At 37.0% G+C, this 121896-nt stretch overlaps 1 protein-coding gene and 1 pseudogene across 3 annotated transcripts; both read left to right on the plus strand.

The window, feature by feature from the left end:
• The first annotated feature begins 49212 nt into the window (after positions 1-49212).
• On the plus strand, positions 49213-102932 carry CASD1 (CAS1 domain containing 1). Of its 3 annotated transcripts, none has more exons than XM_043462620.1 (18): positions 49214-49843; positions 57071-57167; positions 57701-57821; positions 68902-68946; positions 70154-70216; positions 74972-75016; positions 75464-75587; positions 76772-76986; positions 78620-79042; positions 80075-80164; positions 85563-85682; positions 86988-87144; positions 88559-88638; positions 90838-90939; positions 91882-92022; positions 92747-92824; positions 95061-95153; positions 101428-102932. In XM_043462620.1, exons 1-18 carry the CDS (start codon positions 49282-49284, stop codon positions 101692-101694), a joined length of 2823 nt encoding a protein of 940 aa, XP_043318555.1. In that variant the 5' UTR covers positions 49214-49281; the 3' UTR covers positions 101695-102932. The 3 variants fall into 3 exon arrangements, with proteins under 3 accessions (XP_043318556.1, XP_043318555.1, XP_043318557.1); XM_043462622.1 differs by lacking the exon at positions 49214-49843 and adding an exon at positions 50203-50478; XM_043462621.1 differs by lacking the exons at positions 68902-68946; positions 70154-70216 and having other exon boundaries at positions 49213-49843.
• A 15780-nt stretch (positions 102933-118712) lies between these two features.
• Positions 118713-119251, plus strand: LOC122438927 (annotated as a pseudogene).
• The last annotated feature ends 2645 nt before the right edge of the window (positions 119252-121896 follow it).

A 121896-nucleotide genomic window follows, 5' to 3' on the forward strand; every position in this document is an offset into this window, starting at 1 on the left:
TGGGGGAAAGGGTAGAGAGTTTGACTCAGGATTTAGCAATACTGAGGCCCTCTGGCAAACTGGGCGGCACTCTCAAGAAGCTCATAAAAACTTAGGAACCTCTAGGGAGAACTCTTTGCGGGGGGCGGGAAAATTGGCAAGGACGGTAAAACTGACTTAGGAAAAAAGCCACAGTAGCTGCAAGAATAAGGGCTTCTGAAATGGGTAACTCCTGATGTAACTAACCCCAGTCCAGCCTCGGGAACTCAGAGATTAAAACTGGACTGTAAACAGAAATCTAAAAAGAGCAAACCTCTCCAATAGCACCTAACATCAAAGAAAGATGCTCACCCGCTGCACCTCCCAGTCCTTTCCACAATTTCTCACAATGCGTGAGGTTTCTAGACTCTTCTATACTTACTTTCTGTTATCTGTGTCATTCTCAGGGTGTAGGTTCCCATAATTAAACGGATATTCTAGCAATGAGGAAGAAAGCAGGGCTTCCATAAGCAAGACACTGTTTCTCCGTGAACGGGGTACCACGTTCCTTTAGCTTTTTTAGTACTGACCTAGTTGTTGTTCAGTCACTACGCTGTGTCTGACTCTGCGACCCCATGGAATGCAGCACGCCAGATGTCCCTGTCCCTCACTCTCTCTCAGAGTCGGCCCAAGTTCATGTCCACTGACTCAGTGATGCCATCCATCCCATCCTCATCTAGGACTGACCTAGACTTGCGAGTAAATCTTTATCAGAGATTAGTTTAAACTGAGCAGCACCACTAGGCAATCTGCTATCTTGAACACTGTGAGCCATGCTCAGCAATCTAAGGGGGATTAAAATCACTCGGTAGATGGTGATGGATGAATTAATGCATGATCAAGTGCCAAAAGGAGCACTGCAGATCCCAAGCACTTTGGTAGTTGGGAGTCAAGGAGAAGTTGTGGCAGACAGACTTGACAGCTAACATTTGTGGAGTGTTCATTTAGTGCCAGACTCTGTTCCGGGTCCTTTAGTAGCATGATTTCATTTAATCCTCGCATCAACCCTATGAGTTAAATACTATTATTATCTCCATTTTACAAGCAAGGAAACTAAGGCCTAAAGAAGTTAAAGAATTTATCCAAAAGTACACAGTAGTAATTGGGAAGACCTGGTTCTTCAATCTAGATAACCTGACTCCATTCTGCTGTACATTCTCCCTACAAAACTGTGGTATCTCTGGTTTTACAGTCATGCCCCCCAAAATCAGAGGTGTCTCTTTTAGCTTAGTTCATGGTGGCTGCTTTCTGATCTTCAGGGACTTACACTTCTAGGCGCCCTTTTTAATGTGAAACCAGGCAAACTGGCTGTAATGAAACAATCTGAAGCTTTGTCACATCTGAGTCCACTGCATTCATGAGGATCTAGCCCATGCTGATGGGTTAGGGCTCTCTGTAAATGAGCAGCAAAAGCATCAAAATAACCCATAATAGAAGATTTATGAAGAGCATTGGTATTATGATTTGAGGATAGTTACACAGATAATTCAAACTATTTACATCTTTTTTACTCAAATAACAAGCAAGGCGGAATGCAAATTATGTCCAAGGCCCTGCAAGAGACATTATAGGTATTCACTGCAGGGTTTGGAAAACCTGTGGATCTTCAAAAACAAATATACTTAATATTTTTTAATATGACTTAAATTTTTAATTCTAAGCACTCTCATCTTAGTAGGTGAGTTGAGTGTGGACAGTACCACATACCACTAAAGGGAAATACACCAACAGGAAACGCCCCCCAGAAAGAAAAATTAGTTGAGAATACTTATATTAAATAATAGCCAATAACTCTAGACCTACTGTGATCATATTCACAGCCTCAAGAGGACAGTGCTACAAATACTAATAAAGTAGAAAGAATTCCTTCTACAGTAATAAAATATTTGGTCTTTTCAATACTGTTCCTGGGGGAACAAAACCAAATAATTTTGTCAACAAACACGAATGATCTCTATTAGACTAATGAAAAGTGGGAGAAAAGCTATCAGGAAAAGGTGGCTTTTTATGTCTTTTGTTAAATAACTTAAACATTTATCTAGACAAGTATCATATTTAAGGAGCCAAAATCAGCCTCAAAGGGAACCAGCTGGCCATGAAATATAATCTCTTTAGCTGGAGGGGGGATAAGGATAAACAAAGTTCAGTCCTTCGTGCAGAACATGGAGTGAAGACAGAAAACACATTGCCCTGGGATTTGTCCGGAGCAGGTGTCAGCAGCCTCTGCGAGATGGCTGCCAAGTCTTTATTTATTCACTTCTCATCAACTGGAAGAGGGAAGGGCTCTAGTATCTTTAGGTCTCTCTCTCTCTCTCTCTCTCTCTCTCTCACACACACACACACACACACACACACACACACACCCAGGATGCACTCGGAGATGGCTAGGTTAAATCTCTAAGCAGAAACACTGAAAAAAACACCTGGTTTGCGTTTTCTGCTCCACCAAAAATGTGGGGATAGGACATTTCCCCTTGCTCTCAAAGAATCTCTCTTCCCACAATTCCAGTTATTGCTCCTAGGGCTTCTTTAGAGCCCTCAAGAATTTCCTTCCATAACGCAAATAGCCTTAAGACAGACCACACCTTACATTCATCATCGCAAAAGCCTTTGTGAAGCTGAAAGACAGATAACATTCAAGCACAGTTATGACATTATGACCCAGGAAGAGAACAATTCACTTCTATGTGTTTATCTGGTCCCACTGGTGTGGATGCAGGAGGCAGAGTGAAAGGGTAACCCTGTTGCTGGTTAAGAGAGGGAGTAGCTGCTTATTTTCTCATTGTTCCATTTTTATCTGTGTTAAGATCTCAGAGGAAGGTGTAATAAATCAGTTTTGAGGCTAGAATGCCATACTACAATCATATTTTACATATATTTATACCACTGGGTGAGTCAGTAAACAAGAATAATTGAGTTCTGACCAGAACCTAGAGCACTGTATCTATGATTTATGGGAACAGCAAACAATATAGTTTGGTTTACCCCTAGGTTACTAGCAAACAGATTTTTTTTTACTACTATTTACCTACACACTAGAGCCAAGTGGAACAATGCAATTAAAGTGTTCCAGGTCATCATAATAAATAAAAAGAGCCTTAAGTGTCCTTGGGTAATTTAATGAAACATTTACTTTTTCTAATTTACTCCTATATATTTCTATTTCTTTCTTTCTTCTGTTTAGTTTAATTTTAAACAAATTTTAAATAAATAAATTAGTCTTTACATAAGAACAGAAATAACATGTAAGATGCATGACAGCACTAATTAGAGACCTTTAAAAATCTTTATAATTTAATAAATTATAATCAAATAGAAACTCACAGCCACCTTTACTTACTACAATTGGGAGTTTTTAGCCTATTTATCTATTTTCTCTGTCTTTGATATTCAACCATACCTATAAGACACGTTGTTGTTGACTATCCAATATCATGTCATGCTGCTTAAATTGCACAGTTTTCCTTAGCAAACTATTTATCTTCCCTTTGAGTCTCAATCTGTGTATTTTGGGTGGCAGGCCATCCTGATGTCTAGTCAATCAGAGCAAAAGATCCCCCAGGAGATTGGGTCAGAGACCACATGATCCAAATTGGTCCCATTACAGTGGATCCCAGGATTTACATGGAAATTTCCAGAGGACACTTTCTCCCATTTCCTCTGGACTTGAACACTGGAGAGGTTAGGCTTAGCCAGCCTGAGAATGAAGCCAACACACGGGATAGCTGAATGAAGAGAGATGGCAAAACCAGGTCCTCATGATAGTATTTTAAGTCCTGTATCAAACCCCTAGATTTTCTGTTACATGTGTCAATATATTCTTTTTCTTAAGATATTTGGAGTTATCTCTCCTTTCCCGTGTTATCAGAGGAGACCTACCTGACACAGAGACCAAGTTAGTTGCTTTTACCCTATTATATCCTTTTTGTTTCTCTAACTCAGTGTGTTAGATATTTATTAATAACAAGAATACCATATTTTTTGACTAAAGCAAAACTTTTTCATACTTTGTGTCCCAAGAACTTTGCTGGATAAGTTGTGATGCCAACATCCATACACAAACATCCCAGCAAAGGAGTCTGTCACTGAGTCGTGATCCTGTTTTTAGCAGCGGTGTCACATGCTATACTGTTGCTCACAGACTGAAATTCAGATTTCAAACTTTCACTTAACATGCTTTCAAAATGATTACATTATAAAACCACTGAAATGAAACAGTATTGTGAGAGAGGTGATACCTGGCAGAAGTCAGGTGATGCAATATAGGCACTGGAAATTGCCAGATCTTTTTAATAGATCATCAAATTCTCAAAGTGGGGAAAGATTGCTACAAACAACACATGATTACAAAGAACCATGGTCAGGCCTCCAAATAGCTATCCATTAAAAATCTTTGGCTGACTTTCAAGAGAAGCTATTTAACTTTCAGAAATACTTAAATCATTTAAAGCTAAAAAGAAAACATGAACTTAATCAAGTAGGAAATACAAACAAAATGCCAGTGCTCTTCCACATTACAGTGTCACTGTATCAAGCCGAAACATACTAAAGAAGTCACTATCCTAGGAAGTGTGTTTTCCACATGGTGCTACATTTGAGTGCCCGTTGATGAGAATGACTCAGACAAGTCTTTAGACTCCAAACACAAAGAAGCATTATAACTCTATCTTTATGAAGGAGAAGACACAAAATGCCATTGTTTATGTAAATTCATTAACAAAAAGGTACTAAATTTCATTTACAGATTTTGGTTCTAAGATGCAGACTAACACACAAAACCAGAGAATAACGAAAAAGGAAGGAAGAGAGAGGAGAAGGAGGAGGAGGAAGAAGGGAGGAAAAGAGAGAGGGAGGGAGGGAAGAAGGAACAAAGACAAGAAGGAAGGAAGGAAGGAAGGAGAGAGAAAAGAAGGAAATTAATTCTTAAGAAAAGGAATTCTTGGTGGGCATGAACTTGTGGAAACAATGGAAACAGTGACAGACTATTTTCTTGGGCTTCAAAATCACTGCAGATGGTGACTGAAGCTATGAAATTAAAAGACACTTGCTCCTTGGAAGAAAAGCTATGACAAATATAGACAGCATATTAAAAAGCAGAGACATTACTTTACTGACAAAGGTCCATCTAGTCAAAGCTATGGTTTTTCCAGTAATCATGTATGGATGTGAGAGTTGGACCATTAAGAAAGCTGAGTGCTGAAGAATTGATGCTTTTGAACTGTGGTGTTGCAGAAGACTCTTGAGTGTCCCATGGACAACAAGGAGATCAAACCAGTCCATCCTAAAGGAAATCAGTCCTGAATTTTCATTGGAAGAACAAATGCTGAAGCTGAAGCTCCTTGGCCACCTGATGCGAAGAGCTGACTCATGTGAAAAAGACCCTGATGCTGGGAAAGACTGAAGGCAGGAGGAAAAGGAGACGACAGAGGATGAGTTGGTTGGATGGAATCACTGACTCGATGGATATGAGTTTAAGCAAGCTCCGGGAGTTGGTGATGGACAGGGAAGCCCGGTGTGCTGCAGTCCATGGGGTCACAAAGAGTCAGACCCGACTGGGCGACTGAACTGAACTGAACTGATGAACTTGTCGGGTATTGGTAAAAGAAAGACTGGCAGCCATAGCAGTGAGCCAAAATCACAGGAATAAGTATAAGAGGCATCCATTGTGTGGGAAGCCATCACAGTTGGAAGTCATTATAGGCAGGAAATCGTTGGGACCTTTATATCTGGTGCACGCCACAGCTGCTGAGCTAAGAAGTCAAGACAGCCACCCTGAAAGAAAATACTGCCCTTGCTGTAGCCATGATATATGGTATTAGGAGAACTACATCATCACCGCTGGAAGTCATTTTGGACACGGAGGCAACTGTCACTGCTTGGCATACATGCAGAAGAATTCTGTCACCGAAGATAAATATCCAAATAAGATTTACTAATCCCATGGCAACACCATGAAATACTGTCATCAAGCTCAATCATTCAACTCACAAGAAAGAACTTTGACTTAAGGAGATGAATTAACGGAAAGGTCTTCAAAGAATATTTAATATTATAGGAGAGACAAAACAGGAAATTCAATAAAATACATAAAAACAAGAAAAAGTGGTCATGAAGCACAAATAATAGTAATAAAATAATCAGTTAAAGGTCTGTCAAATGAAAAATGTACTCATTAACAAATTTCGTTGTTATTTAGTCGCTAAGTCATGTCTGACACTTTTGCGACCCCATGGACTGTAGTCCACTAGGCTTCTCTGTCTATGGGGTTTCCCAGGCAAGAACACTGGAGTGGGTTGCCATTTCCTTCTCCAGGGGATCTTCCTGACCCAGGGACTGAACCTGTCTCTCCTACATTGGTAGGCGGATACTTTATCAATGAGCCCCTAGAGAAGCCATATATAACTTAATGAACAGACTGAATAACATACTGGATGTACGACTTCCAAGTAAGTTGGTAAGCTGGAATGTACTTCTGTGGAATTCTTCCAGGATATAATACAGAGGTAATGAGATGTAAACTCTGGAGAAAACTTTAAAAGACACAGAAAATAGATTCAGAAGTTCTAACGTCTGACAATGAATCTTCCTAAGAGGAGAAGAAAGACAAAAAGGAAGAGCTATGGTTGGAGAAACAGAGACAAAGAATTTCTAAGAACTAAGTGACAGGATTCTTTTGTCCAAAGAGTTCATCAATGCTACCAGAAAAAAACAATTCAGAAAAAAACAAAACGAAACAGGCCTAGAAACAAACATTTCAGACCCTGAAGGATAAAAAGAAAAATCCTTTATTTCTCCTCTTCTTCCTCTACTTAATAGGCTTCTCCCACTTTCTGTGGAGATGGTAGCATAGCCGAAAGCACAGGAGGCAGGAGTGAGTCTGGAGCTGAAGAGGTGTTGGGCCACGCAGCAAGCAACCGATCCAAGGAGGTGGCGGCAGAGATAAAGGCCAAGCAGACATGAGCGGGGGAGGATGGAAAAGGGAGTGATGAAGGGCTGATGATGGAGCAAAGGCCAAATGTATGGCTCCTGTGGCCAGGAGATTAGTTATATACAGAAAGGCTGAGAAAAGAAGTAACTATATTACAGACAATAGGGGAATTCCCTGGTGGGCCAGTGGTTAGGACTTGTGCTTTTACTGCTGTGGGCCTGGGTTCGATCCCTGGGCAAGGAACTAGATCCCACAAGCCATGTGGCAGGGCCTAAATAAATGAATAAACGACACTATAAAGATAACTGATGATACTGTGAGTCAGATTTTTCAGTGTTGGAGAACTGAGTTACAAATAAGAAAAGGAGGATGGCTAGAAAGAAGTTTGAGTTGTTAAATTGGAATTGGAGATATCAGTGTGAATTCATGTTTATACGTACTTTATACATTTCTATGGATACACATATAGACATAGATATGTATGTATCATAATATGTGCATACATATGTCTATACGCACATATACATTTTGTACCTTCTTTGGAGAGCACCTAGAAGCAATGACACTCTAGTAACTAACAATGAACATAAGAGAGTGCCCAGATATTAGTTTCAAAATTCTATCTTTCTCTAAAGGAACCTAAAGTCCTTGGGGAAATAAATGATCCCAGGATGGAGGCAAGAAAAGTACAAGATGGTCCTGGAATATCTTGGTGCGCCAGAATATAAGAAGGTACTTAAAGAATAACTGGGCAGGGTGCGGGCCAGTTATATAATCGGTAATATATCTGGTTACAGATCAGAAGAATAATTGGGCATGTTAAAAAGGACAAAAGAGACAGCTTTGAAGAGGTTCATACTGGCCAAATTAAACGATTTGAGCGTTAGAATAATGATAGTAGTAGCAGTAATGTTAGTCACTCAGTCATGTCTGACTCTTTGCAACCCCATGGACTGTAGCCTGCCTGGTTCCTCTGTCCATGAGATTTCCCAGGCAAGAATACTGTAGCTGTAGCCATTCCCTTCTCCAGGGGCTCTTCCTGACCCAGGGATCAAACCCAGGGATCAAACATGTGTCTATTTTGTCTCCTGCATTGGCAGGCAGTTTCTTTACCACTAGCACCACCTGGGAAGCCCAAATAGGAATTGATTAAAACTCAGTGAGTAAAACAGAAATCCCTGAGTTGATATAGACATATACACATACGTAAAAAGGGGTGATAATTCTACTGCTTTCTTAGTAGAATTCCTATTAACAAGTACTGGAAAAAAGACAGAAATAGAAAATTATCATATGGCAATAGCCATATGGTAATTGATTCAGGTGGGAGTAGTCAATAGATGCTAAGGTTTCTGGGTTTGATGAAGAATGGATATTGATATAATCTAATATCTCCCTCCAAAATAGCTATCAATTACAAAAAGGAAAATGAAGGCTTCCTAATGGAGAAGTAGAAGAAACCAATATGATCAGGGTCAACATCAAAAAGACGTTAAAAACATGACTTTCATAGAAATTCAGAAAGGACACATGTCAAAGATTTATAAACTTCTTATTTGTAAGTAATTAAAAATGAAAAGAAATTGTTACTTTAGGCAAAAATATTACCTAGAACTTGGAAATAAGGCAGCACATCTTTTAATGTCATTAAAGAGCAAAGATCTACCCAACAATTACTTAAGGAAGAGTCCAGTAAAGTACTGAAGAGTATATATTATTGATCTTGCAAGCCACAGGGTGTCCGTCACAACTTCTCAACCCTGCTGCTGTCACACAAAAGGAGCCACAGACACCCCCAGATACAAACTCACGGCTGAACTTGATTCATACTGCACTGGATTTGCCCGCAGGCGGTAGTTTACCAAGCCCTAATCTAGAGAAATACATGGAAAATAAGAGGAAATGGGGCAGGGAGAGAAACAAGAATTATAATAATTTGAAAATTCATATAAGAGAGCAGAAATAATTCTAAACATTTCAGTAATTATAATAAATATGAATGGATTAAATTATCCAAAACAGATTTAAACTAATCAAGCTCTATTTAACAACAATAAAATGCCAGGCTAGTTGTAATAAAAAGAAACCTGATAGTGTCTGATTTAAAAAAGAATTGAAGGTGAAAGTCATTAAGAAAGGAAGGAATGGCTTAACTCACATAAAAGTCATAAAATATATAATCACCAAACAACATAACATATATCAGAATGAAAAGAAAAAATTCAGAACTGGAAAGAGAAACTAACAGGCTTACAGAAATAGTAGGAATTTTTAAGATGCTTATTTCAGGTAGCAATAGATCAAGTGGATTCAAAATAAATGTGGTAGACAATGTCTGAATAATATAACAACATTTGCTAATATATATAAATATGTACATGTGTGTCTACTTAGACATTTCTATACATACATATACATATATATATACAGAGAGAGATCCATATATACATACACATGAATACATATGCACACACTCAGAGAATAAACACTTCTTAATATAAGTAAGAAATTTATGATACATAACCACAAAGGAAAGTTCAACAAATACAAACACAAAGCCAAAAAAAAAACATTATGCACACCATGTTCACTGCCCACAATATAATAAAATCAGGTATATATAACTAAGATGGCAAAAAAGCAGTAAAAACACATGGAATGATAGTAACTAGAACATTTATTTAGGGGCTTTCAAAACTATCACTTGAAATTGATAACATCTTAAAATTGAAGAAATATAAGCCTACATCTTCTATTCAAAATTGCAAAATCCAGAAAGCTCTGAAAAGTCTGAGGTAAGTTTTTAATTTATTTGGCATCAAAACATAATCTGATCTGAAATTTTTAGTAGGAAAAGATATTCTGAAGTGACAGGAGACATTTAAAGACTTAATCCTGTGGAGTGTGAATATTCATTTTTTGTCATTCATTGATGGCCAAAAAAAAAAAAAATATATATTTCTGAGTAACCAGTGCTATCCCAGGCCCCTCTGGAAGAAGTTACATAATAAATTTATATGAACTATGTTACCATTCTAAAAATCTAAGAATTTTTCAACTTCAAACAGATATTAAACTCAAGTGGTTTCTAAAGGGATTGTAGACTAGTACAGTATTTCTTCTATATTCTGAACCTAAGAGAAAGCATAGTGAAGGGAGGTTGTCAGCTCCAATATCAATTTTTCTACCTCCTAAAATCATCCTAATCAAATACTTTTCTGTGGCAAGACTCCAATTTTATGACTATTATAATATACAAACTTAAACTATTTAATTTTTTTTCCTTTCATGCAGAGAATAATGGAATACAGATACTTTTCCTTGCCTAGAGGCAGGGTTTGAATATTAAGAAAGAGAACTAATATTTTGCTTGTTAATGATTCAACCTCTAAAGGTAATGAGCCATCAAAGTTTACTGTGAGGAAAAAAACAACAGAACTAAACAAGGAAAGAAAAACTGCCTGTAAGGGAAGTCCAAATAGAGAGGAATAGATCTGTCCCCACCTCCCCCTTATTCCTGACAAAAAGGAAGTTGGAAAGAGGGGAGGAAATGAGAGAAGGTAACAAAAGGAGCCCTGGGAAATTTGGAGCCCAAGAAGAGAGCTTGCAACCTGGGAAGAAACCAGTAGGTAGATCTAATTAAGAACCACTGCCAAGAGCACCAATCAAGCGCCCAGATGGTGAATGCAAGCTGAATAAGCTGGAGCCTTCACTTGAGATAGAAGAGCACACAACTCCAGGTGATCCTCTCTTTAGCAACAAGAGAGGACTTTAGAACCCAGTGGTTCATCTACTGATTTTGAGCCTTGATGATGCCTTATGGACTATGGGATTTTATTGTTTGAATAGCCCATAGAGGAAATCTTCCTCCTGATTATAATGTTTCAGACCTTCTTAAATCCAAGATGCATGTATGTGTGGTTAGTTGCTTGGTAGCGTCCAACTTTTTGTGACCCCATGGACTAGCCTGCCATGTTCCTCTGTCCACGGAATTTTCCAGGCAAGAATACAGGAGTGGCTTGCCATTTCCTCCTCCAGGGGATCTTCCTGACCCAGGAATCGAACATGCATCTCTTTCATCTCCTGCACTGGCAGGCAGATTCTTTACCACTGAACCCCTGGGAAAACCAACGACAGGAGAGATGAAATCCCGGACAACTAGGGTAGTATTAATGATGGGGCAATTAGTCCTTGCATTTCTGGTACCGATGAAGGGGTACAGAACTGAGAAAGATTTTATTTTGTAAGTGGCTTAAGAGACTCTCCAAATTCTGAATGATTTGTAAATATATAATAATACATGTTCCTCTTTATTAGAAATTGTTATCAGAAGTGTGGGCAGTTTTAGTTACTAAACCAATCTTTGAAATAAAGAAACAAACCAGACTTATATAAATAAAGAGTACAGCAAAAAATCATATTAAAAATAATTGCAGTGTGTGTAACAGATTTAATGCAAAAAGATTTCTGTATAGGTACTACTAAGGTAAAAAACTAAGGCAACAGGAAAACCCTGAGAAATCTCTGTAATCTTAAGGACCTATTTCCTGTGCTGAGTGGGTCTGTATCTCAAGCCTGGGGAAAGAAACAAGCTCTTGTCATTCATACTTTCATTGACCATCATTACACTCATTCAAATCTACCTAAATTCCATCCACACATGAATTCACTTTCTGTTAAGAGTTTCCATAAGTGACAAGCCCAAGGGAGCATTAGGTTAGATGATAATTTTCCAAAGAAGATCAAATGTCATTCATACAAATGTAAAATTAACACATGTCAGAGATGTTACTTAACTCATTAATTAAATGAGGGACCCATTTCAATGGGTTCAAAAGGGGATCTCAAAGAAGACATACTGCTGAATCTGTAATACTGAGATGAATTTGCAAAACTGACTTTCCCACAGGAGGAAAATGTTTTCCTTCTATCAGAAAAAAATTTTTACATGTCTACAGACAAGAATTATTTGCATTATGGTGCTATTGATAAAGAACTCACCTGCCAATGCAGGAGACTTAAGAGATGTGGGTTCGATTCCTGGGTCAGGAAGATCCCCTGGAGGAGGACATGGCAATCACTCCAATATTCTTACCTGGAGAATCCCATGGACAGAGGAGCCTGGCGGGCTATAGTCCATGGGGTCACAAAGAGTCGGACACAACTGGAGCGACTTAGCACGCATGCATTTTATACAACTTTGTACAAAGTTGTAAAACAGCTTAGTTAGAGACAAAGTTGCATATCCCTATAGGTTCAGATAATCTCCAAAGGCTCTAAAATTGCATTGAAAATATAGACAGTCATCTCCTTTGTCCTGAAGTCGTAAATTTCCCCATTACAAATATTGTTGAAAACAATTTTTTAAATGTCACAGCTATTTCCATAATTCTCCAAGTAAAGCTGAAGGTTCTGTTTTAAAGAAAATGCTTATCACTTGTGTAGATTATAATGAAATGTCAAGACTTTTGATAATTGTCAAAGTATCAATGATAGTGAGTAGGCAGAAATAATTAGTTCTGCTTCTGACACTTAGTAGATATTCTTACAGTTTGCAAACACTTAGGCAAAGATAAAGAAAAAACAGTTTGTCAACCATTACTTTAAAAATAATATTCAGTAGAAGAAACATCTTGATAGTCATCAACAGCAATATCAATAAATATGCTTATATGTACTATAATACTTCTGGGTAGAACTAAGATCAATAGAAGGAATCTGTTAATTCTCAAAAAAGGGTTCAGTTCAGTTCAGTCACTCAGTCCTGTCTGACTCTTTGTGACCCCATGGACTGCAGCACGCCAGGCCTCCCTGTCCATCACCAACTCCCAGAGTTTACTGAAACTCATGTCCATTGATTCAGTGAGGCCATCCAACCATCTCATTCTCTATCATCCCCTTCTCCTCCTACCTTCAATTTTTCCCAGCATCTTTTCAAAAGAGTCAGTTCTTCACATCAGGTGGCCAAGTGTTGGAGTTTCAGCTTCATCATCAGTCCCTCCAATGAATATTCAAGACTGATCTCCTTTAGGATGAACTGGTTGGATCTCCTTGCAGTCCACAGGACTCTCAAGAGTCTTCTCTAACACCACAGTTCAAAAGCATCAATTCTTTGGCACTCAGCTTTCTTTATAGTCCAACTCTCACATCCATACATGACTACTGGAAAAACCATAGTCTTGTCTAGATGGACATTTGTTGTCAAAGTAATGTCTCTGCTTTTTAATATGGTGTCTAGGATGGTCATAACTTTTCTTCCAAGGAGCAAGTGGCTTTTAATTTCATGGCTGCAGTCACCAACGGCAGTGATTTTGGAGCCCAAAAAAATAAAGTCTCTCACTATTTCCACTGTTTCCCCGTCTATTTGCCATGAAGTGATGGGACCAGATGCCATGATCTTAGTTTTCTGAATGTTGAGCTTTAAACCAACTTTTTCACTCTCCTCTTTCACTTTCATCAAGAGGTTCTTTAGTTCTTCTTCGCTTTCTGCCATAAGGGTGGTGTCATCTGCATATCTGAGATTATTGATATTTCTCCCGGCTCTCTTGATTCCAACTTGTGCTCCATCCAGCCCAGCGTTTCTCATGATGTACTCTGCATATAAGTTAAATAAGCAGAGTGACAGTATACAGCCTTGATGTACTCCTTTCCTAATTTGGAAACAGTCTGTTGTTCCAGTTCTAACTCCTGCTTCCTGACCTGCATACAGATTTAAAGAGGCAGGTCAGGTGGCCTGGTATTTCCATCTCTTGAAGAATTTTCCACAGCTTGTGGTGATCCACACAGTCAGAGGCTTTGGCATAGTCAATAAAGCAGAAATAGATGTTTTTCTGGAACTCTCTTGCTTTTTTGATAATCCAATGGATATTGATCTCTGGTTCTTCTGCCTTTTCTAAAACCAGCTTGAACATCGGGAAGTTCACAGTTCACATAGTGTTGAAGCCTGTCTTGGAGAATTTTAAGCATTACTTTATTAGAGTGTGAGATGAGTACAATTGTGCGGTAGTTTGAGCACTCTTTGGCATTGCCTTTTTTGGGATTGGAATGAAAACTGACCTTTTCCAGTCCTGTGGCCACTGCTGAGTTTTCCAAATTTGCTGGCATATTGAGTGCAGCACTTTCACAGCATCATCTTTTAGGATTTGAAATAGCTCAACTGGAATTCCATCACCTCCACTAGCTTTGTCCATAGTGATGCTTCTTAAGGCTCACTTGACTTCACATTCCAGGATGTCTGGCTCTAGGTGAGTGATTATACCATCATGATTATCTTGGTTGTGAAGATCTTTTTTGTATAGTTCTGTGTATTCTTGCCACCTCTTCTTAATATCTTCTGCTTCTGTTAGGTCCATACCATTTCTGTCCTTTATGGAGCCCATTTTTGCATGAAATGTTCCCTTAGTATCTCTAATTTTCTTGACGAGATCGCTAGTCTTTCCCATTCTATTGTTTTCCTCTATTTCTTTGCACTGATCACTGAGGAAGACTTTCTTATCTCTCCTTCCTGTTCTTTGGAACTCTGCATTCAAATGGGTATATCTTTCTTTTTCTCCTTTGCCTTTAGCTTCTCTTCCTTTCTCAGCTATTTGTAAGGCCTCCTCAGACAGCCATTTTGTTGTTTTGCATTTCTTTTTCTTGGGGATGGTCTTGATCCCTGTCTCCTGTACAATGTCACGAACCTCCATCCATAGTTCATCAGGCACTCTATCAGATCTAATCAAATCAAATCAAATTTAAAAAAAGGGTTACTGAGAGAAAATTTAGCAAGTTTCTCAAACTTTTTTAGAGACATTTTAAAGAGACTTGGGCCAATCAAATTGTCATCTTTGAAATATGTTTACAGTCTAAAACAAACAAAAATACAGTGAATTAAATGCTAAGGATAACTGACATATTAAGTATGGATCAAAATAGTGGTACAACAAGGTTTTCTTTAACATATTACACATCATGTATGTTGAGGTCTCACATATAGCACAAAGAAACCCAGCCTGCTTTTATAAATTTTGAGTCATCATATCTCTGTGTAAATGTTATAGCACTGACATATAATTTTAGGGCACTCTCCTTACTATTTAAAGCCACGTCTTCCAATCACAGATGAAACCCACAAATTATAATACCAGGAAAGTATCTTATTTTCTAAAAACTATTACTTGCTGACATGACAGAACTAAACTATAGTAAAAAGTAGGAGATCTTCTTGTATATTTTTCAAAAGAAAGCTAGGAAGACTCTGCTTCCAGTTAATACAGCAAAGTTAAATATCAGGATAATTCTCTTGTCAAAAGTAATTATAAAATGCATGAAACAACAGCTTGACACATTAGAGAATACTGACAGCAGGGAGAACATGAGAAGCAGCGATCCTGGAGGGAAGGCCCACACACCGTGCTGAGCCTCTCTGCACTGGGATCTTCCTCGAGACACCCGCAGGTCTGCAGCAGAGCGAAACAGAGGCTAACCACACAGACAGAGCTGGCCGTGACATTCCCACTGGGCTGAAGAGACAGAATCCAGGGTCGAGGGCATCCAGTAGGGTAGGCTGGAGAAGGAAATGGCAACCCACTTCCATGTTCTTGCCTGGAAGATCCCATGGACAGATGAGCCTGGTGGCCTACATTCCACTGTGGTGCAGAAGAGTGAGACACAGATTAGTGACTAAATAGGGTAGACTTGAAGAGAATGAGAAAACACATAAAAAGTGTACCTGAAATTCTGCATGCAATTTCCCTGCAAAGAGTTTTCCATCTTTGAAACCATATATGCACAGAGCAAGACTCGCAGAAACCTAGCCAAAAATAGTAGTATGACGGATAGCGAAGCAAAGACCTTGGCAGTACGGTAGCACTGAGGACATGTAGATTATAATTCAGGGCTCGGCAAGCAGAGGTGATACAGGAAACACCCTCATGACTGACTCCATAGAAAAAGTATACCTTAGAAATAAGGACTTTGTCCTAAGAATGAAGGCAATTTAGCATAAGACCAATCCCATCAGAGTAAAGAATCCATTTTCAACTAGATTAAGGTGATCTGCAATAGCTCTCTCTTCCTGTCAAATGAAATTAAACTGCCTTGGGGAAAGACACCATCACGCATGATCTCTATGATTTTTCATTCAGGATATCAACACAATACAATATCATCAAGTATTACTAGAGAAAATAAGAAATTGGAACATATAGCAAAAAAATAGGAAAAATTAGAGAACAGATATAGAACTAAAGATGATTCAATTATTGGAGTTATCATTAGATTTTAAAATAACAATGTTTAATGTATTCTTTATAACAGAGAGAAGGGTAGAAATTTTATAAGAAAACAGGGATTGACTAAAAAGAATCAAGTATAAATTGTATGAATGAAAACTGATAATAATTGAAATCAAGAATCCAATACATAAGTTTAATAGCAGAAAAGGCAAAGATTAGAAAACTGAAAGAGAATAACTAGGAAACATTCACATGAAAAGGTAGAAAGAATATTCAACAGGGACGGTTCAATGGGAAAAGAGCAGTCTTTTTAAAAGTGGCACTGGGACAGCCTCAAATGCACATGCAACAGAATAAAGCTGAACCACATACAAAATGAACTCAAAATAGGTTATATCTATAAACGTAAAGCTAAACTCATAAAACATCTCCAAGACTCTAGATTTAGCAATGGTTTCTTAGATACGTCACCAAAAGCACAAGAGACAAAAAGAAAAATACACATAAATTGGATTTCAATAAATTAAAACATCTGCACTTCAAAGGACATCACCAAGAAAATGAAAAGAAAAAAACACCCTTAAATAATGGAAGAAAATATCAGCAAATTATGTATTTGATAAGAGATACAGACAGAATATAAAAAGAACTATAAGAAAGAATGAAGTACTTATACATGCTCATATAGATAAAGCTTGAAAATATTTTGCTAAGTGAAAGAAGCCACACAAAGGTGACAGTTTTGTGATTCTATTTTTTTATGAAATGTCCAAAATATGCAAAGTTACAGGACAAAAAGTAGATTATCAGTTGCCAAGGGCGGGGAGAAAATGGAATATGAATTGATAACAGGTACAAGGTTTCTTCAGGGACGATAAAATTCGACAGCATTTACGACTCTATAAATATAAATTAGACATTTCAGTTCAGTTCAGTTCAGTTCAGTAGCTCAGTCCTGTCTGACACTTTGTGACCCCATGGACTGCAGCACACCAGGCCTCCCTGTCCATCACCAGCTCCCAGAGTTTACTCAAACTCATGTCCATGGAGTCGGTGATGCCATCCAACCATCTATCCTCTGTCATCCCCTTCTCCTCCTGCCTTCAATCTTTCCCAGCATCAGGGTCTTTTCAAATGAGTCAGTTCTTCACATCAGGTGGCCAAAGTATTGGAGTTTCAGCTTCATCATCAGTCCTTCCAATGAATATTCAGGACTCATTTCCTTTAGGATGAACTGGTTGGATCTCCTCGCAGTCCAAGGGACTCTCAAGAGTCTTCTCTAACACCACAGTTCAAAAGCATCAATTCTTTGGCACTCAGCTTTCTTTATAATCCAACTTTCACATCCATACATGATTACTGGAAAAACCATAGCCTTGCCTAGATGGACCTTTGTTGGCAAAGTAATTTGACAAATAAAGACAGAATATTTAGAGCTCTACAAATATAATAAAAAACAATGAATTGGAAATCTTTAAAAGGATGCATTTTATGCTCTTTAAATTATTAATATGAATCAAGCTAAAATAAACTAAAATTCAAAAGCAAGACTGAGAGAATTCAATGTAAGTATATGCTAAAAGACACACTAGCAAGGGTTTTTCTGTTAGAAGGAAAATGATGAAGCTGTAAATCTTGTGATATAGGAATTAAGGAAAAGGATCAAAAGTTTAGAATGTAAGTAAATCTAAATTAATATTAGTTGATTTTTTAAAGTGACTTGTGGGATTTAAATTATATGGAAACTAAGACATATAACAACTACAGCACAAAAAGTGACAGTTACTCTGGTGAGAATGTTTATGAGATCCTTGCATTGTCCAGAAAGCAGTAAAAGCACTAATTTAAGGTAGATTCGAATTTAATGTAGATGGTAATAATTCAAGAATGCATGTTGTAACCTCTTTATTAACTGTAATCTCTTTATGATCTGGAATATTTTCAGATGTATTATTACCAAGCAAATAAAAACAGAAAGAGAATAATATATTTATTAATTCAAAATAATTTAGTAAAAAGGAAAAAACAGACAAGAAATAAAATGAAATCAAGCTTAATATAGTACATTTAAACATAAATAATAGTAATTATATCAAATATAAATAGATCATATCCTCCAATTGAAGGACAACATTATTCAAGTAGATTTTAAAAAATCTACATACTGCTTACAAAACCTTAAATTAAGGTCTTTTATTTAAGACCTCACCTTAAATGTAAGGAAACAAAAGTTGAAAGAAATGTATGAAAAAAGAGATTATATGCAAACACTAACCAAAAAGGAGATGTTGAAACTATAGATAGATAAGGTAAAGAAAACTTTAATGCAAAAATCAATAACTAGAAATTAAGAGAGATGTGAAAGTATGATTTTAAAAAACAGTCAATTCAAAAGTATTTTATAATAATCTATATCTGTATGCACCTAGTAATGAAATGTCAAAATATGTAAAGCAATTACTGACAGAGTTAAAAGGATAGTTAATATGCAATTCTGGCTGAAGATATTAACAAAAGTTTAGTAATGATCAGAGCAGACAAAGATATCAATAAGGATATATAGCAAGGCAAGAAAAAGAAACTGTAAGCATACAATTTGAAAAGTAAGAAGTCAGTCTTTATTTGCAGACATTAAAATCTTTTATGTAGAAAACTGCAAGGAATATGCTTTAGAAATTAATACAACTAACAGAGTTTTCCAAGGTCACAAGATATAAGATTAATATAAAAAGTTAATAGTATTTCTCTATATTAGCAAAACAATCCAAAAACAAAGTGAAGAAAACAATCACAATCACAGTAACATTAAAATTTAACAGTAAATTGAGTTACAAGTTCAAGTTTGAGCTAACATTCAAAGTCTGAATTACACAATCAACAAAATAATGATAAAATCCCAGTAGTTTTATTTTGTAAAAGTTAACAACTGATTCTAAAATGTATATAGAATTGCAAATAACCAATAGTAGCTAGAAAATTTTCAAACAATAAGAAAAAAGTTAAGAGAGTTTATACTACCTGATTTCAAAATATACTACAAAGCCACAATAATCTGGACAATGTGGTCTTGGAATCAGGATAGGCATATTGAACAGACAGTCCAGAAATGAACTTATATTTACAGCCAACTGATTTTTTTTCAAGTCATGCAAAATACGTATTAATAATACAAAGGTACCTGGAAAATCCACAAATGTTTAAAAACTAAATAACAAATTTCTAAACAGACCCTATGTCCAACTGATTTTTTTTTTCATTTATTTTTATTAGTTGGAGGCTAATTACTTTACAATATTATAGTGGTTTTTGCCATACATTGACATGCCAACTGATTTTTGACAAAGACACCAAGATACTTTGATGGGAAAGAAATAATGTTTTCCAAAAAACAGAAAAAATATCCACATGTTAAAAATAAACCTAGATATCTTATATCACATACAAAAATTAACTCAAATGGATCACAATCCTAAACATAAGATATAAAACTATAATATTTTAAGAGAACATGTAGGAGAAGATCTTTGTGACCTGGATTAGGTAAAGATTTTCTAGATATGATACCAAAGCACAATCAATAAGAAAAAAACTATAAGTTGAATTTTATTAGTATCTTTTAAACTTTATTCTTCAAAGAACACTGTTTATGGAAATAAAAAGACAAAGCACAGACTAGAAGAAAATATTTACAAAACATATATCTGATAAAGGACTAATAACTAAAACATACAAAGAACAATTAAAACTCTAGAATAAGAAGATATACAACTCAATTTTTTAAGGGAGTAAAAGATTTGATGGCACAATAAAAGATGGTCAACATTACTAGTCACAAGAGAAAGACAAGTTAAACTACAATGAGATACCACTACATGTGCTGGAAAGACTGAAATTGGAAAGACTTATCAACATCAAGTATGATTGAAGATGTGGAGACACTTTAACACTTTAATGCTGCTGGAGAGTGAAAGATAAAAGTGGTCTGGCAGTTTCTTGGATGTGGAAACTTATCATATGTCCAAGAAATTCCATCCCATGTATCTCTGATATATGTACTAAAAAATATATGTCCACACAAAGACTTGTATTAATACATGAATGTTTAGAGCAGCTTATTCAAAATAGCCAAAAAGTATAAACAAAAGAGGAGAGACAATGTAAATACCAACCCCAGATGAACCAAACATTGAAATTAGTAATGTCAAAAATCTAGAAATAGCAAAATTAAAACCACCAAACCAAAAAATAGTATTTATTCAGAGTTTATGGTACATTTAAGAATAGTTTGCGAACTGGGAGTTTTCAAATTTAAAACTAAGGGTATGACATTATAGGGCAGCTTATAAAGTAAAAATGATTGATAATTATTGATAATTATTACAATGGGGGTTTCCATATCACAGGGAATTTATTAAAAGAATTATCTGACACCAGTTTTAGGAAGACAACTTACGTTTCATTTATAATTGTCAGAAGCATTTACAAGAAGTGGATCAAGTTAAATTTCACTTGTTTTGCAAAATAGTCTAAATCAAGTTACACTTATATGATTTAATTGGTCTTGTCTGCTCAGGAAATTATCAAGTCTGGGCTCCATTTTGTACTTAATTTTAACACAGGCAAGGATTTTTAGAACAGCTATTCTAACTATACTCATTGTGGTAAAGAAAAATAGTACGGTAATGAATGATAAGTTAGGGAATTTCATTGAAGATATAGAAATTATGCAAAAGAAGTTAATAAATTCTAAAACTGAAAATGAAATCTCAAATTAAAAAATATCCTTGTATAGGCTTGAATAATAGAGATGACACAGAAAACAGCTTGATGATACAATAGAAATTATCCAATCTGAAAAATAAACCAAAAAACTAGAAGAAAATTAATAGAGTCTCAATGTCAAAAGATCTAACACATGTGTAATTGGACGCCCAGGATGAGAAGAAGTATGGCCAAAAAAGTATTTGAAGAAATAGCCAAATTTTTCCAAATTTGGTGATATGCCTAAAAATAAAAGCTTGGTGAACCCAGAACATGATAAATTTTTTAAAAGCTATATGTAGGAACATCATAATCTAACTGCTGAAAATCGAAGAAAAAGAAGAATCTTGCAAGCAGTCAGGAAAAAAAATGACACAGTTACACAAGACAAAATTATTCCAATGATTATAGACTTTTTAACCTAAACTATGGAGGCCAGAAATTCATGAAAGTATCTTTAGGGTGTTGAAAGAAGAAACTGTCAATCCAGAATTCTATATGCAGCAAACACATCTTTCAAAAACTAAGGTGAAATAATGTTTTCAAATAAAAGAAAACTAAGAAAATTTGTCACCTAACAGACATGCTGAAATGCTAAATAAAACTCTTCAGGCTGAAGGGAAATGAAAAATTCAGATCTTCAAAAAGGAATAAAAATACTTGGATATAAATTAAATATCTGAGCTAATATAAAATATTATTTCCTCACTTAATTTCTTTTAAATTATATGTGTTAAAATATACCTAGGTATTTAGGTCAAAAATTATGAGATTTTCTTGTGAGATTTATAATACATATAGAGATAATACATATGAAAATTATTACATAAAGACTTGTTGGGGAATAATAGATCTATACAGCTGGGGGAATAATAGACCTATACAGCTGTAAAGTTTTTACATTTTATGTGAACTAGCTCATTATTAACTCTAAATTGAAATAAAAAGTTAAGTATATCTATTAACCTGTGGGGAACCACTTACCCTGGAATTATAATCTCTTAAAAAGATGACCTGTTTTATTCATCTTTCATCCTGAATCAAAAATCACAGAGTAATGAATCTAATGAGTAAATAAATATAATGTCTAATGAGTAAACAAATATAATGAAACAATGTTTGTTGAGATGTTTTGAATCAACACTTTTAACTGGCACTCATTCACAGCTGAGTTATGATTCTACTTTTAGCACAACTGGATATAGTAAAGACATAATAAATGCTATTATTAGTGTTCCTAGTGATGTCTTTGAAACACAAGAATATCATGGGTGACAAATTTAAAATCACCAAAGAATCATCAATCCATAGATAAGGGCACAGGTTCTAGAGTGCCCAGACTTAGGTTACAGTTTCACTAACCACCTGTGTGACCTCTTAATTTTTGTCTAAAGTGAGATGGTGATCAAACTTGCTTTATAGCGCTGTTGAGAAGAGTAAATAAAAATCCATGTAAATTGCTTAAAACAGTATTTGGCACAAGAAAGTACTCAATAAACACAGGCTGCACTTATTGAACACCTAATACAAACTTTAAAAATTTATAATCCAGGGACTTTCCTGGTGGTCCAGTGGTTAAGAATTCACCTTGCAATGCAGGAGACATGGGTTCGATCCCTGGTCCAGGAACTAAGATCCCATATATCATGGAGCAACAAAGCTCATGTGCCACAACTAGATAGCCCATACGCCACAATTACTGAAGCCCATGCTCTGGAATCCAGATGCTACAACTAATACCTGATGCAGTCAAATAAGTAAATAAACATTTTTTTAAATTTTATAATATTCATGGATCATATATATATATATGTATGTATAGCAACTTCACACTAATTAGAATATTGATTAACCAGAATATCCATTCCCCAATCGCATGTTTCACTGTGTCATGTAACTCTATCGAGTTATGAAAACGTCCACATTTTCGATCTAAAATATGACACAAATAAACTTACCGACAAAAAAGAAACAGACTCACAGACATAAAGAACAGACTTAGGGTCGCCAAGGGGAAGGGAGATGGGGAGGGATGGGTTGGGAGTTTGGGACTGGCAGATGCAAACTATTACATAGAGAATGGATAAACAACAAATTCCTACTGTACAGCTCAGGGAACCATCAATATATCCATATCCTGTGATAAACCACAATGTTTAAGAATATGAAAAACAATGTATATACATGCACAACTGACCACTTTGCTGTATATTAACAGATATTAATATAACATTGCAAATCAACCATACTTCAATAAATACATCTTTTAAAAAGAAAGTTTCTACATTTTCAAATCATTTGTTTTGTGCCCAACAAATCAAAAACAAGATTGCATCTACAACTCTACCACTTGAAATAATAGCTACACAGATAGACTATCCCCCTGGCAAAACCTTTGGGACTTGATATTTTTTGGAATTCAGAATATCTCAGGTTTAAGAAAATCATGGCTATTTTGTGTAACAACCTTAGCAGAGGCTGTCGGTTGCTTTTAATCAAACATATTAATAATTCTTCAGTCATTAATATATAAGCCCTCTGTATCCAGGGGTTCTGCATCTGGGGATCCAATCAACCACAGACTAACAACATTCTTTTTAAAAAAATCTAGAAAGTTCCAAAAATAAAAACTTGAATTTGCCACAGGCTGGTAACTATATGCACAGTATTTACATTAGGTTAGGTACTGTAAGTAATCTGGTAATGCTTTTAAGTATATGGGAGGATATGTGTAGGTTATATGCAAGTACTACCCCATTTTATATTAGAGACTTAAGCATCCAAGAATTTTGGTATTCACAGCAGGGTCTGAAACTAGGACCCTGCAGATACCAAGGGACAACTGCATTTACACAAAGTAGGGAAAAGTGAACCTGTAAATTGCCACAGATCATTTCCAGTCAGATCTTACCACTTAATGAGTTCACTACAATAGGCGCCAATTTTTTTAGGTTTTCAATTTTAGAATTGCAAATAAGGGATTGTGGCCCTATGAGAGTAAACACTTAGATTGTGTGTATCATGATCCAAGCATACTCTAAATACTTTACATATCAATATATTTGACCCACAACAAGCCTGTCAGGTAGACACCAGGATTATCCTCATTATACAAACCAAGAAAGGAAGGCACAAAGAGGGTAAGTCATTTACCCAATGTTACATACTTAATAAGATGTAGAATCAAGATTCTGTTCCAGGGCTTATGCCTTAACCATCTCGTTTTGCTGGCTTTCTGAAATCTAATTTAAATTCTAATTATCTGTAAAGCAAATGCATTTAAAGGTCATTCTAAATAACAATTTCAAAATTCAGCTGGATACCAGTCATTTTCTGACCAAGAGACCATTAGGACCGCAGAAGCACTTCCACGCTCTGTATGCACTCTTGCACTGTGAACAGAAATAGGAACTTGCTCAAAGTTCCAATATGTCCAATACCCACCAATATGTACCAATAATCACATTTTTTTCTCTGCCATGCTGGCAGTGAAAGAAATAGCAGGGAGTGAGAAATTAGTGGGAGAGGCAAGCAGAAGGGAAAATAACATGTGAAAATCAATAAACTCCCAAGTGGGTAGCCTTTTGTCATCCCCATGTGTTCAGCCCTTCTCTTGAGAGAACAAGGTGACAAGTATCTGGGCTTGACTGGAAGTTACAATGCACTGGGTCTCCAGATCTCCTCTTGAGAAATTATATAAAAGTCACATTCGAAAGCTGGTTATTGGTTTAGAACATTTCTCACCTCTGATTCACTCAGTGTATTATATAAAAACAACTTGAAAAACTTTACCAGAGTTTTCTACAACTTAAATTCAACTACAGATACATATTCTTTGAGATCTCTTTAGTAACTGCAGAAAATCAAGAAATAAGCATTTTTTTCCAAATTAGATTTCTTTACAGGTATCTAGGAAACACATTTTGTCCAAATATCTTCTGTTTGGGTGACTGACTTTGCAGTTTAGGACATTACTGTTGAAAATGTACTTTTTTAATGAGATGTTTTCACTGTTAGCCAATGAAACAAGGCATTCACTGTGTCCCTTGCCCTCCCGGATACAGTCAAATCTAGGCTGTGCCTGCAACTTGAAAATCATTTTAATTATATGGCTATGTTCCTTTTAGAAAACAATCTGCCTTATTTTATACCCTTGTTTTCCTATTCTCATTTCGTGTCCTGGGCCCGCAGGTAAACACAGAGTTGGCTCTTACATTTGAAAAACGAGTTTAGTGAGATTAGATTTGATTCTCTATGGTGAAAAAAAAATGTTGATTCACTATAATATTGTACCTATGGCATTCAGAGCACATACAGAAGATAAAGAAGTCTAAGAACCAAAGGCTCCACAAGTTACTTAATTCTAAAAAAAAAAAAAAAAAATGAAAAAGCTAACAGACCAATTTTGAAAGATCTGAAAAAAAATGAGAATATAACAATGTAGGAAATGAACTACTTCCAGACCCCAGCCTTGAATGCCATTAAGTACTTTTTTTAAAAAAAAGAAGAAATTAAAAATAAAAAAACTTTATATTAAATAGATACAAGTGGAAAAGGACAAGACTATATAGATGAAACTTTCAACCAACTCAGTAACCCTTATTATCTCTCTCCCCAAGGGCAGAAGGGTCATTACTGCCACTGTAGGACAGTGAAATATCCTCCTCATTGGCAAATTGAACCAATCTCCTCTCTTACCGGTGATCACAGCAAGGGTAAGTACACTAAGCGAATCAGGGAAAGAGACCGCCGGCAGGGATGTCTGCAGACAAGGCGTGAAAGAGCTCTTCTCTAGTTTTTTTTACCAGGGTGATCACATTAAGAGAAGAGAAACTTTCAATCAACTAGAATAAAAAGGTCTTATCCTGGAAGTCCTCTTTTTTAATCTGGTTACAATTAAACGTCATGGGTTAGGAAGAGAAGGAAACTAGCATTTGAACACCACAGTGGTTTAGGCACTTTGTTCATGTGACTTCATTTGATGTTATAATAAATGCTGTAACCTAGATGTCTTCTTCCCTCATTATACTGAGAAGACTCAAGCAGAGAAGCTGTGCAACTGTCGACTGTTCCCCTATTGGTAAGTGATAAGATGGGATTCAAGCACAAGTCTGTGTGACTTCAAAGCCTGTGTCCTTCCCACTGCACTTGGAAAACCTTCCCTCCCAAAAAACAGGTTCCCTCTTTCTTGCTTCTCTTCTCAGAAATATAAGCTCACTCCTCTCTTTACCTGAGTAAAGGATTCTCCTTCAAACTGGACCATGCTTGCCTCCCCTCAAACAGAGACTTCTCTGTAACCAATCATTTTGCCTTGAACATCCTCAGGAAATCCCACTTAACAAAAACTGAGATTGGACAAATTGCTTCCTAGTTTTCTTTTAATAGTGGAGAATAGTCAACTCGTTTTTTTTCAGAAGTTCAGTATTACTTAATTTGCTTACCTCACAGGTATTCTGAGAATATTTGTAACTTCTATGTGCCACCTATATATAAGTTTTAAACACTGCACTTATAATCTTAATTTATATTTTACTGTATAAATGATATTCCCTGGTGGCTCAGAGAGTCAAGAATCTGCCCGCAATGCGAGAGACCCAGGTTCAATCCCTGGGTTGGGAAGATCCCCTGGAGAAGGGAATGACTACCCATTCCAGTATTCCTGCCTGGAGAATCCCATGGACAGAGGATTCTCTGGCAGGCTATGGTCCATGGGGTCGCAAAGAGTCAGACATGACTGAGTGACTAACACTTTACACTTTAGCTTTTCCCTTCTCCCAGGGGATCTTCCCATCCCGGGGATCAAATCCAGCTCTCCCAGATTGCAGGTGGATTCTTTACTGCCTGAGCCACCAGGGAAGCTCAAATGATAACCAGTTAAAGTTAAAAGTAAACTTCTCCTGAAGTCAGTACAAAAGGATTACAGTTTTCCCTGAGACTGTGAAATGAGGCACTATGAACTTTAAATGGTTAAGCAAGCTTAGGGCACAATGACTAATAAGAAGAGATATAAAAGAGAGAAGAAAAGCTCTCAGGCCAGTTGAGTTGACTGTGTTCTGAATGCATTAACAGTTAAGGAATGGTTTATTTAACCAATTCCCTTTGTTCTGATTTCATATTCATCAAATAAGCTTCAGGTTATAATCTTACATCTCATGTTCAATTATCTAAAGAAAGATCAGAGACTATAGCTTTCTAACGAGTATGACAATGCCACTTCCCATTAAAAATTAATACACTGGCACTAAATTTTGGATATCAACCTTGTGAACATGGTTTACATGAAACCATCACTAAGAAATACATCCATTTCATGAAATGACTAAAGCTTCAGGGCTTCAAGCCTAGACAAGTCAGAGCCAGATCACTTACTGTGATGAATTCACCAAAATAAAGCCCCCTCACAGGGTTCTGTGAGGTGTCTGAAAAGCCAGCTGCAGGCTTGGCCCTGACACCACACCTCTCACAGCCCGGACCTGTCTTCACGTTTCTATGCAGCAGAGTTAACCTTAGCAGCCCACAATCACTGGCATCTTAGTCAGCCTCATGGGCAGAAATTTATTACAAACAGAACATATTCTTCACATCCAGTTGGGGGAAAATGCACCTTCGTGGTTTCCTCATCCCACTTGTGTCAGTTGTCAATTGTCACTTTCAGCAAGAAAAACGAAATTATAAAAGGGATAGTCAATAATCTTTGCCCCTATTTTGCCACCAAGAATAGCAAGCTAATACATAAAAGATAACATTCAAAAAAAAAAAAAAATCCCAGACTTTTACAGGCTTTTTCCAATTTACTATACACGCTTACCTTCACCAGTTTTGGTAGGGAAATACACAGGTTTTTATTTCCTGTGCAATTTTTCTCTTTCTTAAACATCTAAAAGCAGATAAATTTGCAAATCCGTCATCAAGGTAGGCTACTGTAAATATATTTTATTCATGTTTACCCATATTATCTAGACAGTTGTTTGCTTTTCTAACTATTTCTAGGGGAAAGTGAAAGCTCTGCTTCTCAGGACTACCACAAACCACCGTAATGTAATTTCATGACAGCCAACACGAAGAAGCACTTCTTTATCAGTTTCCAGGTGTATATTGCATTAAATCAACCAATATTTACTGAGTCCCTAATATGTGTGCTCAGCACAGAGGAATCCCCAAGTTCAGTCATGAAAATGTTATATTCGAAGTATGTTTTAGGTGTCTATTTGAAATTGTGTTGAGACAGAGACAATCAGGGTCTTTGCTTGTTCTCAAGTTGCTATCACAAAAGGTTTCACTTTTATTTACGAAAAATGATATAAGATCTAACCATATTTCAGTCAAAGGAGAGTTAAAAATTTAAACATAAACAGTCTTAGCTACAGAAGTCTTAGGTGTAGGCCTACTGGTCATCAATATCCTTTGAGACTGGTTAATCAAAGGAATCTATGGCTGCCATGCACAGCCATAGAATCTTGTGGGAAGAGTATGCATGCTTCTGTCACTAGAAATGTGAGCAGTATTACCATGTAAACCACCCTATTCCAATTAATCAGTAAAATCTTGGTTAAAGGGGAGAAGGAAAAAAGTGTTACACAATAATAAATGATAACCACAATAAATGTGTATGATTTCTTCTCTCTTGTATTAGCTCTGTTCGGGCTTCCCAGGTAGCTCAGTGGTAAAGAATCTGCCTGTCAAGCGGGAGACACAGATTCAATCCCTGAGTCAGGAAGACTCTCTGGAGAAGGAAATGGCAATGCACTTCAGTATTCTTGCCTGGGAAATCCCACGGACAGAGTGACTGGCATGCCGCAGTCCATGGGGTCACGAAGAGTCAGACATGAGTTAGCAAGTAAATGGCACCAGTATTAGCTCTTTTTACATATACTTTTGTGCTTATTATTTTTATAACATAGGGGATGACATATCTTCTGAATGGATGGGGAAACTGAGGAACCATAAATTCCTCAGTGCCCAGGGAAAATGCAACTGCATTTTTAGCAGAGCTTTGGAAAACAAGTGATCTCTGATGAGAAGATACATTTTTACTAGGTTTAGAGAATAGATTGTGTCAAGAGTTACACTGTTCCTTTTCCCACAAGGGACCATAAAGCCCTTCTGAGAACTAAAAGATGCAATGTAGTGGACTAGATGCAATGTAGTGGACTAGATACAATACTGAAAATCCCACAGACTGAATTTTGATGGCTTCTGTATGTTTTTCCTTGTGTTTGATTCTTCGGTGAAACATTTTAAGTCTCCCTTCATGGACTTCATCTCAACATCTATTTATCCAACCTTTTTTCTATAAAGTCTCTCAATAACTCCAGTATAAACTGAACCAGTTTCTCTAGCCTCAGCAATTTAATACACAGTGGACATTTGTCATTAGCCATCCTACTTCTTGGGCTTCCCTGGTAGCTCAGCTGGTAAAGAATCTGCCTGCAATGCAGGAGACCCCGGTTTGATTCCTCGGTTGGAAAGATCCCCTGGAGAAGGGAAAGGCTACCCACTCCAGTATTCTTAAGCTTCCCTAGTGGCTCAGACAGTAAAAGAATCCACCTGCAATGTGGGAGATCTGGGTTTGATCCCTGGGTTTGGAAGATCCCTTTGAGGAGTGCATGGCCACCCACTGCAGTATTCTTGCCTGGAGAATCCCCATGGACAGAGGAGCCTGACGGGCTACAGGCCATGGGGTGGCAAAGAGTCGGATACGACTGAGCAGCTAAGCACATCCTACTTCTTAACAGCACTCTAATGTCCTTTTAGCAAATAAGTTCTCTTCTTTGTGTATTTATCACAGTTAGAGAATAACTGTGCCTGGCTGTTAAGCTCCTATCTCTAAATACACCCTGAGGGTGGGCTCACGACCTACCATCAGCCCACTGAATGCTTTCATCCTATATTATGAACAAGTAATGGAAGAATAAAACAAATGGTTGGTAGTTATACCCAGGGTGACAATATAACAGCAGAATCCTGACAAGACTGTATTTCCCACTTCTCTGCTCCACAGAGTTCCCTGGAATCTTCCCTTTTCCCAAGCCTGGTCCCTGACCTAGCCTCCGATTGATTGCGAAAGTCCCTGATAGCTTTTGCAACAACCTCAGTTTTTGCTTAATCAGTGGACTCCTGTTGCATGCAACCAATATCCCTTATTAACATACTATATGTGAATAATTGGTTATATATTTTCCATAATTTCTGTACTTCAATTTTGTCTCCCCAACAGGATTTTTAGTTACAGAGTTAATATTTACTAAATCCTGAAGAATCTTAGGAAAATAGTAAACATAAACTGAGGAGGATTTTAAAAAAATAAGCTACAGGTAAAAGAAATAAATGCTGTATAAAGTAACATGCCACAGGTCATATATTTAACAGTGGGATCACAAACTAGAACAAGAATCACCAGCTCTGCTGTTTATTACTTTTTCCACCAGAACCAGCTTCTTTCATATTCATCAGGTGCTTTTTGGAAAACATTAAGACTAAACCATGAATCATATTCTCAGGTGACATTCAAAGAAAATGCAATATGCATTCAAACAAGGAGCCCTAAGAGCAGTTATGGAACAGGCTAACAAAACAACAGGACTGCATCCGTCAGCTTAGGACGTCATCCCGCAGAGCTAATGGAACATAGGAAATAATTCCCAAGAATGTGCCAAAGAAAGTAATTTCCCACAAGAACCCAAGGAAATATACTGCTATAGTGATGACTGCAATAACTGATATGCTATTCACTAGTCTTCATTTATCAGGAGCTTTACAGTTATTTCCATGCTGACAGAAATTTTTCTCTGTTTCTTCCATGAGACAGCTATGACAGTAAGTGTTCCAGGATTAACTAAAAAGTATCATGTTGGATTCAGAGTGACTATTTGCATAAGCGCGGCAGATAGAAGTTGTTGTTTTTTTTTTTAATTGGAGGCTAATTACTTTATAATATTGTGGTGGTTTTTGCCATACATTCAGTTCATATTAGAGAAGAAGCCCAGAACATTGCTGCTAGAAGGCAATGCAGGAGACCCGGGTTCAATTCCTGGGTCAGGAAGATCCCCTGGAGAAGGAAATGGCAACCCACTCCAGTATTCTTGCCTGGAGAATCCCATGGACGGAGGAACCTGGTGGGCTACATTAGTCCATGGGGTCGCAAAGAGTCGGACATGACGGAGCGACTTTACTTACTTACTTAGTTACTTAAGAGAGACTGAAAGGGGAGCAGACCAAGCCTTGATGGGATGTCTGTCCCCAGTTCTCTGCTGTTGTCTTTAGAACCTGAAGCACTCAATACATTTTTAAAAATCAGATTTGGCTTCCCTGATAGCTCAATTGGTAAAGAACCCCTCTGCAATGCAGGAGACCCTGGTTTGATTCCTGGGTTGGGAAGATTCACTGGAGAAAGGATAGTCTACCCACTCCAGAGTTCCTGGGCTTCCCTTGTGGCTCATCTGGTAAAGAATCTGCCTGCAGTGTGAGAAACCTGGGTTCGACCCCTGGGTTGGGAAGATCCCCTGGAGAAGGGAAAGATTAACCACTCCTCTTGTAGCCACGCGTTCCGGGAAACAAACTCACTCAGGACAATGCAGATAGTGGAGTACAGTTTATTACACCAGTGGGCCCAAGGCAGAGTCTCCTCTTAGCCAAGGACCCCGACCAGCATTTGTGAAAATCTTTTATACCCCACGTGTATGTGTCAGAACCCACCACCCCAAATTCCTTGAGATTTACATAAACTAAGGAAGGATAAATACAATCCCAATAACCCCATCACTCATGTGCCATGTGCTCAGGCAGTTAAACAATTAGCCAATAATCAATAAGCATGAGGTTACACTCCAACAGGTATGGAAAAATTTATGGCCTGTCTGGAGGAAGGGGTGATTAGCGTATCTACTCTCTTAGGCGAGGAGTAACCTGGATATGATCTTCAAGATTCCCCTGTCTGGAGGGGGTCTTATCCTTCTGTTCTCATTTCCATAGACACTAAACACAGGGTTCAGAGTCCATTGGAGAGGTGGCCGAGCACGATCAGCATGGACAGACCTGAGATGGAGCCCAGGCCCTATGAATTCCTTCTTCACTCCAGCATTCTGACATGGAGAATTCCATGGACTGCATAGTCCATGGGGTTGCAAAGAGTCAGACACAACTGAGTCGCTTTCACTTGGCTTCTAAGTCATGAATATAGGAGTAACAAGAAAGGTCTCCTTTACTGAGCATCCTATATTAAACTTTCTTTTACTTCTCCGTGTTTATTTTTCAGCACCTCCCATAGGAGCAGATCTCTGAACAGGGCAAAGATGCCTTAATTCACTAGCATATCCCTAGCCTCCTGTAGATGAACTGGCACCTGTGAGACACTGAACAAGGCCGACTAACTGATGGCCTGAAAGAAACAACAATGAAGTTCAAGGAAAATTGAAACAAGGAGATCCTGGATCTACAGTAGCGACCAGACTAACTCTGCGACAGCAAGTTAGTGATCAAACTGCAACCAGAAGCGGCGTTGCACCCCCCAACGCACACAGTTTTCCTCTTTTTCTCTCTTTCTCCATTACTGTCCTTGCTCCTTTCCTTCCTTCCTTCCTTAAGGAGCAAAGATATGTAGAACCTCATATTCATATGCTGGATAAACAGAAAACATATGCTAATTTAAGGTGAAATTGCGGAATGTTGGGAAACCAGAACGGCAAGTTTAGAGCAGACGTTGGTTTTAAAACTGACTTTCAAAGGACCTTAAGCTAAGCAAACAGTAATATGGTTATAAACAAAGAACCTAGTGTTCTTCATATTTCAAATATGAAAAAGGTTCCTGGTCATATAATTGCCTTTTCCCTCAAACTTTTAGAAGAAAGGGTAATATGTCTTCAGTTCCCCCTACTTTTTTTCTCCCTTAGAATATTCTCTTATCAAATTCACACTGGGGGAAAAGAAAAGTAATGAGCATTGACTCCTGTGATTCCCTTTAGGAATTTCCTAAATTCCCACTTAAATTTTTTGTATGTCCACAAGTGATTCCTGACCAAGTGCCCCAAAAAAGGTGATACACTCTGAGTCAGTTCCAGAAAAGGAAGTTAAAGGATTTATCCAGGAGCTTCCAGGCAGAGTAAGCACACCATTTTCACTTAGGCTGTGTGATTATGTTATGTGGCCTTAAAAAGGGTGGGTCTAAGGATAATGCAATCCTCCCCATCACTACCAAAAGACCTCTTCACCATCACAAAACGTGGGTTTCTAAAATGACCCCTTCTTAAAATAGTTCCCTTGTTTTTCTTTTCATTGACCCCAGCACCCTACAGGTTATGATCCTAGCCCATGTGAAGCAGCCAATGAAGACTGTGGCAAACACACACATGTAATGAGTGATCTTTGACATCTCCTTCCCACTCACTATGACATCTGAGCAACTACCAGTTGCATAGTTTCTACTCCAAAAGCAGATCTCAAGTCTGCCCTGCTTCCTTTTCCCATTATTAAGCCAGTCAAGCACACAGTAGGGGAAAAATTATGCTTCAATGTAAAAGAGTATGTACTATTTAAATCACATCTTTCTAGGTATCTGATTCTAGCCTTTCATTATTCTTGGAGTTATCTTACAGCTCTGTAAGTTGTAGATAATTGGTAACAATGTACAATAATTATTGTCTGTAACTGTGCAAGTTCTACCTGGTGGAGAGTCAACTAATTTTCCTCCCTTCCCACCAGCCCCCTTGAGGCCAGTATTACTTTGATTTGCACATTTATTTCAATATTCCTGATCTGCAAATGTCTTTTTCTTAAATCCTACCTTGAACTTATAATACCTCAACAGTTTCCCATTAATGAGTTAAATTAAAAGTTTAACATCTACTTATTCTTACATCTGTGTGAAAGCTGTAATTTTACCTTTTAAAAAAGAAGTATAGTTTAACACATTCAGCAAAGATACAGTTGCACTTTTTAACACTCAAGGTTATCAGTTAACATGGCCCCTTTGCCCATCCTACTCCCCATGTAAATTCTTTGATATCAAAATAGCCTAAATCATTGATCCTGAGTAAACCACTGAAACTCTTTGTTTCTCTTCCCTGGTTCTTGGCCAAGTCTATTCATCTATTCATGCCTTGTCTACCTCCACAGCTGGGCCCATGGACCAAGTCGATACACTGGACCACTGGGACAGTCTTGATTTCATAGTCAAGAAGCTACCTTGTGTTCATTTATGCACAGTCAACAATTTTTTCCTCATTGGTAACAATGGTATTTGGGAATTTGCTTTTATGATCTCATCATTAGGTGATCTCTGTCAGAATATAATGGGGAACAGTTAGGTGAGGAAGTCTGATTCTGAGGCAGGCGGATTCTTTACCAGCTGAGCTACCAGGGAAGCCCTAATTAAATCTTTAACATCAACTCATTTTTAGATCTGTGTGAAAGCTGTAATTTTACCTTTTAAAAAAAGAAGCATAGTTTAACACATTCAGCAAAGATATACTTGTACTTTTTAACAAGGTTTGAGGTTATCAGTTAACATGGCCCCTTTGCCCATCCTACTCCTCATGTAAATTCTTTGATATCAAAACAGCCTAAATCACTGTTCCTGAGTAAACCATAGACACTTTTTGTTCCTTTTTTCTGGTTCTTGGCCAAGTCTATTCATCTAGTCAAGTCTTGTCTAGCTGTAAGCTGCACCCATGGACCAAGTTGATACATTGAACCACTGGGACAGTCTTGATTTCATAGTCAAGAAAGCATCTTGTGTTCATTTATGCACAGTCAACAATTTTTTCCTCATTGTAACAACGGTATTTGGGAATCTGCTTTTATGATCTCATCATTAGGTGATCTCGCTCAGAACAGGCAAGAGATGATAAAGAGTCTGGTTTGCTAGCATTTGTTTGTTTGAGGAGTATATGTGAACTGTACTCAGTCAAGAAAACATTTTATGCTCTCTGAAAGTAGAACATCCCTTGAGATCTGCTTTAATGAGTATTTATGGTTCTGCATTTACTGTTAATCTATGAATGACGCTATAGAACTCAAGCTGCAACCTCTCAGCAAGTCTGTGTATGTCACTCAGAAAGACCTTTGCCTCTCATCATTTTTGATGTTTTCCTGTCTCTAGAATACATAAACTATAAAGTCTCTCAAATACAAACAGTGCCATTCTAATTGGCTCATAAAGAAAAATAAGCACTTATATAACTCTATTATTCCCATATTTCTCAGGAAATAAAGAAATCAAACTTGTAAAACTAGGTTTTAAAATGAATCTTACGGAAAGCTCAATGTCAGAAGCAGGTCAATATAAAAACTTAAGTTCATGTAATAAGGTTTAATCTTTTACAAACTTTTACAAACTAGGCTGGTTTAATAACTTTTGGGTTGAAAACAGCAACGATGCTCCCTTGGTTTTATCAACGTGGTCTTACGAGTTTACCATTGCTGCATAACAATATTAGCACAAACTTCTCAGCTTAAAGCAATGCACATTTATTAAACTCACAGTTTCTGTTTATCAATCAGAGCTAATTTTATGAGGCCCACTGCAGTAAGGGAGAATACTACCTTGAGAGATTCTAAGGATGTCTCAAACGGGGAGACTGGGGATGGACTTGGGGATCTGGGCTTAAGTGGTTGAAGGTAGGACAGTCCTTGACATAACAGTTTAGGATTGAGAGGAAAAGAAAGTCAGTTTCTTGACATGAGTCTTAATAATGTTTTTTATAAGCTACCTATTTGACCAAGTGGGCAGTCTGTTATCCTGACAGGAGATAGAGCTGTCTGGCCAGATGGACAAACTATGCAGATAAATCACTTTTCAGGAATTTCCTGAAGTAGTGAAACTGTTAATTGGCTACAGCTTTTATATTCCTAGACAAGAATGTCCTGGAACAAATATTAGGTCAAACTGATACAGAGGATCTCAGTTCTCAGTTCCAATCATTAAGCTATGTAAATACAAGTGGTCTACAAATATTCTTAAATTATAATTCTGATAAGTGATTTTCTAAGTAGTTACATGTCAACTTAAGATCCTTATTTAACCCTAAAACCTTAGATTATGATTTCCTTCCCACCTAGGTCCCCACAGAGCACTGAGTTCCTTGTGCTATACAACAGGTTCTCACTAGTTATCTATTTTATACATTTGCATGCTCAGTCACATCCAATTCTTTGCGACCCCGTGGACTGCAGCTTGCCAGGCTTCTCTGCCCATGGAATTTTCCAGGCAAGAATACTCGAGTGGGTTGCCATTTCCTTTTCCAGGGATCTTCCTGACCCTGCAACTCCTGTGTCTCCTGCATTGGTAGGTGGATTCTTTACCACTGAGCCACCTGGGAAGCCCATTTTATACACAGAAGTGTATATATGTCAATCCAAATCTCCCAGCTCATCTTACCCCCACTTCCCTCCTTAGTATCCATACATTCAATTTTTTATATCCTGTGTTTCTATTCCTGCTTTGCAAAAATATCATTTTTCTAGATTCCACATGTAAGTGATTTGCTTTTCTCTCTCTGACTTAAACTTCACTGTATGATGGTCTCTAGGTCTAGACACATCTCTGCAAATGGCACAATTTCATTCCTTTTTATGGTTTAGTAATATTCCACTGTATATCCCATTGTACCACATCTTATTTATTCCTGTGTTGACGGACATGGGCATTCCTTTCACATCCTGGCTATTGTAAATAGTGCTGCAATGAACACTGGGATACAAGTACCTTTCTGAATTACAGTTTTTCTCTGAGTTTATGCCCAGGAATGGGATTGCTGGGTTATATAGTAGTTCTAATTTTTGTATTTTAATGAATCTTCATACTGTTCTCCATAATGGTTGGATCAATTTATATTTCCATGGACAGTATAAAAGGGTTCCCTTTCCTCCACACCTCTCCAGCATTTATTGTTTGTATATTTTTTTGATGATGGGCATTCTGACCAGGGTGAGGCGATACTTCAATGTAGTTTTGATTTGCAATTCTCTAATAATTAGTAATGCTGAACATTTTTTCATGTGTTTTTTGGCCATCTGTATGTCTTTTTTGGAGCAAAGTCTATTTAGTTCTTCCACCCATTTTTTGTATTTTTATTTTTTTATATTGAGTTGTTTGCATATTTTGGAGATTAGCCCCTTGTTAGTTGCTTCACTTGCAAATATTTTCTCCCATTCTTATCTTTCTTCTTGTTTGTAGTTTCCTTTGCTCTGCTTTGAGTTTATTTTTGTGTATGGTGTTAGGAGAATATTCTGATTGCATTCCTTTAGAATCTAGATGTAGCTATCTAGTTTTCCCAACACCACTTAGTGAAGAGACTGTCTTTTCTCCATTGTATATTCTTGTCTTCTTTGGCATAGATTAGGTGGCCACAGGTGCATGGGTTTATCTCTGGGTTTTCTCTTCTTATCTTGCTCCATTGATCTATATTTCTGTTTTTGTGCCAGTATCATACTATCTTGATAACTGTAGCTTTGTAGTACAGTCTGAAGTCAGGGAGCCTGATTCCTCCCACTCTGTTTTTCTATCTCAAGATCGCTTTGGTTACCCAGAGAATTTTGCGTTTCCATGAAAACTGTAAGTGTTTTGGTCTTAATTCTGTGAAAAGTGCCATTGGTAATTTGACAGGGATTGCACTGTATCTGTAGATTTTGGGGGGTAGTACAGTCATTTTCACAATATTGGTTCTTCCAGTCCAAGAATATGATATGTCTTTCCATCTGTTTGTGTCATCTTTGATTTCTTTCATCAGTATCTTATAGTTTTCTGCATACAGGTCTTTTGTCTCTTTAGGTAGATTTATTCCTAGGCATTTCATTCTTTTTGTTGCAATGGTAAATGGGATTGTTTCCTTAATTTCTTTCTGATCTTTTGTATGAAAAAGATTTCTATGTATTAACTTTGTATTCTGCAATTTTACCAACTTCATTGGTTAGCTCTAAAAGAAGAACCTAGACTATTCTTAAATCATGGAGAAGGAAATGGCAACCCATTCCAGTATTCTTGCCTGGAGAGTGCCATGGACAGAGGAGCCTGGTGGGCTATGGTCCGTGGGGTCACAGAGTCGGACACGACTGAACCACACAACACATTCTTAAATCAAGTTCTTTAATTCATAACCTTGGACACCTAGAAAACCTCTAAGTGAGTGAAATATTAAACTGAAATGTGGTCACCCCCCCCACACACACACACACTCACACACATATACATATATATATGTTTTTGTTTCTTATAGTGGCTAAATATGTTGGCCATGACAGTGATTATATTTATTTTGCTAAGTTATAAAGGTGAAAATGGATGTAGGGGACTGTAGACGGTTTTACATGTGTATTTATGAGTTTTGTTAATTTGATGTGTATGAGATTCTGACACTCCTTTCCAGTTTTCTCTGTGAGATAGAAGTCAGCTAATTTGACTGAAAGTCATGAACCACATAGGTAGTCAAAGACTACTAAAGCAATGAATGTAAGATAGTGATAGGTGTTTTTGTTTTCAAGAAAAGGAGAGTAGTCTTGTCTTTAAAACTCTAATTTTTCCTAACACAAAAAAGGATTGTGTAAGAAAAATCTTGAATATAGAAAATTACATACATTGGTGGGGAAAAAAAAACTGTATTTGTCTCAAACTAGAAATAATGAAATGGATTCAAATTTTGACAAAGTTCACTCAGTCTTGATGGGTTTATTTATAAGAAAATTTAAAAAGTATGACAGGGAGTTCATGAATCCTTTACTGCTAAATATAATATTAATGTAAATAACAGAATTTTAATAATAGGATTCTAATGTAAATATAGGATTTTATTTTCTATATATTAAAAGTTCAAGTTTATTTTGAACTCTTTAGTCTTCCCTTTACAAGGAGTAGTAAGTAGCTACTCTTTTACATTCTGTGTGATCTGTCTGCATTTTGGAAACTCCACATCTTAACAGAACAGTTTTCTGTCTTTTTTGATGACTTTGTCAAGTACTTTATTATTAGGCAACAAAAACATAATATTCCTCATTTCTGAAAAAGCTAAGATTCCTTTCAACTGTGTTACTTTCTTCTTATTTAGAATATTGTATTGTATTGTCAGTTTGCTTAACAGTTAGCCACCTTACTGTTTCTCAGGCACATCTGATCCTGTCTTGATAAATTATCTAATGTCCTCGATAACTCTCTTGATTTTGCTTTCCCACACTATCTTTTATTCAGAAAAATAAAATTTTCAGGATTTTCATTACAAATAAAACTTCTTTGAAATTCTCCATAAGATCCCTGGAAATTCATGAAGATTTATTCTCTTGCCTTATAAAAAGAGGTGATGCCCCCAAATTGTTTTCTTGACATGTTCTGTATTTCTAGATTAGCTCAAGTATAGTGTAAGAACCAATCAAAAGACTGGTCAAATTAAAGGGTAAATTTTTATATAGACAGAATATTATTCACATATATGTTTCAGAGACTGTATGCATTATAAAATGAATTGGAAGGTCCTAGAGATATGTCAGTGCTGTCATTGTCTATAATATGTTCTTACTCCCAGGAAGAACACTGATCAAATTCTTACAAAAAATTACATACTACATTTAGTAAAGAATTTTACTGTCTTCAGCTTTGACATTGTTAGTTACCACAATATATTAACCATAGTCATTTAGTCTCATTGACAGATGAGTCCTATTATCTTCTGAAGCTTGTCAAAAGGCTCACAGGTTAAAATTTTAATATTCAACAAAGGACAATCTCAGAATTTCATGGGAAAGAATATACTTCGTACTCTTAATTGATGATAGTTCAATGAATAGGCTCATGAGTAACAACTTTCAAGCATAAAGATGACATTGCTTGCACAACTGTCAGATATATTTGGGAACGAGTTGAGATTTTTCAAGACGCTTTTCTTTTTTCAGAGTGAGATGACTTCATGAAAGCAGACTGATGACCCAAGATGCAGCAGAAAAAGAAATATGTACATAAAGCTAAATGAATTGATATGAGAAGTTTAACTATAGTTATTTGGTCTGGAGTACTGGCAGCATTTATTTGTTAACTGCCTATTTTCTGATGCTTTTGTGAAGAAGTCCTTTAGTTGGCATTAATAATGTATGTCTAGCTCTCTAACTCTCAACATCAAATGTAACTTTCAACATCAAATGAAACATTTTAAAAAATGGCTCCTAACTTTCAGTGCCTCCTTCAGAATTTAGAACAAAATATCTTTACTGAGTCTTCAAAGTTACTTGCATAGGTCAAAAAGAAGCTGTCTTCCTTTCAGTTCAGTTCAGTCCCTCAGTCCTGCCCGACTCTTTGCAACCCATGGACTGCAGCACGCCAGGCCTCCCTGTCCATCACCAACTCCCAGAGTTCACTCAAACTCATGTCCACTGAGTCGGTGATGCTATCCAACCATCTCATCCTCTGTCGTCCCCTTCTTCTCCCACCTTCAATCTTTCCCAGCATCAGGGTCTTTTCCAGTCAGCTCTTCACATCAGGTGGCCAAAGTATTGGAGTTTCAGCTTCATCATCAGTCCTTCCAGTGAATATTCAGGACTGATTTCCTTTAGGATGGACTGGTTGGATCTCCTTGCAGTCCAAGGAACTCTCAAGAGTCTCCTCCACACCACTGTTCAAAAGCATCAATTCTCTGGCACTTTCTTTATAGTCCAACTTTCACACCCATACATGACCACTGGAAAAACCATAGCCTTAACTAGATGGATATTTGTTGGTAAAGTAATGTCTCTGCTTTTTAATATGCTCTCTAGGTTGGTCATAACTTTTCTTCCAAGGAGTAAGCGTCTTTTAATTTCATGGCTGCAGTCACAATCTGCAGTGATTTTGGAGCCCAAAATAATACAATCTGTCACTGTTTCCACTGTTTCCCCATCTGTTTGCCATGAAGTGATGGGACCAGATGCCATGATCTTAGTTTTCCGAATGTTGAGTTTTAAGCCAACTTCTTCACTCTCCTCTTTCACATTCATCAAGAGGCTCTTTAGTTCTTCTTTGCTTTCTGCCTTAAGGGTGGTATCATCTGCATATCTGAGGTTATTGATATTTCTCCCAGCAATATTGATTCCAGCTTGTGCTTCATCCAGCCCAGCATTTCTCATGATGTACTCTGCATATAAGTTAAATAAGCAGGGTGACAACATACAGCCTTGACATACTCCTTTTCCTATTTGAAACCAGTCTGTTGTTCCATGTCCAGTTCTAACTTGCTTCCTGACCTGCATACAGATTTCTCAAGAGGCAGGTCAGGTGGTCTGGTATTCCTATCTCTTGAAGAATTTTCCACAGTTTGTGGTGATCCACACAGTCAAAGGCTTTGGCATAGTCAATAAAGCAGATGTTTTTCTGGAACTCTCTTGCTTTTTCGATGATCCAGCGGATGTTGGCAATTTGATCTCTGGTTCCTCTTCCTTTCACCATGTATCAAATTCTTATTAAAAGATTATGTCTTGTACCCCAACACTGAAGATTTTGACATTATCATACAAACTCATACCTGGGAGTCATATTTGAAAATAAATTACAATCAGATATGAAAAATCCCATCATTAACAAGCAAGTACTATATTTTATATGTGAAAGCAATGCCTACAATCCCACCTAGAAAAACTAGCCTGGTACCTATTTTATGGTTAAAGCTCCACAAGTCAGAAGCAACAAGACTTACTGCTGGCCAGGAACCTCAGCATACTTGGAACATAAAGTGGAAAAAAGTTCACCAGAATCTATAAGCCATGAGTGAAATAGGTTTTCTTGGGCTTGGTTTCCTAATCTTGGGATAGAAGAAAATAATATATCCTTTTAAATTATTTGAATCTTGACATTTCTTAATGAAAAAACTCAGCAGAATTTAATTCTTTGGCTCTACAGTTGCTCAGTACTGAACACTCAAGGAAGCATATGCAGACAGTTAATACCTTTGGCTGAACTACGTAAACAAACACTCCAAAGCATAATGAATCCAGCCTTTTGTGTGCGCGATCAAAAATAAATCTCTAAAGGTTATTTATCATCAAAAGAATGGACTGTTAAGCAGAAATTATTAAAAATTTATAAATAAGGCGAAAGATGGGTGACAGGACTTCTCACTATCATACTGGAGTATTATTTAACAGACTAAACCAAAGATTATTTAATTATCTAAAAGGAGTGTACCTATGTTTGACTTGACTATTTTCTATTAATTAAACACTCAGTCTCCATGACACATATGCAAACCAGTAGAGAACAAATTTAAGAAAACTTCTGGCAAATTTACGAGTGACAGAGAACTTTGAAGGAAGAAAGAATCTTTTATTAAGCATCACCTAAGTGTCAAAAACTATACATTACTCATTTAGTCATAAAAACAACCTTGAGTGATAGGTCTTATTATCCTCTTTTTACAAGTAAGAAAGTTGAAGTTCAACAGGTAAAACAATTTGCCACATTGTTTAGCTAGTAAATGGTGGATCCAGGTGTCAAACCCTCAATGTTCTTTCAAAGCCTACGCTTTTCTTTTTTATTTTTTACTACATTATTCTACTCCCATAGTAAAAACTTTCCACTAACAACCACAAAGTTATACCTGCCACTTCTGCAAACCAAAAAATGATATCTAAATGTCACCTCAAAAAATATGCTAGTTAGAAAAGCAGAATTTCATGATGGGAAATGTAAGTTTATATTCTGTGTGCACAGAGTAAAAGACCTATGAGTCATCTCCTGCAACCCACTAAGTATTTAGTTGAAGACTGCTCTTCATCATCTAGCTAGATGGCAATTAGAAGCGTGTGAGACAAAGTATCCCTTAGGAAAAACTGGCTAAAGAATAAATCATTTAAAGTGCTTTACAGACATTACCTAATACATTTTCACACAACTCTGAGAGCTCCACAGCATTATACACGAAGCAATCCTAATTTGTTTATGGACATTCAGAGGTGAGAGTGTGTAAAGTGGAAGGCCAGGACACTGCTAACAACATTAGACTTACCTGAGGCCTTGGGCAGTTTTGTCTGTTTCAGCTGAAACACCACTAAGTCAATTAACCTCCACTGTTTTCCTTAACCTGTTTAATGAAAATGTCAGTACCACTTGGGCCAGAAGGCTGTGTGAAACCAGGCAGGTCATTTAGAATTTTTTTTCTTCTCTTTAAGTTGCCCCACTCTGATCTGATCAATGGTTAACATCCTTTACCTTAGAAACAACGCGGAGATATTCATATTTGCCTTCCCTAAGGGATTTTTTCAAAGCAGTGAACTGTGAATTTCCAGATAATTTAAAACAACTACTCTATAGAAAGGAGAATTTGTCTCAGCCACTGAGTGACTCAGGGCAAAATTATTGTTATACTATCATTCTTGTCTCCCTTTTTTATTTGTTAACTGTTGATAGGAAACAGTGATTTCACCTGAGAAAAACCTGTGTAATTTGGGAATAAAGTGGATGATACATGTTTCTGTCCTGCAGAAAGGGTACTGAAGATGGCGGAGGTGTAGGGCAGAATTTCACATGTGAAAATTTAATATGTATTAATAGATTGTCTTTGTAAATACGAAGAAACTTTGATGTAAATACAAAGAAACTGAAGAACTGTTCTGACGATCTTTCCCACGTAGTAAGTGATCCCTGAAGCCACCAGTTGCTCAAGCAGAAACAGAAGTCACCCCTGATTCTCCTCCCCCCTTATCTTCCCACAAGCAATCCACTGGCATGTACTGTCAGGCTTTACTACTAAAACCTCTCTGATCTGTCCATACTTTTTTCCCCTATCTCTTCTGCTTTCACCTTTGTTCAAACAGTGAAGCAGATGATTCTACCAGGGCAGGGAATGAAGAGCTTTCTCAATAGTACAGATAACTGTGGAAAACACCACAACTGGTAGCAGAAGAAAGTTCAAAGAGATGCTGAAATGGTGTGAGAACCAGAATTGGGATAAACAGAGAGTTTAGACAGAAAAGACCTAAGACTTTAAGGTTGACTTCCAGCTGTTTCCCAATCTGAAGACAAGAAGGACAGGTATGAATAGACTGTGAATTCAGGATATGTTTCTTACACATGATATTGAAGACTACAATATCGTGTATAAACTTTTACTTAATACAATTTCCAAATGATTACTGAGATCTATATAATTTTTAAGGTGAAATCTTCCAGATTAAAAAAAAAAAACAAAAACTAAAAGCATGTAATAAAATAACAGTATAATACTTCATAATTTCTTACTATTTTGTTATCAGCTTTTTTGACATTTGAATACACACAAATCAGATGGCTTTTGTTTTGTTTGGGGTACACTCAGTCAAAAAATCAAAAGGCCAATATTAAAATTCATTGTGATAAAAACAAGTTTTTCAGTCTCGCATAGGAAATTGTTCATTTGTTCAAACATGCTAAATTCACTTTGGAAAATACGTCTGTATCCTATAGTCTTAAAAATTCTAAGAAAGGTGTCTCAATTTTTTCCAATGTTCTTCATTAAAATGATCTTCAATCTGAACTTAAGAAATATTAATATTTCTTAAGTTCAAGGCATTGTATTAAAATATAATTTTAGCATGACTTTCATACAGACAAAATTAACGTGTCAAAGCTTTAATTTAATTCATTAATTAATGAGTGAAGAAGAAAGATATTACAATTGGTTCAAAGAGAATTCAAAGAATCACATATATCTGGGCATTAGGAATGGGGAAATAAATTTGCTTAACAAATTTAAAACTTCAAAACTACTCAATATCCACAGAGCAATAATCAAATGAATCCCAATGAGATACAATTTGCATTTCTATGGACAAGAATCATTTGCATTACTATAAGTATTATATAACTTACAGCAATGCAAAATAATTCAAAGACAATAAAAGACTCAGAAACCAGACAGAATCAGATAATTTGGACAATGCCCAATTTCCCATTGAAGACAACCCTAATATCTTGGTCTATTTCTAAGTCTTTCACAAGTTTTCCCTACAAATAAAACAAAAAGTACTAATTCCCTGTGCCCCAATGCACAAAATCTGGAGGGAAAGGAATGAAGAAGAGGGAGATAAACACAATAACTGAGTAGATTACAAGGCACAGTGGGGTATAGTCCAAAAGAACTGACAGTTTCCCAATAAACACAACATGCACAAGGAAGGAAGATATCATACCTACTCTGATTGGGTGCTGTCTGGTGCCGAATGCATATTGAAGCATACACAGAAACAAAAGTACTCTGACAAACCCGGTGCAGGGAAAGAGTGATATTCCCACAGGGAGCCTTGGCGAAGAGGCAAAACGTTGCAGGTTTTTACAGGAGAAAGTTCTTTTGATTGTGTTAATCATTTCACAAAGTACGGTTATATCAAATCATTACTTTGTACCCTATAAACAATTTTATTTGTCAATTATACCTTACTAAGGCTGAAGGTGGGGGAAGAAGAAAGGTTTTAAATAAGTAGACTATGAGGTACAGGAGAAAAAGTATTCAAGCTAAGGGAATAATATTAAGAAAAAAGCAACAGATACATAATGTTTTCTTGCTTGTACTTTAGTATGGCTGGATAATATGAGAGCTAAAGAAAGTAGTATAGGTAAAGTAATAGGAGTAGAAGTCAGTTTTCAAGTATTTAAAGAACCAATAAATAGAAAACATCAGGCCAGAAGTTTGACAGTTAAGGGAGAAGAGATTGTGTGGTGAATTAAGGAAGATGCTTTAAATAGGAAGTATTTGAGCTTACACCTTGGGTAAACAGTGAAGAGGGAGCAGTTTATAGGTAAAAATAAAGAAGGGAAACTTATGATACCAGATTCTCAAATGAAATTTTACTTATACAATCAAGGACACAGATGAAAGAAGAGAAAAAAATTGGGAAAAGAAGAGAAAGAATTTCTCAAGTCAGAATGGAAGCATAGTTAATTACACAGTATTGCATATTTGCAAGTTGTTAAGAAAGCAGATCTTAAAAGTTCTAATCATAAGAAAAAAAATCCTGTAACCATGTTATGTATGTTGTTATTGTTTAGTCACTCAGGCATGTCCAACTCTTTTGCAACCCCATGAACTGTAGCCTGCCAGGCTCTTCTGCTGGGATTTTCTGGGCAAAAATACTAGAGTGGGTTGCCATTTCCTTCTCCAGGGAATCTTCCCAACCCAGGTATCAAACTCACATCTCCACATCTCTTATATTGCAGGCAGATTCTTTATGTATGTATGTATGGTTACAAATGTTAACCAGTTATGATTTTGCAGTATATACATTATCAAATCACATTGTATGCTAGAAACTAATACAATGCCAAATATGAATTATACCCAAATTTTAAAATCCCAACAAAATGGACACAGTAGAGCAGGAACAGTTTATATCAAAATATTCTCACCTCAGAACTGTGCTTCTCCTATGGTGCTGGTCCTTTTCAAACCTGTTTCCTCTCTACTTTATCCTCATGACCTCCTGTGGTACAACAGGAAATAGATATTTAGTTAAAAAAGAAAAAAAAACAGAAGGGAAGGAATAAAGTGTGGTCAGTATTTTTCATTTTATCTCCTATTATATCGTTTCTTTTTTTTATCCTATTATTAGCATTGAGGTAATCTGCTGAGCATTAGTTAACGTTCTGGCAAATAAACATGGAGCCACTAACTAGTTTTTAGCATTATTATATTTAAGAAAGTTCAGTCTGGTTAGAGGAATGGCAGGAAGCTGTAAGATTGAATTTTTGAGCCAGACATGAGGGAGGAAAGTTTAAAGGATAAAAAAATCCCAGCAAGATATCATGCCTTAAGCAAGGCAACAACAAGGGAATGGAGAGAAGGCAATATATTTGAGTTATTTAGAAGGCAGAATGGGAGTAGAGCAAGTGAAGACTGAAAAGTCAACACTATTCTTCCTAGAGCTTGTCAGAGAAGGAACTAGATGGAGAGTTAAATAGAAAGAAATACAGTCCATGGATGGGCTTCACTAACAAGATAGTTATTGGTAGAAGGGAAATGTTCAGGAGAGAGGAAGAGTTTAAAGAAGACACAGAAAGAGAATGACTGACATAGGGATAACTGATGGAGTCATCAACACTCCCAATAAAGGGGGACAGGAAGAGATTCAGAGCTGAGAAGGATTAGCTTTAAACTGGAGGGAAGGATATGCAGATGACACCACACTTATGGCAGAAAGCGAAGAACTAAAGAGCCTCTTGATGAAAGTGAAAGAGGAGAGTGAAAAAGTTGGCTTAAAGCTCAACATTCGGAAAACTAAGATCATGGCATCTGGTCCCATCACTTCATGGCAAATAGATGGGGATACAATGGAAACTTTGTGAGAGACTATTTTTTGGGCTCCAAAATCACTGCAGATGGTGAGTACAGCCATGAAATTAAAAGATGCTTGCTCCTTGAAAGAAAAGTTATGACCAACCTAGACAGCATATTAAAAAGCAGAGCCATGACTTTGCCAACAAAGGCCCGTCTTAGTCAAAGCTATGGTTTTTCAAAGAGTCATGTATGGGTGTGAGAGTTGGACTATAGAGAAAGCTGAGTGCCAAAGAATTGATGCTTTTGAACTGTGGTGTGGAGAAGACTCTTGAGAGTCCCTTGGACTGCAAAGAGATCCAACCAGTCCATCCTAAAGGAAATCAGTCCTGAATATTCACTGGAAGGACTGATGATGAAGCTGAAACTCCAATACTTTGGCCACCTGATGTGAAGAGCTGACTCATTGGAAAAGACCCTGATGCTGGAAAAGATTGAATGTGGGAGGAGAAGGGGATGACAGAGGATGAGATGGTTGGATGGCATCACCATCTCAAAGGACATGAGTTTAAGTAAGCTCCGGGAGTTGGTGATGGACAGGGAAGCCTGGCGTGCTACAGTCCATGGGGTCACAAAGAGTTGGACACAGCTGAGTGGCTTAACTGAACTGGAGGGAAGGAAGGGGGGCCACAAGTTATTTACAACATTTCAGAAAGCCTTCTGGAAATTGCAATTAAATAAAATGTCAAGTTTTTTTATTTTTGGCAGGCATTAATCAACCCTGCAGGCTGACACTGGTTATCACGTGCTGATCAGAAATTCTAATTTGCTGTTGATGATATCATAGAAATTTCCAAGATGTGATTTGGTAGACCGTATACTGTTAGCAGAGTTATTTGTTTTTTTTACAATATCTGATTTAATTCTCCCGGGATGTGATCAACCTTGGATCAGAAGAAAGACAGCCAAAATTAAGCAACCACTTCCAGGGAACAGTGCCTAGTGTTTGTACACTTATTTAGCTTTATTGCTTATTAGCATTACATCCATGACAGTGATGTATGTGATTTCATTTAAGTGACAAAAATCTTTCAAGATATGGGGTCCATAGATAAAAACATAATAAAAAGAGTCCTTGGATGAAAAGAACTGGGATGACAAGATCTCTACAGTCCCATCATATCGAACATTCTATCACTTTAAGAGGGACCTATAAATACAAGTTCAGGAATGGCTAAATGGGAAAGTCGCAAAGAACACCAGAAAACACCCTAACTAATCAGTAACTCACTCAAGTAGAAAAGGAAGCAAATGTAAATAACCATTCCCACATGGAAGGCAGCACAGGGGAACCCAGAAAACTAAATAAATAATAAAATGGGGGAATAAGGAGCGTTTAACAGAGGCAAAGGAGTGCTCCCTTTTTTGATAACCACAGTCACCAACTTCAGGAGCATGAATGATGATGGTTCCGAGAACACATTTTGAGGTCTGGCCCAACCACCTAGCCAGCCCTCATGTAAATGGAAAAAAAGTGGAGTTCTTTTCTCACCAACACCTACATTAAGCGAGGCTCGTTTTGTACCTTCTGCTCTGTTCATTCCAGAAGGGAGAGGTAACCCACTCCAGTATTCTTCCCGGGTGAATCCGATGGACAGAGGAAGATGGTGGGCTCTAAGTTCATGGGGGTCTCAACGAGTCGGACTTGACTGAAGCACTAAACACTCTGTACTTTGGTATACTTTCGCTCACTGGAACTGGGTAAACCCAGGACTCCCCGGCCCCCCCCCCCCAAGTTTTCAAGAGAAATGGGCTTCCGAGCAGTGAGTTAAGAGTTAAGACTGGTCATCCAGGTGGTTGGATGCTAAGGCTGTCCGCAGTGTCTGCACCTGGCAAGCATCTGGGGGGCATCCAGAGTGACCAGAGAGCCTGACATCGCCCCGGTGACATCGGGGTGGCCTTCGCATCCTGCTAGGCAGGTTTACGGAGTAGAAAGCTCGTTAAAGGGTGTGTTGCAGAAGGAAGGAGGGGAACGATGTGTGCTTTTCTTCCGGAACAGTACTTCTATTGCCCCAACCTGGGCTCAGGTTGCCGCCAGTAAGCTAATTAAAAGCCCAGGAGTCGCGCTCGGGCCAGGGTGGAAGCCTGGTCCCCTCTCCTCACGTCCCCCATGTCTCTGCCGCCACCGCCGCCGCCTGCCGCGGGTGACCCGGTGACCCAGGCGGACAGTCTGGGGTCCGTGACCCCGGAGGACTGGGCAGCCGGACCCCCCTCGCAAGCGCAGCCTCTATTAAGACAGGAGGCTAAAGGGGAGGAGGAGGAAGGGGAGGAGACAGGCGTCCGGGGCGCCTGGGGGACCGGCACGGCGGAGCAGCGGCGGCGGGGCTGGGGGGAGGCCGCCGAGGCGGCCGCGGCCGAGGAGGGGCAGGGAGAGGCCGGGGGCGCCGCGGGGTCAGTGTCCCCGGCGGGAGGCGCGGGTGGCGGCCGCGAGGGCTGGCGGCGGCTCCTCGCCTGGCTGCGGCGGCGGCAGCCCCAGTGCTGCCCCTGTGCGGCGCCCCTTCCCCGCTCCGCCGCGCACTGTTGTCATGGAGGAACCAAGATGGCGGCTCTGGCCTACAACCTGGGCAAGCGGGAGATCAACCACTACTTCAGCGTGAGGAGCGCCAAGGTACTGGCGCTGGTGGCCGTGCTGCTGCTCGCGGTGTGCCACCTCGCCTCCCGCCGCTACCGAGGTGAGCGGGCCCTCCCCCTGCCCGGGCGGGCCGGGGCGGGCGGAGGCGACGCGGAGGCTGGAGGCCGCCCCCCTCGCCCGACACACGCCCACGCTCACGCGGCCGCCCGCCGGCGCGCCCAGCGGGCGGGGCAGGCGGTACCCCCGCGTGCCCCCAGGTGGCCCGGGCGGCGGGCCAGGCGCCCCCGACCGCCCGAGCGGACCCCAGTTCGGGCGGCCCCGGCCCCAGGGCCCGTGGTCCTGGGCACCGCCCCCACCCCGAGCCGCCAGGGCTGGAGTCGGGGGCGCCCGCCCGGGCCGGGCCCAGCGGGTAGCGGGGGTCCCGGCTCCTGCGCGGGCCGGGCCGGGGGAGACGCGGCAGGCCCGGGGCTTGCGTGCAGGAGGCGAGCAGGCGGCCCTCGGGGGGCCAGCCCAGGGCGCCTGAAGGCCAAGGCCGCCCGGCACGGGGGCACCTCCGCTCCAAGTGGGGTCGCCCAGTTCTGCGCCCGAGGTGCTCGGCTTTTTAGCCTTTGTTTTATCCCGTGTCTGCCCCTGGAACAGCGGGGCCAAGCTGTTGGACAGCGGCAAGGGCCGCCCCATTTTCTTTTGCCGCCGAGTTGACAGCTGGCAGAAGATGCCCTTGGCCAAATGGAGGAGGTATCACCCAGCCTTTGTGATTCAGAAACGCTTAAAGGGGTCTGGTTGCACGCTTTTTTACAAAGTGAAGCCATATCTGGTGCAGATATCAGAAAAGAACTCATGGGTTGACAGTTGAGGTGGGCAATGAAAACAAATTGGAAGTCGTCTGAGAGGAGGCCTTCGCTGTGGGTTTTGAAATTGGTGCAAAGAGTAAGGAAATATGACCTCATTATTTCAGAACGTCTTATTCTTCAGTAATCAAGGGATATTTACTTGTCCTTCTTGATTTTTTTTTTTTCCCCTTAATTCTCTCTCTAAGAATGTTACTAGGATAGAGGTTGACAGGCTGAGGGAAATTAGCAAAGACAGGATCTCTTGTTTGTGGTTCTTATAGTTTTGAAGCCATTATCTGGGCACCTCTTGGTGATTGTGAGATAACTGGTCAAGAGGTAATGTGTAATAGGAGCGCATTTAAGGTGTTTCCCCTTCAGCTTCACACCTACTTTGGCAAAATATCCAGTAAAGGGGGCACTGGAATCTGAACTCTCTTCTCATTTTAGGAAATCTTTAAAAGTAAAGGGTATTTTGATCAGTTGTGCTGTTTTTTTTTTGTTGTTGTTTTTTTTCTGCAATGCTGGGGAATTAAAAATCTTATACTCTAGTACTGTACTGGATGAATAGCCTTTAATATAAATACACGAAATCGATTGAAAAAGATAAATTGCTTAGACCGTCTTGGCCTTTCTCCTCCAGCTTCCCATAGATCACATTCACATGACCTGGCAAGACTTTGGTCCATTTGCTGTAAGAGAAGTCCAACACTTTCATATACAAAATAAAGCTAGCAATTTGATGCCTTCATGTATTGTCATTTTAAAGAAAATTTTCTGACCACCGACATTTTATGCTATTTTATTATGATAGTAATCTAACTCAATTTTATGTATATGATAGTGGAGATAGCTTTTATAACTGTGTGCTATGGTCCTCTTATAAGTTAAACATCTAGTTCCCCCCCACCTCCCTTTTTTAATTGTGCTTTTATCTTTTGATAAAGGTGGATCCTAATTGCTGTATTTAGATTATAAATTTCATCCTTTCAAGATCTGTCCTCAGCAGGGAAAATAGAATGTCAGATGTAGCAATCTGGGATTGTTTCTAAAGCTCATCATCAGCTTCTGTAGGTGCTTCAGTGTCTTGAGTGTGAAGCAGTACACCTGGTGTGTGGACATGCCCAAGCAGAACGTCAGGAACTTGAGCCAGAGACTGGGGAAAAAATGATCTTACCAGAAACTTTTTAGCCAGCCTCATGCTTTAGCAGTGTGAAACAGTCAGATGCAATGCTTTTCACACAAGGATAATCAAACACTTGAATCACAGCATCATAAATCTTTACAATAAGGAAGGACCTTATATTACATATAGAGGTTTAGGCTGTGTATTAAAATCTCCAGTGTGTGAGTATGGGTTTGCCACCGGCCAGGAGAGTGAATGCAGTTGAAATACACAAATTCAGTATCTCTTGTTTTACAAACTAAAGAAAGTAAAAAATTGCACACCACAGAAAGCAAAGCTTGGCCAAACTACATGCTATCATTGAGCGCTTATTATATGCCAGGTGCTGTTCTACTAAGGGTTTTAAATCTTAACTCATTTTGTCTTTGCAACCAGCCTGTGGGTAGATACAATTACTAGATTTCAATCTTCCCACTTCCCGCCCCCACCATTTTTAATATCTGTAATCAAGATGAGTTTTTAAAACTTTGATTGCATGTCAAAGTTTAATTGATAACATTTTTCCTACTGTTATATAAAATAATGGTGTATTTTATAATCAGTGGTCTTAGATTCAGAGAATTGCAGTATTATTTGTATTTTAAAGATGAGGCATGAGAGGTTAAGTTGCCTAAAGACACACAATTAGTCTGAGCTAGGATTTAAAACCAGTTAGTCGTGTCTCATACCATTATGTTATATTCTGCCCTTCTGGAGCCTCTTAGACAGTAGTAATATATAAAAGGAGTGAGAAAGCGTTTTCTATCAGAACATGGGTTAAATCATTTAGAAATACCAATTCAACCTCACAGTGCCAGCCAAGAATTGTCTTATTCATTTTGCAATAAATGATGATTTTCTAGAAGTTACATGTCTAAAACTTCAAAATCTTACCTGTTTACGTGTTCCTTTAAATCCTGGTTCAGATGTCACCAGCATAGAAGTAGAAATTAGGAATTCAGTGTTTCTACAGTAACTAGTACATGCTTACCATGTTGTATTATAATAATTTATATCTGACTTCCCCACAGACTTTGAGCTTCCAAGGGTATTTTATTCATCCTTAAATCATCAGAGCTTAACACAGAGTAGGAACTCCGTAACAGTTATTGGATAAACAGATTTTTGAAGTTTTATTTCCTTCTCTTTGCCTCCCTGCATTTGGTTCTTTTGGTTTTAATTGAATTTCATGTTCTAAGAGCATATTCTGACGTTAACTTTAGAAAGTAGTGTTTTGTGGGGTTTTGTTTTATTAATATTATTCACATAATATTAAAAAATGACATTTTTAAAAGTAGTTATTCTTTTAGTTACATTTTCTCTAAATTTTACCGTTATGGAATCACAAGATATGCATTAATACTGTGATTACAGACTAAAAGCATCATTTCTGGGATAAGAAACCAATATCAGTAGCCTTAAGAGTAGTTCCAATCTGTTTAAATTTAGATTTTTTAATTGATAAAGTTAACTTACTTCAAATGTCTTAGTTTTGTTGAATTCTAATTCCTTTCTGTCATAGGCATATTTAATGCAAATATGAAATAATACTGCATGGTTTGGAAAAAATGAGTTCAAAGCTTCAGAAATTAAAACAAGAAGCAGCATTAGGTCTCTCAGGCTTTTCCTTCTTTGGCGGCGAGAAAAATCCTGATCTACATGACACCGCTTGTAAAGAGGCACTCCTAGCTTATCTAAAGAAAATTGTAAATGGTAATTTTTCAACACAGACAGAAGTATAACTTGCTAAATTTTGGGCAAATAAAATATTCTGCAGATCACATTGTAAAGTTTATGATCTGGTATTTTCATGGTTGATAATAAGAAACATACAGCTTTATCAAGATGATTCAGTCTAAAGGTGCAGTGTGGCAGAGGTATTCTATTCAATGAAAAATGTAAGCTTCAGTTTATTTAGCAGGTCAGGTGTTTTCTTTAGTTGTTAACATTTTGTTTTTCAGGTTGCTTTTTTTTTTTAACTTGTTTACCTTTTTACTTACTTTGTTTGCTCTTAGTATCTTTCTGTTATAGAAAAATCATGCATAAAAACCTGAGACTTTAGATTGACAGACCAGGATGCTTATGCTTAAGATAACAGAATGAAGGGAAGACAGCCATTCATCTAGATAATCTTTGTATTAGAGATAGCTGAAGTAGATAATTCTATCCCATTAGTTGCTTTTTTCTTTTTTTAAATTCTGTTCCTAACTTGATTTATCTGAGCACTTGGCAACTTTCATCTCACTGGTTGTATTAAGGTAGCTATCAAAATTATATGAAGCAATTGAAAATAATGACTGCAGTATTTTGTTTTCTTTTGTTTGGGGTTCTTCTGGGTAAATTTTGAAAGGAAAATAACGTGCCAGCATATGTTAACATGTAGCTAGTTTACATAATATAAATGTGTCACATTAATTTAACATTTAGATTTACATTTAGTGATTTGATTTTAAAACTTTCCTTCCCAGGAAAAGAGAACTAGTTTTGGAGTATAGAATTTTGTGGAGTTTTTTGTTTTTGTTTTTCTTTAGGACAAGTTATTTCTAATCAGATATTATAGTACTTACTAATGTTACTATTTTTATTATTTTGCTGACAAATACATAAAAGTCTGTGTCCTCCTAACCTTTTCAGTTATCTACTTAGCGATTCTTTTACTTTCCTAACAGTTCTTCATATTACATTCTCTCTGCTAAAATAGCTAGTGTAGTTCTGTGTTTTGAGTAGACCTTAACTGGCTTCCCTGGTGGCTCAGACGGTAAAGAATCCACCTGCAATGCGGGAGACCTGGGTCTGATCCCTGAGTCAGAAAGATCCCCTAGAGAAGGGAATGGCTACCCACTCCAGTATTCTGGCCTGGAAAAGTCCGTGGACAAAGGAGCCTGGCAGGCCTCGTCCATGGGGTCCCGAAGAGTCAGACACGACTGAGCGATTTTCACTTTAACTGATGAGATACAGAGACTGTTTCAGATACAAGGTTTTTCTTTTATTTTAATTTGCATCATAGAATATATTATGAAGAGTCACCATTAACTAGCATTTATTCAACTACCGTATTAAGGATATTTTCCCCAGAAAGACCAGCTAGTTTTTAAAATAGAGTGTTCATAATGTCTTTTGGCTAGTGGCAACTTTAAATCTGTCTTGGTGTGAGGTTTTTCTAATGTGGGGTCTTGAGATTAGAGCTTTTGTTTTCTACCAGCCGAACTACTGAAAAATAATGTCTGAGTAGGAATATTGAAGAGGGAAAGAAGAATTTAGCATTTTAACACACATTTTCTGGGGGAGAAAATTGGTTATTTTAAGACACTGGTGTGGCACTTCCATCTCCACAAAATCGTATCGATAACCTGTAGAGATGGTTAAACAAATAGCATAATCTACCACATTGAAGATTGATCCCACTTCTATTAAGAAACAGAAGTCAAGTAACAATAACAACAATAAGAAGAAGGGATGAAGAAAGGAAAACTATAGAATGCCAATTGTTTAAAACTTCTTATATAACTATATAACTTATATAACTAACTTTTTGCTTGGTTTAATAGATGTATTTAAAGAGATAGAAGTGCTGTAAATAAGGAATTTTCATCCTAATTTTAAACATTTACTGGATTTTTAATAGGATTTTACTATATGGCCATTATTAAAAAATGCAGCAGCAGTTCTGTTTTTAGGAAATAATTGTATGTTTCTATAGTCCTTTCTTTACTCCTCCGTGATTGTTTATGTAACTTAATTTTGTTTTTTAGAACTAGCATTAGTTTTTGATAATTGAAAAGAATTAAGAACTGATTATTTATAGTTTCCTTAGAGAGATGTTATTAAAAAATCTTTAAAATACAGAAAAAACTGCTTAGGCTACATCTGTAATTACAAAAATATAATAATTTATCGTCTACTTTCCTTATCCAGTTTTTACCAACAGAACAGTGTACTATTTTCACTTTCCTCCCTGTTCTGTTTTAAAATTTATGACACTGTGGTATCAACATTTTCATTGTTTATGCTTACTTGCCTTGTGTTTATATCACCTTTTATCTGTGTGTTGTTCAGATAAGTGGATGACTGGATGGAGAAAAGAGACGTGTTCTACTTAAAATATCTTTGGCTCTTTCCTATCTCCACCATTTTGTCCTATAGTATTCTTTTTACCAGATCCTCCGTCCTGACCTCAACTATTTGTAAAACAAATAGAGATTGCTATTGACTATTAAAGAACTGGAGATCAAATTTAAAAGCACATTAACTGTAACCCCACAGTTAATGTGCACATCTCATTTCTCCCTCGTCCATTTGACATATTTGAACTTTTCTAATGCCTCCAACCCCCTTTTTAACCACATACATTGGTCATGTACATTAGGCTAATGTACAGTAAAATGGCCAAAGGAAGTAAAGTAACCATCTGTCCCAGTTTACGCAGGAGTGAGGGGGTTTGCAGATACAGAATTTTCTGTTTGAAACTTCTCCCAACCACAGTGGGAGGAGTTTGCTGTCATCCTAATGGTGGAGGCAAGAGACAATGGAGAGAAGTAGAGGATGGATATTAATAATAGCACTTGTTACTGATAATTGATCATGTGTATCTTCAGCCATCTTTTGACTAACAGTGTTTCAAGTCTTTTGAGATTGTAAAAGGATGACATTTTATTACTCATTTTAAGAAGTTTTTAATAAGCCTTTCTCTGTTTGCACATTTACAGAGTAGGGATATAGCCCACTTCCTCGCAGGGAAGTTGCGAAAATTAGGGCGTAGATTTATTAAACTACTTCAATATTTACCAGGTTTCTGATGTACTAATGCACGAAGTACTGTAATAGTTGAATAGGAAGTCATTTCCAAAGTCTTCTTGTTTATCTCTTAAACTTCGGTTTCCCCACTAGAAGTAGAAGTGATAAACAGATATAAAGGCTATTTTGAGAGGAGGGGCTAAGATGGTGGAGGAATAGGACGGGGAGACCACTTTCTCCCCTACAAATTCATCGAAAGAACATTTGAACGCTGAGCAAACTTCACAAAATAAAGGCTATTTTGAGGCAAGATGTCCTTGGAGGGAAAACTTGCAGTAGAAGGAACTGCCACAGCATTAACGTAGCACTGGGGATGAAGTATATTCTGGTAAATTATCTGTACTAGTGTCTCTTATCATTTTCAATATTAATATATTAATAGTTACTGTGCTTCTCATGGATGAGTCCTATGTACCTAGAAGGTATAGTGAAGTGTAGAAAACTCTGTACTGTCTCATCTCCAAGGGTAAATTGGGATCAGACAACCAACATATAAAAATGTAACTATTGTTAACACCGTTATTGTGTTTAATTATTACAGGCAATGATTCATGTGAATACCTTCTCTCAAGTGGCAGATTTCTTGGAGAGAAAGTTTGGCAGCCTCACAGCTGTATGATGCATAAGTACAAAATCAGGTATAGTTTCTTCATTTATTTTTTTTTTCTTCTTTTCTAAGATGGGTCTTAGTATATGGTAGAGAAGTGTTAACAGAGCAAAGAAAGTGGCAGATGGTACTTCTCTGTGTGATGGTAGAGAACTGCTGACAGGGCAGGAGTGGGGGTGAGTCCAAAGGAGTATTCTTGCTCTAAAGCATTAGGGAAAGCTTTGGACCAATCTGCTTTATCTCAGGTGAGAGAAAACCAGGGGCCAAGGGCAATAGCCTGTGAATGAAGGACTTTTGCTTTGGGACTTGGATAGCTACCTTGTGCAGTTTTTCTGAGAGAGTGGGTATTAAGCACTTACTGTGGTTCTAGTACATATGAAACACTTAATAGAATTAATCAATCATACACGAACTGGTAGGTTAAACAAACCTGGCCACCTGTTTCTAAAACAACAATGTAACTGTGTATAATAATCCCTTACTACTTTCTTCACAAATTATGTGCTTTATAGATGCCTGTGCTGATTTTCTGTATTCTAATTGATGTTTCCTTGGTGATTTCAGTGAAGCAAAGAACTGCCTCGTAGATAAACATATTGCATTTATTGGAGATTCCAGAATTCGTCAATTATTTTATTCTTTTGTGAAAATAATTAACCCTCAATTCAAAGAAGAAGGAAATAAGGTAAAATCTATCTATTCATTTCATTAAGGTATTGTTTTAGAAGTTAGGCAATTGAGGAATGTGCCCTTTCACATTAACAAAAGAAACTATAAAATTTTTAATTTGGTTTTGGGAAAGGTGGCAGGGGACAATTTGCCATTACAGAGCCATAAGAAAAAGAAGTGGTGGGTGAAGTATTGGTAGACCTTTTATTGACTTAAACTTTTTGTTTTCAGAAATATTAAAATTCTTTCCATGGAAAAACTTAAAAAAAATTTTTTTAGAAAGAATAAAGAAGAAATATCCCTTATCCTCCTTTTAATATTTTGCTATATTTCTTTTCAGTCTCTTTTTTAAAAAACAAAATTGCAATAGATTAGCATGTACAATTTGATATCTTCTTTGCCAGCACTTATCATAATTTACCATATTATTATAAATCAGCTTAAGTATCTTCATAATCGCAGCATACTAGTGAGTGGATATAATGTGATCTTATATAATCTTCCCTTTTCTTAACTTTTTGTAGTTTTCTAATTTTTAGTATTTTGTGATTTTAAAAAGGACATTTTTATTACATTTTTGTGTGAAAACTTTGCTTTTTAAATTATTTCCTTAGGATAGAATCTCTACAGTGCAAATATTAGGTTAAAGAATATAATACTTTAAAAATTATTGATTATATTGTTAAATTCTTTCAATCTATACTATAATCAGCAGTGTACATTGGAACCTAATTTTCTGTAACCTTTCTGGCACTGGACATTCATGCTATATAATTAAAATGACAGTGTGGCAAATTTCTGCTCTTTAATTTCTCATTTTAAAAATGTATCTTTTTTAAAAAAAAAACTAACAAGGATGAACATCTTTCTAAATGTTAATTTGTTAATTAGCTAATTTTTGTGAACTATTTCATCGTATCTTTCTGTTTAATACATTTTTAAGTGATCTGAAGTTCTCATTTCTGTCTTTAATTGCATATGGTTGGGAGTGGGGAATAACAAGAAGAAAAAAGTAAAGTACAAGAAAGTTCAGAATTGTAGGGCTAGTAGTTCATAAATGTATGATAAAAATCTGCCTGTACACATCACCTTGTCCAGTGGTAGGAAACTGAAAAATCAGGGACTTCACAGCTAACTAACTAGTCTCATCATGATGATGGTAATGGATAATAAGTCCTTAGGAACTCTTGTAAGAAGAGTCCAGTAGCGATTTTGTCTACTGGGAAAAGCTAGTATAGATTTTAAAGCTGAATAATAGAAGATAACAAAGTCAACTTTTCATTTTATTTGATATCTATAAATGTATTTTGCATTCATATTTATATATACAAAACTACACAGAAGATTTGAAACTATTTAATGACTTGAGATTCTTACAGTTTAAAGTAAAAAACGTCAGTAAACATTTAAAAAATAGATGTCTGAATTTTAAAAAAACAGTTTTGCTATTTCTAGGCTTTGAGGATTTGAAAATTGGAATAATGCATTTGGCAAGGGTTAGTTGGAAAAAATCTATGGTGGTTTAGTCTATAGCCAGAAGTAGCTACAATGTGGCATGTTGTTCGTGAGCACTAGGTTTCCAATTTTTATTTTCTAGAGGTTCCTTGTTATCCCAGTTATCAAACAAGATGCATTTTATTTTATATACATTTTGAAAAGAAAGTCTGTTATAGTTTTAAAGAGACAGTTATTATGAAACTAGTTCAAACTACTGGTGGAGCAATTGCTCAATTGTATTTTACTTATTCTCTTCTCTCTGAACACCTTGAGGACAGAGATTGTGTATTATCATTATTTTAAAAATATGTTTCTTATACATATTTCACAACATAGCCTGGCATGTTGTGAAAGTTGATTAATTTTTTTAGCCTTGGTAATGGGATTCTTTAAGTGGAATAGGAGTATTGAAGATTTTTTTAAAAATTTCTGTATTGAGGGAAATTTTTTTTAAAAAGAAGCTTTAGAGCAAGATTTATTTTTTTCTAATTATGTTTTGTGGAAGACTAGTTCTGTAAGAAGCTCTGGTCAAATAAGTTTGGGCAGAGGCGGATATCATATCCTCCTCTTAGATAGTTTTAGTTTAGGCTGGGATATTAAAAACTTGAGAAGTCTTGCAATGAAGAAAGCTGTTTGTGTTACTTCCAGCCAGAGGGCAAGCTAGATACTCTGGGGGCCCCTTCCACCTCAAATCAACTAGATCCTAGATTAAAAAATACTTGTTGATGTATTTCTAGACTTTGAAATTGGGGACACATCCCCCTCAAAAAAGGAACGAACTGTGAGGCAAATCCAGTAATGGGAACAATAACATCCAGTGTGCAGTAGAGACTTGGGTTGCCCTGAAGATAGAGGCCTGTAGCTATAATGCCTTGTATGAAGCAGACAAAGCTCTGAGCCAGCATATTTCTCAACAGTAATATTGGTAGCCAGAGGACAGTAGACTGATAGCTTTGAAGTTCTGATAGAAAGTGAGTTTTAACCTAGAATTGTATCCCTAACATATGAATTCCTCTATTCTTGAATTATAGGACATTTTTAAATAAACAACTATGAGGGCTTACTGCCATATAAACTTATACTAAAGAGTTTCCCAAAGAATAAACTTCAAGAAGGAGGGAAATAATTCAGAAAAAAAATGATACGAATTAATGGTTAAAGAAAATAGGAAACGTGTATGAATCTAAACAAACTATGTCCAATAATATCTTTTTACACTTTACAAAAACAGTACTAAAGAACTGACATAGCATATAAGTCAGAGAGAGAGGACCACAATTAAAGTATTCTAATGTCCTCTTTACACTTTAAGTTATCATCTTAACCTAGAACTTAAATTAAAGATGCCCTTTATTCCAAGGGCAAGGACTGAAAGGATAGAATTAGGGTGGATAATTCCAAACTAGAAGAAGGAAAAAATTAAATGAAACCAAACTCATCTAATATCAAATATAATACATAAACATACATAAGCACACACGTATGTGTGTACTCTGATGCACACATGTGGATACATATATATGTATATATATAAACATATTACACGTTGAAAAATCAGTGTTTAATTTTATTTTTGTATAAATGTTTATATACATATAAACATTAAACATATACATATAAACATATACATATAAACATTTATATTACATGTTGAAAAATCAGTGTTTAATTTTATTTTTATATAAAATATGCATATGTGTGAGGGAGCTAGAAATAAATTAAGATGGAAACATTTGTTATCAAAATAAATATAAGTAGTCTAAACTTGTCAGCTAAACACAGATTTTTCAGACTGATTTCAGACTGACTGTCTACTATAGTGGGAGAATTACTCATTGCTCATGTAATTAATGATAGTGCAAGCAAATAAGTAAATATGGCTGTTGTTAGTATGCTGATTTTATAAACTTATAACTCAATACTTAAAGAATACACTAAGATATCAAGAATATCTTTCAAAGCACACATGAAATCCTTTTTTTGATCACATATTGGTCCATTAACCAAATCCTAACAGTAACAGGGAATTGGTATCATCTCTGTCTTTTAAGTAGGCTACTTTATATTCTTATTCTGATAAAAATTCCAAAAGCCTACAATAAATGTTCCAGTGGTAAGATGGTAGACATATTTCTATTAAACTCAGGATGTTCATTATTGCTATTCAGTATATCTATTCAGTATTGTATTAGAGATCCTTAGGGAGACCCAATCCCTGGGTTGGGAAGATCCCCTGGAAGAGGATATGGCAACCCACTCCAGCATTCTTGCCTGGAGAATCCCATGGATAGAGGAATCTGGTGGTCTACAGTCCATGGGATAGCTAAGAGTCAGATATGACTGAGCGAATAACTCTTTCTCTCTCAGCCAAAGAAAGGTGGGTACTTTGAAGATGTAAGGATTGGAAAGAAATAACTTGATATTTTATAATACAGTTATCTACATAGAAAATCCCAAAGAACCTATAGAAAATTTACTAGATATAATAAAAATTTTAACAATATAACATTTGTTATATTTAACAAATTTAACAATAATTAGCTAACTATAAGATAAATATATGAAAATTGATTGTACTGACTCAATAAAGCTGTTAAAAATTAATTGCATATCTACTTGCCAGGAATAGAGAATTCAAAAATGCTATTTAAAATATACTCTGTGCAATAATAATAATAATGAAACACAGTACATAGGAATAAACCTAGTAAATAAGCATACATCTGTATGCAGAAGCTCACAAAATTTTATTAAAAGACAATTTAGTTTTCTGAGGAGCCTCCATACTGTTCTCCTTAGTGGCTGTACTAACTTACATTCCCACAGACAATGTAGGAGGGTTCCCTTTTCTCCACATCCTCTCCAGCATTTGTTGTTTGTAGACTTTTTAATGATGGCCATTCTGACTGGTATAGGCTGGGACCTCATTGTAGGTTTGATTTGCATTTCGGCTCAGACGGTAAAGCATCTGCCTACAATGTGGGAGAGCTGGGTTCAATCCCTCAGTCGGGAAGATTCCCTGGAGAACGAAATGGCAACCCACTCCAGTACCCTTGCCTGGAAAATTCCATGGATGGAGGAGCCTGGTAGGTTACAGTCCATGGGGTCACAAAGAGTTGGACACGACTGAGCGACTTCATTTCACTTCTTCAATAATTAATGACACTGAGCATCTTTTCATGTGCCTACTGGCCATCTGTTTGTCTTCTTTGGAGAGATGTCTATTAAGGTCTTCTGCCCGTTTTTTGGTTGGATTATTTGGTGTTTTGTTGTTGTTGCTGCTGAGTTGTATGGGTTGTGTCTATATTTTGGAGATGAAGCCCTTGTCTGTGGCATCATTCGCAGATACTTTCCCCCGTGTTGTAGCATTGTCTCTTCATCTTGTTCGTGGTTTCCTTTAGTGCAAAAGCTTTTCAGTTTGATTGTGCTCAGTCGTGCTTAGTTGCTCAGTCCTGTCCAACTCTTTGCAACCCCATGGACTGTATCTCATCAGGCTTCTCTGTCCATTGGGATTCTGTAGGCAAGAATACTGAAATGGGTTGCCATGCCCTTCTCCAGGGATGCTTCCCAACCCAGGGCTCCTGCATTGCAGGTGGATTCTTTACCATCTGAGTCACCAGCAAAGCCCAAGAATACTGGAGTGGGTAACCTAACCTTTCTCCAGGGGAACTTCCCAACCCAGGAATTGAACTAGGGTCTCCTGCATTGCAGGCAGATTCTTTACCAGCTGAGCTACCTGGAAAGCCCCAAGTTTGATTAGGTCCCATTTATTTGTTTTTATTTCTATTTCCTTGGGAGACAGAGCTAAGGAAATATTGATAAGATTTGTGTCAGAGAATGTTTTGTCTATGTTCTCTTCTAGTAATTTTATGGTATCATGGAGTTTTATGGTATCATGATATTTAAGTCTTAAAGCCATTTTGAGTTTATTTTTATGCAGGGTGTGAGGGCATGTTCTATCAGACAAAACTGTAATTCAAAAAGATACATGCACCTGTCATAGCAGCACTGTTCACTAACCAAAACATGGAAACAGCCTAAATGTCCATCGACAAATGAATGCGTAAAGATGTGGTACATGTATACAATGGCATAGTACTTAGCTAGAGAAAGGAACAGAATAATGCCATTTGCAGCAACGTGGATGCAACAAGAATTTGTCATATTAAGTGAAGTAAGTCAGAAAGAAGAATACAAATATTAATAGTAAGGACTGTGATGACAAAAATTTCATGGTCTAAAGACATTGAGATCATACAGAGACTGTTCTCTTATCACTGTGGAATTATGTTAGAAATCAATATCAAAAAAGATATTTGAAAATAACCCACATATTTTCAAGTGCATTGTGACCTTTACCAAGAGAGATCTTTGGCTTAGCCATTGAAAGCCTCAATAAAGTCAGAAGACAAAAAAACACAGAGGGTGATTGCAGAGAAGAAAGGATTTAAATGAGAAATTAATATCAAAATAAGAAATTAATATCAAAGATACTTTTTAAAAGCCCATGTATTTGGAAATTAAATGACCCTTTTTAAATGATGGGTGTATCTAAGAAGCCATAACAAGGAAAATTAGAAAATATTTGTAAAAGAATAAAAATGAAACAAGACTATACCAGAATTTGTTGCATGCAACTGAAGCTGCTGTTTTGGATTTGGTTTTGTAGGGTCATTTTCTTCTTCTTCCTTTTTTTATCTTCTGATTTGATGACTGTATTTAGTGTTGTGCTTGGATTTTTTTCTTTTTTGTATGTATATCTTTTATAGTTTTTTGGCTTATGGTTACCATGAGGTTTTGATATAGCAGTCTCTCTCTACACACACACACACACACACACACGGACACATATATATACACGATTGTTTAAGTTGCTGATCTCTTAATTTCAAATGCATTTCAAATATCCTGATTTTGTACTTTTCACCACTCACAGTTACTGGTTTATATATTATATTTGTGTGAGGGTAGTTTCCTTTACTATATGTTTGATTTATCCAATGAGGTTTCCCATTTTGTAATTTTAGTGTTTCTAATTGTTGCCTTCTCTTTTTTATGTAGAGCAGTTAGTTTGGCATTTGATTTGGTGGTGCTGAATTCTTTTAGTTTTTGCTTGTCTGTAAAGTTTTGATTTCTCAAACAAATCTGAACAAGGCCTTTGCTAGGTAGGGTATTTTTTCATTGAGTTTCTTCCCTTTCATCACTTTAAATATATCATGCCACTCAATTCTGGCCAGTACAATTTCTGCTGAAAAATCAGCTGATAGTCTTATAGGGATTTCCTTGTTGGTTATTTTGTTGCTTTTCCTTCATTGCTTTTCATGTTTTCGCTTTGGTCTTTGATTTTCATTAGTTTTACTACTGTGTTTCTGGGCCTGTTCCTCCTTGGGTTAATCCTATATGGGACTTTGTGCTTCCTGGACTTTGTTGACTGTTTGATTTCCCATGTTAGGGAAGTTTTCAGCTATTGTCTCTTCAAAGACATTTTAGGCCCTTTCTCTCCTCCTTCTGGGACCCCTGTTATGTTGGTGGTGTATTTGACAGAGTCCCAGAAGTCTCTTAAATTGTCCTTTTCCCTTTTGGTTCTGTTTTCTTTATTCTCTTCCATAGCAGTAGTTTCCAGCACTCTGGTTTCCAGCTTACTTTTCCATTCATCTGCCTCATTTATTTTGCTGTTGAGTCTTTCTCATGTAATTTCATTTCAGTTGTTGTATTCTTCATCTCTTTGGTTGTTCTTGGTATTTTCTGACTCTCTATAAACTTCTTGTACCTTCCTGCTCTGTGTATCCATTACTCTTAACTCTTTCCGTGGATAGATTGCCTATCTTCATGCCATTAGCTGTCATTTTGGGTGTCTTTCTTTTTGCTTCCTCTGGAACATATTCCTCTGCCACCACATTTTGTCTAAATTTCTATTTATATTTTTATGTATGTGGAAGTTTAATTATGTTTCCCAACTTTGGAGAAGTTTCCTCCAATAGGGGATGCCTCTGTGTCCAAGCAGTCCATTTCCCTCTTATTACCAAGGTCCGGTGACCAGCTGGTCCCAAGGTCGGTTCTGACCTGACTTTGTAGACTCAGTTCCATAAGGTGCTGTGTGGTAGTTTTCTTGCTTCTGGTGTCTGCCCTCTGGTGGGTGAATCTGGTCTAGAGCCTTGTCCAGGCTTTCTGGTGAGAGGCCAGTGTCTGCCCCCTGGTGGGTGAGCCTGTTCCAGAGGCTTGTGAAGCCTTCCTGGTAGGAGAGGCTGTTGCTTGCCCACTGGTGAATGGAGCCGGGTCTTGGTTCTCTGGTGGGCAGGGCTGTGTCAAGGGCCATGTCTATAGGTGACCACAGGCTCAGAAAATCTTTAGGCAGCCTGTCTGCTAATGAGTGGCCAGTACTTTGGCCACCTGATGTGAAGAACTGACTCATTGAACCTGATGCTGGGAAAGATTGAAGGCAGGAGGAGAAGGGGATGACAGAGGATGAGATGGTTGGATGGCATCACCGACTCAATGGACATGGGTTTGAGTAAGCTCTGGGAGTTGATGATGGACAGGGAAGCCTGGCATGTTGCAGTCCATGGGGTTGCAAAGAGTCGAACATGACTGAGCGACTGAACTGAACTGAACTGCTAATGAGTGGGGCTGTGTTCCTGCCCTGTGGATTGTTTGGCCTGAGGTGTGCCAACTTTGGAGCCTACAGGCTATTGGGCAGGGTGTGGTCTTGCTGCTAATTACCCACGTAAGATGTTTGCCTCTAACAAAGAGTTCAAGTAGAGGAGCACTCCCGAGTATTACCACTGCCAGCTTTTATGACACTAGAGAGAGCCACAGCTGCCCCCTGCCTCCAAGGGGACAGGACACCCTCCAAGACCAGCAGGTAGGTCCAGCCCAGTCTCCTTTGAAGTCTTGCCTTTGCTCTGGGTCGTGTTCTCACAGGACCTTGTGTGCGCCCTCCACGTGCGGAGTCTATCCCACAGTCCTGTGAAACTCCTATAATCAAGCCCCTTTGCTGTGGAAGCCAAAGGCTCTGGAGGCACCTCCTCTCAATACCAGACCCCTACCCTGGGGAGCCTGGCTTAAGGCTCGGAACTCTCTCTCCTGTGTGAGAACTTCTGTGATATAATTATTCTCCAGTTTGTGGGTCAGGATATGGAATTTATTATATCACAAGTGTGACTCTCTTACCATTTTGTTGGGCTTCTTTTTGTCTTTGGATGTAGAATATCTTTTTTGAAAGGTTCCAGTCTTTTTATCCATGGTTGTTTAGCAGTTAGTTATGATTTTGGTGTTCTCGTGAGAGGAGGTGGGCTCAAGGTCTGTTTTCTCTACTGTCTTGTCTTCAGTCACATACATGATAACCTGGTTTTTATTGAATTCTAGGTTAAAATATAAGAACTATAGCAAAGACTTTATTAGGGAAAGTTGAACATGCACTGTAATATTAGATTTGATAATATTTTATCAATGGCAAATTCTTTGGGACTGTGGTATTGCAGTTATGCAAGAGAATGTCCATATTCTTCAAAGATATGTGTTTAAATATTTAAGGGTGAAATGTTATTATGTCTGCAGTTTACTTTTACATGGTTCAACAAAGAAGAAAAACTATGTATATGTGGTGCATGGAGACACATGAAATTAGTGTAGAAAATGCTAACAATTGGTAAAGGATATCAATTTTGCTGTAAGTCTGAAATTTTTCAAAATTAAAATGGAGTGAAAGCCAACAACATTGAATCATTTAATAAAGATGCATATATGTGTGACAAAGCTGTATCATAAAATAGAAAGCAGAATAAAATGTAAGATGGTTGTTCTTTTTGGGTGAAGCAAGGAACTCAGAGAGGAGAAGCCAGCATAGCCCCTTTTGTGTGCTGGTGACACCGGTTGTGCCTTGGGTTCATGAGTGCGTGTTTGTGTTCACTGCGACTTGTGACTCACGTATGTGTGATGTGTTATTTTGTATATAGCAGATGTTCTATTAGTGAAGAGATTGAATTGACTGGATTAACTGTGCCATGCGAAAAGGAGAAATGTTTCATGACGCACTCTATCTCGGAGGGAGAATTGCTTAAAGGCTAGGATGGGGTAGGAAGAGGAGAACACCTGTGTTGTTTTCTCTGACCTATTTCCCAGACTTATTTGACCAAGGAAACTCTCTTCATATAACATACCTTGAAGTACTGGAAAAGGAAATGGCGACCCACCGCAGTATTCTTGCCTGGAAAAATCCCATGGCCAGAAGAGCCTGGTGGGCTGCTGTCCCTAGGGTCACAGTAGTCAGACATGACTTAGCGACTAAACCACCACAAGGACTATTGAATTAATGGTCTCAAGAGTCCTTTTGGGAAAAAAGAATACAAGTGAACTTATTAAAAAACAGTAGAGTCACAGATGTAGAAAACGAACTTATGGTTACCAGGGAATGAGAGGGAGGAGGAATAAATTGGAATATTGGGATTGACATATACATACTGCTATATATACAATATATAACTAAAGAGGGATAAATGTATATGTATAACTGATTCACTTTGCTATACACCTGAAACTAACAGCACCGTAAGTCAACTTGATTTTTTTTTTTTTTAAAGCCCTTTTGGGAAAAGATGCTTAAACAGGACTAACAAGAATTTTAAAATTTAGCCTGTTGATAAAAACAAATTTTATTTCTTAATAAAAATAAATACTGTCTAGTTAAATTAATGAAAACATTTCAACCTTGATTTTAGGAAGACAGTTAGCTTCTTATTAACTACCCCTGTTCCATCCTGAATATTTAATCATGAAATGATTTCTTTTCTTTTTATGAAACACTTAGTTACAAGAAGTTATAGTCTTTGATTTTAATTTTTTTTCTACAACCTGACTATTTGCCATCTTCAAAGTGAAATCTTTAATAATCTAGAGTCCTAGTGTCCATTAATGTGTAGGCAAGTGTAGTGGTGAGGATGGACTAGCTGTTGCTACAGCAGTAAACCCAGATCACAGTCTGAATGCTTAGCACTGCCTGTCCTAGCCACCGGGGACAAAGGGCTTTGCTCCCTGCAGTCATTCAGGGATCTCTGCTGTTGGAATTTTTACTGTTTTCTAGTTGCTCCGTTTGGGACATTCAGCCTCCTCAGTCTCTGTATCAGGTTAAACCAGAGGAGCAGAACTGCCCTGGGAACTTCAGCCTGGAAGTGACCCACATTACATCTAGTCATAGTACACTGGCCAGAACTAGTCATGTGGTCCTATCTAACTGGAAGGGATTTGGGAAATACAGGGCAGCAACTGGTCTCTGCCACAGATAATAATACTAGGACTAAATTGGAATCGTGGGAAGCTTGACAAAAAGGTAATTTATGTAGGCATGTTCGCATACCTGCTTATTCATACTGGGAGTTTTATCTTTAACCTACCTCTAAGATATTGAAGATCACAAAGTTTTTTTTAAATAGTATCACTTATTTTGGGGTAGTCTGTGCAGGTGGTTTCCCCTTGGGGTTGAATGTAGACAATTGGGATGTGGTGTATAAATGAATCAACAAAAGCAGCTGGAGGAGGAATTATTTACATAAAATTAATCTATACATTAATATTTTTCTGTCATCTCTCCCCCATTATGGTAGCATGAAAACATTCCTTTTGAAGACAAGACTGCATCAGTTAAAGTGGTAAGTTCATACAATAGTAAGCTCAGTGTTGTGATGTTGAGACTATTCGTTGGTTAATTTACATGTACATGTCGTGGATTAAGAGAAGACAGAGTAAGATCATGTAATGCACGCACTATTTTGTGTAATAGAAAATTTGGTCTCTTAGATTTTTATCCAGGAAAAAATAATCTTGTATGTTAATTTGAAACCAGTGTGTATTCAGGATTACTCTTCATCAGAGAACATTATATGAATTTTCTGAATTCCCAGTGCCTTCTAGGTTCTGAGAATACAGATGGGGATCAAGACAGCAGTGTCCTAGATCTATCTAATGGAGCTTGCAAGTCATTTTAGTTTTCTGTGAGCATCTTAATCCCAACATGGGATTAAATGTTAAATTGTTAGTCACTCAGTTGTGTCTAACTTTTTGCCACCCCGTGGACTGTGTAGCTCACCAGGCTCCTCTGTCCATGGAGTTCTCTAAGAAAGAATGCTAGAGTGGGTTGCCATTCCCTTCTCCAGGAGATCTTCCCTACCCCGGAATCGAACCCAGGTCTCCTGCATTGCAGACAGATTCTTTACTCTCTGAGCCAGCAGGGAAGCTAAGGATGGCAAAAAGGAAAAAGTAGGACATTATAAATGTATAGAACAGGGAATTGAAAGTAGTTTTCCTCCTTGAGGAAGTGATGCTTTACCTGAGACCTCAAGGAGCTAGGTAGACTGAGGGGGAGAGCTTATGAGCATTATAGGTGGAAGGAGCAGCAACAAAGCCCCAGAGAGAAAGGAACATGTAGAGCGTTCCAAGAGCTGAAGGAGAACCAAAAGTATACTTAGAACAAGCGGGAAAGTGGCAGAAGAAAGGCAGACTATCTAGGCAGAGGCCAGACCTGCAACTTCTTGGAATTTTAGGGGCTTTGAAACTTATCCTCAGGGCAATTGATTGAAAATTCTTAAATACTTAAGCAGGGATGTGGCAAGATCAGATTTTAAATTTTAAAACATTACTCTGTTGAAAATGTGCGGAAGTATTCTAGAGAATAGCAAAAGTGGACATACAGAGAACTATTGTGAGACTTGCCAGATTGGGATGAGAGATGAAGATAAGGTAGTGTCTGTAGATAAGGTAGTGGTTTACTTTTAACTACTCTGTAAGAGATGTGTTAAAGTTTGTTTTGAATGATGGACATAGTATTTTCTTTGACTCCTTTTCTTACATTTCTCTTAGGATTTTCTGTGGCATCCAGAGGTTAATGGTTCTATGAAACAGTGTATCAAAGTGTGGACTGAGGTCTGTATTTGAAAATATGGCCTTGCTGGTTTTGAGCAGTCAAATTTTGAAAGCTGATTCTCCTACACTCACCTGTCCTACTCTCCTCTACTTTATACCAACCTTCTTGATTTCGACCATGCTAGATTGATTGTCACTTTACAATCAGAGTTACAGAGAAAACAAAGTTTTGATCCAGTGTGTCTGGACACTACCATTCTAACCCTGTGGTGATTAGGCTTGTACCACACTTTGCTGATTTAAAGCTTTCGGTTACTGCTCTGTGTATCTGCATGCTCAGTCATGGCCTACTCTTTGCGACCTTGGCTCCGCTATCCGTGGAATTTTCCAAGGAAGAAATACTGGAGTAGGTTGCCATAGCTCAGTTAATTCAAACTCAGATAGTCTTTTTATCACAATGCACATTTTCTTGAGCATTTTTCCACCTTGTTCTTCAAACTTATGTCCTGATACTTCTGAAAAAAAAATTTTTTTTTAATATCCCTATTCCCTTTTATTATTACATTTGTGACCTAAAAGTCAAGCCTAGTGTGTTTTGGCTCATAATGTTTGGAGATAAATTAGATATAAGACAAGAGTGCTGTTAACCTCAGAAAACCCCTAACTTCTCATAAGTCCACTTTAGAATTCCCACAGTGTCTCCATACATCTCCTTGTCAGTCCTTTAATTAAACCTGTATCCTTTCCCAGAGGTATTTGCAGTTGCGATGGATAAAACAATATTCAACTTTGTTGGCCTTGTTTTGCGTAATTACTTGTGTTGTAATGGTATTTTTCTTTGCTTCTTTTCACAATAAGTGTTTTAATATGGCAACTGTAACACATTAAATAGAATTTTATAGGATCCAGTGAGAACCTAGTCAACATTTTTAACTTTGTTTCTTTGAGAAAATGTTTAAGTTTTCTAAAAACAAACATATAGACAACTTTTAGAATTCAACTTTCTGGAAAATTTGGATCTCACATAATTTTGTTTTGCTTTTATTAATATGTTTTCAAATGTCCAGAAATAAGAATAATGTTATGTGTATATTTCAGATGATTTAAATATGTGATTTATATTTATGCTGAACCTGATAGTGTATCCATTAAAGTTGTAGAAATTCACAGTTAAACAACATCAGTGTAATATAATTTAGAATTCAGGCAAGATCACAAAAACCTTTGTTATTACTAAGCTGAAGATATATTGCGTATTCGGATCTTCTGTTCTTATAATTTACTAATAGTTGATTTTGGAGCTTTAGTTTCTACTGTAAAACTCCTTTTGATTCTTGGGGGAGAGGAAATATTCTGCTTATTTGGATAAATGGTCTTGTAATTACCTGAGATTGATTAGTTGACTGGTTTTAATTATTCAAGGAGTATGTTTGCATATATTCATGTATTTTTTACTGTTTCCATAGTAAGCTGCTGAATCCTGAGGATACATATTTTTATTATATCTATACTATAACTAGCTTTGTTCTCGGTATTAGGAACATGGCTGGAAATTAGCCCCAGTCTCAGCCCTCAAGGAGTGTGCAATCTAGAAGGTAGACTAGACTTTCTTATGAATGATGACATGATAATATGAAGGGTAACAATAGACTTGGCCCCAGAGAACTATGAAAGCACCATGGACAGAGGCACTTAGGATGAGAGTTGTTTAGAGTATAGGTGAAGATCTAAGAAAGCTTTACAGAGGAGATAAGAAGAACATTGTCTTAGAAAGATAGGAACTGAAATAACCTTACAGATACTCATAGGCATAAAAGCAAAGTTGAATTTAACTCCACTGTTATCCAACAGATATTTATAAATCATGTCATATTTTAGGCCTCAGGCTAAACATTGCTGATACTTTGATTAACATAACAGAGTTCCTCTCCTCAAAGAGCTTCTAGATGACTGGCAGATATGGGTAATTAAGAAAACCAGCAACTTAGATTTATTTCTATAGATGAATGGTAAGCATTAGGTCTGAGTTACTTAGACCAGTTTGGGGAGTCTTGGTATGAAGTGAGGTGATATTTGAAGCTACTTGAATGGAAATAATTGAATAGACAGCAAGTGTATATTAAAGAAGAGAATGTAGGAATGAAACAGAAAAGATTCTGAGAGAAGGCAATAAAAGAGGTAAGGCAACAAAAGCAGAAAAATAACTGTAATATAACACACAGGGAAGGAAAGGGTTTTAAAAGTGGATAGTAGTATCACTTTAGGAACCATAAAGGATAGGCTGAAACTACAGGACTTGGCAATTCAGAATTCATTAATGGGCTCTGAGGGACGTTTTAATGGATTATTAACTCAAAATTAAAACATGATAAATTGAGGCATAGATGAGAAAGAAATTAGCACAGTGACAGCTGAACGCCCTTCCGAGTAATCTGTTGGTCAAAAGTAAATGGGAAGCATTTGAGAATGAGACAGAATTGAAGGAACATTTTTTGAGGATAAAGATGATTTGACATTTTGTATATTGAGAGAAGGACGAAGAGAAGAGGATGAAAGGGATAATTCCAGAATTTGAGAAGATAACTTACAGACATAGCTCCAGATGTAAAAAGGGAAGAGATACAGACTCGGGGTAACACATTAGCCATTAAGTAGAATAGGGATACGTTTGGTTTACTCTTCATCTATCAGAAGATGACAGACTGTGAGTATATGGATAGAGTTGTGAGATGGGGCAAGGAAGGCAAGAGCACACAGACCAGATGAGTTCTGTTTTTCTCTGTGAAGTTTGAGGATTAGGCTTTATGCCAAAAATGAGGAGGAGGGCAGGAGGGACCTGTGTAAGAAAAGTATTTAGTATGATTTGGGATTGCTTCTGTGAAGAGTGAGGAGGGGAGCCACCTACAGATGAGGAAAAAGTTTCAGTAAAATAGCAATATAAATGGGGCATGCTAGCCTGGAAACTGGAATATCTAACAGGAAATAGACTAATTTTGTTATTACATTTCTCTGCTTTCATAGTTCTCTACACTTAGCATGTTTTACCTTCATAATGAGACAGTAACGGTCACTTCTCTTTTCGTATATGGCTTGGACATTTTCTGATTTCTTAATTGTTTCTTGTGCACACGATCATATCAGGTCTTCTGTGTTGTGAAAAGTGCATTGAACTCAGTAGTCAGAGACTTAAGTTCTGGTTCTGTCTCTGCCAGGCCTCAGCATTACCTATAAACCTGAGTCTATAGCCTTTTTTAAAAAATAATATATACATATGTATATGTATACATATGTATATCTCCCTGCCTGTCTCACAGGTGGCAAGAATCTATATTAAAATGAGCAATTTAAGAGAAATACTTAGTAAATTACCAAGTACTTTGCAGTTGGTGTGTGTGCGCTCACTTGTGTTTCTGTGACCCTATAGACCATAGCCTGTCAGGCTTCTCTGTCCATGGGATTTTCCTAGCAAGAATGCAAGACTGTATTGTCATTTCCTCCTTCAGAGGATCTTCCCAACCTAGGGATCTCCTTTGGCAAGTGGATTCTTTACCACTGAACCAACTGGGAATCCTCTATATAATTGGTAGTATTATAAATAATATAATTTGCATTAGGTGAGGATTTCAACCAAATTTCTCCTTGTTTTTTTTCTACATTGTGGTCTATAATAGTCAGTTAACTTTGTTAAATACATACCAGACCAGCTTTCCTAAAAGATCTTGTCTCCTTAGAGCCCTACTTTTATTTAACACTGTAACTGTGTACCCTGTAGGCTTCCAAAGATTCTTTTTAACTGGCTGACATAACATACTAGAACTTTACACGATTTACTCAGAATTCGGAATAATATTAGGCCATATTAGATTTTAGTGGTGTTTTTTTGGTTTGGGTTTTATCTTCAGTTCAGTCACTCAGTCATGTCCGACTCTTTCGACCCCATGGACTGCAACACGCCAGGCCTCCCTGTCCATCACCAACTCCCAGAGTTCACTCAAACTCACGTACACTGAGTCGGTGATGCCATCCAACCATCTCATCCTCTGTTGTCCCCTTCTCCCACCTTCAATCTTTCCCAGCATCAGGGTCTTTTTCAGTGAGTCAGCTCTTCGCATCAGGTGGCCAAAGTATTGGAGTTTCAGCTTCAGCATCAGTCCTTCCAGTGAACTTTCAGGACTGACTTCCTTTAGGATGGACTGGTTGGATCTCCTTGCAGTCCAAGAGACTCTCAAGAGTCTTCTCCAACACAGTTCAAAAGCATCAATTCTTCAGCACTCAGCTTTCTTTATAGTCAAACTCTCACATCCATACATGACTACTGGAAAAACCAAAGCTTTGGCTAGACGGACCTTCATTGGCCAAGTAATGTCTCTGCTTTTAAATATGCTGTCTAGGTTGGTCATAACTTTTCTTCCAAGGAGCAAACATCTTTTAATTTCATGGCTGCAGTCACCATCTGCAGTGATTTTGGAGCCCAAAAACTAAAGTCTCTTGCTGTTTCCCTTGTTTCCCCATTTATTTGCCCTGAAGTGATGGGACCAGATGCCATGATCTTAGTTTTCTGAATGTTGAGTTTTATCTTTAAGAACACCAAAGAATTAGCCATACAAGCTTCATGCCACCCTGTGTAGTCATACAACCATGTAAGGTTTTAAACATAGGATGTCCATCTTGTTGTAACAAGAATCTGATAAGGAACCCTAGAAAATTAAAATGCATTTAAATGGAAGAAGAACTTAAGGGAAAAAAATTAAGTAATATTACATGTATTAATCTCCTGAACTGACTATAACATTATAAAGATCTTTCTTTCTTCAGGATTCTGTTGCAAAGCCCCATGTGATTGTAGCAGGAGCTGCCACAGTAAGTTATTATCTGTACTCTTACATAAGTGATTTTTGTTTCATATACTTAAGAACATGCTAAGAAAAAATTAACTTATGCTAAATAGAATTCTTGATTATACTTATATTTTAATTCTTATTTTATAATTAATTATACTGATAATTTTAATAAAAAAATATCTGAATGAACTTAGGAAATTTGATGGTAAATGTCAATATTATTTTTCTATCTAAAATTACATTCTTTTTTCTTGAATGTTATACATTGAAAGTCTAATTTTTTATCAGCTCTTTGTAACTGCCTTCATGTATTTCATGAAATAATTGACCATATTTTATTCTAATATTGAATAAAAATGGAATTCTCTTAAAATAAGAACCTTTTTTTTTACAATAGGGGAAATTATATACTTTTATTTTCCTGTGATAAATACTGAATTCATGCTTAATTTTTACTTCCTCTTAGTGGTCTATCAAGATTCACAATGGCAGCAACGAAGCGCTTTCCCAATATAAAATGAATATTACCTCCATAGCACCACTTTTAGAAAAACTGGCAAAGACTAGTGATGTTTATTGGGTCTTACAAGGTAAAAGTAATGAAACAATGTCATTTGTATGTGTTTTGAGGCTTGGGTTTTTATTATCTATTTCAAGAAGCAAAATTACTACTTTATGAGAATAAATTTTGAGGTAAGATTTGCGAAATTAGAGTAAACTTGAGCTATTTGGTTTCCTGTTTTGAACTTAAGGAGCAGACAGACTAATAAATATAATAAGTAAACACTTAATAATAAATAAATTCTCCAAGGAGTCTCAGCAGTTAGAATAGAACATAACAAAGATAATAAGTCCTAAAGGCAAATTAGATGCTTGCCTTTGATTTTATTTCTTATCAAGTTTTTATGGTGATTGGGAAATATAGAAAAAATTATCTGGTTCGTAATATTAGGCTCATTGGAAGTAAACATTCTTTGGAATTGACAGAATATATTTAAATTCAAGCCGTCTAGTTTATACTTGGCAATGAAATTCTTTAAGAAAAAGTTGACATTAGATCAACTTACTTCAGTTTATTTTATGTCCATTATTTAATGCCCTGCACAATATGAAATGCCTTGGGTATTTTAGCAATTTAAGTTGTTGGTCAGAAACTCTTATGATTATTTCCAAGTTTAATGTCAAACTGAGAGGAATAACAAGGATGGTAATAATCTCTTCTGAAATCCCTATTTCATTTACAGACTCATTAACCTTTCTCTTACTAAAGTGAGAAAAAGTTAAATGATTATGTTAAGTGGTAAAAAGCTTTGATCATTAGTAATATTACCTCCTAATTGTGTGAATCAAGTGTGCAAAAATTAAGCAGCAACAGGAGGAAAAAAAAAGATTGACTGCTATTCTTAATTAGGCGATTTTCTATAATCCAGTTTTGAATTCCCGTTACCTGATATAATCCAGCATCCAAAATTTTCAAAGTCTTAAGACATGCCAGAACATAAAAATATTTCCTAAAAGTTGTGTACCTAAGAGAGAAGAGGTATAAAAGTCTTTTAATTTTAAGAGAGGTATAGATTGATTCAAAATTTGAATATAAGCTAGGAAGTCGATTACAAAATCTTGGTCAACTGTTTTTTAAAAAATGAATTATTAGGTGCTTGGAATGCTCAACTTTAACAACAAAATATGAAATGCAGCTAACTAACTTGCATGATTATAATTTCTACCAGTAGGGACTTATAAGTGTATTTTAAAAAATATGTTTCATGTGCAGATCCTGTCTATGAAGATCTATTAAGTGAAAATAGGAAAATGATCACTAATGAGAAGATAGATGCCTACAATGAAGCTGCAGTCAGTATTTTGAATAGTAGCACCAGAAATTCTAAATCAAATGTTAAGGTGTTCAGTGTTTCCAAATTGATTGCTCAAGAAACCATCATGGAATCTTTGGATGGCTTACATCTTCCTGAATCAAGCAGAGAAACTGTAAGAATTTTTGTATTTGTCAGTAGGGACCAGAGTATTTAACCTATAGTTATATATCACTATAACATGGTAATAAATAATTAATTTAATTGCAGTCAGTTATTTTCAGTTTTTCTGTCTAGACATAGATCTAGAAATAATTTGACTTTCCATCACCTAGCTAAATATATAAGAGTTTTCGTATACTCTAAGGAAGAAGGTTATGGAAGGGAGGAAATGCGACTTTATTTAGTCAGTGCTGGTTACTCTTTATAATTATATCTCGTTTCATAAAAAGTTTTTAAGTCCTCAGTACACTCATGTTTGAAAACTACTGCTTCATGTTCTCTTTGCCTTAAACCTTAAAATTAAGCTTCCGTGAAGAGCATATTTTAATATAGAGAACAATTTTTTTTATTATTTCCTTCTAATTCTGATACCCTAAGCATTAGTCATGGTACAGAGTAGATACTGAACAACTCCGGATTGATGGGTGGGAGGGGATTTTAGTTTAAATGCAAAAGAGAACTGGATAATTATAAATTTTCACACATAGTGCAACAGATAAAGCAGTGGTCCTGAATCTTTTTGAGTATCACATAACCCTTGTATCTGATAAAGAGTAATTGTTCCATTCCTCTCATGCAGAAAAATGCATATTTGTGTACACACACACACAGACACAACACTTCTCCATATTTTTTCAAGGGCTTTGTGGACTCCCTAGAACTGGTTATGAACCTTGGGATGGAGTTTGTAGACTAGTGTCTGCAAGAGTTCCAGGCTCAGAATCTTCTAAAGTCTTAAAGCTGAGAGAACGAGATTTTCTAAATGGCTGAATACTTTGAATGCTTTAGGCTTAAGTAGTATAATCATCTTAGAGTTCTAAAGGTTTTTAGAACCGTGAAGTTTTATAAAACTAAATTTGACTGAACCTTCAGCTGGAAAGGCTCCTGATAGCTTGCCTAGAATATTTTATTATGATAAAACTATGTTGAAGATTTTCCACTTCAAGTTAGAAACACTAAAACTATTGAATCCCAAGTGGTCCATAAACTTGTAAACCAAATGAAAGGCATATTTTAAATATTGTTAGCTAAGAGTTAATCATTTTTGGTGGCAGTTACTCTACATTCTTTTTTCATATCTAAAGACTGGAAATGTATCTTAAGTATCTTGGTATCTTCTTTATTGAACATCTGTTAATTAAAATTCTTTGGTCCTTGACATCTTGTCAGTGTTTTTGTAACCAAAAGTCACGGCCCATTAACAGTCATGAAATCGCATTTTTTTCTTTTTTTAAAGAATAGAATAGAAAAAACTCAGATGCATTCCAAGTAGTAAGAATGGGTATTGTTTCATATGTGTGTGTGTGTATATATATATATATGTATGTATATATATTATTCTGAGTCACATTATAAAATGAAGTTTTCACTATGGATCATAACCCAAGAAGTTTGAAAAACCCTGAACTAGTTATTTACAGATTGAAGGACTATCATTATTTACATGATTGTTTGGGAAATGGTAGTAAAAAGTGCAAAAGCATTTTGGTTTCAGTGCTAAAAAGTCAGTTGTATTCACAGGAGAAAATCTAATGGGAAATACATTACTGACAAGATAATAACGAAATCACTTGATTTGTTCACAGAGTGCAATGATTCTTATGAACGTGTATTGCAATAAGATTTTGAAGCCTGTAGATGGTTCCTGTTGTCAACCTCGACCTCCTCTTACTCTCATACAGAAGCTAGCTGCTTGCTTTTTCACTTTATCTATTATTGGATATTTAATTTTTTATATAATTCATCGTAATGCTCATCGGAAGAATAAGCCTTGTACCGACTTGGAAAGTGGAGAAGAAAAGAAAAATATTATCAATCCCCCTGTGTCTCCATTAGAAATACTTTTACAGTCTTTCTGCAAACTTGGCCTGATTATGGCTTATTTCTATATGTGTGACCGAGCAAATCTATTTATGAAGGAAAACAAATTTTATACACATTCAACTTTCTTTATTCCAATTATCTACATTTTGGTTTTGGGAGTATTTTACAATGAAAATACCAAGGAGGTAAGAATCCTTCTCTTTTTAGTTCATGTTATCCTTCTCATCGCATTATAAAGTCTGGGTTAAAGAATTAATACCATTTACCATGCCATCATATACAAACATTTACATATATAGAAGATGATGAAGGAATATTGCAGTTGTACTTCACTTGGTGGACTCTTAACTGTTGCTTTTTGAAACAGTTTGGAGAAAGTTCAGTTTCATAAAGATTGTTGAAAAGTTGGAAAATATTGACTGTGAAAAAGATATCGTGACTTGGTGTTATTTTGCCTGCCTGAGGATGGAGAAAGTAGAGATGCTCCCAACTTTGTGATGGTCCACAAACATGAGATACTATTATCTTTTATAAGTTAAAAGTATATAATTACACTAATAAACACTTTTTCTATTTATATATTTATACACTCAGGCATGCACACACAAATTCAAACTTACATAATAATGTGGGCACCGTTAAAAGTGTTCTGAATGCCTATTTTAGCTTTGCTGTAATTGCTCAGAATATAAATGTAACTCCTTTATAAGTCATGATTTATTTGAATTAATAAATTCTTTTGTAAGAAATAACTTTCATATGAGGATGATTAATCAGTTCTTCATCCCCAGTGGGAATACTCTAGAGAAAATAAAGTATGATAATGGAGTTTTTTTCTTCACAGTACAGTGTAAGAGAACTATGAGTTTTTTCTAACTGAAATTCTAAGATTTTCTTAAGGAAAGTTATAAAATGCCATTTTTTAGATTTATAAACACATCTGTCACAGTTTAAAAAATAATATAAAACCATAAGTATCAACTTAAATATTTAAAATCTCTTTTATATTCATTTTTAATTCATATTATACTTAAATAGTTTATTAACTCTTTTATCAAGAAATTAAATGACAGTCTTTAACTGTTTTTCCCCCAAGGTTCTTTTGAAAGAAGCATTAATTTATATCCTATAAGAAAAATTTTAACATACTTAATATATTCTGTCTAAATAATAGCTTCATGATGAGTTTTAAAACAAATATTGATTATTTTGCACAGACTAAAGTATTAAATAGAGAACAAACAGATGAATGGAAAGGCTGGATGCAACTTGTGATTTTGATTTATCATATCTCTGGAGCAAGTACAGTAAGTATTTCAAATTTAAGTTCAGAAAATATAGGAAATAATGTCACTTTAATGTTTCCTTTAGGGCACCAACTCGTTGTGTTTTATATTCTCTACCATTTAGAGACCCATCTTATTTCCCACCCAGTCTTTTTGTCTTCCCATTTCTCTCCTACCACCTGATCTGAGAATGTACACACTTAAGGCAAAATAATAATTTTTTTAAAGATAAGGCAATAATTTGTTTGTATTTACCTGACATTAATTTTAATGCAGTAGGAACAATCATCGTAGGGTATTGTTTCATATCCTGTTAGAAAACTTATTTAAGTTGTTAAGAGACTTTCTAGATGATACTTAGTTGCAAAGGATGTAGAATAGGCAAGTTACTATTAAAAGAAATCAGATTAGATGATTATATTTTATATTCTGCCCTTCATTGTATCTTAGCAAGTTTGACCAACTGTTTTTATACTTCTAAAGTTTAAAAATGTAGAACTCTCTACAAAAAAAAAAATAAAAAAATAAAAAAAAATAAAAATGTAGAACTCTCTTGCCCCAGTATTCAGAATCTTCAGATACTGATTATCTGCTGTTGTTGACCATGTATTATCTTCCATACCTCCTAAGTATTACCCCTTCCCTGAGATGGAGGACCCTTCCTTACCTCAACTGGTGCCCTCTGTGCCTGGCCAAAATCATTTTTCCTTCAACAGCAGGTGTCTTTTTAAGTCTTTTAGACTTAGGATTCTCATTAACTGGGGTCACCAGATTTGGTAGGGGTAGAAAAAAATGTATTCAGAAGTGTAACATTAGAGCTACAGTTAAAACAAGCTTTTAAGAGTGAACCTAGGTATCTAATAACCACTTTTCACACTTTATAAGTGAAGGTACAAATTGATTTCTATAAAATATGTTTTAAAATTTTAACAGATTCTTTCATAATTTGGGAACTATTGAACATGAACTGGTTTTTATTTTATTTGCTTATATAAAGCACATGTCTATAAACAGTAATTTAACATAAAATCAATATTATGTTGAGATAACAGGGGAGATTTGCCAGAAAGGAGTGTTATGAAATTTCCATAGCAGCAGTTAAGATAAATAATACTGGGGTTCATCAGATATTTCTTAACAATTAGAAAATACTAAAATACTGATGTTATTCTTCATTAAGTCAGATATCTCTTAACAATTAGAAAATACTGATGTTATTCTTCATTAAGTCTCTATTTTCAAAAATTGCTAGTAATTTTATGAATGACTTGTTTTAAGGGTGAGAGGCAGAGGGAGAAGGGTAACTTTTAAAACTGAAGTTGTCCGGCTATAGTATGTATGTGTGTGACAGCAGAATTCCTTTGACACTGCAGCTGAGGGGACCTAGCAAGATCAAGCAATTGTGGAAGAGCCAAGACAGTGAAAGAGACCCAGAGCAAGAAGGCATGGAGATAGTAAGGGTTAGTTTATAAGCCCGGTGCAGAATTTGTGGGGTATATTTAGCAAGTTCTCTAAAAAGTAAGTGAAGACCAATATGGAGTCATAGAAATAGCTCTGACACTTGAAGAAAGATTAGATTAATTTGGGGTGGGGGTGGGAAAGATTTCAGAGGATGTGGAAAGGGTTTTGTTTTAAGAAAATGCCACTTAAAGACATAATTAATTGCTGACATATTAAAGAGTAGTAGTACTGTTTAAAAAAAAACAAACCAAAACCCAAATCAGAAAGTATTAATGGCAGATTCAGTTTTTCAATTCAGTGATTCCAGAAAGCATTTGGATCATAAAGGGATGAAAGCAGTTTGGCATTCTATTATAATCATTTGCCAAGTTAACGTTCTAATACATCTTAAACTACATCCCAATTCATTCTAAATTACAATTTTTAAATATCTATATTCTGGAAAGATATAAGGATCATTTGTTCACATATCCCTGTTCTTTTATATAGAATTTTGTGGTTAAAAGTTACCTGCATCTACATTTGGCAAAGCATTATCAGCATGGGTTATAACATATTTGGGGACTTGATTCTTGGATATTTGTGGAATTACCCTCATTAAAAACTTTTTAATTGTCATGATTATTTTAATTACCTTATATTAATGTTTTATGTTTTGAGTAAAATATGTCAAGCTTTAGTTGTGCCGTGTTTTTTGTTTTTTTTTTTTAATATTTTATTTTATTTTATTTTATTTATTTTTATTATTATTATTTTTTTTTCCAGTGGGTTTGTCATACATTGATAGTAAAATAGAAACTATGTAAAAAATTACAGAGAATTATTAAAATAATCCAGGTGGACTGGCAGATTGCAATTGTTGCTGTAAAAATTCCTTTAAAACATAACTTATATCAGATATAGATAAAATACTGTGAAATATAGAGTGTGCAGCAAGTTAGATATATACAGTAGATGACTTTGTGTTCCATTGTGGCTTTTTCTTCTTTGAGAGTTGGTAAATAACTTCCCTGAAGGGACCTGAATAAAAAGGTCTTAAGGGAAAATTTGTGAGGCTAGAAAAAGAACAGAACCAGAAGTCAGCCTCATTATTAATTCTAATGAAGTTGGATACTAAATACATTTTTAATACTAACATTTTGTTGTAATATTTGACTCCTGAAAGACAAAAAAGGAAAACAATTCATATTAAAGGAGGCTAAAGAGGAATAAAAGCCAAATGCAGTGTATGATTCTTAAGGTTCCTAAATTTAAAAAAAAATTAATAATAAAGGATATCGCTGGGACAATCAAAGAAATTTGTATATGGATTGTACAGTGGATGCTATTATATTCATATTAAATTTCTTGGGTGTTATAATGATAATACAGTTATTGTAAGAAACAATTCTTTCTTAGGTGATACTGATAGTTGCTGAAATTTCTAGGGATGGTGTCGTGGCCAGCAACATGCTTTTTCAGTAGTTCAGCATAGTAAATAGGCGTTTGTCGTACTGTTCTTGCAGCTCTTCTGTTGGCTTTATCTTTAAAAAGTCAAAAGTATTATATAACATTTGCAATAATGCAGCATTGGTAGAAACTTGGCAAATTGTTATGACAGTGTTTAACTCCATTTAAATGGTTGCATTTCCTGTTTAAATATAACTAAGTCTCAACATTGTAAGCCCAGACCCACTCTTGAAGGGGCTCAAAAGCATGTTTCATGGAGAGTGGTTTACGTAATTGGGAATGATTAGCCTCAGTTTGACCTCTGTTTATAAATGCTTACAGAACGATCAGATGTAAAAGTGATAAAAGGCATGCATATGGCTCTAGAGCTAAACTGTCCATTTTGGTGGCCTCTAGCCACAGGTGGCCATTGAGCACTTGAAGTGCAGTCAGAATTGAGATGTTCTGAAATGTGAAATATGTATCAGATTAAGTATGATTCATTTTGATAAATGCATACAAAGTTCACAAACCTAGTATGAAAAAATATGAAATCTCTCAGTATATGTTGGGATGATATAATATTTTGGGTATATTGAGTTAAATAAAATTTGTTTATTTAAATTAATTTCACTTGTTTCTTTTAACTGTTTAAATGCCTGGCAGCCACATTAAAAATTTGCCACATGGCTCACATTTTATTTCATTGCACAGCACTGCCCTAGAGAGCTTAAATTGGTAGCTTTTACATAGTTTGATTTCAGTTTTTCATGACAAGGAACTTTATAGCAGTTAATGACCACCTGAAAATGGAATGGATTGCCTTGAGAATTTGTATGTTTTCCACTATTAAAAGGTGCTCACATACTTGAAGGAAATATTTTAAAGTGCATTCAGGAGTAAAGTAAAGATACAGGTATGGATTAGAACAGTTTTAAGGCTCTTTCAATCCCGTGTTCCCACCTTTCATCCCCATGATTCTAATATGTTATACCTGCGCTGAAAATTTCCGATCTAATGATAAGACATTTAAAAAGAACTAATGATGAAGAGCAATAAATAAAAAATCTGATATGTCGATGTTTGTGCTAAAATACCTCAAAGGAAGAAGAAATGACTTTCATCTGAGAGTAAAAGATTGGAAAATTTCACCAGGGCTCTCGAGAAGAATATGATATGTATAAATAACATGTGGTTAGGAGAACATTCCAGGGTAGAATGAGCAGGTGAACAAAGGAGAGGTGACGAAAACACAAGAAGGACCAGTGTAGGAGACAGAGAATCTAAGAGTTTGGCTAAAGTGGAGGCTATATTGAAGAACTTATAATTTATTATAATCGGGGGTTTCCTTCCAGAAAAAAATGTTATCCCTCAGAAAAGATAAAAGAAATGTTCAAGGCTGCATTCAAGGATACATACAAAAGATGCATATGTCCAAGGCCTTATTAAATCTGTTTAAGGCATCTGCTCAGTTATGTTATCCTGCAAAGTATCACTTGGGGAAGAAACACTTAGCTAAAGTGGCCATAACCAGTGTCAGTGCTGGATAATTACAGAGATGATCAGATGAGTCAATCAAATAGAAGCAAAAAAAATGTTTACATAGATTTAGTAATTATTCCTAAAAGAATGGCCTTATTATTACAAATGTTGGGTGTCACTGAACAAGTCTTTTAAAGATCATTTTAAAAGGCAGCACACTACCTGTATTGTGAAATAGTGAATAGACAACTAAGGAACTAAGACGTCGTGGAGTGCAATGACAGTGGTTTAAGGTTAAGAGAATTGGGACTTGTAAATGAAATAATATTTCCAGTGACTCCCATAAAATATAGGTGACAAATGTGTTTCATTCAGCTTACAGAAGTGAAGATGTGATGCTTTGAAAAATCATGGTAAAGATGAAACATCGAAAAAGGAGGGAAAAATAAATTGTTTTATAAAAGAAGATTAGGAGGGAAATAATATTTCTGAATTATGTTTGCATATGTTTTTTAAATGGGTAATTTTTGCTAAATAATAATCGTGACAATTTTATTTATGTCTAGATCCCATGTGTTTAAGGGGGCCAAAAATGTAGGATTTTGTTTGGTCTTTTTATCTTCTTATTGATAAAATGTGAACTCCAGAGTGACCTCATGTTCAGCATATATGATGATTAATAATTATGGATATCATATATTTAATTCAAATTGAATGACGTATATAAAGCACTTCACATTTATTAAGTCATTCATTTCTCACAAAACCCTTTGAGGAAGGAGAAGATAGTTTCATTTTGCAGTTTAGAAAATTCTAAAGTCACATAACTAAGTGTTAGAACCGGAATTTGAATCTAGGTCTATCAGATTCTAGAGTCTACTTTTTTTTTCACCCCTGCTATGATGCCTAATTTTTGAGAATAAGTCTTTTCATTGAGCTAACACCGAATGATAATAATGCTCCATTATCTTGGTTAAATGTACTGGCTCTGATTATTTAGGTATAGTTAATGTCAACATGTATTTGACCTGTTTGTTTTTGTCCACAGTTTTTGCCTGTCTACATGCACATTCGGGTTCTGGTCGCTGCGTATCTATTTCAGACAGGGTATGGGCATTTCTCATACTTTTGGATCAAAGGAGACTTTGGAATCCATAGAGTATGTCAGGTAGGAATGCATTGTTATTCTTTTTCTTTCATTTCAAAGTGCTTTTGTACCTGACTTTTGAGAAAATATAAATGTAGCCATGAATAATTTGATAATTTGAATTTGTGAAATAGCACTTTAAAGTTGTGTTATTTCCATGTTCTATGGTTAATAATTCCAGATAAGTAATTTATTACTGAGGAATGGAAAAACAGAATTTAGATGAATATATAATAGATGCACACAAGAGAAAAACATTGCTGATTCACTTTGGTTTTGTAAAAATGTACAGTTACCTGGGATTGTTATAATATGCTATGTTTTCTCTAAGAAGAGGATAAGATTTATTAAGTTTATACATTGTGCTAGGCAGTTTTGTAAACATTATTTTATTTACCCTTAATTACAACCCTGAGTTATGATCTTTATGTTTACAGACAAGGACACTGAGGCTCAGAGAGGTTAAATAATTTGCCTAAGCTTCCCTGATAGCTCAGTTGGTAAAGTATCCGCCTGCAATGCAGGAGACCCTGGTTCAACTCCTGGGTCAGGAAGATCTGCTGGAGAGGGGATAGGCGACCCACTCCAGTATTCTTGGCCTTCCCTTGTGGCTCAGCTGGTAAACAATCCGCCTGCAATGCTGGAGACCTGGGTTCCATCCCTGGGTTCAGAAGATCCCCTGCAGAAGGGAATGACTACCCACTCCAGTATTCTAGACTGGAAAATTCCATGGACTGTACAGTCCCTGGGGTCTCAAAGAGTCGGACACAACTGAGCGACTTTCACTTAAAAAGGTCACATAGTAAGTGATAGAGCTCTAATATTAATCTCAAATTCTGTGTTCTTTAACATCACACCATCTGAAATGACTGTTACGGAAATCCCAAAGATACTTTTGTTTTTCAAAGACATTTTTTAATTTGAGTGATATTATTTTGTATCTATTAAAACTTTCAACTTAATACCAAATGGGATAAATCAACATCAAATGGAGATCAAATGGACATTCTTTCATTGAGATAATCTAATCTTTGTTTATGAACTGCAGTTCTGGGTAGAAGGTTTATGATTCTTTTCCTGCATTTAACAAGATGACACTTGTAGCCAGAGGCTACAAGTTGGTGCTTTACTGGGATCCAGTTAATAAAATGATGCATAAATATTTTATGTTCAACTCCTTACAGTGATTTTAGAACAAATACGATTTTTTAAGGATTAGTAAATGGTACTTATTTTAGTCTTAAACATTTATACTCTGTCAGAGAAAATCTGTCTACTTTTCATGCATACGTAGAATGAAAACCGTTTTCTTCTCCTTTTTAACAGGTCTTATTTCGTCTCAATTTCTTGGTAGTGGTGTTATGCATAGTAATGGATCGGCCTTATCAATTCTATTACTTTGTCCCCTTGGTCACTGTATGGTTCATGGTCATATATGTTACTTTAGCGCTGTGGCCACAAATAATCCAAAAAAAAGCAAACGGTAAATATATTTTCTTACTAATGTTAATAAATGTGTTCTTCCAGTGCCAGTTTCTTTTTAGTTGCTAAAGGCTATTATTTTTATTGAGATGTATTGACAGTTTAAATTTACATGTAGCATTGATATTTTGAAAATTTGTTCTTAAATTATGTTTCTAGAATGTTAGTTATGTGGTTTGAGTAGTATTAACAGTGAGGAACAATAGTTTGCATTTATATTATGTTTTTTCTCTTTTAAAGTTAAACTTTCAAAACCATTTTACATATCAGCTAGGGCAACCGTTTTCAAACTCTCTTGTATGGAGCCAGAATGGCGCCCCAGAGGGCCACACGTCCTGCTTCAGTCTCGGCAGCTCCGGTTTACTTGATCCTGTGTCTGTGTGCGTGTGCATGTGCGTGCGTGTGTGTGCACGTGTGCGCGTGTGTGTAGATTTTGAGTAGACATTCATTTGCAAAAAGGCTTTTTGTGTCAAACAAGCTTAAAAATCACTAGTATAGCTTATCTTCTAAACAACCCTTTAAGCAGTTATTATCAACCTGCTTTATGTTTAAGGAAACGTAAGGGCCCAGAAGGTGTCATCTTCAGATTTGACACAGCTAGGTCTGATGAATGTTCAAAGCAAGGCCACAGTCATTGATCCTCATGCTTTTCTCCATCAAGATCATGTCATTAAAATTAAAGCCTGGTTGTTTTTTTTTTGAAAAATAATTTTTTTATCTTTAATAATGTCTTTTAGGTCTTTCAATCAAATATTATATATCAAAAAAATTTTTTCTGTTGACTTCTATTATAATACCGAATAATTTTTCAGGAAAGAGTTAAGCTCCAGCCTTCAATAAAGTCCATTTGTGTCTTGGAGAGTCTCTGTAGTTTAATTCCTCAATACAAACCCTGCATATTTATAAAATGATAATCAATATGTATAAACTGAACACATAACTTAAAATATGCATATGTTAAAATACATCTTATGATTAAACTAGTCCACTGGGAGGTTCTTAAGCTCTCTTCTTAAAACTGTAATGTTTCAGCAGTATTACCTAAGTTATTAAACATGAGTGTTTGTTAGAATTACATTGAACCTGTTTTTCCAAGTTTTGTTGTACCTTTCAATAATGAATAGTATAATTGAATCTGGGATGTATTTTCAAATGCATTTATAGTGGCTAAAAATCAGGTATATGGGGTATCAGATTAATGTTGTAGCCTCATTCCTGGTAAGGACACTTCACCTTTTCTTCCTTTGTGTCCCATTGTAGTTTATACTACTTAGACATATCTTGTGTATCCTGTAGGCAGCCTTAAATTATTATAAAGAGCTATGCAGGGTATTAGTATGTTAAATAGAGAGTATTTAACATGTTTTCTGATGTAAGCTTACATTTCTTAGTAAATTAAATGTTTTCCCTCTTAGGAAGTGGTCTGTGGCATTTCGGCTTGCTGTTGAAGCTCGCCTTCCTGCTGTTATGTATATGTTTTCTGGCATATTCTCAGGTTGGTATTGGCCTTTTTGGTTTATATTTTCTTGTATTTTATTCTAAAGTTCAAATCTGTTAAAGTATGAGAGAAGAGTCGGAGCTTTTTTTTAAGCTTCATTTTTTAATGACTGTAATAAAAGTGTCACTCTGTAGTTGCCTACTCAGTGTAGTTCTTTTGAGACCTATCTACTTTTGTTACCTCTGTTTTTGTTGTAAGAGCAATTTAAAGCTCTTCTTCTGGCAATTGTTCAGAATCCATTTTACTTGACTTTGATCAATCAAACTTTTATTGAACGCCTCTTATAAGACACTACTCTAAGTGAAGATCAAAATTCTCTTGACAGAATTTGCAGCTTGGTTTGTGCATTATTCATGGCATCAAAGTGTTTCTTGACTTTTCCCATAACTTCATAGAGCAAAATTTTGGCTGTTAATAAAGCCAACTTAGGGGCAAAGGGTCTTGTTTATATGTAGTATGTATCTCTAACCTTTTATCCCCCTATTTTGATGGCTGAGATTTTCTCAACTATTTTCGCAAGATGGCAAACTGCTACCTGCTGGTCAGTCCATCAGACAGACTTATTATTTGGACAGCATGATATTTATAACAGTATTTTAATTTAAATGCATTTAGTTGTGACATATTCTGTAGTTTACTTCCATCTCCAACACTGTCTTGTATCTGACTCTACCAGCTGAAAATGCCATATGAGCATTGTGCGTGTGTGTATGTGTGTGTGTGTGTAAACTCCTATAGAGGGCTTTTCTTTTTTTTCTTATAGGCTTTCCTATTTATTTTCATCCTTAGAAATAAAGTATCTTATGTCTGCCTGACTTCTAAGGGTTTTTTGCAGGAAATATGTAAAGTAATAAGGAAACAATAGGCAAATGTTAAAGAAATAACCAGTTAAGTGTCACACTACTTGACAATTATTCATTAAAATTCCCAACACTCCCTGGTTCATCTGAGGGAGGGAAAGGAAGACAGACCAGGAGTTCATAAAAAGAATTAAAATTTAGCTTTGAATCAGTATTGACTACTGGATAAGAAAAAAAATGTACATAGCCCAGAACAGCCCAGTGTCTTTCACAATTAAATACTTTTGATTACATAAAAAATAAATTTTGATGAGAAATAAACTTGACACATGATCTATGGAATCCTGTATCTCTAGTATGTATCGGTGAAATAGAGAAATGTGATATAATAGGTATACACTTTATATTGCAGGTCTTGGTAATAATCATCCTGAGGCATAGACCTTGATAGAACCTATTTTTATAAGTGACTAACATTTTAAATTCTGTGACTAAATGGAGAATCTTACATTTTATTAAAATAATAAAGTTCTTCTGACCGAAAGATTTGATATTACCTAAAACATAATACTGTTTTCATGTTTTACTTTGATTTTTTATTAGCCTTTTAAAAAACTGAAGTTGCACATTTTTTTTTTAATGCCATGGCATCATGTATAATAATGGAGTTTCCATAATATAGTTTGTTGTCATTCTTTAGTCTGGAAATTGAGTGTTTTGTTCTCTTTTTTGAAAGACTTCATTAATGTACAGAAATGTACCCAAGACTTCTGCCCCTTCATTCCCAGATTTTCCAGACTGTCAGATCAATAAGAAGGTACACTCACTAACTTGACCAGAGTAAAGTTGTAAGCTTTGTTTCAAAGTCTAATAATGGCATTTGGGTATAGTTGATTGAGTAAGGTGACTAATTCACAGGATTCTTTTAATTCATATGGTTCATTATAGATTTATTATTAAGGACATTACATAAAGAAAAACTATAACCATCATCCTTTAGGTTATTGATACCATATTGGCTGAAGTAATTTGTAGTTTTGTGTTTTTAGCTCTTAAAAATAAATAAATAGTAGCTCTTTTGTACACTAGATTAAATGGAATAACTTTCCAATTACCAACTTGGGGTTTGTTTTGTTTTGTTTTTTGATTTTGCAGTCTCAATAGCCTTTCATGTGCTATGAAAGTAAGTTAACAAAAATGTTTTGTTATCTTTACTACCCATTAGTAAAATAAATTTCTTCTCAAATGAAATGACATTGTGATATGAAATAGAATTTTAAAATTATGAATGACCTTAATATAATCTTAACTTTAGAAAATTACAGTTTATAATAGAATTGCAAAAGCCAGTATTGACTTATACCATCTTAATTTATTTTATGAATTCCTCTCTCAGGGTGCATTTGAGAAGATCTTTTCTCTTTGGCCATTGTCCAAGTGTTTTGAACTGAAAGGCAATGTATATGAATGGTGGTTCAGATGGAGGTTAGACCGTTATGTATGTATTTATCTTGTGCTCTTTTGCCATTTCAAATTATACTTTTTAAATTTATTTGGAAAAATGTAATCTGTTTTTATTTAGTTTTGGAGTAAGGAAACATGTTGATTTGGTAAATCAAAGCAATCCAGCCCACCCCTTGGTTTTCTTTTCTTTTATATTTTTGCAGTGAGCAAGATATTTTCTTTATTTTTACACAGGTTATCTTAACATTTATTGTTATTGTTTTGATTCATCTGGTCTTTAAAAAATTATTGTTTTTTAACTGAAGTATACTTGATTTACAATGTGTCAGTTTTTAAATGAAAATTCTTAAATGTTGGGAAAGGTTTAAAGTCAGGAGTATCATAGCCGTTTGGCAACATGTACCTAGGACTTCTTGTTTAGTCTCTAAGTCATGTCCACCTCTTTTGAGACCCCATGGACTGTGGCCTACCAGGCTTCTCTGTCCATGGGATTTCCCAGGCCAGAATTACTATGACTGCAAGTGGCATTTTTCATTCTTTTTTATGGCTGAGTAATGTTCCACTGTATACACGTACCACATCTTCTTTGTCCATTCACCCACTGATGAATGTTTAGGGGCTTCCGTGTCCGCTGTTGTAAATAGTGCTTCAGTGAATACTGGGGTGCATGCATCTTTTCAAATTATGGTTTTATCTAGATATATAAAATGTATTTATTTCCTTACTTCTGCTGGGACTACTTGAAGTAAACCAGCTTATCTTGTCATTGCATGAGATGTTAGCTTGTCTATTACAGATTGTTTCCAATGATCATTGACTTGGCCTCATTTCTTGATGTTTAGGTTCTTCATAGAAACTTTGGACCTTTGAGCTTTTAACCTGTATACTTCTATACATATTGTGCTCCTTTACCAAGTATATTTTCGATTTATTGAAAAGCAGCTATTTAAAACAGGTTTCCCCCCTTATTTTTCAGGTAGTCTTTCATGGAATGTTGTTTGCTTTCATTTATCTGGCTTTACAGAAGCGCCAAATACTTTCTGAAGGAAAGGGTGAACCTCTTTTTTCAAGCAAAATTTCAAATTTTCTCTTATTTATTTCAGTAGTTTCTTTCTTGGTAAGTTTCACATGTAATCTTCTAAATTTCCAAAATCCCAAGTGGTGCAGAAAATTAACTTTAAGAGATAGGAATTTTATCATTTGTTTTTAATAAATAAAATCTTTTACTTTTGAAATATCTTTTTCTCATTTTAAATTGAGCATAAATTCTAAAGAGAATATAAACATGTGTTAAATATGAAGAATAACTTGAGATCTCAGTGAAATAGGAATTTTAAAAGTTGTAATAAGTTTGGGAAAAAAATATATTTAACAGAAAGAGCCATCACTGCATTATGATCACTATTTCTGGAAAAACACAGACTTAGGCTCCTCTCTCTCTACTTTGTTATATTTGAGCTTACCAAAATGAGTGAGGGGCAAACCTGTGCACAGTTTTTATTGAACTTTTTTTAATAGCATAATGAAGCATAATGTCGGACTTCCCTGGCAGTCCAGTGGTTAGCACTCTGCCTTCCAATGCAGGAGGTGCGGTTTTGATCCTTGGTCAGGCAGCTAAGCTCCTACATGGCTCCTGGCCAAAAAGTCAAAACATGAAACAAAAGCGATGCTGTAATAAATTCAATAAAGGCTTTTAAAATGGTCCAAATCCAAAAAAAAAAAAAAGAAATCTTTAAATAAAATATGAAGTATGTTATAATAAAGAAACTTCTTAAGATTGAGTGCTGCCTTTTTAAGGCGTAACTGTTTTTGTGAAGTGATCCATACGTTTTTTGTTTTAGACTTACTCCATCTGGGCTAGCAGTTGTAAAAACAAATCGGAGTGCAATGAGCTCCACCCGTCCGTTTCTGTGGTACAGGTAAGTATCTTTTTTTAGAGAAATGTTTCTTAATTTCTGATTAGAACAAGGAGTCTTTAGAGACAGCTTTTAGATTGAAATCTATTAATATCTTTCTAAGCCCTACCTTCCTCTACTGTATTAGAGATACTAAAATCTCTTTTAAAGGGGGTGGTTATTAAATGTTATTATTAAATGTATAGAAATGATCGGTGTTTATCACTTGATAAGCACTTAGAAAATGTTAATTCATTTTTCCTGTTTGCTCTTTCATCATTTGTTTATTCAGATTTCTTCATTTACTTGTCTTTGGCCTTACTTATTAATGGCCTTCCACATGTTAAGAACCATGCTACAGGTCAGAAGTGCATGTAGTTCCTGCCCTCAGAACTTACAGTCCAGTAGAAATATGGATGAACATTTATGCACTTAACAGTTTTTAAAATTCATTTAACAAGTCTTTGATACTTCTGTGTGCTAGATGTTATGCTGAGGGATATAGTGATGACTAAAGCAGATGCACTCCCTACCCTCACAGAGCCTGTATTCTTTGGTTGCAGATGGTAATCATATAATCACCCAGTAGTCATAAACGGAAGTTCATGATGCTACAACGGAATACAGTAAGGGTATATGACCTAGTTGGAGTTGGAGTGAAGGTGGTTAGGGTTCAGAGACGGTTTCCCTGATAAAGTTAAGCTGAGAGGAGCTTCCCTGGTGGTCCAGCGGATAAGACTCTGTGATTCCACTGCAGGGGGTGCAAGTTTGATCCCTGGTCAGGGAAGTTCTGAATGCCATAAGGTACAGCCAAAGGGGGGGTGGAAAAATTAAGCTAAGATTGGAGGAATGAAGGCAGGCAGTGAGAACTTAGGCCCTGTGGGTAGAAAAGAGTATATTCCCATTCAGGGAACTTGAAAACTTGAAGAAAGCCACTGGGGCTGGAACTCAGCCAGAGTCTAAAGGGAGGCAGGAGGGGGGATCAGGATGGGGAACACATCCATGGCTGATTCTTGTCAATGTATGGCAAAAACCACTACAATATTGTAAAGTAATTAGCCTCCAACTAATAAAAATAAATGAAAAAAAAATTTAAATAAATAAATAAATAAAAGAATTATATGGTAGTGACTGGGAGGTGGGTAGAGGCTGCTCGGGGCAGCCCAAATCAGATTTGCATTTTACAGAGATACCTGTGGTTACAGACAGGGCGTTGTGATTAGTGTGGTGATGGTTAAGTACAGGGCACTTTAGAGCATTTGGGATTTCTTCCTAATCCGTCTTGATACCAGAGCAGGGTTCTTGGAGAAAGTTATGGCTAAGCCAAAGCCTAAAAACTGTATGGTTTAACAGAAAGGAACAGGGAGGATTTCTGGAGGATCTTCTTTTAGGTTTTTAGTTCTCTTCAATGAAGAAACTATTTCATCCATCTTAAACCTCTATATAGTCAGTAGAACTAAGCATATGACCAACTCTCCAAACACAATTGATAATGACATTTTAAAAATTGTACTAAATTAATATAGCATTTTCGGGACTTCTACAGAAGTCATGCTTACAAGTACCACTTTGTATTTCGTATCTGATGTCATTTCTGTAACAACGTGAAAGGAAGGGGGCTGTCCCACTGACATTACACCAGTGTAAGAGGAGCTGAGGGAGAGAGTGACTGCACACAGAATAACGCTAACACAGACCCGCTGAGCTGCCTCACTAACTCCCAGTCACTGTATGCCACACATTCATCTTTCCTTAGTTACTTTTTCCCATCTTTACATTGCTGTCAGTAGAAGGAGCCTTGAAGAGAGCAAAAAGATGGGGGTGGGCAGCTCCCAACAGAGTGAATACTTTATAGAAGAAGCAAAATCATATCATGGAATTTTATTAATTTTGATAGCATTTCTTTCTACACAAAGGTCCTCAAGATGAGTTTATATTTCTTCTAATACATATAAAATAAAACTGTCCAGCTATATAAAACCTGCCCTTGTTTGTACTATATAGACCACATGCTCAGAAATCCAGTTTGAGTAGACTCTAGATCAAAAATAACTTGCATGTAAAGTAATTAGCCTCCAACTAATAAAAATAAATGGAAAAAAGAAAAAAAAATAACTTGCAAATACTTCATCTATTGAGGGAAAAAAAACAGTCTATGTATTAAGTTCAGTAACATAAAGAATAAAGTTATCACTTGAAAGAAAGCAAAATTCTTTTAGTAAGCAGATTATTAATATTTGCCTGTGTGTTTTTTCTTTAGATTTTAGCCTTCATCCTAATAAGGAATATCCCTGGGTATGCTCGTTCAGTTTACAGTTCATTTTTTGCTTGGTTTGGAAAAATTTCATTGGAGGTTGGTACATTAATATTTTGATCTGTCTCACATTACCCAGTGTTTTATGGAGCTGTGTATATAAATGTATATATAGGTGTGTAACTGACTTTTTTTTAAAACCAAAACTATGTTTATGAAATTATAGGCAAGAAACTTTGAACTTAAACAGCAGTATTGTAGAATGTTTTTAAAGTCTTATTTACATGGCTAGATAGAGATGACTTTCACGTATTTATTTTGTCTTAAACTTTCAAGTATAACCAAGATGCAGAAATAAGAGAAAAAATGAAATAGATACAAATGAAATTTGTAAATAGACATAAATGAAATCAAGCTGAGAGGATTTTGATTTGTTGTTCATTTGTAATTAAATATTATATTGCTGGAATTTAGTTTATTGACACTTATCATAATAAAATTCACTCTTATTGAAAGTTTTGGGGAAATTTTTAAACTCATTATTTTGTGTGCAGTAAGTAATATGACTTTATCCTCACAATCAGTTTAAAGTAGGTATGAAATACATTCAATGTATTCTGAGTTTTATTATTGAAATAGAACACTTTAAGATAGTAGGATTCATTTAATCATAAAATCATAAAATATTTTAGAGTTATAATATGTATTAAGTTGTCTTTAAAATGGGAAAGACTTCTGTGTGATTCAATTACACATTCTTTTTCAGATTCTCTTCCCTTATAGGTTATTACAAGATGTTGAGTGTAGTTCCTTGTGCTATTTATTAGATTCTTGTTGGCTATCTATTTTACATATAATAGTGTGTTAATCCCAATCTGCTAATTTATCACCTCCCCATTTTCCCATTGGTAACTAGCCATAAGTTTGTTTTCTATATCTGTGAGTCTCCTTCTGTCTTGGAATTAAGTTCATTTGTTTTGTTTTGTTTGTAAGATTCTCCAGATAAGTGATATCATATGATACTTATCTTTGTCTGGCTTACTTCACTTATTATGATCATTTCTAGGTCTGTCTGTGTTGCTGCAAATGGCACTATTTCATTCTTTTTTATGACTGATGTTCCATAAACACACACACACACACACACACACACACACACACACACACACACACACACACACACACACACACACACACACACACACACACACACACACACACACACACACACACACACACACACACACACATCTTCTTTATCCTTTCACCTGCCAATGGACATTTAGGTTGCTTCTGTGTCTTGGCAATTGTAAATAGTACTGCAAAGAAGACTAGATAATTTTCAATTATCATTTTCTCTAGCTATATTCCAAGGAGTGGAATTACTAGATCATATGGCCACTTGAAAAGAATGTGTATTCTGCTTTTTTTTTTTTTTTTTACTGTAATGTCCTGAAGGTATCATTTAAGTCTGACTATTCTGTTGTATCATTTAGCATTCTGTTGCCTTATTGATTTTCTCTCTCAAAGATTTGTCCGTTGATGTGCCTGGGGTGTTAAAGGCTTCTAATTATTGTATTCCTGTCAGTTTCTGCCTTTATGTTTGTTAGTATCTCCTTGCAGTGGTCCTTTTATCATTATACAGTATCCTTCTTTATATCCTTTGTTTTAAAGTCTATCTTGTCTCATGTGAGTATTGTGACTCTAGTCGTTTCTGTTTGCATGAAATATCTTTTTACATCCCCTCCCTTTTCATCTTTGAGTGTCCTTTGCCCTAAAGTGGGTCTTTTGAAGGCAGCATATTGTAGGCCTTTGTTTTTATAATCCAGTCTGCCACTCCGTGTCTTTTGGTTGGAGCATTTAGTCCACTAACATTTAAAGTAATTATTGATAGTGATAGTGATAGTGAAGTCACTCAGTCGTGTCCGACTCTTTGCGACCCCGTGGACTGTAGCCTACCAGGCTCCTCCGTCCATGGGATTCTCCAGGCAAGAATTATTGATATATATGTTATTTATTGCCATTTTAAACCTTGTCTTCTTGTTGGTTTTATATTTCTTGTTTGTCTCTTTTTGTTTTTCCTTTTGTGGTTTGATGGTTTCCTTTTGTATTATTCTTATGTTCTCTTCTTGGTTTTTGTGAATCTGTTGTGTTTTGATTTGCCATTGCTCTGTTTTCAAGTACATTAACTTCTTCCTGTATCTACTTGGTTTAGACTGGTAGTCATACACGCTCAGACACTTGCTAAAAAAAAGTCTATATTTTCTTACTCTCCTCCCCCACATTTTATGATGTCCTCCTTTACATCTTCATGTTCAACCTGTTGCTGTCCATTGTGGTCATCCTCGCATTCACAAAATGTTTAAATTTTTTAAAATCTTTATACTGGTTTATTTAAGAGATGTATTTTTCAATTGTGGTATTTTTCTTCCCTATAGATTCCTCTTTTCTATTTAGAGAAGTCCTTTCAATATTTCCTTTAGGATGGGTTTAGTGTTGTTGTATTCTTTTAGTTTTTGCTTATCTGAGAAATTCTTTCTCTCTCCTTTTATTCTAAATTATAATCTTGCTGGGTAAAGTATCCTACATTACAGGATTTTGCCTTATAAGACTTTTAATATACCTTGCCACTCCCTTTAACCTGAAGCATTTCTGTAGAGAAATTGCCTGATAACCTTATAGGGGTTCCCTTGTAATTAACTCTTTGCTTTTCTCTTACAAGCCTTTAGAATCTTCTCTCTAACTTTTGCCATTTTAATTATGTCTTGGCATAGGTCTGTTGGGGTTCATCTTGTTTGGGACCCTGTCTACTGCCTGTACCTGAGATACCTCTGCTTCCTTCTTTAGGTTTGGGCAATTTTTTTTTTTTTTTTTTTTGGTTTGGGCAATTTTTAGCCATAATTTCTTCAAATACATTTTCAATCCCCTTTTCTGTCTCCTCTTCTCGGATCCCTACTTGTGGATTGGCATGCTTTATCTTATCCTATAAGTCTGTTACATTGCTTTCATTTTTTTTTTTTTTTCATTTGGCTTTCTCTCCACTGTTCTAATTGGGTAATTTCCATTATTCTGTCTTCTAGATCACTTATTCCTTCTTCTGCATTATCCATTCTACTCTTCATTGCAGTTTATTCACCTTTTGTCTGTGCAAATGAATTTTCTAATTTTTCTTGGCTCCTCCTCATAGCTTCAAGTCCCTTTTTAACAATAATTTGCACTTCTGTCCATAGCCTCTCTTCATTCCTTCAGTATTTTCACTGTCTCCTTTTTAAACTCAGTATCTGTTAGACTGAAGAGGTCTGTTTTATTGCTTGTTCTTTCAGGGGAATTCTTTTCATAATTTTAATTGGGAGCAGTTCCTCTCCTTCTTCATTTTGCATATTTCTCTTGCTGTCTGAGTTTAGGAGGAACAATCATCTGTGGTCTTGGAGGTCTGTCTGTCTGTAGGTGCGTCCCTATGTAGCCTGCGTGGGTTTAAGTGTTTTTTGGTGCGAGCGCTCGTTTTAGCACGGATGCCTGCCACCCCTTTGCCCAGTGTACGCTGGCCGTTGTCCTCTTGATAGGAGGTGTGACTTGTGACCAGAGCCTGCACTGGGTATGGAACTGGGCGTCCTCCTTGCTCTGTAGCTGTCACTGCCCTGTTGGGGCAGGGTCTGCCCCCCAGCTGCTGGCGTAGAGGCCCCCAGATGCTTTGCTGAGCTGCATTTCTGAGCTACAGTGTGAGGTAGGTGGGGCTGGAGCTCTCCCTCTGGGAGAGCAGCCTCTGAGCTTCCTTGCAGGAGCTGCTGTGTCCCCTTTCACGTGTCAGGGCTCACAGAGGCATTGTTGTGGGCACTGCCCTCAGCTCCGCCTCAGTAGTGGGAATGCCAGCCGTGGCCCTGGGGTGTTGTCTCCCCAGGACCACAGTACTCACGCCTCTGAATCCAGTGTGGGAGCGCTGGAGGCATCTCATACCCGGGCCTAGCCCAGCCCTCACGCACGTGTACCCGCAGAGCCCACAGCTGCTGAGGTCAGAGCCCTCCCAGCGGCAGAAGCATCTGTTGTCCATTTGTATGCCCCACAGGTGCTGAATTTACAGAGCTGCCAGTGGGGGTGTAAATCCAGGGCTCACACAGCCTTGGGGAGGGTTCAGTCCTGCTGCCCACGTTGCTTGGCCCCTGGGGCTCAGCTCTGGTTGCAGCCCCACTTCTGCATGTGGGCAACCCGCTGGCATGGGCTCCTGGGGCCTGCCGAGATGGTGGTTGACACAGGAGTCTCCTGAAGCAGCAGCAGTGGGGGCGCACTCTCCGGGAGGCAGAGGAGGCAAGGCATGGGCCAGCATGTGGAGCAAGAGGCTGCTGTGGCGGCCCACCCTTCACACGCCGCTTAACAGTGGCCCTTCGTTTCTACAGCAGGCCCACGCTCCTGCAGACACCCGCTGTTGCAGCCACGCCACACCCCAGCTCCTTCGGGCTGTCTCCATGCATTCAGCTCCAGTCTTTTCCCCAGGTCTACCTCATAGTGGTTTTGATTTGCATTTTTCTGCTAGTTATGTTGAACATCTTTTCATGTACTTTTTGGCCCTCTGTATGTCTTCTTTGGAGAAATATCTATTAGAGCTTCTGCCATTTTTTGACTGAGTTGTTTGTGTGATTTTTTAAAAAATTGTATTGGAATGCAGTTGATTTACCATGTTGTGTTAGTTTCAGGTACACAACAAAATGAGTCAGTTGTACGCATATCCACTCTTTTAGAGTAGATTCTTTTCCCATATAGATCACTATGGAGTACTGAGTAGAGTTCTACTATGTAGCAGTTATTTGTTATCTGTTTTATATGTAGTAGAGCATATGTATCAGTCCCAGTCTTCCAGTTTATCCCTACACCCTCTTTACCGCCTGGTAGCCATACGTTTGTTTTCTACATCTGTAACTCTGTTTCCGTTTTATATATAAGTTCACTATATATAATGAAGTTCTTTGACCTTTACTTCACTCAGTATCAATCCATCTGTGTCCACCCATGTTGCCGCAAGTGGTGTTATTTCATTCTTTCTTTTGGCTGAGTAATGTTCCATTGTAAATATGCACCCCATCTTCTTTATCCATTCCTCTGTTGGACATTTAAGTTGCTTCCATGTCCTGGCTATCGTAAATAGTGCTGAATATTGGTGTGCATATATCTTTTCAAATTATGGTTTTCTCTGGATATGTGCTCAGGAGTGGGATTGCTGGATCATATGGCAGCTCTGTTTTTAGTTTTTTAAGGAACCTTTGTACTTCCTGCATAGTGGCTGTGCCCAGGCTACATTTCCACCATCTGTACAGGGGAGCCCACCTTTCTCCATACTCTCTCCAGCATTTATTGTTTATGGATTTTTGATGATGGCCATTCTAACTGTTGTGAAGTGATACCTCATGGTAGTTTTGATTTGCATTTTTCTAATAATTAGTGATTTTGAACATCTTTTCATGTGTTTTTTAGCCAGCTGTATATCTTCTCTGGAGAAATGTCTGTCTAGATCTTCTGCCTGTGTTTTCATTGGGTTGCTTTTTGATGCTGAGCTGCATGAGCTGTTTGTGTATTTTGGAGATTAACCCCTTGTCAGTTGCTTCATTTGCGAATATTTTCTCCAATTCTGTAGGTCGTCTTTTCATTTTGTTTATGGTTTCCTTTGCTGTGCAACAGCTTTTAAGTTTAATTAGGTCATATTTGTTTGTTTTTGTTTCTATTTTCATTACTACAGGAGGTGGATTGAAAAAGATCTTGCTGTGGTTTATGTCAAAGTATTTTTGCTGTGTTTTCCTACAAGAATTTTATAGTGTCTGGTCTTACATTTAGGCCTTTAATCCATTTTGAGTTTATTTTTTTGTTCTAATTTCATCCTTTTACATGGAGCTGTCCAGATTTCCTAGCACCCCTTACTGAAGAGGCTCTCTTCTCTCCATTGTATATTCTTGCCTCCTCTGTCGTAGATTAGGTGACGGTAGGTGTGGGTTTACCTCTGGGCTTTCTGTCTTGCTCCACAGATACGTATTTCTGTTTTAGTGCCACTGTTTTGGTTATTGTCTCTTTGTAGTTTAGTCTGAAATCAGGGAGCCTGATTACCCAGTTCCATTTATCTTAAGATTAGTGTGTCTGTTTGGGGTCTTTTGTGTTTCCATACAATTTTTAAGATTTTTTTTTGGTTCTAGATCTGCAAAAAAATGGCATTGGTAACTCGATAGGTATTACATTGAATCTGTAGTTTACTTTGTGGTATAGGCATTTTGACAATAGACTTTTCAAGGCCAGTAGTGAAACAATTATGCTATCATATGTTTGAATTGGGAAAATCTATAGTATATTTATGGACTTTCTGAAAATACCTAACTTGAAATATTTTTCCTTGCAGCTGTTTATTTGCCAATATCACATATGGCTGGCAGCAGACACAAGGGGTATCTTGGTCCTCATTCCTGGAAACCCTATGCTCAACATTATTGTCAGCACTTTCATATTTGTTTGTGTGGCACATGAAATTTCTCAGATCACTAATGATCTTGCACAGATTATTATTCCTAAAGATAACTCATCTCTGTTGAAAAGATTGGCATGTATAGCTGCATTTTTTTGTGGACTCCTCATCTTATCATCCATTCAAGATAAATCAAGACATTAGGATTCTAAAAACTTAAAACTCTTCAGATTAACTTTGAATCTACCTATAGGAGAACAGCGTCTATCTGGAAATGTATTGTAAATGTAAATGTAAATAAAAATTTGTGTGGCAAGAAGATAGCTCAGTGACATCTGTTGAACATGTGTGGTTGTATATTTTGGAAATGTACATATACAATGTGAAATACTGAAAAAATTGAAGCAGAGTGCATCGTATAGGACTGCATGTGAAAAGTCTTTTCTACTGGATCTACATTTCCATTTATAAGTGATTTTAAGTTAACATATGAAGGCAGGGAAATAATTACCTTTCCAGTAAAAATACAGATAATTAAATTAGCTTAGTAACACCACTGAGTGTTTTGATATTTACTAAATTTATGGTAATAAAAATTGTATGCAACTATTTTCATCATGGAACTTCCTACTTCATCGAAAACTTTCTTACTCAAGAAAGATTGCAGTGTTGTTTTCTTATATGTGCAATGATGTGGAATGACAAGCAGTATGTCTTTTATTGTTCATGTTCTGATATTATGTTTCCTGACCTGACTTTTCTTCCTAACTTTGGTTTTCAGGTAGATAAGCCTAAAACCTTTGTACACTTTGTCCCAGAGTTGTTCTAGGCTCCATGACAGGCTTTTGTCATTGATGCTATTGTAGCTTTTTATAAAAAGGCCAAATTTTCTTTCCAGTCCAAACATTCACCTATTTCCTTTCCTTAAGCTACACCAGTGTAATACCAGTGTTACCCTGTGGATTCATCACATATGCTTTCCCCTATCTAATTAGTTTTTGTATATAATTTCCAATGTTTGGAAGCTCTTTATAACCATTTTGGTATTTCCTATTACTCCCTCCTATTTTTAAAAAAATATTTATCAATCTAAATGTGTGCAGTGTAGTAAAGATTGAAGATATGTTTGAGATGTATAACCGTAAGTAGAATTTTAAGTAAACTGGTCACCTTGGGCAATGTTTGTTTTTTGGTTTTGTTACAGGCTTAACTGTTAGAGGTATAAATTTATTTATCTGTTGTACAGATTTGATTACAGATTTTAATGTTTTAAAAATTGCACTTGTTTGCTGTCACTGTGTATGGGGTAAAATATTTTTTGTTCATGGTATATGAAAATATGGAATAATTTAAACAGTAAATAAACATTCTGTGGATGCTTATTTTTGTATTGTAAAGTATCAATTAAACTATGTGGTTTTTTTAAAAGCTGGATCCATTAATGATTGGTTCAAATGTCTAATTCATTTCCTCAGTTTAAATTTACTTTTTTAAACCTCTTAGCATATATGGGTAAGTCACAGTAATAGTTAAAGAATAATTTAGTTATCAGTGCTTCAGAGGATAATCTGCACTTTCTGCTCATGAGTTAAAACATTGTTTTATTAGTAATGTTACTTGAAGATTTAAAAAATTGAAGTATATCTTTAGCACTGGATTTATGTGCTAGTGATATATTTCCATTAATTGAGGAGTGTCTCTCAAACAGATGTGTGTTCTTTCTTTTTCTCTCTTCTTCTGCCCTTACTTAGTCTTTTGACATTTCCCAGATAGACAATTGTAATGATTCATTGCTCTGCTTCCTAGACTGCAGGCTTATAAGTAGAGAATAGTATGGTTATAAATCAAAAACTTCCAAGTACTGTGATCACATTATTCTTGCTAGTGTGGCTTGCCAATGAGTAGAGTGCATTTTAATTTAACTTGTAAGTTTTATCACCTGAGAAAGATTCTTCCTGATGAAACAACTGAAAAAAAATGACCAGTATTTGTCTTTTAGGAGCATTTATGTCTTCTAATAGTGATACCCAGTTGATTACAAGGTTTCTTCCCTGTTTGAACTCAAGCCTAAAACTTAGCTGGTGAGCCCTATTTCTTCATCACATGTTTTCATTTAATGTACATATAAAATAAAATAGTGACAGATAAAAATTAAAATAATTAAAATATACATTTGTAATTAAAATATTCTATTTGTATTTGATTTTCCTAATGAGTCTTTACAGATAAGAGGTTGTTGTGCTCTAAGTTGCCACAATGTTAGCATCTATGTATGCTGTGTTTTAATATTTTTTTCTGCATTGACTCACATAATGATTATCTGCATTACTCAATCATACCATTCTTCAGAGAAAGATGTTTAACAGAATATTTAGCTATGCTAAAATTTAGATGAAATCACAGGTTCTCTGAAGCCGAGTTTCTATAAATTGCATCACATTGAAAAATCTGTCCTCTGGCCTCAGAAGGCACTTGCCTTACTCAGGCTACGCCAGTCCTCCACTGTTGCCTTTGTCAAGCCTTCCCATTTGTATGAACAGCCAAAACAGCATTAAAACTTCAGGGCCTTGTGATACACCACATTCACAAACTCAAAGATAAAAGCCATGTGATCATCTCAATAGATGCAGAAAAAGCCTCTGACAAAATTCAGCACCCATTTATGATTAAAGCTCTTCAGAAAATGGGCATAGAAAGAACCTACATAGTAAAGACCATATGTGATAAGCCTACAGCAAACTTTATTCTCAATGGTGAAAAACTGAAAGCATTTCCCCTAAGATCAGGAATAAGACAAGGGTGTCCACCTTCCCCACTATTATTCAACCTAGTTCTGGAAGTCCTAGTTACAGCAATCAGAGAAGAAAAAGAAATGAATCCAGATTGGAAAAGAAGTAAAGCTCTCACTGTTTGCAGATGACATGATACTGTATGTAGAAAACCAGAAAGACAGTATCAGAAAATTACTAGAGCTAATCAGTGAATTTAGCAAAGTTGCAGGATACTAAATCAATACACAGAAATCACTTTCATTTCTATATATTAACAATGAAAAATCAGAAAGAGAAATTAAGGAATCAATCCCATTCACCATTGCAACAAAAAGAAATATCTAGGAGTAAACTTACCTAAGGAGACAAAAGAACTGTACACAGAAACTTAAAAGACACTAATGAAAGAAATCAAAGATGACATAAACAGATGGAGAGATATCCCATGTTCCTGGGTAGGAAGAACCAATATTGTGAAAATGACTATACTACCAAATGCAGTCTACAGATTCAATGTGATCCCTATCAAATTACCAATGACATTTTTCACAGAACTAGAACAAAAAATTTTACAATTCACATGGAAACACAAAAGACCTCAAATAGACAAAGCAGTCTTAAGAAAGAAGAATGGAACTGGAGAAATCAACCTTCCTGGCTTCAAATTATACTACAAAGCTATAGTCATCAAGACAGTATGGTCCTGGCACAAAAACAGAAATATAGAACAATGGAACAAGATAGAAAGTCTAGAAATAAACCCATGCACCTACGGGTACCTTATTTTTGAAAAGGAGGCAAGAACATACAATGGGGCAAAGACAGCCTCTTCAATAAATGGTGCTGAGAAAACTGGACAGCTACATGTAAAAGAAATGTGAACACTTCCTAACACCATACACAAGGATAAACTCAAAATGGACTAAAGACCTAAATGTAAGACCAGAAACTATAAAACTCTTAGAGGAAAACATAAGCAGAACACTCAACTTAAAGCAAGATCCTCTATGACCCACCTCCTAGAGTAATGGAAATAAAAACAAAAGTAAACAAGTGGGACCTGATTAAACTTGAATGCTTTTGCACAGCAAAGGAAACTATAAGCCAGGTGAAAAGATAACCCTCAGAATGGGAGAAAATGATAGCAAATGAAACAACTGACAAAGGATTAATTTCCAAAATATACAAGCAGCTCATACAACTCAATACCAGAAAAACAAACATGTTTCTCCAAAGAAGACATACAGGTGGTTAATAAACACATGAAAAGACACTCAACATCACTCATTATTAGAGAAATGCAAATCAAAACTACAATGAGATATCACCTCACACCAGTCAGAATGGCTGTCATCAAAAAGTCAACAAGCCATAAATGCTGGAGAGGGTGTGGGGAGAAGGGACTGCTCTTGCACCATTGGTGGGAATAAAAATTGATATAGCCCATATTGAAGATGGTATGGAGATTCCTTTAAAAACTAGGAATAAAATCACCATATGACCCAGCAATCCCACTCCTAGTCATATACCCTGAAGAAACCAAAATTGAAAAAGACACATGTATCCCATTGTTCATTGCAGCACTATTTACAATAGAACATGGAAACAACCTAGATGTCCATCAACAGTTGAATGGATAAAGAAGTCCTGGTACATATACACAATGGAATATTACTTAACCCTAAAAAGGAATGCCTTTGAGTCAGTTCTAATGAAGTGGATGAACCTAGAACCTGTTATACAGAGTGAAGTGAGTCAGAAAGAGAAAGAGAAATATCATTTTCTAATGCATATATACAGAATCTAGGAAAATGGTACTGAAGAATTTACTTACAGGGCAGCAGTGGAGAAACAGACATAGAGAATACACTTGTGGACAAGGGGAGGAGAGGGTGAGATGTATGGAAGAGTACCATGGAAACTTACATCACCACATGTAAAATAGATAGCCAGTGGGAATTTGCTGTCTGGCTCAGGAAACTCAAACAGGGGCTCTGTGTCAACCTAGAGGGGTGGGATGGGAGGGAGATGGAGGGAGGTTCAAAAGGGAGGGGATATGTGTATACCTGTGGCTGATCCATGTTAAGGTTTGACAGAAAACAACAAAATTCGGTAAAGCAATTATTCAATAAAAAAACAAATTATTAAAAAAAATTTCAGAGCTTTCACATAAAACCACTCACTGTACCTATGAAGTGAATCCTATTACTCTAGGTGCTAGTATAAAACAACATTTCTATCCTACCATTCCATTGTAAGACAAGTTGCCAGTTGAAATTTTTATAATGGGTGAATATTATTTCAAATGTTACGAAACTTTTAAGCGTTATAAAATTAACAATAAGCATATATATGTTTGATTATTGTATTTTTAAACTAGATTGTAAAAAATATTCAATACATGTGTAAACTGTTAAGCCTATTAAATAGACCATAGGACCTAGGGTAGAACCTTCATAAAACAGACTTAATAAAAGACAGTTTGTCAAGGAACATGCAACTTCTAGGAGAATGCCTCCTCCACTTCAGTTGGATAAAAATGGGAGAGACAATCTAGTAAGCTTGAGAGCCAAATTGGAATTTTTTTGTTGAGCAGTATTAAATCATTAATATACTGTCATTTTGACCTACAAAATGGGATTCAACAGCTTCTCTTGATTAAAACAACTTGGGTAGTTACCTGCAGAATTGATTTTGACACCAAGAATTCTAAATACTCATGCTTGAAAAGCACCTTTAAATCCATTCTGATATTTTAGTGAAATCCCTTCTAGTGTCTTACATGCTACACATTAGAATTATAAAACTTGCTTAAAAGTTAGACTGATAAGGTAGTATACGTAAGAGACTATTTTCTAAAAGTAGAATTGAATATATTATGAGTATAAATTAGCTAATAGGTTAAGAAATAAGATTTAAATTTCTGTGATCAAAAATACTTCCAAACAAAAGGACCAGATGGCTTCATAGGTGAATTGTATGAAACATTTAGAAAAGCATTAATACCAAAACTAAACAAAGATAACCACCAAAACTGATACCAAAACTAAACAAAGATACCACCAAAGAAAGAAAATTACAGGCCAGTATCACCGATCAACATACAGGCAAAAATCCTCAATGAGATCCTAGCAAACCAAATCCACCAACACTTAATTAAAAGGAACATACACCATGATTAAGTAGGATTTATCCCAGGAATGCAAGGATTCTTCAATATCTGCAAATCAATCAGTGTGATACACCATATTAACAAGTTGAAGAATAAAAACCATATGATCATCTCAATAGATGCAGAAAAAACTCTGACAAAACTCAATACTCATTTATGATAAAAACTCTCCAGAAAGTGGGCATAAAGGGAACTTCATATAAGACCATATACAACAAACCCACAGCTAGCACCATTCTCAGTGGTGAAAAGCTGAAAGCATTCCACCTAAGACCAGGAACAAGACAAGGATGTCCATTCCCTGCCACTTTTAATTCAACATATTTTGGAAGTTTTAGCAACAGCAATTCAAGGAGAAAGACAAAATGGATCCAAATTTAAAAAGTAAAAATCTCACTTTTTATACAAAATTTATTTTTTATACAAAATTATTTACAAAACACTTTTAAAAATACCATTCTAAAGTATAAACATGGAGTAGATCAACATTTTAAAAGGAAATGCTTGCCTGGAAGTGATTGTTATGTGCAGGCAAAATCCTCATTCTTCAAAGTAATTATAATATTTTAAAATTCAGCTGATTGTATTATCATTTACTTCACTAATACCTGGGCTTCCCAGGTGGCACTAGTGGTGAAGTATCCACCTCCCAATGCAGGGGGTGCAGGTTCGATCCCCGGGTCGGGGAGATCCTCTGGAGGAGGGCATGGCACCCCACTCCAGTATTCTTGCCTGGAGAATCCCATGGACAGAGGAACCCAGTGGGCTGCAGTCCATAGGGTCTCAAAGAGTTGGACCCGACTGAAGTGACTTAGCATGCACACACTAATACCTAGTGGTCCTATTCCATAGAAGATATTTGGGAGAATTGTTTTTTAATTTTATTTCTTTTTGGCTTTGCTGGGTGTTCAGTGATTCACTAGGGCCTTATCTAGCTGCGATGAGTGGGGACTACCCTCCCTTGCAGTGTGTGGACTTACTGTGGTGTCTTCTCTTACTGTGCCTCCCAGACTTGGTAGTTGGGGCACACAGGCTTAGTTCCTCCATGGCATGTGAAATCGTCCCAGACCAGATGTTGAGCCCAAGTCCCTTGAATTGGCTCATGGATTCCTAACCACTGGACCACCAAGGAAGTCCCTTGAGGGAATTTTTTAATAATGAAAATCGCTAAAAAGGATCATAAAAGTTATAACAATTTTTTCTTAATTCTACAGCTACCACAGATGGATTATTTAATTTTTTAAATCTCCACTGCCAAAATAATAAACCAGAACTTAGCTGATGGTCAAAGTTCTCCATGTTTATCTCTTAATACAAGTTCCAGCCAGACCAGTCTTACTCTTCCCCAAATGTACTCTTCCTTAGTTCCTGCTCTTTTCATCCACCTAAATCCAACTTTTTTTAACATAGAATTTAAACTCCACATCCTCTGTGAAACCAACAGTTTATATTCTCTTCAACTATTCTAGCATTAATTGCCTGGTTCTGTTATATTGTCATTGTTTTCCACTCTTCAGTAAGATTGCAACTCCGGTGTCAAGACAGATATAGTCACATGCTCTACACAAAGTAAGTATAGAAATGCTTGACCAGCAAGCAGTTAAGGAGTTCTGGTTTTACTTCTGCCATCTTAAAAACAAAATTCCTCTGTCTCTAGCATTCCCAAAGCTACTGCTTCATTCATCTTCTCCTACAGACCTGAATTGCCTCTTGTCAAGATCAACAAGAGCCTCCATATAGCTAAATCTATTGATCAGTTCTTAGTTTCCACCCGCCTTAACCTATGTTTGACACAATCGATTTACTGCCATCTCCTCCACTCTGATTCCAGGATGTCACCATTTCGTCTTTTCCCACTACCTCAGTAGCCATTCCTTCACAGTCCTAGATACTAGATCCTCTTCATTCTGTCGGTCTCTAAACTGCAGCTCCCCAAAGCTCAGTCCTCAGAACTTCAGGTAATATTACTTAAGGAGTGAATATAAATAGTCAAATGGCTTTAAACATTATGTTTGGATGTATTTTGATGCCTATCAACCAAATTTATGTCTTCAATCTGAACTTTGTCCCTGAAATTCAAATCTAGATACCTGAATATCTCTATTTGAATATTCAAAAGACATCTCAAACTTAACAGGTCTAAAACTAAACTTCTCTCCACTACTGGCCACAAACAAAAACACCCATAGTCTTTTTGTTGTTGTTGTTGTTTCAAGAGGCCTAGCTTTTTTTCTTTTCTGCTGCCCTGGGTCTTCATGGCTGCACTTGGGCTTTCTCTAGTTGCAGCGAGTGGGGGCTTCTCTAGTTGCGGTGCCGGGCTTCTTATTGTAGTGGCGTCTCTTACTGCAGAGTATAGTCTCTAGATGCACTGGCTTCAATAGTTGCAGCATGCACAAGAACACCCACTGTCTTTTTCTCAGTAAATAGCAACTACATTGTTCAGTTGTTCAAAAAACTTTGACTCTTATACTTTTTGTTTTATACTTTAGTAAATCTTGTCATTTTCATCTTCAAAATAGATCCATAATTCAGTAATTCAACCACTTTTCATCATCTCCAATGTGATCACCCTGTTCCAGAAGTCCAGTGGCTCTTTCTTGGACTATGGTACTAGTCAGCTTCTTTTTTCTTTGTAGGTCTGCCATACTAACTCTTTTTACATACCTGTGCTTTTCAGCTTCCATCTTGCCCCTCCTTAGAACTTAATCTTTCCAGGACAAAGTTTTTGTTTTACTCCCTATGGTATCCACAGCTCCTAGAACAATACCTCATAATTATTTGCCAAATGCACTAATTAATAAAAGCTACAGAAATAGTATCAAGTACTAAAGGAAAATTATTTTCCCATCTGCCTTCTTGGTGATTTGGACAAGAGGCTAAAAATATGCTTTATTTGAGTTTTAGGATATTGATCTGAATAATGTTATAAAAAATTTAACCCACTTACGTGGTCAGATAAAGAGTGAGTACAAATAGTCACATGGCACATAACCTGTGACTCTGCAGCAAATTAGGGTCTTTGTACAGTTTCCCAGGTGGCACTAGGGGTAAAGAATCTGCCTGCCAAAGCAGGAGATGAGAGAGACCTAGGTTCAATCCCTGGATCAGGAAGATCCCCTGGAGTAGGAGATGGCAACGCACTCCAGTATTCTTGCCTGGAAAATTCCATGTGCAGAGGAACCTGGTGGGCTACTGTCCATGAGGCTGCAAAGAGTCTGACAGTACTGAACCAGTGAGCCTAAGGGTTTTTGCGGCCTGGACGGAAGCCGCTTGCACACCTGAGTGCTAGCCATACTAGGTAGAATAGGCTCTTACTTGCTGTGCGTTCTACTATTTTTCATTTTCTTGCTTTATGCTGGGGAAAATGTCAATTGCAATTTGTCAGTGTACTTGCTATTATATTTGCTATTGTAGAGGGAATTATTTGGAATCCTATCTCTACCAAAAGTGGAAAATGAAAAGATAAACTAGGAAGGCTATGTATTTTAAAAAGAGATTGTGCTTTTTGTGGAAGTGAAAAATATTTTTCTGTGTTCAGACAAAATGTGACTGTGTCATAAAACTACTTAAAAATACTACTTCAAAAACCATTATGAAATCAACTCTACTAAAAACTATTGCCAGTACATAAAAATGTATATGTGGGTGCCAGTATATATAAAACTCATTTTAATGAATTAAATGAAAGCCTGAAATTTCAACAGGACGTTAATGAAAACTTATTAAATAATAAATGCTATGATATATATTAAGTGAAAAAATTGCATCAGAACATGTAACAGATGGTAAGTTTTAAAATCATATCCATTGAATGTAGCAGAAATTACATGCCAAAAAAAAGCTTTGAAAATAGAAGGCTAATGAGGAAAAATTAACTCCCTCAGATATGTCCACCTAATTATACTTGTGCTTACATTGAGAATTCTAATGTAACCAACTCAGAAATATACCAATGTCTTGTTCATTATAAGAAAATGACATACTGATTGATTGAGGTGATCCTAAAGTTTGATATAGGATGAATACAGTCATTGATATCATAAAATGGGAGTGTTGGTGGCTTATCATATGGACAAGTCAGTGTTTTCTTTGATAAATTGGATGTACCATATGGGAGCCTGCTATATAAAAAGAGGTTAGATGGCATTGTACTTAGAGTTCTTTAGAACTCTTGAAAGAGATTAAACTTTTTACATAATTCAAGAGAAAATGACCGTTAGCCTGGTTTCAAAGACTGAACTAAAGATGGCCTGTTTTGATTGGCTATTCAACTCATCTTACCAGTTTGAATATTTCTCTGCAAAGACATTCAAAACTGATTGAATATATGACTTGATTTGTTCATTCTCAGGATAGCTGAGATTCAGAGAAATGTACTTGGCACCATTTATTCTGGTTCATTTTCTTACTTTTAGTGTAAGAAAATTTCTACAGAAGGAACAGTTGGCACCTACATTCCCAAAATTATAGGATTGAAGACTAAATTCTAGAAATTTTTTTCTTGTTTTAAATTTTATAAGATGTAAAAGCACTATTCATTTTCCTTTTCATATTAATAGTGACAGTACAAGTGAACTATGAGGGAAAAGTGCAAGTTATATGACTGCTATTCAATATGGTACCAAAACCTAAATATGAAAAAATTGGAATGCCTGAATTCTAGGTAACACCAGGAATAGTTGCTTTAAAATATAAAAGTTATACAGGTATCTTATCCATTATGAAGAATTTTGGGAGCTATGAAACAGGATAAGATGAGATGCTTTGTCTTTAAAGGATTCAAAGATAAAATATTACTAAATATCATAATGGGAAAAAATCTGACATTTTTACATCTTAAGAAAAAGTGGTACCAAGATTCTTTTTCCAAATTTGGGGTAAACCAACAAAGAAAAACTTTTGCATTTTTTATTTTCAAATTTAAAATATCTCCAATATTATAAACATATGTTATATTAAAAGCTTACACCATCTTACGTTAAAAATAAAAAGGTTATCTGGTAGTTGTGGGTATTTTTTTTTTTTAATTCTTAGCTTTCTTTACTCTCTAATCAAAGTATTTGATTTTTGACCACAGTTTTTTCATAACTAGGTCAGTATGTTTTGTTTTGTCTCATAAATCATAGGATCAGTGTGAGTCGCTCAGTCATGTCTGACTCTGTGACCCCATGAACTGGCCCGCCAGGCTCCTCTGTCTGTGGGATTCTCCAGACAAAGTAAATAAAACTGAGACCATCATCTACGTTCTCCTTCCCTCCCCTCAGAAGACAGCAGCCAACACTTTCTCCTGTGTTTCCTCCTTCAGTGGAAGGTAGCACCATCCTTCTTTCTCCCCAGTGGAAAATCTTGGAATCATCCTAGACTCGTATCTTTCTAATACATTCCATGCTGTCCATTTCCTAAATCCTTTTCAGTCTTCATATTTCTCTTCTCTTGTTGCCTCTACCTCTGTTCAGGCTCTTATTATTTCTCCTCTCAGTTCAGTCAGTTCAGTTCAGTCACTCAGTCGTGTCCGACTCTTTGCGACCCCATGAATCGCAGCATGCCAGGCCTCCCTGTCCATCACCAACTCCCGGAGTTCACTCAAACTCATGTCCATCGAGTCGGTGATGCCATCCAGCTACCTCATCCTCTGTCGTCCCCTTCTCCTCCTGCCCCCAATCCCTCCCAGCATCAGGGTCTTTTCCAATGAGTCAACTCTTCGCATGAGGTGGCCAAAGTATTGGAGTTTCAGCTTCAGCATCAGTCCTTCCAATGAACACCCAGGACTTATCTCCTTCAGGATGGACTGGTTGGATCTCCTTGCAGTCCAAGGGACTCTCGAGAGTCTTCTCCAACACCACAGTTCAAAAGCATTAATTTTTCGGTGCTCAGTTTTCTTCACAGTCCAACTCTCACACCCATACATGACCACTGGAAAAACCATAGCCTTGACCAGATGGACCTTTGTTGGCAAAGTAATGTCTCTGCTTTTTAATATGCTGTCTAGATTGGTCATAACTTCCCTTCCAAGGAGTAAGCATCTTTTAATATCATGGCTGCAGTCACCATCTGCAGTGATTTTGGAGCCCAAAAAAATAAAGTCTGACACTGTTTCCACTGTCTCCCCATCTATTTCCCATGAGGTGATGGGACCAGATGCCATAATCTTAGTTTTCTGAATGTTAAGCTTTAAGCCAACTTTTTCACTCTCCTCTTTCACTTTCATCAAGAGGCTTTTTAGTTCCTCTTCACTTACTCCTCTAGAATTTGGAAATATCTGGTTTTGCTTTTATCTGTATCTAGATCATTTTCTTCTTCCTTTCTCTTTCAATGTTGCATATTAAATCAGATTCTAGCCAATAAGGTCAATGAAATTAAAATCTTGTAGGGTAGATGAAGATTATTATTTCTTATATGTTGTACACATATTGTAGAATGTGGCTAGGCTGAGAATCAATGTTGGAGAAATTTCAAATGTCTTTGCCAGGCTTTGTACAAAGTCTTCATGATCTTCAAGATGGTTTGTCATTCCCTTCTCCAGGGGATCTTCCTGACTCAGAGATTGAACCTGGGTCTCTGGCATTGCAGGCAGACTCTTTACCATCTGAGCCACCAGGGAAGCCCTAATTAAAAGGATTATACTGTACTCTGTGAGACTAGACTAGATAGGTTTGGAGTAGCAAGATGAGTTTTTTCCTAAGTGATTCAGGAGAAAAATAGTGACAGCCATCTCTGATGTAGAGAGAGTAAACTAGAATGAAGAACCCACCTCACCTCCTTCCATCCCACCCTCATCTCAGGACACTATCACTAACAAAAATTAATGGAAAAACATTTACTTGAAGGCCAAAAGGTCCAGCACTTTCAAAACACATTCACACACAAGGGAAATAGAGCTGGAGCACTTAGAGATTATGAAAGTTTAAAGGGAAACTGTAGAAAAGTAATGTATGGGCATGGCTATCCAAAAAAGAATTTAAATAGAATAATGGAAGGAACACACACATACAATGGAAGGAGTAGGAATTGTATTGAAACAATTGGATGTATAGACATATTAAGCTCTAGCTATCAATGTGGAATATATAAATTAATAGAATATAAAACAAATATCTTAATTCAGGAAATGTTAGAATAAGGTAATATTTGATTTCACATTGCTAAGGAAAGATAGACATAGTCTTTAAATAGTCCCGAGACAACTGATTAATTATGGGAGTGTGTACATGCATGGGTAATCACTCAGTTGTTTCTGACTCTTTGCAACCCTATGGACTGTAGCCCACCAGGCTCCTCTATCCATGGGATTCTCCAGGCAAGAATACTGGAGTGAGTTGCCATTTCCTACTCCAGGGGATCTTACCAAACCCGGGGATTGAACCTGAGTCTGAGCGGGGGCAATAAATTCCCTTTCTTACTCAAGACTGTATATTGTCACTCTGTTTATTTAACTTATATGCAAAGTATTGGGCTGGGTGAGAAATGCTGGGCTGGATGAAGCACAAACTGGAATCAAGATTGCTAGGAGAAATATTCGTAACCTCAAATATGCAGATGACACCACCTCAATGGCAGAATGCAAAGAGGCACTGAAGAGCCTCTTGATGAAGGTGAAAGGAGAGTGGAAAAGCTGGCTTAAAACTCATTCAGAAAAACTAAGATCATGGGATACAATCCCATTGCTTCATGGCACATAGATGGGAGAAAAATGGAAACAGTGATAGACTTTGTTTTCTTGGGCTCCAGAATCGCTATGGATGATGACTGTAGCCATGAAATTAAAAGATGCTTGTTCCTAGATGGCCTATTAAAAAGCAGAGACTTCACTTTGCCAACAAAGGTTCATATAGTCAAAGCTATGGTTTTTCCAGTAATCATGTACAGACGTGACAGTTGGACCATAAGGAAGGCTGAGCACCATAGAACTGATGCTTTCTAACTGTGGTGCTGGAGAAGACTCTTGAGAGTCCCTTGGACTGCAAGGAGATCCAACCAGTCAATCCTAAAGGAAATCAACCCTGAATATTCGTTGGAAGGACTGATGCTAAAGCTCTAGTACTTTGACCACCTGATGCAAAGAGCCAGTTCGTTGGAAAAGACCCTGATGCTGAGAAAGATTGAGGGCAGGAGGAGAAGAGGACGACAGGGGATGAAATGGTTGGATGCCATCACCAACTCGATGGACATGAGTTTGAGCAAACTCTGGGAGTTAGTGATGGACAGGGAGGCCTGGCGTGATGCAGTACATGGGGTTGCAAAGTGTTGGACATGATTGAGTGACTGAATAACAACTCCATATATCAAAAGATATTTAAGTTGATTAAGGATTTAAAGACATACAAAAGAAGAAGTAGAAAATGTACATTAAGAAGTCCAAGCTCAAACTGCTCACCACCCAACAGGTCAATTAATTGAGAGATGAGTTGCTAGGGTAAGGGACAGTGACTTTATTTGGAAAGCCAGCAGAGTGAGAAGTTGATAAACTACTATTCAGTGAACCAGTGTCACAAAAAACCATCTTCTCTGATTTAGAACTCAGGCTTCTTTGATAGGGGGAAGGGATAGTTAGGGACTTGGGGTGGACAGGTACACACTGCTGTGTTTAAAATGGATAACCAACAAGCACCTGCTCTATCGCACAGGAAACTCAGCTCAATGTCATGTGGCAGCCTGGATGGGAGGGGAGTTTGGGGGAGAATGGATCCATGTATATACATGGCTGAGTCCCTTGCTATTCACCTAAAACTATCACAACATTGTCAGTCAATTATACCCCAATATAAAAGTGTTATTGTTCCTTTTTTTTAAGTTCAGAGAGAGGCAAAAAGGAATACTGAGATCATCAGGAAGAGAAGATATTCACACTGTGACTGAGGGTGAGTTCCCAGGGTCTGCACGCCTCACTGAAACCTGCATAGTCCATTCCCCCACGAACAACCCTCTGCTCCATTCTGTAACCCATTAAAGTTCCGAGAAATGTTTAAAAAAAAAAAAAAGAATTCAGGCTTCTTTTATATTAAAACATGGTGGGGGAGGTAAAATCCTAGAAAGGATGTGTTAATTTCTCACTGCCTAAGCCTGTTCACAGGTGGGCCTGGTCAGCATGTTTCCTGTGAGCTAGACAAAGCTATTTTAACTCAGCGCTGACTTCCTGGGAAGCAGAGTTCCCAGAGATGTGCCATTATGTATAATTTAGGCTTATAGGCAATATCCCTTTAGTGGTTAATTTGTAATAGAATACAGAGTTTCTTCCCTATTACAGTTTTCTACTATCAATGATCCATTTCAGAATCCTGTGGGAAAAGGGACAAAGATCTAATTCCAGCTGAAGAGGAATGACAAAGAGGTGATTACAGAATGGAATTGATCAACCTTGAACAGAAAATATTCCTTAGAATCTTTTGATCAGTAGTACCATCCAATTTCCTTTTTCATCTACAACTATCTGAACCTGGTTAAAGCCCTTAGCACTTTATTGTCTAATTTAATCAAACTTGGGGTTTTGGTTCCTATTCCCAACACATACACATTCCTATGCCATTTATTTGGACAAAATTAAATATGCTGGCCCTTCTCTAGCTACAGTGACATTAAAATGAACACTTGGCTTATTTTTTAGAGAGCAAGGTAAATCTTCTAAGAGTTCACAAACCCACTGCTCTCCAGGCCTCTCAGAAATAGGGTCATTTTTAGATGATAGTGGTACTGTTTTTTATCCCAGTGTGATGAATCCATGGCTTACTCCAGCCAACTTGACAGATGAATGCATGGTAAACAATAGCGTGTGTGGCCCTGTCCACCTTGCCATCAACTGATGTCCAGGCCCTTATTCTTCCTGGGTGTGATGAAGGACTCAGTCTCCAGGTCAGAAAGGATGTAAAGCAACTTCAGTTGGAAAGGCTAGTTCTGGTGGAAGCAAACTCATGAGCAGAGGTTGTTATAGGGTCCAAGGTTTTAACATAATTGGCAATTTCTAGGTTTTTAGAGCATTTAGAAGTTCTCCCACCCAGGCAGACACCTGGAATGGCTGACCATACCATATTCAAAAGGGGCTTAATTTAAGCCCACTTCTAGGAGCCACTCGGATCCATAGCAGGGTCACTGTTAAGGCCTTATCCCAAGTTAAATTAGTCTCCTGACATTTTAGCAATGCTCCTTTTTAACAGATGATTCATTTTCTTGGTTTTTTCCTATTGATTGTGGTCTCTGAGATGAACATAGTTTCCAATTAATTTGCAATGCTTTAGACACCTGTTTAATTATACTGGAGACAAAAGCAATCCCACTGTCATTTTGAAGGGCGTGAGGCAATCCAAATCGGGGAATAATTTCCCTAAGCAGGACTTTAACCACTTCAGAACCTTTTTCTGTCTGCATGGGATATGCCTCCACCAGCCTGAAAAAGTACCCAAAACACTGACAAGTCTATGAAATTTCCTGCAGCTGAAGGCATTTGAGTTAAGCCTACTTGCCAATCCCCAGTGGGGCAGGTTCCTTTGTGTTGAGTCCTCATCTGGGGAGGTCTGACAGCAGTCTTCAGTTATTTTTAAGCACATTTCATGCAATTCTGAGTGACCTCCTGGATGGTCTTTTGTAGGTTGCTGTCTTTCCATCATGTTTGATGCTTTGCAATGCTATGGACTGTAACCAGCCAGTTTCCTCTGCCCATGGGATTTCCCAGGCAAGAATACTGGAGTGGGTTGCTATTTCCTTCTCCAGGGCATCTTCCCAACCCTAGGACTGAACCCACATGACCTGCATTTGCAGGCAGATTTTTTAACTTTGAGCCACCAGGGAAGCCCAGTGGAATATTACTCAGCCATGAAAAAACAATGAAATAATGCCATTTGCAGCAACAAGGATGGGTCTAGAGATTATCACACTAAATGACCCATAACATAACAGAGAAAGACAAATATTCCATAACCTATATATGGAATCTGGAAAGAAAAAAATACAAATGAACTTATATACAAAACAGAAATAGACCCACACACAGAAAATAAACACGGTTACCATAGCAAAAGGGGAGGGGGAGGGATAAATTAGGAGGTTAGGATTAACATATATACACACCACTTTATATAAAATAGATAACCAACAAGGACCTACTGTATAGCACAGGGAACTATACTTATTATTTTGTAATTACCTATAAGGGAAAAGAATCTGAAAAAGAATACATGTGTGTCTGTGACTGTGTGTGTGTATAACTGAATCACTGCTATACACCTGAAACCAATACAACATTGTAAATCAAACTACATTTCGCTTTTAGAAAGTAATGAAAGGAAAAAATGGCATTTAGCTTTGCATCTTCTTTTTGCAGTCATTGTTCCCTGTTGTTGAACATTTTAAAAGCAACATCTACCAGTGGAGAAAGGTTCACTCCAAATGCACCATTTAATGTTTGCAACTTTCTTCTGATATCTGAGACTCTTTCCCCCAAAAAGCAGCGGAACTGCCTGCAGGTCCGTTCTTGGGCCACACGGCCGTTTGCAGCACCAACCCACCCAGTGTACCTGCGCCCGGACACCACGGGAGTGCAGGTGGAGACCGTCTTCCTGAAGCCCGGCCCTCCTTCCCCAGGAGCAGCCAGACCTGCGTGGTGCACTACATGAGGCACCTGAGGATAGAAAGAAATCTGACTCCTCAGCCCTTTAAGTTTGTGCTGGGTGCTGAGTGAGCAGGAAGTGATCTGAGGCTGGAATGAAAGTGTTGCTCAGATGCGTTTGGGTCACAGGGCCAAGTTGTCTCCCCCGATTATGCCCAGCATCCAGGCATCATCCCCCAAATGGCAATCTGGTCTGTGTGGGAGCTTCTAAAGCTGGAATGACTGGAATGGTCTTCTTCCTGGGCTCCCCATTCTTGGCTATGCCATAGAAGGATCTGGTTCCTCCAGCTATGCACAGCAAGTCTGCAGGTAGCTTTTCTTGATGTTCCACTACTCTTTGCATAAACATCTTCCCTGGCCGACTGTGTTCTGTCACCGGCTTTGCTCATCCCCTTTCTCCTCACACGGGTGTTGACCTGAACCATGGGCCATAAATCTCGTTACTTGTTTTAGTTTGTTTTCATTTTGAGGTGAAGATTGAGTTTCAGTCTTTTGGATCCAGGTTGCAGTTAGGTTTTAGTCAAGTATTAACAGCACAAGTTATGGGTTAACTTCAGAACAGGAATTGGTATATGTGTATGTATGGGGCTGGCGGGAGGTGATACAAAGAATCTATATCTTATTTTTCTGGATGAAAGTTTTATTACATACTAAACATTCTTGTTGCTCTTGCACTGCAAAGTCACAGTAGATTTGAGGTGCTTTTGAGGGCCAAATTATTCTCCAAGTTTAGAGATATCTTTGGGTTGAATTAGAAGCCCAACCCAAAACTAAAATGGGAAGGGGGAGAGTCTTTGCCTCTACTGTCCCACCCCCACCATCCCCTGTATCTGTCCCCAAGCCAGCAGGGACCTCTGAAGCCTTCTTCATGGCGTGTTGTTTTTTTTTAATGGATACTCATGACTCTTATAATCTTATAACCATCCAGGCACCACTTCTTAAATTTTAAAAACTTTAATTGAAAGTTAAATTGAGGGTGTTGTTGTAGATACTTAACAGCCATGAAAGCCCAGCCATCATGACAAATCCTGCTGTCTTAAGAAAATGATGTTGGTCATCACAGCTTCAGCATCTCTTGGTTTTTCTGCTCGGCAAGCCCTACTGATCTCAGAGTTCCCTGGCTCCTCCTTCTCCCCCACCATCTTGCTGTCCCATGTACTGATTTGGTGAGAGCAATTGCTGCCTATTCCCCCTGTCTCCAGAGGCTTCCCAGGTGGCACCTTGGTAAAGAATCCACCTGCCACCGCAGGAGACGCGGGTTCAACCCCTGAGTCGGGAAGATGGCAATCCACTCCAATATTCTCGCCTGGAGAATCCCATGGACAAAGGAGGCTGGCAGGCTACAGTCCATGGGATTGCAGAGAGTCAGACATGACTGAGTATGCATGTGTGCATGTGCGCACACACACATTCTCCCCCCCCAACACACACACATATGAGTTTCAAGTTTTATTATTGCAATAAAAGTGCTTTATGCTGGCTTTAAAAAAAGAAATGAGGCATCTTTGTTTTTTGCTGAATTTCCTGAATTTTGTTCAAACCCTTTTGCTCTGGTACCTCTTTTCAAAGCCCTGCCAAGAAGAACTTACGACAGAGCTCTAATAAGGGCTTTCCTCACTCACTGGGGTTCCGATTTGGCTCAGTTGTGGGTACTGGCAAGTGGCTTCCAGTGGGCCATTTGGGTCTATTAGTGGAGCTGATACACTTCTTCCCTGGCCCTATCAATGACCATTGTCCTTTCGGCTCCTGCAAGCATATCCTCCCTCTAAGGAGGGCCGCCATCTTTCCAATTAAATAAGTCTGAGAAGGAGAAAGGACCATGGATTCATAGAAACCCAGGTCCCTGTCATTTGTATTAAGACCACCTACAGAATATCGGCACAAGGGAAATTGCCCTGCTCCAAAATGGCTCCTGGCTCAAACTGAGTGCCTTGTGCATTTAAAGGCGGTGCCAGACTAAGTCTCTCTGCCCCAGGAACTAACACAGGATTTTCTAATCGACTCCACGAGGAGATGGAGCCAGTCTGACCACTTCCTAATCCCCAGTGTAGGGAAATGGGACTGGGCAGGATCAGGAGGCAGGGCTTCCTTGGTGGCTCAGTGGTAAGGAGTCTGCCTGCCAATGTAGGAGATGATGCAAGTTCAACACCTAGGTCGGGAAACCCACTCCAGTATTCTTGCCTGGGAAAACCCTTTGATGGAGGAGCCAGGCAGTTAATGGGGAGCTACAGTTAATGGTGTCACAAAGAGTCAGATACAACTGAGCAACTAAATGGCAAAGCAAAGAACAAGAGGCACTGGAAGGGGTGAGTATGTTGGCATAACAGCTGGAGGAGCTGGGACGGCCAGCTCAGCCGGAGCTTGGAGCAACATATCCTCACCCGCATCCCCTTTCTTTCCTTCATGTGTGACAGATTTTCCCTTGGGGCTTCCCTGGTGGCTGGATGGTAAAGCGTCTGCCTGCAATGCGGGAAACTCAGGTTTGATCCCTGGGTCAGGATGATCCCCTGGAGAAGGAAATGGCAACCCACTCCAGTATTCTTGCCTGGAAAATTCCATGGACAGAGGAGCCTTGTAGGCTACAGTCCATGGGGTCGCAAAGAGTCAGACATGACTGAGTGACTTCACTTCACTTCTTCTTTTACCATAAAGGGGACGACTGTCTGGCTTTTCTCCACCCTGATATAATAAGACAAATGCTGCACATAGAGGATTTCATCTTTCTTTTCCCTTTCTTCGAAGAATAGCTATAGAGCCATTCAAAGGCCACTATAAAACCATAAACAACAACTGATCATCTCTAACCAAAGAATGTCTTTTCCCCTTGACGTTAGCTAACCAGGCTGAATCTGGGATGGGGTTTTGGG

Source organism: Cervus canadensis, chromosome 3 (assembly GCF_019320065.1).
Source record: "Cervus canadensis isolate Bull #8, Minnesota chromosome 3, ASM1932006v1, whole genome shotgun sequence".
NCBI lineage: Eukaryota > Metazoa > Chordata > Mammalia > Artiodactyla > Cervidae > Cervus > Cervus canadensis.

Bases quoted from the DNA above. Each gene is read 5' to 3' on its own strand.
- CASD1 (XM_043462620.1), top strand. From the start codon at position 49,282: ATGTCTCTGCCGCCACCGCCGCCGCCTGCCGCGGGTGACCCGGTGACC. The intron at 57,168-57,700 runs GTATAGTTTCTT...TGGTGATTTCAG, and splicing joins ATGCATAAGTACAAAATCAG to TGAAGCAAAGAACTGCCTCG. The intron at 85,683-86,987 runs GTAGGAATGCAT...CCTTTTTAACAG, and splicing joins GAATCCATAGAGTATGTCAG to GTCTTATTTCGTCTCAATTT.